Source organism: Orcinus orca, chromosome X (assembly GCF_937001465.1).
Source record: "Orcinus orca chromosome X, mOrcOrc1.1, whole genome shotgun sequence".
Lineage (NCBI taxonomy): Eukaryota > Metazoa > Chordata > Mammalia > Artiodactyla > Delphinidae > Orcinus > Orcinus orca.
In genome coordinates, this window is record NC_064580.1 from 52,811,675 (window position 1) to 52,955,853 (window position 144,179).

The following is a 144,179-nucleotide window of genomic DNA, read 5'->3' on the forward strand; positions in this document are numbered from 1 at the left end:
AGATAGAGCTACAGGATTTATTGATAATAGATCAGATGTAGGGTAAGAGAGAGAGAGAGGAATTGAGGATAATCCCCAGATGCAGGCCAGAGCAAATGGAAGCATTTTGTCTATATTATATGTGGAAATTTCCCTGAGCTGACCTTCTAGGATAGATGAAATCATATACTGCCTGCCGTTACATTTTCCATCCTTACTTTATTTCTGGCTACATTCCGTGTAACTCATATTGTCTCCTAACCCTTCACTGGAGGAAGTTTGTGTATACCACAGGGCGATTTCATTGAGAATAAATCTTGTTAGGCTGCTGTGTATTCCCTACTGTGCAGCTTGTGGCACTAGCACCATTACGACTTAGCCTATCACTGTAATGTGATGATGGATGTTCAGGTGGTCATTTGTCCCCAACCCCACAGAATTGGCTTCTGTCTTCAAGGCTTTCGGGACGGAGGTGCAAGTGGCACTGGAAACCTTTCTTCTTTCTGTGCTGCAGAATGCGGAGCTTGTCCGTGTTTTCATCACTGCTGCTGGCTTTATCTCCTCTGGCTCTTCCCTGCCCACCTTCCTCTCATCTTCTTAACTCCTCTGTGCAGTGTTGCGAAGTTTACTCAGTGAATGAAACTCTACCCGCTTAAATTTAGACAAACATAAATTTCCTTGTATAGTTACCTGATAGATTCCTCAGCTCGTCATTTTATTTATTTATTTTTTGCGGTACGTGGACCTTTCACTGTTGTGGCTTCTCCCGTTTGCGGAGCACAGGCTCCGGACGCGCAGGCTCAGCGGCCATGGCTTACGGGCCTAGCTGCTCCGCAGCACGTGGGATCTTCCCTGACCGGGGCACGAACCCGTGTCCCCTGCATCGGCAGGCGGACTTGCAACCGCTGCGCCACCAGGGAAGCCCTCAGCTCGTTATTTTTAATATCTAGATCTGTAGCTCTTTTTCCCCGTTGCTATGCTTGGAGGCCACTTTTTAATGCCCAGAGAAAGATTTTGTTTTGCTTTGTTAAGTTCTTTTCTCTCGACTTCTGGGTCTAAGGGCCCTTCTGGAAGGGTACCTGAGGATTCTGTGAAACTCGATTTCTAGATAGCTTAAACCTTATATAAAAGGTTTAACTTTAATAGCCTGAGGCTTGTTTGGTTCTGGGCCATTTAAGGCCCCCAGTAATATTTGTGTTTTTTCCTCTCTTTAGCACGAGTCTGCTTTGCCCTGGGATGACCATAGACCACAAGTTACCTGGCGTGGTGATGGAGAGTTTTTTGCTATGAGTCGTTTGCCCAGAGACAGGTATGGAAATAAATTTTTCTTCCTTTTGCTTTGAGAGTTTTCTTTCATTACACCCATGAGGTAACGATGTGCTGGTTTAGGTGTTAAATGAATATAGAGCTAAGAATCAGAAGAGTTCTTTGAGGCTATTTGGCCCAGCCTCCTACCTGTTGGATACGAATTTTTAACAAGATTCATCTAATTGGCTTTGTGAAACCATGACAGTTTTTATTAATAAGGAAGGTGTTTGGAAGTTCGGACTTGACAACATTTATCACAATGCTTTAAGTTTTGCCATTGTTGTTTTTCTCCCTCTATCTACTACACAGGGGCTCGAAAGTTCAGAGTGTGAGGCCGGGAGTTTGCTTTACAGTCAGCCAGTGAGCCTGTGGCAGGAGTGGGACCTGCTCTGGCTCGGAAGTGAGTGGGAGAAGAAACCTTGTAACTTCTTCCCAGAGAATTTCTTGGTACTAGGGTGGGAGTGGTGGTACCTATTGAATGTAGGTGTTTATAAAACACAAAGAGATAATTACTTTTTCTCATTTGGCTGTAAGCCTGTATCTTTCTTTTTTAGTTCCATGAAGTCTGAATGTGGTTTGAATAGTAGATTCTGAGCTTCACAGACCTCATCATTCCAAGGCCCACACGTTTTGTAGGTTATCGGCAGGGCCTACATGAAGCCACTGTGTAAAACAGAAAGTGGTGCTTAGAAGGAAAGTTGCAGTCTGTGAATTTCTGTGGGGCAGCAGAGCTTTGGTGAAAATTAGGAAAGGGCTTCCTTTCTCTGCACAAACTCCCACACTAAGGGGACCTGTTTGCTGAGGAACACGCGGGCTGGATTTGGGCCCGATTCACCTGTTGGCCTAGTACCATTGTGCAGGTCACAACCTGCTTGTGATATATGGCTGTCCTGATTATAGATAGAAGAAATATTTCCTGCCTCAGTAGCATCTGTTACAGGCAAAACCTAGGTCTCTAGGTTTTAGACATCTGTTTCCCACCAATATTTGAGTGGCAATTGGATGACAGAGCAAAGAGAGAAATGTATTTGAATTAAAACTAGAGACAAATGTAAACAATATGGGGCGATCAAGGTGTTTTCAGTAGATTGAGAAGTCTTTAAAAATACCTACCTGAGTTGCTGAAGTCATATAATTGAAGAAATAGTTCATGGTTTTATAGGACATTATACTGGGAATGGTTTAAATAATTTATTGGTTCTTTTAAAAAGTCACCCAAGTGCAGTCTAAATCTGTGAGTCTTTGTGGGCAGATAGAGCCCTTGTGCAAATCAGGAAAAGGCACTACGTCCTCTGGGCAGATACAGTCCCACACTAGGGTGACTGCTTGCCAGGAAACATGGGATTTAAAACTTCCTTGGATGGAGGCTTTTTGTTTTTGCTGAAAGAATTGTTTCTCTGAATTTCATCTTGTGCTTAGCCAGCTGGATGAGCTTTTGGATGCTCTGACACTCTGGGTTTGCTTTAAGGCCCTCAGGCAGTTTGATTGCATCTATGCAAGATAAACCCAATCAGCAGGATGTTGTGTTTTTTGAGAAAAATGGACTTCTCCATGGACATTTTACACTTCCTTTCCTCAAAGATGAGGTTAAGGTAGGTGCCTGAGTTGTTTTACCATCACATTTAGAGGACTTTCCACAGCTATAGAGAAGATTTGTATTTGATATGGCTATGTAAATAGAAGCCCCAGAGTAGACAGTAATAAAAATAGTGGCTTCCTATGACTGAATTTTTTTTACACACCAAATTGTTTTTATTAAGGAGATTTTGCAGGGAAGAAATAGCATTCCTTCCTCACCCTAGATAAAACACAGAAAGGAAATAAAAATGTCAGTTTTTATTGTTCATTTTGAGAAAAGCATAATTCTTCCAGTGATAAAGATACTTGTCATTTTTAACATTTAAACCTTAAGGAGGTTGTGTACCATTTGGATCTTTGCTGGAGCAGAAACAAATCATGGTAATTTTTAATTGTGTGAAAATTTAAATATATTAAAAGTTGAGAGAAGAGCTTAATGAACTCCCATGTACCTATTACTTACTTTCAACAGATATATACCAGCATTTTGCAAAATTATTTTCATCTATTCTTCACTCTCTGGCGCACCCACACACGCACACACACACACACACACACACACACACACACACACACACACACTCTTTGTAAAAATTTCCTAGGGTTTCAATTTTAAAAATCATATTTTCAATATTCATTTCTCTAACAGTTGAGAACATTTTTCTTTATATAAGCACAATTCCATTATCACACCTTATAAAATTAGTAATAATTCCTTAATATTACCTAATACCTCGTCCATATTCAAATTACCCTGATTGTCTAAAAATGTCACCTTCATTTGGTTAAGTATTTAAACATAATGCATTTTTTTTGAAGTCCTCTACATATGATGACAGAGATTTGTTTAATAACTCCATAGGTTAGTAATTTACAGCTAGGAATCAACTCAAGTGTGGGATTATTTGACTTGTGAGAGCAGGGAATTTAGCTATCATAAAGATTTTGAGGTAAATACGTAAAGGCCAGTGACAGGTCTTTTTTCCCTACTAGGTTAATGACCTTCTCTGGAATGCAGATTCCACCGTGCTTGCAGTATGGCTGGAAGACCTTCAGAGGGAAGAAAATTCCACTCTAAAAACCTATGGTAAGACAGCTCTAGTATCTCAGCCTTCTGCCCCATAAAATGTAATTGAAAGTAGTAGGCCGTGGAGTTTCCTTTATCCCTTTCACTTAGTCCTATAATGGAATCAAAGATAACTGAGGGGGGTAGGTAGAGATGAGGGAGTGGTTAGCTTTTGATGGGAGGGATTTCAGTTATGTATCAGGCAGGGTATCTAGAGAAATAGAATCAGGGTAAGCTGGCTGGTTGGAAATTCAGTGAAGAGTTGATGTTGCAATCTTGAGTCCAAAATCTGTGGGACAGGCCCACAGTCTGGAAACTTGGACAAGATTCTGTGTTACAGTCTTGAGACAAAATTCCTTTTTCTCTGGGAAGCCTTAGTTTTTGCTCTTAAGACTCTATAAACTCTTTGGATGAGATCTATCCACATTATGGAGGATAGTCTGCTGTACTTAAAGTCACCTGATTATAAAGGTTAATCACATCTGCAGAATTCCTTCCCAGCAACATCTAGACTGGTGTTTGACCAAACAACTAGACACCATAGCCTAGCCAAGTTGACATGTAAATTAACCATCACAAGTCATCAGTGCTTTCTCTTCATGGATGGTACCAGTGTAGCAAATCAAAATGCTAGCCAAAGGAATACTGTGGAAGTGAAAGAGAAATGAGATTAGATATAAGTAAGAATCTTCTGTAGCTTTTAAATGGTAAATCAAATTGTAAATAAGTATTTTTCAGTGTATATGTAATATGTGAAAGCATTAGAAAATAAAGATGGGAAGAAAAAAAGTTCTTCCGTAATTCTGTCACTCAGTAATAATCACTATTTAAATTTTCTTGTCTTCCTGATTTTATGTATACATCTCAGTATAGCTGTGATCTCATTTTTGTTAAATATGTAGGTATGATACCTGCAGTTTTGTAACTTGCTTTTACAGTGTGTCACAAACTATTTCCATTTCAGATATCTATCTGTATCATTTTAACTTGCTGTATATTCATTTATGCTACAGTTTATTAAATCTTATGTTGTTAGACGTTTAAAGTTTTGTAATTTTTCACTGTCATCAATAGTGCACTGAACATTTTTTTCATAAATCTTTTCATTTACTTGATTATTTTCTGAGTGGCTTTCAAACGTTTTAATCAATAGAACTAACTGAAATGTTATTAAGAAGCTCATTCATTCATTTATTCATTCAACACAATAGTTCTCAACCCTGGCTGCAACTTTAGAAAAAAAAAATGCTATCCATGTCTTATCTCAGAGTTGCTCTCAGTGCGTTATAATGGGGACTATACATCAGTATTAATTAAAAAAAAAAAGCTTCCAGGTGATTTTTTTTTTGTAAACACTGACATTTATTTATTTATTTATAATTTTATTTATTTATTTATTTATGGCTGCATTGGGTCTTCGTTGCTGTGTGCGGACTGTCTCTAGTTGCGGCGAGCGAGGGCTACTCTTCGTTGCGGTGCGCGGGCTTCTCATTGGGTTGGCTTCTCTTGTGGAGCACGGGCTTTAGGTGCACAGGCTTCAGTAGTTGTGGCTCGCAGGCTCTAGAGCACAGGCTCAGTAGTTGTGGCGCACAGGCTTAGTTGCTCCACGATGTGTGGGATCTTCCCAGACCAGGGCTCGAACCCATGTCCCCTGAATTGGCAGGCAGATTCTTAACCACTGCGCCACCAGGAAAGTCCCCAGGTGATTTTTTAAATGTGTAGCCAGAGTTGAGAACCACTGACTAACCAGGTGTTAATGGCTGGCCCTGTGATGTGCTCAGGATAAAAGTGTTGCTGCAAGAACAGCCACAACATCTGTCTTCACAGAGCATGAGCATGTAGTCTAACTTAACCCAAAGCTAGGTCAAAGTATTGTAGTAGCCTTGTTCTAGAACTAGGTTGGATTTGTTGTGACTGCTGAGTTAAGAATTAGTGATCAGGGAGATGTTTAAAGAAAAGAAATTCCTTAATATAATTAAAATCTTCATTTATGTGTGTCACCTGTTTAACAAAGGTTGGCTTTGACATGATTAGGTCTTTTTTTCCCAGGTTTATTGAGATATAATTGACATGCAACGTGTACATTCAGGAGGTACAATGTGATGATTTGATACATGCATATACTGTGAAATGTTTGCCACAGTAAGGTTGATTAACTCATCCTTCACTTCACATAATTACCATTTTTGTTGTTATGGTGAGAACTTTATTTTGGCTGCGTTGGGTCTTCGTTGTTGCGTGTGGGCTTTCTCTAGTTGCGGCGAGCGGGGGCTATTCTTCCTTGCCGTGCGCGGGCTTCTCATTGCAGTGGCTTCTCTTGTTGTGGAGCATGGGCTCTAGGCACGCGGGCTTTGGTAGTTGTGGCACACGGGCTCAGTAGTTGTGGCTTTTGGGCTCTAGAGCACAGGCTCAGTAGTTGTGGCACACGGGCTTAGTTGCTCCGTGGCATGTGGGATCTTCCCGGACCAGGGCTCGAACCCATGTCCCCTGCATTGGCAGGCGGATTCTTAACCATTGCACCACCAGGGAAGCCCGGTGAGAACATTTTAAATCTACTCTCATAGCAACTTTCAAGTATACAATACAGTATTGTTAACTGTAGTCACCACGCTATACATTAGATCTCTGGAACTTGTAACTGAAGGTTTGTACTCTTTGACCAACTTCTTTCTGTTTCCTGCACTCTACAGGTCTTGGTCTTGTTCTTTTAAGGGTAATTGCATGCTGATCTCCCTTGGACATAACTGCATGCAAAACACCTGGAAGAAAATAATAAGCATCTTAAGCGTAATACAACATAGTGATGCTAGTCTAGTGCTCTTGGATTGGGTGTTTTAATACTTTTAATCTAATTGCCAAGTTTTCTTCTTTCTAAGTCTTTATGGGAAAAAAAACAACTCACTAAAGCACTGTCCTATGGTAGGAGCCTTCCATCATCATGATCATGAAGGTTTGAAGGTAGAGGCAGAAATGAACACGTGTGCTTCTTACCTTGTTGATGCTTAATATTTTGTCCTCATGAAAAGCTATACTTTAACAATTATTGTTAATATTATTATCTTAATGAAGAGGCTGAGCAGAAAGGGTCATTTGAAAAAGAAAAAGGTGTCCTCATCCCTCTCTAGCAAGTGGTACGAAGTCTGGTCCTCTGGCCCCTGCCTCTGATGGCCTCCTTTTCATTTTCCCCTGCAGTTCAGCTCTGGACTGTTGGAAACTATCACTGGTATCTCAAGCAAAGCCTGCCCTTCGGCACCTGTGGGAAGAGCGAGATTGTGTCCCTGATGTGGGGCCCAGTGACCCCATACCGGCTGTATGTTCTCTGTCAAGGCTGGCATTACCTCTGCTATGACTGGCACTGGACGACTGACCGGAGCTCAGGAGGTAATTTAAGTGACATGGCAAATGTGGCTGTTGTTGATGGAAGTAAGGAGCTGAAAAGTGTGTCCATGGGCCTGCAAGGGGCCTGAGCCAGGAGCCTGCAGATGTGGTAGTTTGACTTAAACAGTGCAGGATTTTTATTTGATTGATTATTCTGGTTGTTTGGTTTGTTTTTACTTGCTTTGGTTTCGATTGGATGGGAACACCCTTAGGTGAGGCGTGTACTCCCCTGAGGACCATAGTCTCTCCTCTCCCCCCCGCCACATCCCTCAACTCCCTTTTCTACTACAACCATGGCCTTTACATATTTACTTGTCTGGGCTTTGAAGACATTGACATTTCTGACCCTGGGTGGAGAGGAAGACAACAGTAGGCTTGTGGCATTGGTGTGTCAGCCTTGTCTTTGTGCCCTGACAAAGCGTTCCGTTGACTCTCACACCACTCCATTGTGTTGCTTTGTTTTTTGATATAATGCTTGCTAATTATGTACCTTTCCAGTATCTTCAGTTCAAGTCACAGACATCTGACTAGTACTCGGATTGGATTGGTGTTTTTTAATTAGGTTGAGGGCTTTTGTTTAGTGAGGGGAAAGAAACTAGGGAAAGTCAGTCTTTCCTGAATAGACAGTTTATTTATTGCTGATGACATAAAGGAAAACTTGCTTCTAAGATTGTAATGTGAGTTGGTGTACTAATTTATGTTCTATGTAGTGATCATAATACTGATTTTACAATCATATGTTCTGTATAGAGGACTTAAGCACATATGCCTTATTACCAGATCCATGTACAGGGAAGTGCTTTAAGGATTTTGGTTTATTCTGCCTTGGTTGCAGGCCCAGGTTTAAAGCTAGAACTCTGACCTTTTGGCCTGCTTGCCGTAGTCCCTGGCACCTGAAACTCCAAGCCCCGTGATGGACTGCTATAGGCCTGGAGGTGACAGTAGCCAGATATAGACAGATCTCTGACACTAACTTTCCTCCTCTACACTGTATTTAAGCTTATTCATGATAAAAACACCAACAATTACTTTTAAGAATCGCTGTATATTTTCTCCCACCATTATTAGTTAGTGGTACTGTGCTGTTCAGTTGCCTTGTTTTACAAATTGAACATCCATGTGTCTAATCCTCTTTCTCTCTCGCATGCAGACAGGATATTGGTGACAGTCTTCTGGCAGAGTGTGGTTCCACCTCCCATGTGCACCTACCGACTGCTGCTCCCACACCCTGTAGCTCAAATCATGTTCTCCACACACCCTAAAAAGAGTAACGACCTCGCTGTCCTAAATGCCAGTAACCAGATTTTTGTTTATAAATGTGGTATGTTCAAAAACTGTTATCAGGATGTTCTGAATCAAATCTCTCCTACACAAAAGCAAACTATAGTTTGGTGTTGCGTTGGCTCTAGGGCTTCGAAAAATTTTGAAGTTTATAATTAATATCATTATTACTGTGATGTTTAATTGACTTGTAGGGTTTTTTGTGTGTTTGTGTGGGGGGCTTCAATCCTACTCTGGCTAATAAGAACAATTCTTTTTGCTTTGTTGAACTTGAAGGGTTAGTTATTTAAGAATAATTCTCAATCCTAGAAAGAACGTAGTATCTCATTACATCCTTAACATGTTTTACAGTTTTCATTGCCATTGCACATATTTTCAGTTGATCTCACAGCTTTCCTAGGAGCTATGTCAGAGGTGGAGTTTTTCTGTTTTATAGATGAGGAAACAGAATGCCAGAGGGTTTGCAGTCTGCTTGAGCAAGAAAGGACAAGGACCTCTACTTAGGTGTTTTAGCGTCTAATCTAGTTGTCCTTCCACAGTCCTGTTGCTCGCAGTTTCTAGTTGCTTTCCTGATGTACTTGGAGAACCTGTAATTTGTGAATTCTATGGTTGTATCGTAAGTTATACTGGCACATGGCAGTGGTAGCCTTGTTTTCAAATAAGTTTTGAATTCTCAGCCTGAAAGGTAGGCAGAAATTTAAGAAAGAGGTTGAGATGTGGTTATTTTCTAGATTGCTTTATTTGTAAAGTGGATTACCTTCTAGAACCCATTAAATGCAGGACCCCATATCCGTGGTATCAGGAAAAATGTTTGTAGCTTACTATGATAGTATTTGCATTTTTTCCCCCTAGGTGATAGTCCAAGTGTAGACTCTACGGTGAAACTGGGAGCTGTGGGTGGAAATGGATTTAACATTTCTCTTAGAACACTTCATCAGGACAAGAGATACACGTAGGTTGTTCTTAGTTGCCTTGGAACTCTGGGCACAGAAGCAGCCAGCATTTAGTCCTAAATTCAGCCAACTGTTATTATCTTATCCTGTGCCTGTTGCTCAGTGGAACAAGAAGTAGATACAACACCTGGGCCCTGGTTTTTCAGCCTGGTTGGGGAAGTCAGTTACCTATATATCTGAATGTCATATATGCTGATGGGTGGCAATGGAGCATAAGTCTTAAGCTGACTTAGAACCCATTCCCCCACCATCCCTGGGGGGTTTTCAACAGGGAATATCCCGTGGGAAAGATGGAGATGCAGATGATAGAGCACAGTGCATTTGCCTACACAGATGAGGATACGTACATTGTTAATGTGCGGCTGACCTAATGCAGTCTCTAGTTTGTCTCATCCTACAGTGCAGAACTTTTGGCTGCTGTGTTTCGAGGCTCTCAGGTTGGAAATCAGAATTCATTTTCCTATGGAAACGATAGTATGAACAGTTGGATATAATTGAATACCTCAGGTACATTATAGGCATTGTAAAATGACCCAGAAGCCAAATTATTAATTATAAGTCCATTTCTGTGAGAATCCAGAATTTGATTCTGTTCTGTTTAATGAGCCCATGTTCTTTTTTTTTTTTTACTTTCCACTTTATAACAAAGTGAACCAGCTATACATATACATATATCCCCATATCTCTTCCCTCTTGCGTCTCCGTCCCTCCCACCCTCCCTCTCCCACCCATCTAGGTGGTCACAAAGCACCGAGCTGATCTCCCTGTTCTGTGCGACTGCTTCCCACTAGCTACTGATTTTACATTTGGTACTGTATATATGTACATGCAACTCTCTCACTTTGTCCCAGCTTACCATTCCGCCTCCCTGTGTCCTCAAGTCCATTTGCTAGTAGGTCTGCATCTTTATTCCCGTCCTGCCCCTAGGTTCTTCATGATCATTTTTTTTAGATTCCATATATATGTGTTAGCATTCGGTACTTGCTTTTCTCTTTATGACTTACTTCACTCTGTATGACAGACTCTAGGTCCATCCACCTCACTACGTATAACACAATTTCGTTCCTTTTTATGGCTGAGTAATATTCCATTGTATATATGTGCCACATCTTCTCTATCCATTCATCTGTCGATGGACACTTAGGTTGCTTCCATTTCTGTCCTGGCTATTGTAAATACAGCTGCAATGAACATTATGGTACATGACTCTTCTTGAATTATGGTTTTCTCAGGGTATATGCCCAGTAGTGGCATTGCTGGGTCGTATGGCAGTTCTATTTTTAGTTTTTGAAAGGACCTCCATACTGTTGTCCATAGTGGCTGTATCAATTTATATTCCCACCAACAGTGCAAGAGGGTTCCATTTTCTCCACACCCTCTCCAGCATTTATTGTTCGTAGATTTTTTGATGATGGCCATTCTGACTGGTGTGAGGCGATACCTCATTGTGGTTTTGATTTGCATTTCTCTAATGATTAATGATGTTGAGCATTCTTTCATGTATTTGTTGGCAATCTGTGTATCTTCTTTGGAGAAATGTCTATGTAGGTCTTCTGCCCATTTTTGGATTGGGTTGTTTTTTTCTTGTTATTGAGCTACATGAGCTGCTTGTAAATTTTGGAGATTAATCCTATGTCAGTTGCTTCATTTGCAAATACTTTCTCCCATTCTGAGGGTTGTCTTTTGCTCTTGTTTATGGTTTCCTTTGCTGTGCAAAAGTTTTTAAGTTCCATTAGGTCCCATTTATTTATTTTTGTTTTTATTTCCACTCCTCTACGAGGTGGGTCAAAAAGGATCTTGCTGTGATTTAGGTCATAGTGTGTTCTGCCTATGTTTTCCTCTAAGAGTTTGATAGTGTCTGGCCTTCCATTTAGGTCTTTAATCCATTTTGAGTTTTTTTGTACGTAAGGTGTTAGGGAGTGTTCTAATTTCATTCTTTTACATGTAGCTGTCCAGTTTTTCCAGCAGCACTTACTGAAGAGGCTCTCTTTTCTCCACTATATATTGTTGCCTCCTTTATCAAAGATAAGGTGACCATATGTGCGTGGGTTTATCTCTGGACTTTCTATCCTGTTCCATTGTCTATATTTCTGTTTTTGTGCCAGTACCATACTCTCTTGATTACTGTAGCTTTGTAGTATAGTCTGAAAACTGGGAGCCTGATTCCTCCAGCTCCGTTTATCGTTCTCAAGATTGCTTTGGCTGTTCGGGGTTTTTTGTGTTTCCATACAAATTGTGAAATTTTTTGTTCTAGTGCTGTGAAAAATGCCATTGGTAGTTTGAGGGGATTACATTGAATCTGTAGATTGCTTTGAGTAGTATAGTCATTTCACAATGTTGGTTCTTCCAATCCAAGAACATGGTATATCTCTCCATCTATTTGTACCATCTTTAATTTTTTTCATCAGTGTCTTATAATTTTCTACATACAGGTCTTTTGTCTCCTTACGTACGTTTATTCCTGGATATTTTATTGTTTTTGTTGCAATGGTAAATGGGAGTGTTTTCTTAATTTCACTTTCAGATTATTCATCCTCAGTGTATAGGAATGCAAGAGATATCTGTGCATTAATTTTGTATCTTTCTCATTTACCAAATTCATTGATTAGCTCTAGTAGTTTTCTGGTAGCATCTTTAGGATTCTCTCTGTATAGTATCATGTCATCTGCAAACAGAGACAGCTTTACTTCTTCTTTCCCAACTTGGATTCCTTTTATTTCTTTTTCTTCTCCAGTTGCTGTGGCTAAAACTTCCAAAACTATTTTGAATAATCCTGGTGAGTGTGGGCAACATTATCTTGTTGTTGATCTTAGCGGAAAAGGTTTCAGTTTTTCACCATTGAGGACGATGTTGGCTGTGGGCTTGTCATATATGGCCTTTATTATCTTGAGGTGAGTTCCCTCTGTGCCTGATTTCTGGAGGTTTTGTATCATAAGTGGGTGTTGAATTTTGTCAAAAGCTTTCTCTGCATCTATGAGATGATCATATGGTGTTTCTCCTTCAGTTTGTTAATATGGTGTATCCCACTGATTGATTTGCGTATATTGAAGAATCCTTGCATTCCTGGAGTAAACCCCACTTGATCATATTGCATGATCATTTTAATGTGCTGTTGGATTCTGTTTGTTAGTATTTTGTTGAGGATTTTTGAATCTGTGTTCATCAGGGTTATTGGCCTGTAGTTTTCTTTCTTTGTGACATATTTGTCTGGTTTTGATATAAGGGGGATGGTGGCCTCGTAGAAAGAGTTTCAGAGTGTTCCTCCCTCTGCTATATTTTGGAAGAGTTTGAGAAGGATAGGTGTTAGCTCTTCTCTAAACGGTTGATAGGATTCGCCTGTGAAGCCATCTGGTCCTGGGCTTTTGTTTCTTGGAAGATTTTTAATCACAGTTTTAATTTGAGTGCTTATGATGGGACTGTTCATATAATCCATTTCTTCCTGGTTCAGTTTTGGAAGGTTGTGCATTTCTACGAATTTTTCCATTTCGCCCAGGTTGTCCATTTTATTGGCATAGAGTTGCTTGTAGTAATCTCTCATGATCCTTTGTATACCTGCAGGGTCAGTTGTTACTTCTCCTTTTCCATTTCTTTTTTTTTTAACATCTTTATTGGGGTATAATTGCTTTACAATGGTGTGTTAGTTTCTGCTTATTAACAAGGTGAATCAGTTATACATATACATATGTTCCCATAGGTCTTCCCTCTTGCATCTCCCTCCCTCCCACCCTCCCTATCCCACCCCTCCAGGCTGTCACAAAGCACCGAGCCAATATCCCTGTGCCATGCGGCTGCTTCCCACTATCTATCTACCTTAATACGTTTGTTAGTGTGTATATGTCCATGACTCTCTCTCGCCCTGTCGCAGCTCACCCTTCGCCCTCCCCATATCCTCAAGTCCGTTCTCCACTAGGTCTACGTCTTTATTCCTGTCTTACCCCTAGGTTCTTCATGACATTTTTCTTTCTTAAATTCCATATATATGTGTTAGCATACGGTATTTGTCTTTCTCTTTCTGACTTACTTCACTCTGTATCACAGACTCTAGGTCTATCCACCTCATTACAAATAGCTCAATTTCGTTTCTTATTATGGCTGAGTAATATTCCATTGTATATATGTGCCACATCTTCTTTATGCATCCATCCGATGATGGGCACTTTAGGTTGTTTCCATCTCCGGGCTATTGTAAATAGAGCTGCAATGAACATTTTGGTACATGACTCTTTTTGAATTTTGGTTTTCTCAGGGTATATGCCCAGTAGTGGGATTGCTGGGTCATATGGTAGTTCTATTTGTAGTTTTTTAAGGAACCTCCATACTGTTCTCCATAGTGGCTGAACCAATTCACATTCCCACCAGCAGTGCAAGAGTGTTCCCTTTTCTCCACACCCTCTCCAGCATTTATTGTTTCTAGATTTTTTGATGATGGCCATTCTGACTGGTGTGAGATGATATCTCATTGTAGTTTTGATTTGCATTTCTCTAATGATTAATGATGTTGAGCATTCTTTCATGTGTTTGTTGGCAGTCTGTATATCTTCTTTGGAGAAATGTCTATTTAGGTCTTCTGCCCATTTTTGGATTGGGTTGTTTGTTTTTTTGTTATTGAGCTCTGTGAGCTGCTTGTAAATTTTGGAGATTAATCCTTGGTCAGTTGCTTCATTTGCAAATATTTTCTCCCATTCTGAGGCTTGTCTTTTGGTCTTGTTTATGGTTTCCTTTGCTGTACAAAAGCTTTGAAGTTTCATTAGGTCCCATTTGTTTATTTTTGTTTTTATTTCCATTACTCTAGGACGTGGGTCAGAAAGGATCTTGCTGTGATTTATGTCATAGAGTGTTCTGCCTATGTTTTCCTCTAAGAGTTTGATAGTTTCTGGCCTTATATTTAGGTCTTTAATCCATTTTGAGCTTACTTTTGTGTATGGTGTTAGGGAGTGATCTAATCTCATACTTTTACATGTACCTGTCCAGTTTTCCCAGCACCACTTATTGAAGAGGCTGTCCTTTCTCCACGGTACATTCCTGCCACCTTTATCAAAGATAAGGTGTCCATATGTGCGTGGGTTTATATCTGGGCTTTCTATCCTGTTCCATTGATCTATCTTTCTGTTTTTGTGCCAGTACCATACTGTCTTGATTACTGTAGCTTTGTAGTATAGTCTGAAGTCAGGGAGCCTGATTCCTCCAGTTCCTTCTTTCGTTCTCAAGATTGCTTTGGCTATTCGGGGTCTTTTGTGTTTCCATACAAATTGCGAAATTTTTTGTTCTGGTTCTGTGAAAAATGCCAGTGGTAGTTTGATAGGGATTGCATTGAATCTATAGATTGCTTTGGGTAGTAGAGTCATTTTCACAATGTTGATTCTTCCAATCCAAGAACATGGTATATCTCTCCATCTATTTGTATCATCTTTAATTTCTTTCATCAGCGTCTTATAATTTTCTGCATACAGGTCTTTTGTCTCCTTAGGTAGGTTTATTCCTAGATATTTTTTCTTTTTGTTGCAATGGTAAATGGGAGTGTTTTCTTGATTTCACTTTCAGATTTTTCATCATTAGTATATAGGAATGCCAGAGATTTCTGTGCATTAATTTTGTATCCTGCCACTTTACCAAATTCATTGATTATCTCTACTAGTTTTCTGGTAGCATCTTTAGGATTCTCTATGTATAGGATCATGTCATCTGCAAACAGTGACAGCTTTACTTCTTCTTTTCCGATTTGGATTCCTTTTATTTCCTTTTCTTCTCTGATTGCTGTGGCTAAAACTTCCAAAACTATGTTGAATAAGAGTGGTGAGAGTGGGCAACCTTGTCTTGTTCCTGATTTTAGTGGAAATGCTTTCAGTTTTTCACCATTGAGGATGATGTTTGCTGTGGGCTTGTCATATATGGCCTTTATTATGTTGAGGAAAGTTCCCTCTATGCCTACTTTCTGCAGGGTTTTTTATCATAAATGGGTGTTGAATTTTGTCAAAAGCTTTCTCTGCATCTATTGAGATGATCATATGGTTTTTCTCCTTCAATTTGTTAATATGGTTTATCACATTGATAGATTTGCATATATTGAAGAATCCTTGCATTCCTGGAATAAACCCCACTTGATCATGGTGTATGAGCCTTTTAATGTGTTGTTGGATTCTGTTTGCTAGCATTTTGTTGAGGATTTTTGCATCTATGTTCATCAGTGATATTGGCATGTAGTTTTCTTTCTTTGTGACATCCTTGTCTGGTTTTGGTATCAAGGTGATGGTGGCCTCGTAGAAGGAATTTGGGAGTGTTCCTCCCTCTGCTATATTTTGGAAGAGTTTGAGAAGGATAGGTGTTACCTCTTCTGTAAATGTTTGATAGAATTTGCCTGCGAAGCCATCTGGTCCTGGGCTTTTGTTTGTTGGAAGATTTTAAATCACAGTTTCAATTTCAGTGCTTGTGATTGGTCTGTTCATATTTTCTAATTCTTCCTGATTCAGTCTTGGCAGGTTGTGCATTTCTAAGAATTTGTCCATTTCTTCCAGATTGTCCATTTTATTGGCATAGAGTTGCTTGTAGTAATCTCTCATGATCTTTTGTGTTTCTGCAGTGTCAGTTGTTACTTCTCCTTTTTCATTTCTAATTCTATTGATTTGAGTCTTCTCCCTTTTTTTCGTGATGAGTCTGGCTAACGTTTTATCAATTTTGTTTATCTTCTCAAAGAATCAGCTTTTAGTTTCATTGATCTTTGCTATCGTTTTCTTCATTTTTTTCCATTTATTTCTGATCTGATCTTTATGATTTCTTTCCTTCTGCTAACTTTGGGGTTTTTTATTCTTCTTTCTCTAATTGCTTTAGGTGTAAGGTTAGGTTGTTTGTTTGAGATGTTTCTTGTTTCTTAAGGTAGGATTGTAGTGCTATAATCTTCCCTCTTAGAACTGCTTTTGCTGCATCCCATAGGTTTTGGGTCGTTTGCTTTCGTTGTCATTTGTTTCTAGGTAGTTTTTGATTTCCACTTTGATTTCTTCAGTGATCTCTTGGTTTTTAAGTAGTGTGTTGTTTCGCCTCCCTGTGTTTGCATTTCTTACAGATTTTCTCCTGTAATTGATATCCAGTCTCATAGCATTGTGGTCGGATAAGATACTTGATACAATTTCAGTTTTCTTAAATTTACCAAGGCTTGTTTTGTGACACAACATATGATCTGTCTGGGAGAATGTTCCATGAGGAGTTGACAAGGAAGTGTAATCTGTTGTTTTTAGATGGAATGTCCAATAAATATCAATTAAGTCCATCTTGTTTAATGCATCATTTAAAGCTTGTGTTTCCTTATTTATTTTCATTTTGGATGTTCTTTCCATTGGTGAAAGTGGGTTGTTAACGTCCCCTACTATGATCGTGTTACTGTCGATTTCCCCTTTTATGGCTGTTAGTATTTGCCTTATGTATTGAGGTTCTCCTATGTTGGGTGCATGAATATTTACAATTGTTATATCTTCTTCTTGGATCGATCCCTTGATCATTAGGTAGTGTCCTTCTTTGTCCCTTGTAATAGTCTTTGTTTTAAAGTCTATTTTGTCTGATATGAGAATTGCTACTCCAGCTTTCTTTTGGTTTCCATTTGCATGGAATATCTTTTTCCATCCCCTCGCTTTCAGTCTGTATGTGTCCCTAGGTCTGAAGTGGTCTCTTGTAGACAGCATATATACTGGTCTTGTTTTTGTATCCATTCAGCCAGTCTATGTCTTTTGGTGAGAGCGTTTAGTCCATTTACATTTAAGGTAATTATCGATATGTATGTTCCTATTCCCATTTTCTTGATTGTTTTGGGTTTGTCATTGTAGGTCTTTTCCTTCTCTTGTGTTTCCTGCCCAGAGAAGTTCCTTTAGCATTTGTTGTAAAGCTGGTTTGGTGGTGCTGAACTCTCTCAGCTTTTGCTTGTCTGTAAAGGTTTTAATTTCTCCATCAAATCTGAATGAGATCCTTGCTGGGTAGAGTAATCTTGGTTGTAGGATTTTCCCTTTCATCACTTTAAATATGTCCTGCCACTCCCTTCTGGCTTGCCGAGTTTCTGCTGAAAGATCAGCTGTTAACCTTATAGGGATTCCTTTGTGTGCTATTTGTTGTTTTTCCCTTGCTGCCTTCAATATTTTTTCTTTCTATTTAATTGTTGATTGTTTGATTAATATGTGTTGTGGCGTGTTTCTCCTTGGATTTATCCTTTATGGGAATCTCTGTGCTTCCTGGACTTGATTTACTATTTCCTTTCCCATATTAGGGAAATTTTCAACTGTAATCTCTTCAAGTATTTTCTCAGTCCCTTTCTTTCTCTCTTCTTCTTCTGGGACCCCTATAATTCGAATGTTGGTGTGTTTAATGTTGTCCCAGAGGTCTCTGAGACTGTCCTCAATTCTTTTCATTCTTTTTTCTTTATTCTGTTCTGCAGTCTTATTTCCACCATTTTGTCTTCCATGTCACTTATCTGTTCTTCTGCCTCATTTATTCTGCTATTGATCCCTTATAGAGAATTTTTAATTTCATTTATTGTGTTTTCATCATTGCTTGTTTGCTCTTTAGTTCTTCTAGTTCCTTGTCAAATGTTTCTTCTGTTTTCTCCTTTCTATTTCCAAGATTTTTGATCATCTTTACTATCATTACTCTGAATTCTTTTTCAGGTAGACTTCCTATGTCCTCTTCATTTGTTTGGTCTGATGAGTTTTTATCTTGCTCCTTCATCTGCTGTGTGGTTCTTTGTCTTCTCATTTTGTTTAAATTACTGTGTTTGGGGTCTCCTTTTCACAGGCTACCGGTTCGTAGTTCCCATTGTCCGTGGTGTCTGCCCCCAGTGGTTAAGGTTGGTTCAGTGGGTTGTGTAGGCATCCTGGTGGAGGGGACTAGTACCTGTGTTCTGGTGGATGAGGCTGGATCTTGTCTTTCTGGTGGGAGGTTCCGCCTCTGGTGGTGTTTTTTGGGGGGTCTGTGATCTGATTATGACTTTAGGCAGCCTCTCTGCTTTTGGGTGGTATTTTGTTCCTGTCTTGCTAGTTGTTTGTCATGGGGTGTCCAGCACTGTAGGTTGCTGGTCATTGAGTGGAGCTGGGTCTTGGCCTTGAGATGGAGATCTCTGGGAGATTTTCACCGTTTGATATTACGTGGATCTGGGAGGTCTCTGGTGGACCAATGTCCTGAACTCAGATTTCCCACATCAGAGCCACAGGCCTGCCACCTGGCCGGAGCACCTAGACCCTGTCATCCACACGGCTAAGAAGAAAAGGGAGAAGAAAAGAAAGAAAGAAAGAGAGAGGGGGGAGGGAGGGAGAGAGAGAGAGAGAGAAGCAAAGACAGAAACAAAGAAAGAAAGAAAAGAAAGAAAGAAAGAAAAAATATAATAAAGTTGTTAAGATAAAAACAAAAAATAATTATTAAAAATTAATTTAAAAAAAGGAAAGAAAGAAAGAAGAGCGCAACCAAAGCATAAAACAAATCCACCAATGGTAACAAGTGCTAAAAACTATACTAAAAAAAATGGACAGACAGAACCCTAGGACAGATGGTAAAAGCAAAGCTATACAGACAAAATCACACACAGAAGCATACACATGCACACTCACAAAATGAGAATAAGGCAAAAAATATATATATATCCTTGCTCCGAAAGTCCACCACCGCAATTTGGGATGATTCATTGTCTATTCAGGTATTCCACAGATGCAGGGTACATCGATTTGAGTGTGGAGATTTAATCTGCTACTCCTGAGGCTGCTGGGAGAGGTTTCCCTTTCTCTTCTTTATTCGCACAGCCCCTGGGGTTCAGCTTTGGATTTGGCCCCACCTCTGCAGGTAGGTCACCTGAGGTCATCTGTTCCCGCTCAGACCAGATGGGGTTAAAGGAGTAGCTTATTAGGGGGCTATGGCTCACTCAAGCTGGGGAGTGGGGGCTGGTGGGCAGGGAGGGAGGGCGGGGTGCGGAATGCAGTCCGAGCCTGTGGCGGCAGAGGCCGTCATGACATTGCACCAGCCTGAGACATGCTGTGTGTTCTCCCGGGAAGTTGTCCCTGGATCACGGGACCCTGACAGTGGTGGGCTACACAGGCTCCTGGGAGGGGAGGTGTGGATAGTGACCTGTGCTTGCACACAGGCTTCTTGGTGGCTGCAGGAGCAGCCTTAGCATTTCATGCGCATCTCTGGGTTCCTCGCTGATAGCTGTGGCTTGTGCCCATCTCTGGAGCTCCTTTAGGTGGCGCTCATAATCCCCTCTCCTCGTGCACCGTGAAATAAAGAGGCAAGAAAAAGTCTCTTGCCTCTTCGGCAGCTCCAGACCTTGTCCCCGGACACACTCCCGCCTAGCTGTGGTGCACTAGCCCCCTTCAGGCTGTGTTCATGCAGCCAACCCCAGTCCTCTCCCTGAGATCCGACCTCCGAAGCTGGAGCCTCAGCTCCCAGCCCCCACCTACCCTGGTGGGTGAGCAGACAAGCCTCGCAGGCTGGTGAGTGCTGGCCGGCACCCATCCTCCGTGAGGGAATCTCTCCACTTTGCCCTCCGCACCCCTGTTGCTGTGCTGTCCTCCGTGGCTCTGAAGCTTCCCCCCCCAAGCCCATGTTCTTAATTACTGCACTACTTTGTCTCCTGGGAACATTTATTTCTAAATTAATGGGAATAATGAGCCAATAACTGAATATAACAAATAATATGTTTCTTAAATGTCATTATATGCAATATATTTAATAAATGAATATATTTCCTACCTGTGTATGATTTGGGAGCTGTCTGTATAATGCTTAGTAATTTTTCAAAGAGCATGTACATGGATTATTTCACTTCACAGACTTGAAAGTTTAGAGGACAGATTTAAGGCAAACTAGAAAGCGTGAGGCAACTGAGAATATAGTTTCATGTTTTAAAAGATTGTGAGAAGGATAGCTCTAAGTCATTTAGAGAAGATTTCATGAAGGGCATAAATAAATTACCTTGAACTTTGAAAAAGAGAGAGGTTTAGGATTGCCAGAGAAGGATTGAGAATGTTGGGTGTGGTGGGCAGAAGAGTGTCAGTGAGAACCCGAGGCAGGAGTGCTCCTGTGTGGGGCTGAATGCAGTGGAGAGACTGAGTCCAGGGAGAGCTGGTTGAATAGGAAGATCAGACTAGTGCCTCAGCTTCTTCAGTGCCCGCTGAGGATCTGCTGCTTGAGCTGAAAGGCAGGAAGTAGCCATTGTGAGTTGCCGCGTGAAGTAGCCCTCCTCCAGTGTCTGAATGCTACAGGAGGAAGGCATTAGCAGCAAAGAAATCATCGCCCAAACTAATTACTCATTTTGATATGAGATGCTTAGGAAAGGATCCATTCAACTGAGGCCTAAATATCTGCTGGAGCCTGGTTTGAATGCTGGTAAGTGGTAACAATGAAACACTCCTGGGGTTTATTAGTGTAGGACCTGGGGCAGTCAGTTTTTCTTCTGTAGTCAGTTTCTTGAAATGTTCTCTTCAAATCTAAAGATCTCAGAGTATAAGGTACTTAATTTTAAATACTAGAAAAACATATTCTTAAACAAGGCAAACATTATTTTTGGATTTTCTAGTATTGGGCATTACCTCAGGTTTTGTCCCTCCAAATAAGGAGTTGACTGTATATAAAGTGGTTCATTCTTCATTCAGGAAAATCTCGGTGATGTTGAAGTCTTAGTCATGTTTTGAAAATTCTTCAATATTTAAAACAGAATTCAGTTTGAGAAGAGTGAAGATGAAGAAGTAAACCAACTGAAGCTCAGCCTTCTCACCTGGGTTCAGGAAGACGTTTTCCTGGCTGTGAGCCACAGTCAGTCCACCCCAAGCTCTGTCATTCACCATCTGACTGTGGCCCTTTCTGAGATGGATAACAAGCAGGGACAGCTCAATATTAGGCATTCCAACAATTCCCTGTATTCCATGTGTTAATATATGGATAGAGTTAGGCTTCTGTCTTTTATGAGCCTAGGACTTTATTTTTTTTTTTTTTACTTCCACTGAGCAGAGTTGAGGGGCAGTGGCTTCCTTTTTAGACATACTTAGCAAGAGGGTTAAGTCTAGTTTTTAGTCATGTCAAAATATAGATTAAAATGCATCAAGAATTGGTGAAAAATAGCACAAATACCAATAGATGAGGCAAAACATTTTTAAGGTGTGTTAAGAATTTTAATTCAGCTTATACTTACATTCCAGCAGAGTAATTATTAGCCTATGAGAATTAGCCACTCTAATTACCCTTGTTAGTTATTAAAATCAATTATGAGATCTATACATATGCACTTCATTTTGATTTAGTGACTTCAAAATACGTCTTCCGGCCTCCTATACATTTTGTTTGGCACTTGATTGCATTTATTACTAGAAAGCCTCTTCTATTTTTCTTTGCTAAAATTTCATAGCTCCCTGGCCCTGAGTTTCATTTTGATTCCTGACTGCATCTTTGTCATGTAACAGGTTTCATTAATGGATGCTGTTTTCTGTATTGCAAGCCCTGTTGTGCAGCAGATAGCATTGTCTGGACAGCTCCGAGAAATCCTCAGGTTTCTAGTGTCAAAACTCGGCACCTTAGGCATACATTGATAGTAATCCCCAGATTCACATGTAATTAAAGGTCTACTGGTTAGCTTGAAGTTTTGAAAACCGTTGTTGCAAAATTAGGAACCTGTCTTTATTGTATACATAAAGCATATTCCAAATGCAGTCATTAACTTCTAATCTTTGAATGATAATGCTTCATGTTTTTAAAAAGTATTTATTTATTTTTGATTTATTTTGGCTGCGCCAGGTCTTAGTTGCGGCACACAGGATCTTTTCTAGTTGTGGCATGCGGTATCTAGTTCCCCAACCAGGGATTGAACCCGGGCTCCCTGCATTGGGAGTGTGGAGTCTTAACCACTGGACCACGAGGGAAATCCCAATAATGCTTCATATTTTTAAGAAGGTTTTGTGAATATGTCTGGATGCAGAATATGTGCTAGCTGCATGCAGACTTAACAGGGCTTCCTTTGGAAAACAGAGCAATTTACATTAGAAATGCCTAAATTATGCATGTTTCTACTACTCCAAATTTGAAGTTTTTTTATCATTATCTTGTAAAAGGTAGATGCCGTCATCTCATTTGCTGTAAAGGAAGTGAGAAGTCATTTAAAATATATTTCTGCTGCTTTGACTTTTGTTTCTCAAAGAAGACTGTTTTGTTCATGCAAAATGTTAATGTCTTTGATGAATATGTAGTCCCCCAATCAGCTTATAGCTTACATTTACTATAGCTTGTGCTTTGTAAAAGGTACTCTTTTAAGTGCATTTCCTATATTAACTCACTTATTTCTCACAATACCTCTCTGAAGTATGTACTGTTTGGCGCCCTCATTGTACAGCTGAGGCAGCTGAGGCACAGAGCAGTTTAAGTAACTTGCCTGAGATAACGCAGGTGGAGCCAGAATCCAACTCTAGCCATTGCACCTCCAGAGTCTATTCCCTTAACTTGTCAGATAATTTATCTTCCCCAAATTTGTGGCATTTTGGGGTTTTTTGTAGATTTGTTAAGAACTCTTTGAATAAATGTTAGCATTGGCACCATTTGCTTTTATCGTACCTCTTCCACTTCCTTTAAGACATGTCTACTCTTGGTTCATTGACTCAGGAAAAACTAAAATGGCAATAACAGATTCCCCTCTTCCCATTAAGGGAGACCCACAGATTTCTATGAATTAATATAATAGCAATAGAGGTATTAAGTGTGCTCACTTTCCTACAGAATCACTGCTTTATTTAATGCAGTAAATTGAAATAAGTTGCAATAAGTTATATAAAGTTTCTGCCAGAATAGGAGTGATGACCTCACAATGTAGACACCTAGTTTATTGACATTGTGGAAAATAATGTCATGTGACAGGTAATTGCTTTACTTGGGCTTGCACTTGCAATAGTTTATCTATTAGTGTGTATATACATATGGGTGTGCATTTATTATATTTATGTTATATTGAAATAGGCAGTGCAGCACCAAAGGAAAATTATATCTTTTTCTGTTTTGCAAAATCAATGAAATGTCAGTACTTTTGAGAAAAATGGTCTGTTCAAGCCTTCCTCATTTCCCTTTTTTTTTTTTTTTTTTACTCTTGTCAGTTCATCTGTGACAGTGGATGGGGTCATAATCCGTCTGTGCTGCAACTCCAAGACCAAGTCAGTAGCACTGCAGGTGGCTGGTGGTCAGATAATTAAGTACCTTTGGGGTGAGTATCAAAATGTTAGGAAAGCATGTTTATGGCTTACGTAGATATTTAATTCTTGAGCACATATACTTGTATCTTATCAGTGCTGCGGTGGTTATTAGGTCTTTTAACTACCCTGAAAAACTATCCCTAATCTATAGAGTGGAATTAGCAGGTGTGTTCTCCCTGTATTTTCTCTTGTAATGAACTGGAGTACTTTAATGAGTTTCTGAAACACATTTGGAAAATGATTTAAATTGCATGTTAAGCATTTTAGCAAGTATTAGTGTAACAGTTTTTTGTTTTTTTTTTGTTTTTTACAAAGAGAAGATCAGCTCTTGGTAAACCTCATCTGCCAATCCTGCAGAATCACCCTCTCTGGCTGTTGAACCATGGAAGAACCCTGGTGAATTTCTTGTTCGATTTCCTTATCTGTGCGCACAGACCGAATTGGCCATGATTGGAGGAGAGGTAAGTAAACACAAGGCAGAAAAACTTACCACTTAGAGCAGTGACCCAGAAAGTGATAGCATTAAGTAGAAAGAGTGTGTGCTTTGGAGGTGGACCTGAGTGTCCACTAAATCTCAAGGCAACAATGAGAAGTTACTCACTGTCAACAATGAGAAGTTTCCTGAGTCTCAGCCTCTCAATCTCTGAAATGGGATTAAGAGATTGCCTGGCATGTAGTAGTTAGTTGATTCCTTTCCTTGGAAGTATAAATTCAAAAATAGAAAAATGCAACTGGCAGACATTTATCTCCAGTTGTACACAACATTCAAAGTTAGTTTTATAAGTAACTTTTGGGGACAACAGAAATGTAATCTTGAAACTAGTATTCAGTAGGTTATCATTCATCAAATATTAGAATGCCTATAATTGTGGCAGGTGGTAGGACACAGTGGTTACAAAACCAAACAGCTGACTAATTCCTGCCCTTCTGGAATTTTTAATCTATCAATACAGGTATGGCTGTCCCTTCTGATAGGAGAATGAAGTAAATGAGCAGGGTGTAATGGTAGAGAATAGAGAAGTGTTTGAGGCTAGTTAGAGGATGGTAGCTGTGAGGATGGGGAGACCAACTTTTGGTGGTCTGGGAAAGCCTCTAGGAGGTGGTGGTGTATGTGCTGAGTGTGAAGAAAAAGAAAGCTCTATCTCTGAGAAAGGGAGAGTGTTCCAGGGAGGAGGAACTGTACCTACTGTGAGCTTAGAAAGAGCTCAGCTTATTCCAGGAACCTAATGGAAGCCATGGCTAGACCTTAGTGATAGGCCATGGGAAGGAGTGTGGCTTTGCTCATTTAACATAGATTGGGAAACTGATGATTTTAATCAGGGAGTAGTGTGATGTGCTTCATGGTTTGAAAGGTTATTCTGGCTGCCCAGTAGAGAGTAGGTTGAAAGGGACGAGAGTTGAAGTGGCTGTGAGTGGAGGCAGTGAGGGCCGAAAGGTGATATGTTTGAGACATGCGTAGGAGATAGAAATGGCAGGGCTTGCTGATGCACTGGATGCGCCATAGTCCACTTTGCACTAGACCAACCACATCTTAGGCATCTTAAGTCCCCATTGCAAGGACCTAGATGTGAAATCATAGGGCAATGGAGCCATGTAATAGAAGAGTTTGGTTTAACTAGTTTGGTTAGAATTGTTTGTAATTTCATATTTTATTTCTTTGAAGGAATGTGTCCTTGGCCTGACTGACAGATGTCGCTTTTTCATCAGTGACACTGAGGTATCAAGGCTTGTTCTGACACTGGATCTTTCTCAGTCTTGGCTCCAGGTAATATAGCTAACTCTCCCCTTTGCCTCCCCGACCTTTTGTAGGTTGCTTCAAATATCACATCATTTGCAGTACATGGTGAGTTTTTATTGTTAACGACTCATTCCCATACTTAACACTGTTTTTGCCTGAGAGATGCTTCATTGAAAAGTAAGTTTTCAGTGTATGAAATAGAAAATAGTCCCTGCTGTAATATCATTTGTCCTTTGAAGTCTTGATGACTTAAGATTGTTGCATACAATTTGTTGCTGTTTATCATGGAGTCCTAGACTGGAGAAAACTTTTCAAGTTCATTTACTTAGCCCCTAATCTCAACATAATATCTCAGTTGAATCACTCCACACCAGTTAGCACAGAGAAGGAGGTCCTTCCTTAAGCAGCACATCCTAAGGTAAACAAAAATTTTCAGGAAATTTTTTAATATAACTAATATTTTACTTTGAATTACCATGTAGGCACCAAACTGGCAATATGCTCAATCTTCTTTGTAATCTTTCTTTTCTCACTGTGGCAACCCTCTATTGTATATCTGAAGGACTCCATCTCATGGTTTGTAGGAAATCGGCCGCACTTTTTTTTGTGTTCCATGCCCACCCCACCCAGTGTGTATGTGTGTGCATGCACACAATTTTCTTATGAAAATAAAAATAGCCCACTTATTTGCTTTGCTTCTATTGATAACTTGGAAACAGGGAATCTTTCACTGATACGATCATAGCTTTATCCGTACAAGAAGACAGAGAGAAGCTACCCAATCCTCCCTGTGTTTTCCGTATCAGTTGAGAAGTTGTGTATGGGCATGTGCATGAGGGCTCTGTGAGAGAGCACAAGATTCTGGGATAAGGTTGTTTATCAGAGGGGCTAATGGTCTTGAGGCTGAGTGAGAGAGCAGTGTGGCTTAGTTGTTAATTGCTTCCTTCTACTTTGGATAATGTGCAGTTTCAGCTGCAGTTAATGGAGAGTGGCTTGTCCTGTGTCTAATGGGGAATCTCTGCGGAAGGTGGAGAGGGGTTCATGCATTGTCACTGTTGTGCCCCAGGACACAAAGCTTATATTACAGGTAAGCTGATTTTTCAGGCTATATTTCTGATAGTCATTTGGCAGTAAATACAAAACAGAATTCTTGTGGATTATATTTTAGGCTCTCTTACCATTTGTATTAATTTATTATAAGCCTTTCCTTGCTAAGTTCTCTGTTAGCTTTATACAAAGGAATGTTAATACAGGCTCTGCCCAGTAAGGCTAAGAGGGAAACTTCTCTTAAAAGTCAAAATAAATTTTAAACACAACTAAATTTTGCCAAAAGTATGCTCATTTGACAGTGTTGTATTAGTTCTCTAAGAAGAGTTAGGTAAAGTTGTATATCCTGGGTATTTAATTTTTTTCTATTTTAATTAAATGTTATTTATTTGATTTATTTATTTTAAGATGCCAAGGGGAAACTTAGAAGTTATTCATCATCGAGCCCTGATTTTAGCTCAAATTCAGAAGTGGTTGGGCAAGTAAGTACCATGTATATGATTAGTTAGCTTATTGTTATGACTTATGTGTGAAGACAGCAAGTATTCCATTAAGATTTTTAAAACTTAAAAGTCTTTAAATCTTTTATTACATATGTCTTCAATCAGATTCTCAGAGGTTCACTTTTTGTCACACTTTGCTTCTTATATCGTATGGTGTAATAGACATTCCTAGCAGAAGGAATCATGAGGCTCATTGTATGAAACAGGGCTTCCTAGCCTAAGGGGAACCATATGGGCTTTAGATGGCCTGTGAACCCAGGGAAATTTTACACCATCCTGTGTCTCTGTGTATTTGTCCGGGCAGAAGACACAAGGCTTTCAGCAGACTTATAAAAAGGCCTGTGACTCAAAAATGCCTGAGCCACTGTTGTGAAGGAAATGATCCATTGTTTGAATCTCTGAATTTGGGGGAAACTTTATACTGGAAAGATGTTTACTAATATTTTGTTAAAAAAGAAACTAGACATCTACACATGGAACAACTCCTACAGAACACCTACTGAACGCTGGCAGAAGACCTCAGACCTCCCAAAAGGCAAGAAACCCCCCACGTACCTGGGTAGGGCAAAAGAAAAAAGAATAAACAGAGACAAAAGGATAGGGATGGGACCTGCACCAGCGGTAGGGAGCTGTGAAGGAGGAAAGGTTTCCACACACTAGGAAGCCCCTTCGCAGGCAGAGACTGTGGGTGGCGGAGGGGGGAAGCTTCAGAGCCGTGGAGGAGAGCACAGCAAGAGGGGTGGGGGGGGGCAAAGCGGAGAGATTCCCGCACAGAGGATCGGTGCCCACAGGCACTCACCAGCCTGAGAGGCTTGTCAGCTCCCCCGCAGGGGCGGGCGGGGCTGGGAGCTGAGGCTCGGTCTTCGGTCGGAGCGCAGGGAGAGGACTGGGGTTGGTGGCGTGAACACAGCCTGCAGGGGGTTAGTGCGCCACGGCTGTTTGGGAGGGCGTCCGGGGAAAAGTCTGGACCTGCCAAAGAGGCAAGAGACTGTTTCTTCCCTCTTTGTTTCCTGGTGCGCGAGGAGAGGGGATTAAGAACGCTGCTTAAAGGAGCTCCAGAGACGGGCGCGAGCTGAAGCCAAAAGCGTGGACACCAGAGACAGGCATGAGACGCTAAGGCTGCTGCTGCCGCAACTAAAAAGCCTGTGTGCGAGCACAGGTCACTATCCACACCCCTCTTCCGGGGAGCCTGTGCAGCCGGCCACTGCCAGGGTCCCGGGATCCAGGGACAACTCCCCCGGGAAACTCACAGAGTGCCTCAGGCTGGTGCAATGTCACGTCAGCCTCTGCCGCCGCAGGCTCACCCTGCATCTGTACCCCTCCCTCCCCCAGGCCTGAGTGAGCCAGAGCCCCCGAATCAGCAGCTCCTTTAACCCCATCCTGTCTGAGTGAAGAACAGATGCCCTCCGGTGACCAACAAGCAGAGGCGGGGCCAAATCCAAAGCTGAGCCTCTGTGAGCTGTGAGAACAAAGAAGAGAAAGGGAAATCTCTCCCAGCAGCCTCACAAGTAGCGGATTAAAGCTCCACAATCAACTTGATGTACCCTGCATCTGTGGAATACATGAATAGAAAATGAATCATCCCAAATTGAGGAGGTGGACGTTGAGAGCAAGATTTATGATTTTTTCCCCTTTTCCTCTTTTTTGTGAGTGTGTATGTGTATGCTTCTGTGTGAGATTTTGTCTGCATAGCTTTGCTTCCACCATTTGTCCGAGGGTTCTATCCATCCGGTTTTTTTTTTTTTTTGAATTTTTTTCTTAATAATTACTTTTTATTTTATTAACTTTATTTTATTTTACTTTATCTTCGTTCTTTCTTTCCTTCCTTCCCTCCTAGAATCATCCCACATTGACGAGGTGGACTTTGAGAGCAAGATTTATGATTTTTTCCCTTTTCCTCTTTTTGTGAGTGTGTATTTGTATGCTTCTGTGTGAGATTTTGTCTGTATAGCTTTGCTTCCACCATTTGTCCTAGGGTTCTATCCGTCCATTTTTTTTTCTCTTAGTCATTATTTTTTTATTTTAATAACTTTATTATATTTTATCTTTCTTTATTTTATTTTACTTTATCTTCTTTCTTTCTTTTTTTCCCTTCCTTCCTCCCTCCCTCTCTCCTTTCTTTCTTTCTTTCTTCTTCTACTAATGCTTTCTTTCTACATTTTCTGCCTTTTATTACAAGCTGTGTGGATGAAAGGATCTTGGTGCTGAAACCAGGAGTCAGTGCTGTGCCTCTGAGGTGGGAGAGCCAACTTCAGGACACTGGTCCACAAGAGACCTCCCAGCTCCACATAATATCAAATGGCAAAAATCTCCCAGAGATCTACATCTAAACACCAGCATCCAGCTTCACTCAATGACCAGCAAGCTACAGTGCTGGACATCCTACGCCAAACAACTAGCAAGACAGGAACACAACCCCACCCATTACCTAGAGGCTGCATAAAATCATCATAATTCCACAGACACCCTAAAACACACCACCAGACGTGGAACTGCCCACCAGAAAGACAAGATCCAGCCTCATCCGCCAGCACACAGTCACTAATCCCCTCCATCAGGAAGCCTAAACAGCCCACTGAACCAACCTTACCCACTGGAGACAGACACCAAAAGCAAAGGGAACTACGAACCTGCAGCCTGCAAAAAGGAGACCCCAAACACAGTAAGATAAGAAAAATGAGAAGGCAGAAAAACACACAGCAGATGAAGGAGCAAGATAAAAGCCCATCAGACCTAACAAATGAAGAGGAAATAGGCAGTCTACCTGAAAAAGAATTCAGAATAATCATAGTAAAGATGACACAAAACCTTGGAATAGAATAGACAAAATGCAAGAAACATTTAACAAGGACGTAGAAGAACTAAAGATGAAGCAAACAACGATGAACAACACAATAAATGAAATTAAAAGTACTCTAGATGGGATCAATAGCAGAATAACTGAGACAGAAGAATGGATAAGTGACCTGGAATATAAAATAGTGGAAATAACTACTGCACAGCAGAAAAAAAAAAAAGAATGAAAAGAATGGAGGACAGTCTCAGAGACCTCTGGGACAACATTAAACGCACCAACATTCGAATTATAGGGGTTCAAGAAGAAGAAGAGGAAAAGAAAGGTACTGAGAAAATATTTGAAGAGATTATAGTTGAAAACTTCCCTAATATGGGAAAGGAAATAGTTAATCAAGTCCAGGAAGCACAGAGAGTCCCATACAGGATAAATCCAAGGAGAAATACGCCAAGACACATACTAATCAAACTGTCAAAAATTAAATACAAATAAAACATATTAAAAGCAGCAAGGGAAAAACAACGAATAACACACAAGGAAATCCCCGTAAGGTTAACAGCTGATCTTTCAGCAGAAACTCTGCAAGCCAGAAGGGACTGGCAGGACATATTTAATGCGATGAAGGAGAAAAACCTGCAACCAAGAATACTCTAGCCAGCAAGGATCTCATTCAGATTTGATAGAGAAATTAAAATCTTTACAGACAAGCAAATGCTGAGAGAGTTCAGCACCACAAAATCAGCTCTGCAACAACTGCTAAAGGAACTACTCTAGGCAAGAAACACAAGACAAGGAAAATACCTACAATAACGAACCCAAAACAATTAAGACAATAGGAATAGGAACATACATATTGATAATTACCTTAAATGTAAATGGACTAAATGCTCCCACCAAAAGACACAGATTGGCTGGATGGATACAAAAACAAGACCATGTATTTGCTGTCTACAAGAGACCCACTTCAGACCTAGAGACACATGCAGACTGAAATTAAGGGGATGGAAAAAGATATTTCATGCAAATGCAAACCAAAAGTAGTAGCAAATCTCATATCAGACAAAATAGACTTAAAAATAGAGACTATTAGAAGAGACAAAGAAGGACACTACATAATGATCAAGGGATCGATCCAAGAAGAAGATATAACAATTGTAAATGTTTATGCACCAAACATAGGAGCACCTCCATACATAAGGCAGATACAAACAGCCATAAAAGGGGAAATCGACAGTAACACATTCATAGTAGGGGACTTTAACACCCCATTTTCACCCATGGACAGATCATCCAAAATGAAAATAAATAAAGAAACACAAACTTTAAATGATACATTAAACAAGATGGACTTAATTGATATTTATAGGACATTCCATCCAAAAACAACAGATACACATTTTTCTCAAGTGCTCATGGAACATTCTCCAGGATACATCATATCTTGGGTCACAAATCAACCCTTGGTAAATCTAAGAAAATTGAAATTATATCAAGTATCTCTTCCGACAACAACACTATGAGACTAGATATCAATTACAGGAAAAGATCTGTAAAAAAAAATACATGCACATGGAGGCTAAACAATACACTACTTAATAACGAAGTGATCACTGAAGAAATCAAAGAGGAAATCAAAAAATACATAGAAACACATGACAATGGAGACATGACGACCCAAAATCTATGTGATGCAGCCAAAGCAGTTCTAAGAGGGAAGTTTATAGCAATACAATCCTACCTTAAGAAACAGGAAACATCTCGAATAAACAGCCTAACATTGCACCATAAGCAATTAGAGAAAGAAGAACAAGAAAACCCCAAGTTAGCAGAAGGAAAGAAATCATAAAAATCAGATCAGAAATAAATGAAAAAGAAATGAAGCAAACGATAGCAAAGATCAATAAAACTAAAAGCTGGTTCTCTGAGAAGATAAACAAACTTGATAAACCATTAGCCAGACTCAACAAGAGAAAAAGGGAGAAGACTCAAATCAATAGAATTAGAAATGAAAAAGGAGAAGTAACAACGGACACTGCAGAAATACAAAGAATCATGAGAGATTACTACAAGCAAATCTATGCGAATAAATTGGACAACCTGGAAGAAATGGACAAATTCCTAGAAATGCACAACCTGCCAAGACTGAATCAGGAAGAAATAGAAAATATGAACAGACCAATCAAAAGCACTGAAATTGAAATTGTGATTAAAAATCTTCCAACAAACAAAAGCCCAGGACCAGATGTCTTCACAGGTGAATTCTATAAAACATTTAGAGAAGAGCTAACACCTATCCTTCTCAAACTCTTCCAAATATAGCAGAGGGAGGAACACTCCCAAACTCATTCTACGAGGCCAACATAACCCTGATACCAAAACCAGACAAGGATGTCACAAAGAAAGAAAGCTACAGAACAATATCACTGATGAACATAGATGCAAAAATTCTCAACAAAATACTAGCAAACAGAATCCAACAACACATTAAATGGATCATACACCATGATCAAGTGGGGTTTATTCCAGGAATGCAAGGATTCTTCAGTATATGCAAATCAATCAACATGATACACCACATTAACAAATTGAAGGAGGAAAACCATATGATCATCTCAATAGATGCAGAGAAAGCTTTCGACAAAATTCAACACCCATTTATGATAGAAACCCTCCAGAAAGTAGGCATAGAGGGAACCTTCCTTAACAAAATAAAGGCCATATACGACAAACCCACAGCCAACATCGTCCTCAATGGTGAAAAACTGAAACCATTTCCTCTAAGATCAGGAACAAGACAAGGTTGCCCACTCTCACCACTCTTATTCAACATAGTTTTGGAAGTTTTAGCCACAGCAATCAGAGAAGAAAAGGAAATAAAAGGAATCCAAATCGGAAAAGGAGAAGTAAAACTGTCACTGTTTGCAGGTGACATGATCCTATACATAGAGAATCCTAAAGATGCTACCAGAAAACTACTAGAGCTAATCAATGAATTTGGTAAAGTGGCAGGATACAAAATTAATGCACAGAAATCTCTGGCATTCCTATACAGAAATGATGAAGAATCTGAAAGTGGAATCAAGAAAACACTCTCATTTATCATTGCAACAAAAAGAAAAAAATATCTAGGAATAAACCTACCTAAGAGACAAATGACCTGTATGCAGAAAATTATAAGACACTGATGATAGAAATTAAAGATGATACAAATAGATGGAGAGATATACCATGTTCTTGGATTGGAAGAATCAACATTGTGAAAATGACTCTACTACCCCAAGCAATCAACAGATTCAATGCAATCCCTATCAAAATACCACTGGCATTTTTCACAGAACTAGAACAAACAGTTTCACAGTTTGTATGGAAACACAAAAGACCCCGAATAGCCAAAGCAATGTTGAGAACGATAAACGGAGCTGGAGGAATCAGGCTCCCTGACTGCAGACTATACTACAAAGCTACAGTAATCAAGACAGTATGGTACTAGCACAAAAACAGAAAGATAGATCAATGGAACAGGATAGAAAGCCCAGAGATAAACCCACGCAAATATGGTCACCTTATCTTTGATAAAGGAGGCAGGAATGTACAGTGGAGAAAGGACAGCCTCTTCAATAAATGGTGCTGGGAAAACTGGACAGGTACATGTGGAAGTACGAGATTACATCACCCCCTAACACCATACACAAAAATAAGCTCAAAATGGATTAAAGACGTAAATGTAAGGCCAGAAACTATCAAACTCTTAGAGGAAAACATCGGCAGAACACTCTATGACATAAATCACAGCAAATCCTTTTTGACCCACCTCCTAGAGTAATGGAAATAAAAACAAAAATAAACAAATGGGACCTAATGAAACTTCAAAGCTTTTGTACAGCAAAAGAAACCATAAACAAGACCAAAAGACAACCCTCAGAATGGGAGAAAATATTTGCAAATGAAGCAACTGACAAAGGATTAATTTCCAAAATTTACAAGCAGCTTATGCAGCTCAATAAGAAAAAAACAAACAACCCTATCCAAAAATGGACAGGAGACCTAAATAGACATTTCTCCAAAGAAGATATACAGACTGCCAACGAACACATGAAAGAATGCTCAACGTCATTAATCATTAGAGAAATGCAAATAAAATCTACAATGGGATATCATCTCACACCAGTCAGAATGGCCATCATCAAAAAGTCTAGACAATAAATGCTGGAGAGGGTGTGGAGAAAAGGGAACACTCTTGCACTGCTGGTGGGAATGTGAATTGCTACAGCCACTATGGAGAAGAGTATGGAGGTTACTTAAAAAATGACAAATAGAACTACCATATGACCCAGCAATCCCACTACTGGGCATATACCCTGAGAAAACCATATTTCAAAAATACTCATGTCCCAAAATGTTCATTGCAGCTCTATTTACAATAGCCCGGAGATGGAAACAACCTAAGTGCCCATCATCGGACGAATGGATAAAGAAGATGTGGCACATATATATGTGGCACATATATCCTCAGCCATAAAAAGAAATGAAATTGAGCTATTTGTAATGAGGTGGATAGACCTAGAGTCTGTCATACAGAGTGAAGTAAGTCATAAAGAGAAAGACAAATACCGTATGCTAACACATATATATGGAATTTAAGAAAGAAAAATGTCATGAAGAACCTAGGGGTAAGACAGGAATAAAGACACAGACCTACTAGAGAACAGACTTGAGGATATGGGGAGGGGGAATGGTGAGCTGTGACAGGGCGAGAGAGAGGCATGGACATATATACACTACCAGACGTAAGGTAGATAGCTAGTGGGAAGCAGCTGCATAGCACAGGGAAATCAGCTCAGTGCTTTGACTGCCTGGAGTGGTGGGATAGGGAGGGTGGGAGGGAGGGAGATGCAAGAGGGAAGAGATATGGGAACATAAAAAAAAAATGTAGCTCTACGTTCCATAATGATTTTCTTGTGTGCGTGTGTGGGGATATAGCCCGCAGCCAGCCATGATGACTAAATCACACCTTTTAGGAAGGTAAATGAATCTGGTACCTGATTTTTTTCATTCTTTGATTTCAGAGTAGAAATCCAGTAGTAGTTGGGCTATAGTCTTAATTTTAACTGGTATATATTATTATTAAAATGTGCTGAGTGCAGGGAGCTTAGTTTTTATGGTTTTTTTAAACATCTTTATTGGAGTATAATTGCTTTACAATGGTGTGTTAGTTTCTGCTTTACAACAAAGTGAGTCAGTTATACATATGTCCCCATATCTCTTCCCTCTTGCATCTCCCTCCATCCCACCATCACTACCCACACCACCCTACGTGGTCACAAAGCACCGAGCTGATCTCCCTGTGCTATGCGGCTGCTTCCCACTAACTGTTTTACGTTTGGTAGTGTATATATGTCTATGCCACTCTCTCTCTTTATCCCAGCTTACCCTTCACCCTCCTCGTATCCTCAAGTCCATTCTCTAGTACGGCTGTGTCTTTATTCCCATCTTGCTCTTAGGTTCTTCATGACCTTTTTTTTTTTTTTTTAGATTCCATATATATGTGTTAGCATACCATATTTGTTTTTCTCTTTCTGACCTACTTCACTCTGTATAACAGACTCTAGGTCCATCCACCTCACTACAAATAATTCAATTTCGTTTCTTTTTATGGCTGAGTAATATTCCATTGTGCACATGTATATATATATATATATATATATATATATATATATATATGTATATCTTCTTTATCCATTCATCTGTTGATGGACGCATAGGTTGTTTCCATGTCCTGGCTATTGTAAATAGAGCTCCAATGAACATTTTGGTACATGACTCTTTTTGAATTATGGTTTGCACAAGGGAAATGACCAGTAGAGGGATTGCTGGGTCGTATGTTAGTTCTATTTGTAGATTTTTAAGGAACCTCCATACTGTTCTCTATAGTGGCTGTATCAGTTTACATTCCCACCAAAACTGCAAGAGTGTACCCTTTTCTCCACACCCTCTCCAGCATTTATTGTTTGTAGATATTTTAATATCTTTATTGGAGTATAATTGCTTTACAATGGTGTGTTAGTTTCTGCTTTATAACAAAGGGAATGAGTTATACACATACATATGTTCCCATATCTCTTCCCTCTTGCATCTCCGTCCCTCCCACCCTCACTATCCCACCCCCTCCAGGTGGTCACAAAGCACTGAGCTGATCTCCCTGTGCTTTGTGGCTGCTTCCCACTAGCTATCTACCTTATGTTTGATAGTGTATATATGTCCACGCTTTGTCACAGTTTACCTTTCCCCCTCCCCATATCCTCAAGTCTGTTCTCTAGTAGCTCTGTGTCTTTATTCCTGTCTTACCCCTATGTTCTTCATGACATTATTTTTTCTTAAATTCCATATATATGTGTGAGCATACGGTATTTTTCTTTCTCTTTCTGACTTACTTCACTTTGTATGACAGACTCTAGGTCTATCCACCTAGCTCAATTTCATTTCTTTTTATGGCTGAGTAATATTCCACTGTATATATGTGCCACATCTTCTTTATCCATTCATCCGATGATGGACACATAGGTATATGCCCTGAGTAGTGGGATTGCTGGGTCATATGGCAATTCTATTTGTTGTTTTTTAAGGAACCTACATTCTGTTCTCCATAGTGGCTGTACCAATTCACATTCCCACCAGCAGTGCAAGAGTGTTCCCTTTTCTCCAAACCCTCTCCAGCATTTACTGTTTCTAGGTTTTTTGATGATGGGCATTCTGACTGGTGTGAGATGATATCTCATTGTAGTTTTGATTTGCATTTCTCTAATGATTAATGATGTTGAGCATTCTTTCATCTGTTTGTTGGCAGTCTGTATATCTTCTTTGGAGAAATGTCTATTTATGCCTTCTGTCCATTTTTGGATTGGGTTGTTTGTTTTTTTGTTATTGAGCTGAATGAGCTGCTTATAAATTTTGGAGATTAATCCTTGGTCAGTTGCTTCATTTGCAAGTATTTTCTCCCATTCTGAGGGTTGTCTTTTGGTCTTGTTTATGGTTTCCTTTGCTGTGCAAAAGCTTTGAAGTTTCATTAGGTCCCATTTGTTTATTTTCGTTTTTATTTCCATTTCTCTAGGTGATGGGTCAAAAAGGATTTGCTGTGATTTATGTCACAGAGTGTTCTGCCTATGTTTTCCTCTAACAGTTTGGTAGTTTCTGGCCTTATATTTAGGTCTTTAATCCGTTTTGAGATTTTTTTTTGTATGGTGTTAGGGAATGATCTAATCTCACACTTTTACATGTACATTTCCAGTTTTCCCAGCAACAATTATTGAAGAGGCTGTTCTTTCTGCATTGTACATTCCTGCTTCCTTTTTCAAAGATAAGGTGACCATATGTGCATGGGTTTATTTCTGGGCTTTCTATCCTGTTCCATTGATCTATCTTTCTGTTTTTGTGCCAGTACCATACTGTCTTGATTACTGTAGCTTTGTATTATAGTCTGAAGTCAGGGAGCCTGATTCCTCCAGCTCCGTTTTTCATTCTCAACATTGCTTTGACTATTCGGGGTCTTTTGTGTTTCCATACAAATTGTGAAATTGTTCGTTCTAGTTCTGTGAAAAATGCCAGTGGTATTTTGTTAGGGATTGCATTGAATCTTTAGATTGCTTTGGGTAGCACAATGATTTTCACAATGTTGATTCTTCCAATCCAAGAACATGGTATATCTCTCCATCTATTTGTATCATCTTTAATTTCTTTCATCAGTGTCTTATAATTTTCTGCATACAGGTCTTTTGTCTCCTTAGGTAGGTTTATTCCTAGATAATTTGTTCTTTTTTTTGCAATGGTAAATGTGAGTGTTTTCTTGATTTCACTTTCAGATTTTTTGTCATTTCTGTATAGGAATGCCAGAGATTTCTGTGCATTAATTTTTTAACCTACTACTTTACCAAGTTCATTGATTAGATCTAGTAGTTTTCTGGTAGCAACTTTAGGATTCTCTCTGTACAGTATTATGTCATCTGCAAACAGTTACAGCATTACTTCTTTTTTTCTGATTTGGATTCCTTTTATTTCCTTTTCTTCTCTGATTGCTGTGGCTAAAACTTCCAAAACTATGTTGAATAATAGTGGTTAGAGTGGGCAACCTTGTCTTGTTCCTGATTTTATTGGACATGCTTTCAGTTTTTCCCCATTGAGGACGATGTTGGCTGTGGGTTTGTCATATATGGCCTTTATTATGTTGAGGAATGTTCCCTCTTTGCCTACTTTCTGCAGGGTTTTTATCATAAATGCGTGTTGAATTTTGTCAAAAGATTTCTCTGCATCTGTTGAGATGACCATATGGTTTTTCTCCTTCAAATTGTTAATATGGTGTATCATGTTGATAGATTTGCATATATTGAAGAATCCTTGCATTCCTGGAATAAACCCCACTTGATCATGGTGTATGATCCTTTTAATGTGCTGTTGCATTCTGTTTGCTAGTATTTTGTTGAGGATTTTTGCATCTGTGTTCATCAGTAATATTGGCCTGTTGTTTTGTTTTTTGTGGCATCCTTGTCTGGTTTTGGTATGAAGGTCATGGTGGCCTCAAAGAATGAGTTTGGGAGTGTTCCTCCCTCTGCTATATTTGGAAGAGTTTGAGAAGAATAGGTGTTAGCTCTTCTCTAAATGCTTGATAGAATTCGCCTGTGAAGACATCTGGTCCTGGGCTTTTTGGTTGTCGGAAGATTTTTAATCACAGTTTCAATTTCAGTGCTTGTGATTGGTCTGTTCATATTTTCTATTTCTTCCTGATTCAGTCTTGGCAGGTTGTGCATTTCTAGGAATTTGTCCATTTCTTCCAGGTTTTCCATTTCATTGGCATAGAGTTGCTTGTAGTAATCTCTCATGATCTTTTGTATTTCTGAAGTGTCAGTTGTTACTTCTCCTTTTTCATTTCTAATTCTATTGATTTGAGTCTTCTCCCTATTTTTCCTGATGAGTCTGGCTAATGGTTTATCAGGTTTGTTTATCTTCTTAAAGAACCAAGCTCTAGTTTTATTGATCTTTGCTGTTGTTTCCTTCACTTCTTTTTCATTTATTTCTGATCTGATTTTTATGATTTCTTTCCTTCTGCTAACTTTGGGGGTTTTTTGTTCTTCTTTCTGTAATTGCTTGAGGTGCAAGGTTAGGTTGTTTCTTCGAGATGTTTGTTGTTTCTTAAGGTAGGATTGTATTGCTATAAACTTCCCTCTTAGAACTGCTTTTGCTGGGTCCCATAGGTTTTGGGTCGTCGTGTCTCCATTGTCATTTGTTTCTAGGTATTTTTTGATTTCCTCTTTGATTTCTTCAGTGATCACTTCATTATTAAGTAGTGTATTGTTTAGCCTCCATGTGTTTGTATTTTTTTACAGATCTTTTCCTGTAATTGATATCTAGTCTCATAGCGTTGTGTTCGGAAAAGATACTTGATACAATTTCAGTTTTCTTAAATTTACCGAGGTTTGATTTGTGACTCAAGATATGATCTATCCTGGAGAATGTTCCATGAGCACTTGAGAAAAATTTGTAATCTGTTGTTTTTTGATGGAATGTCCTATACATATTAAGTCCATCTTGTTTAATGTATCATTTAAAGCTTGTGTTTTCTTATTTATTCTTATTTTGGATGATCTGTCCATTGGTGAAAGTGGGGTGTTAAAGTCCCCTACTATGTATGTGTTACTGTCAATTTCCCCTTTTATGGCTATTAGTATCTGCCTTATGTATTGAGGTGCTCCTATGTTGGGTGCATAAATATTTACAATTGTTATATCTTCTTCTTGGATCGACCCCTTGATCATTATGTAGAGTTCTTCTTTGTCTCTTCTAATAGTCTTTATTTTAAAGTCTATTTTGTCTGATATGAGAATTGATATTCCAGCTTTCTTTTGGTTTCCATTTGCATGAAATATCTTTTTGCATCCCCTTACTTTCAGTCTGTATGTGTCTCTAGGACTGAAGTGGGTGTCTTGTAGCCAGCATATATATAGGCCTTGTTTTTCTATCCATTCAGCCAATGTGTGTCTTTTGTTGGTAGTATTTAGTCCATTTATATTTACGGTAATTATCAATATGTATGTTCCTATTCCCATTTTCTTAATTATTTTGGGCTCGTTATTGTAGGTCTTTTCCTTGTCTTGTGTTTCTTGCCTAGAGAAGTTCCTTTAGCATTTGTTGTAAAGCTGGTTTGGTGGTGCTGCACTGTCTCAGCTTTTGCTTGTCTGTAAAGGTTTTAATTTCTCCATCAAATCTGAATGAGATCCTTGCTGGGTAGAGTAATCTTGGTTGCAGGTTTTTCTCCTTCATCACGTTAAATATGTCCTGCCACTCCCTTCTGGCTTTCAGAATTTCTGCTAAAAGATCAGCTGTTAACCTTATGGGGATTCCCTTGTGTATTATTTGTTGTGTTTCCCTTGCTGCTTTTAATATGTTTTCTTTGTATTTAATTTTTGACAGTTTGATTAATATGTGTCTTGAGTGTTTCTCCTTGCATTTTTCCTTTATGGGATTCTCTGTGCTTCCTGGACTTGATTAACTATTTCCTTTAAGTTTTCAACTATAATCTCTTCAAATATTTTCTCAGTCCCTTTCTTTTTGTCTTCTACTTCTGGGACCCCTGTAATTCGAATGGTGGTGCTTTTAATGTTGTCCCAGAGGTCTCTCAGACTGTCCTCATTTCTTTTCATTCTTTTTTCTTTATTCTGCTCTGCAGTAGTTATTTCAACTATTTTATCTTCCGGATCACTTATCTGTTCTTCTCCCTCTGTTATTCTGCTATTGATCCCATCTAGAGTATTTTTCATTTCATTTATTGTGTTGTTCATCATTGCTTGTTTCATCTTTAGTTCTTCTAGGTCCTTGTTAAAAGTTTCTTGCATTTTGTCTATTTTATTTCCAAGATTTTGGATAATCTTGACTATCATTATTCTGAATTCTTTTTCAGTTAGACTGCCTATTTCCTCTTCATTTGTTAGGTCTGCTGGGTTTTTATCTTGCTCCTTCATCTGCTGTGTGTTTTTCTGTCTTCTCATTTTGCTTATCTTACTGTGTTAGGGGTCTCCTTTTTGCAGGATGCAGGTTCCTTGTTCCTGTTGTTTTTGGTGTCTGTCCCCAGTGGCTAACGTTCATTTAGTGAGTTGTGTAGGCTTCCTGGTGGAGGGTACTGTGCCTGTGTTCTGTTGGGTGAGGCTGGATCTTGTCTTTCTGGTGGGCAGGTCCACATCTGGTGGTGTGTTTTGGTGTGTCTGTGGACTTTTTATGATTTTAGGCAGCCTCTCTGGTAATGGGTGGTTTTGTGTTCCTGTCTTGCTAGTTTTCTGTCATAGGGTGTCCATCACTCTAGCTTGCTGGTCGTTGAGTGAAGCTGGGTGCTGCTGTTGAGATTGAGATCTCTGGGAGACTTTTGCCATTTGATATTATGTGGAGCTGGGAGGTCTCTTGTGGACTAGTGTCCTGAAGTTGGCTCTCCCACCTCAGAGGCACAGCAGTGACTCCTGGCTGCAGTGTCAAGAGGCTTTCATCCAAACAGCTCAGAATAAAAGGGAGAAAAAGTAGAAAGAATTAGTAGAAGTAGAAAGGAAGAAAGAAAGAAAGAAAGAAAGAAAGGAGAGAGGGAGGGAGGAAGGAAGGAAGGAAGGAAGGAAGGAAAAAAAGAAAGAAAGAAGATAAAGTAAAATAACGTAAGGTAAAATACAATTATTTAAATAAAAAATAATTATTAAGAAAAAAAATTTTTTTTAATGTACGGATATAACCCTAGGATAAATGGTGGAAGCCAAGCTATAAAGACAAATTCTCACACAGCAGCATATGCATACACACTCACAAAAAGAGGAGAAGGGGGAAATATCATAAATCTTGCTCTCAAAGTCCACCTCCTCAATTTCGGATGATTCGTTGTCTAAAGGAGGGAAGGAAAGAAAGAAAGAAAGTAGGTAAAGTAAAATAAAATAATGTAAGATAAAATAATGTTGTTAAAATGAGAAATAATTATTAAGAAAAAAATTTTAAAACACTAAAACAAACAAAAAACGGATGGATAGAACCCTAGGACAAATGGTGAAAGCAAAGCTATACAGACAAAATCTCGCACAGAAGCATACACATACACACTCACAAAAAGAGGAAAAGGGGAAAAATATTAAATCTTGCTCTCAAAGTCCACCACCTCAATTTGGGATGATTTCTTGTCTATTCATGTATTCCACAGATGCAGGGTACATCAAGTTGATTGTGGAGCTTTAATCCACTGCATCTTAGACTGCTGGGAGAGATTTCCCTTTCTCTTTGTTCTCTCAGTTCCCAGGTCTCAGCTTTGGAGTTGGCTCCGCCTCTGCGTGTAGGTCGCCAGAGGACGTCTGTTCTTCGCTCAGATAGGACGGGGTTAAAGGAGCAGCTGCTTCGGGGACTCTGGCTCACTCAGGCAGGGGGGAGGGAGGGCTATGGAGTGCTGGGCGAGCCTGCAGCGGCAGAGGCTGGCGTGAGGCTGCACCAGCCTGAGGCACTCTGTGAGTTCTCCCGGGGAAGTTGTCCCTGGATCCCGGGACCCTGGCAGTGGCAGGCTGAACAGGGTCCCTGGAAGGGGGCTGTGGATAGTGACCTGTGCTCGCACACAGGCTTCTTAGTTGCGGCAGCAGCAGCCTTAGCATCTTATGCCTGTCTCCGGGGTCCGCGCTTTTAGCCGCAGCTCACACCCGTCTCTAGAGCTCCTTTAAGCAGTGCTCTTAATCCCCTCTCCTGGCGCACCAGGAGCAAAGAGGGAAGAAAAAGTCTCTTGCCTCTTCGGCAGGTCCAGACTTTTCCCTGGACTCCACCCCGGCTAACCGTGGTGCACTAACCCCCTGCAGGCTGTGTTCACACCGCCAACCCCAGTCCTCTCCCTGTGCTCTGACCGGAAGCCCGAGCCTCAGCTCCCAGCCCCGCCCGCCCCGGCGGGGGAGCAGACAAGCCTCTCAGGCTGGTGAGTGCCGGTCGGCACCGATCCTCTGTGCGGGAATCTCTCCACTTTGCCCTCCGCATCCCTGTTGCTGTGCTCTCCTCCGCTGCTCCGAATCTTTCCCCCTCTGCCACCTGCAGTCTCCGCCCGTGAAGGGCTTCCTAGTGTGTGGAAACCTTTCCTCCTTCACAGCTCCCTCCCACTGGTGCAGGTCCCGTCCCTATCCTTTTGTCTCTGTTTATTCTTTTTTCTTTTGCCCTACCCTGGTACGTGGGGAGTTTCTTGCCTTTTGGGAGGTCTGAGGTGTTCTGCCAGCGTTCAGTAGGTGTTCTGTAGGAGTTGTTCCACGTGTAGATGTATTTCTGGTGTATCTGTGGGGATGAAGGTGATCTCCGCGTCTTACTCTTCTGCCATCTTCCCCTTGTCCCCTCACCTACTAATTTATTATCAATTGATTTCTTAATTCTATTTTCTTTCCTTCTTTCTTCTTTCCTTCCTTCCTTCTTTCCCTCCTTCATTCCCTCCTTCCTTCCTTCCTTCCTTTTTCTTTCTCTCTCTCCCTCTCTCTCTCTCTCTTTCTCACCTACCCCTTTTCTTTGCATATTATGGTTAAAAAGGCCTTTCTTTTCCTCCCCTTTTATTTATCTGTTCACTGGTTTATTTATGTCAGTATGGCCTCATACGTACTTTTATTATTCAATGCGATATGATATATTGTTTAGTTATAAACACTGACTGTAACTATAATATCTGAAGTTATTTTCACATTCAAACTGTTCCAGGTTTGTCTAGCCTGAGCCCCTTCATCATAACTCCTGTGTAATTTGGCCTGACCCAGTCACTCCCTGAGCACTTGCTTGCCTAGCTGATTGAATCAGATGTTCCAGGTTCCCCCTGTACTTTTCCTGTCCCAGCTCTGCAATCTTTCATTTCTCCAAGGGGTCTTAGTTCCTTTTAGTGGAAAACACATGTGTGCTTGTATATCTCTATTTCTATCTCTGTTAAAACATAGACACGGATATTTATTTTTGTCAGTGTTAAAAACCATGTTTTAAAACTGATACATGCACTTCCAGTCAAAAACTACAGGCTGTATGTAATGCATGCTTCTCACTTTCTGTATTTGTAGCTCCTTCTTCCCATTATTCTCAATGTATTTATTCTTTTCTTCAAGTCTTCAATACAAAAAATGGTTTTGGAACTGCTAACCTGTGCCACAATGAAAAGCAAACCAACAAACTAGAGTTAAATACTTATTTACAGTTCTTTTTTTTATTTTAGAAATAAAGTAGCGTGCACATCCTTGTGTGTTCCCAGTGTTGGGGGAAAGCAACAACTATGTCATCATTAAGTATGATGTTAACATTAGGATTTTTATAGATGCCTTTATCAGGTTGAGGGGTTTTCCCTCTACTTCTGGTTTGCTGAGAGTTCATATATATATGGATGTTGAATTTTGTAAGATGTTCTTTCTGCACCTATTGAGATGATTCCTTTTCTCCTTTATTCTGTTGATATGACGTGTTACATTGATTGATAATTGAATGCTAAAAGTTACATTTCTGAGATAATCCTCATTTGGTCAAAATGCATTGTCCTTTTCATATATTGTTGGATTTGGATTACAGATATTTTGTGAAAAAACTTACATCTATGTTAATGAGGGTTATTGGTTACTGATTTTTTTTGGGGGGGTGGGATGGGTACGTCTCTGTCAGGTTTTGGTTTCAGGATTCTCCTGACCTCATAAAAACAAGATGGGAGTTGTCTGTTCATCTGTTTTCTTGAGGAGGTTTGGTAGGGTTGGTATTGTTTATTTAATAAACGTTTGATAGAATTCACCAGCTAATTATTTGTTTCTGGAGTTCTATTTGAGGAAAAGATTATGATATCAAACTCAATGTCTTCAAAAGATATAGAACTACTCTTATTTTTTATTTCATCTTATGCCAGTTTGGGTAAGTTTCGTTTTTCAAGAATTTGTTCTATTTCATTTAAGTTATTGGATATGTTGTCATAAATTAGTTCATAATATTCTGTCATTATTCATGTAACATCCATAAGGTCATTTATTGTAGATACTGGCAATTTTCTTAGTCAGTCTTGCTAGGGATTTATCAATATTTTTAATTTTTTTCAGAAAACCAAATTTTTGCCTTGTTAATTTAAGCTATTGTCTGTTTTCTGTTTCATTTATATCTGTTCTTACCTTTATAATTACCTACCATCTATTTACTTTGGGTTTAATTTGCTCATCTTCTTCTAGATTCTTAAAGTAGAACCTTAGATTGATTGTAAACCTTTTTTCTTTTCTAATCTGAATATTTAAAACCATAAATTTCCCTCCAAGAACCTCCTTAGCTACATCCCACAAAATTTGATATATCATTATGAGCATAAGTCAATGTATCTTCTAATCGTCCTTGTGATTTCTTCTTTTATCCATGGTTTCTTTAGAACTGAGTAGTTAAATTTCTAAATATCTTAGAGTTACTGACTCCTAATTTAATAATTTTGTGATCAGAGAATGGACTCTGTAAGATGTCAATCCTTTTAAATTTATTGAAACATTTTTTATTTTCAAGCATATGGTCGGCCTGTTAGGCTTCCAGGTACACTTGGAAAGAATGTGTTTCTGCCATTCTTATGTGTGGTGTTCTTTATTTTTATCATTATTATTTTTTTCCCCAAGTACAAGTAATTTTATTTTATTTTTTATTTTTTTTAACATCTTTATACAATGGTGTGTTAGTTTCTGCTTTATAACAAAGTGAATCAGCTATACATATACTGTGTGGTGTTCTTTAAATGTCAACTGGTTCAAGGTGGTTGATAATTCTATCAGGTCTTTTATACCCTTACTATCTTCTCTGGTTGTTCTATCACTTACTGAGAGATAGGTGTTAAAATCTCCAGCTATGATTATAGATTTGTCTGTTTTCACTGTAGTTCTGTCACTGTAGTTCACTGTCAGTTTTTGCTTCATGTTTTCGAAACCTTGTTATTAGGAGCATATACATTTATAATGTTTTAATTGTTATATATTCCCAAATGAACTGGCCATTTTTTTGTTATGTGCTCTTCTTTTCTCTGGTTATAATCCTTGTCATGAAGTCAATTTTTTACAGTATGAATTTGCTGGCTCAGTTTTCTTATGTGTACCGTTTGCATGGTACATATTTTTCCATTACATATTTGACTTTCAACCCCTCTGAAACTTTACACAAAGGTAATTATTTTGTTTTAAATTTTCTTATCACCTTTATTAGAGTATAATTGCTTTACAATGGTGTGTTGGTTTCTGCTGTATCACAAAGTGAATCAGCTATATGTATACATATATCCCCATATCTCCTCCCTCTTGTATCTCCCTCCCACCCTCCCTATCCCACCCCTCTAGGTGGTCATAAAGCACCAAGCTGACCTCTCTGTGCTATGCAGCTGCTTCCCACTAGCTATCTGCTTTACATTTGATAGTGTATACATGTCAATCCTACTCTCTCACTTCGTCCCAGCTTACTCTTCCCCCTCCCTGTGTCCTCAAGTCCATTCTCTGCGTCTGTGTCTTTATTCCTGTCCTGCCCCTAGGTTCATCAGAACCATTTTTTTTTAGATTCCATATATATGTGTTAGCATACGGTATTTGTTTTTCTCTTTCTGACTTACTTCACTCTGTATGTATGTACGTCCATCCACCTCACTACAAATAACTCAGTTTCATTTCTTTTTATGGCTGAGTAATATTCCATTGTATATATGTGCCACATCTTCCTTATCCATTCATCTGTCAATGGACACTTAGGTTGCTTCCATGTCCTGGCTATTGTAAATAGATCTCATTTGCTAAGGAATTTTTCCCACTTTCATTTAGTTATATAGCAGATGTTTTTTTCTGCTTCTATATACTTATTTCAAACAGACTGTCTTAGTCTGTTTGGGCTGCTATAACAAAAATGCCTTAGCCCGGGTGGCTTAAACAACAAACATTTATTTCACAGGCTGTGAAGTCCAAGATCAAGGTGCCAGCAGATTTGGGGTCTGGTGAGAACCTGTTTCCTGGTTCATAGATAGCCATCTTCTTGCTGTGTCTTCACATGACAGAAAAGAGAGACAGGAAGCAATCTTTCTAGGGACTCTTATGAGGGCCCTAATGCCATTCACAAGGGTGCCACCCTTATAACCTCATCTAATCCTAATCACCTCCTAAAGGTTCCACCTCCTAACACTATCACATTGTGGGCTAGAGTTTCAACACAGGAATTTTGGGGGAACACAAACATTCAGTCCATAACATAGTCTCTTTTGAGCTTCCTTCCTTTTCATATCTTTCTTGGTAGTCTACCTCACTACTGCCAACCAAACAAATCTGGTATTTTGGGTTCTACTAAATAACACAGTTACTTTTATATCTCTTCAGATATAGGTTTTTGTTTATATCTTCGGAGTTCTGTCCGAAAGTATTATCATATATTATTATTATTTCTACATTATGTAAAAGGATTTTTAAAAGGGCACCAAAATTGGGTGACAAGGTGGTCTAAGATTTCTAAGTTACTTTAAGCTCTTCAGATAGAATATACTAAATAGCTGTTATATTTTGAGTACTTATTATGGACCGGGCACTTCACATATGTTATCTAATTTAATCTGTAGGATATTTCTAGGAGATGGGTATTATTACTCTCATTTTCACCTGAAGAAATCAAGTCTCAACAAGTAGGAAATGCCCAAATTCAAACAGTAAATGGATTTAAACCATAGTCTCTTTCTACAAAGTTCCTATTCTTCCTTTCTCCTCACATTCCTTCTACATCTTGAGAGAATAAGTAAAAGCTAGTTATGAATCAAATGAAAGAGTTGGGAGTGAGACTTCTCTGAGTATAATTTACTTATTTTCAACTTTGACCCATGTAAATGTTTTACAGTTTTTGTAAAACAATACAGGGAAAATAAAGCTAATCCTAAAATTGAGAATGAATTCAAACAACCTTAAGTCTTTATAAAATGGGTTCTATAATGACACAGAGAAAAGAATTATTTCAAGTGATTTTGGAACATGCTCTTCTGATATATCTTCTTGGTGGGGTATATTCTAAGGAAAAAAGAATTGCAAACAACTTGAAACTTCACTCAGTAGTTTTATTATTAGGAATACTATTTGTATTATAATTTTAAGATTACATCATATATATATGTGTGTGTGTGTGTGTGTGTGTGTGTGTGTATAGAATGGATAAGAGCAATAATGTTACTAAGATCCAAAATTTTCATTGCTAGATAAATGAGATATAAAGTAAAAACCCAGTGTTATATGGAATATTACTCGGCCATGAAAAGAAGTCTGGCATACAGAGTGAAGTAAGTCAGAAAGAGAAGAACAAATACTGTATGCTAACACATATAAATGGAATCTAAAAAAAAGAAAAAAAAAGGTTCTGAAGAACCTAGGGGCAGGACAGGAATAAAGACGCAGATGTAGAGAATGGACTTGAGGACATGGGGAGGGCAAAAGGTAAGCTGGGACGAAGTGAGAGAGTGGCATGGACATATATACACTACCAAATGTAAAATAGATAGCTAGTGGGAAGCAGCCACATAACACAGGGAGATCAGTTCAGTGTTTTGTGTCCACCTAGAGAGGTGGGATAGGGAGGGTGGGAGGGAAACGCAAGACGGAGGGGATATGGGGATATATGTAAACGTATAGCTGATTCACTTTGCTATACAGCAGCAACTAACACAACAATGTAAAGCAATTATACTCCAATAAACAGGTTTAAAAAAAAACAACAAAAAACTGGTGTTAAATTTGAATTGTACATACCAATATGAACTCATGGTTAATTTTTTTTAACTTTTTCTGTTCACTGAGAGAACCTAAAAGCAATGATATCCCAGTAGCAATGTTAACTGAGAATCTATCCCTCATTCTTGGAAGATACTTGTGCTGCCAGTTCCAGCAAAGCCTCATCATCTGGGTGGGAAAGGACTGAGTGCCCTGGCCTAGGACTGTTTCAGGGAAGGAAATAGTTCGGTGCTTAGTTCACAGAACTCATGTGATCCTCACAGCAATGCTCTGAGGTATGGAGGCCAGGTATTACCTCTGAGGAGGAACTTGAAACTTGGGGAAGTGAAATAGCTTGTCCAAAATCAGGATCCAGGAGTTCTGTCTCCAAAACCAACCAGTGGTTCCAATATATCTCACACCACCACCAGTGGCCAAGACCCATGGCCCAGCTCCATCATTCTTTCATTTGGGTGGGTGGGCAGAACAGGGAATATGAATCCTTCTTGTGAGCCTCCTCTCTGAGAGCTCTGTTTCCTAGTAGAGACGTGCTCTGAAGTGCAACTCAGGCTCAAACAACTGAGCACATCCTCAGAGATTGTGGACTGGGCCCTCATGGAAAGGTGAGATTAAGGTTAAACTTTGAGTAGCCCAGGGTTGACTAGACAAAGCCTTACCTTTTAATTCTATACCTTTGTTCCTCTTTTTGACTCTGCACTGATCTTGAAAGACTAGAGTGAGAGGCTAGGATTGAAGTTTCACTTTTTTCTCTCTGGGCAAGCCATAGACATTCATTTATTCATAGAATAATCTGATTTTCCATATTAAATTAATAGAGCTCTGTGATCCATCCCTGTTAGTCACTTTAAAGTGGATAAAAATATGTTCTATTTTTCCTTCTTTGAAAATTTCAAGGATTTTCCGTATGTCATGCTCAATTGATTTTTTTCAGTCCTTATCCTCTGCAGATAAAGGGCACTAATTTCCAGAACTTCAGGCGCATGTGTATGCCTTCACATAGGACTTTCCCCTGCTAACAGAGCTCGGGCTCAGCATCTGATTCACGGCTTTCAAAGGCTCGGAGCATTGTTCCCCACATCAGCCCTAACACAAAGGGAAGCCATGGCCCAGAGATACCTGAGGTGGAACCATGACTGGTGAATAAGAGTTGAGGGACTCGGTCCTCCTATAAGAATCCTGAACTCTATTAATAATCCAATCCCTGGCCAGTGACTCACTGTGTTCAGGGTTTTACCATGGAGCCCTCTATCACACACAGATAGATGGTCTGTGAGCTTCAAGCCCTCCCCTGTTCCCCACATTCTAACCCTCCCTGAGAGTTTCCGTCTTAGGTGGCTCTCTGTGCCAACATAATTGATTTAGAAAAGTAGGAAGAGGAGGAGGAAAAGGTTATTCTCTACTGGTGGCTGACCTTAGGGTTCCTTTGCCAAATTGATGTGTCTATTTTTCCTAAATGTTAGTAAGTTTTTGAGTTCTCTGTAAATAGTACAGGAATGGAAAAATGAACCCCATACTATACAGAAAGTATGAAATGCAACTAGTGCCCCAAGACACACTGAGATGCATCTGAAAGCAGAGTTTATCTGAAGTGCACCTCAGGCTCAAACAACTAAGCACTGAGAATATGACCCCTTCATGGAGCTATGGAACAGTGACAGTGTTCTTGAGGGTGGGAGAGGGCCCTTAAAGAGGAAGATGAACTCACAATTCCTCTTCACAGTATCCAGCCTGGTAGATCCCTCCAGGCTTTCCTGGGTCTTCTAGATCCCTCCATCCTTCTCTGAACCATAGTATTTTTCCAATTCCATCCTTTTATCATATCATAGATACACTGTGGTGTTATTTTCTATTATTCCTCCTATAACACAGATAGTAGCTGGGTTGTCCATTACCCCCTTGGTCACCTGCGCTTCAATCCTACCAATTATATAGGCTTTGAAAATCTGGAGTTCTTCCAGAAATTTTTGCTAACTCCTAGATATTTGCATTCTCAGGGTTTCCTGTGCTCTCATCTCTAGCTTCCCACCTCACATCAACCTAGACACAGGACATGACTACACCTTCACGTTCACGCAGGAGAGTTCACTTTCACATAAAAGCGTTAGTGAGCAATGTAGTTTTATTTTTTTTTTGACCCTGGGCTACACTCCTTCCCCCTTTATGTTTTTTTAAATACTTTATTTTTTTACATCTTTATTGGACTATAATTGCTTTATAATGGTGTGTTAATTTCTGCTTTATAACAAAGTGAATCAGTTATACATATACATATGTTCCCATATCTCTTCCCTCTTGCATCTCCCGCCCTCCCACCCTCCCCATCCCACCCCTCTAGGTGTCACAAAGTACCGAGCTGATCTCCCTATGCTATGCGGCTGCTATCCACTAGCGATCTATTTTACGATTGGTAGTGTATATATGTTCATGCCACTCTCTCGCTTTGTCACAGCTTACCCTTCACCCTCCCCATATCCTCAAGTCCATTCTCTTGTAGGTCTGTTCCTTTATTCCTGACTTACCCCAGGGTTCTTCATGACATTTTTTTTATTTCTTAAATTCCATATATATGTGTTAGCATACGGTATTTGTTTTTCTCTTTCTGACTTACTTCACTCTGTATGAGAGACTCTAGGTCTATCCACCTCATTAAAAATAGCTCAATTTCGTTTATTTTTTGTTTGTTTGTTTTTGTTTTGTTTTGATTTTTTGCGGTACGCGGGCCTCTCACTGCTGTGGCCTCTCCCGTTGCGGAGCACAGGCTCCGGATGTGCAGGGGCGGCCATGGCTCACGGGCCCAGCCGCTCTGCGGTATGTGGGATCTTCCCAGACTGGGGCATGAACCCGTGTCCCCTGCATCGGCAGGCGGACCCTCAACCACTGCGCCACCAGGGAAGCCCTCGTTTATTTTTATGCCTGAGTAATATTCCATTGTATATATGTGCCACATCTTCTTTATCCATTCATCTGATGATGGACACTTAGGTTGTTTCCATCTCTGGGCTATTGTAAATAGAGCTGCAATGAACATTTTGGTACATGACTCTTCTTGAATTTTGATAATCTCAGGGTATATGCCCAGTAGTGGGACTGCTGGGTCATATGGTAGTTCTATTTGTAGATCTTAAGGAACCTCCATACTGTTCTCCATAGTGGCTGTGACAACTCACATTCCAACCAGCAATGCAAGAGTGTTCCCTTTTCTCCACACCCTCTCCAGCATTTATTGTTTCTAGACTTTTTGATGATGGCCATTCTGACTGGTGTGAGATGATTTCTCATTGTAGTTTTGATTTGCATTTCTCTAATGATTAATGATGTTGAGCATTCTTTCATGTGTTTGTTGGCAGTCTGTATATCTTCTTTGGAGAAATGTCTATTTAGGTCTTCTGCCCATTTTTGGATTGGGTTTTTTGCTTTTTTGTTCTTGAGCTGCATGAGCTGCTGAAAAATTTTGGAGATTAACCTTTTGTCAGTTGCTTCATTTACAAATATTTTCTCCCATTCTGAGGGTTGTCTTTTGGTCTTGTTTATGGTTTCCTTTGCTGTGCAAAAGCTTTGAAGTTTCATTAGGTCCCATTTGTTTATTTTTGTTTTTATTTCCATTTCTCTAGGAGGTGGGTCAAAAAGGATCTTGCTGTGATTTATGTCATAGAGTGTTCTGCCTATGTTTTCCTCTAAGAGTTTGATAGTTTCTGGCCTTATATTTAGGTCTTTAATCGGTTTTGAGCTTATTTTTGTGTATGGTGTTAGGGAGTGATCTAATCTCATACTTTTACATGTACCTGTCCAGTTTCCCAGCACCACTTATTGAAGAGGCTGTCCTTTCTCCTCTGTACTTTCCTGCCTCCTTTATCAAAGATAAGATGACCGGGGGGACCTTGAAGATGGTGGAAGAGTAAGACGCGGAGATCACCTTCCTCCCCACAGATACACCAGAAATACATCTACACGTGGAACAACTCCTACAGAACACCTACTGAAGGCTGGCAGAAGACCTCAGACCTCCCAAAAGGAAAGAAAGTCCGCATGTACCTGGGTAGGGCAAAAGAAAAGAAAAAACAGAGACAAAAGAATAGGGACAGCACCTGCACCAGTGGGAGGGAGCTGTGAAGGAGGAAAAGTTTCCACACACTAGGAAGCCCCTTCGCAGGCGGAGACTGCGGGAGGCGGAGGGGGGAGCTTCGAAGCCGTGGAGGAGTGCACAGCAACGGGTGCGGAGGACAAAGCGTGGAGATTCCCGCACAGAGGATCGGTGTCGACCGACACTCACCAGCCCGAGAGGCTTGTCTGCTCACCCGCCGGGGCGGGCAGGGCTGGGAGCTGAGGCTCTGAGGCTCGGGTTTCGGTTTTGGACGGAGCTCAGGGAGAGGACTGGGGTTGGCAGCTTGAACATAGCCTGAAGGAGTTAGTGTATCACGGCTAGCCGGGAGGGAATCTGGGGAAAAGTCTGCACCTGCTGAAGAGGCAAGAGACTTTTTCTTCCCTCTTTGTTTCCTGGTGCGTGAGGAGAGGGGTTTAAGAACGCTACTTAAAGGAACTCCAGAGACAGGCGCGAGCCGCGGCTAAAAACACAGACCCGCGGAGCCTGTGCAGCCCGCCACTGCCAGGTTCCCGGGATCCAGGGACAACTTCCCCGGGAGAACGCACGGCGGGCCTCAGGCTGGTGCAAAGTCACGCAGGACTTTGCCGCCGCAGGACCGCCCCGCACTCCGTGCCCCTCCCTCCCAGCCGGGCTGAGTGCGCCAGAGCCCCCGAATCAGCGGCTCCTTTAACCCCGTCCTGTCTGAGCAAAAAACAGACACCCTCCAGCGACCTACATGCAGAGGCAGGGCCAAATCCAAAGCTGAGCCCCTGTGAGCTGTGAGAACAAAGAAGAGAAAGGGAAATCTCTCCCAGCAGCCTCAGAAGCAGCAGATTAAAGCTCCACAATCAACTTGATATACCCTGCATCTGTGGAATACCTGAATAGACAACCAATCATCCCAAATTAAGGAAGTGGACTTTAGGAGCAAGATCTATGATTTTTTTTCCCTATTCCTCTTTTTGTGAATGTGTATGTGTATGCTTCTGTGTGAGATCTTGTCTGTATAGTCTTGCTTCCACCATTTGTCCTAGGGTTCTATCCGTCCATGGTTTTTTTTAAAAATTTTTTTTCTTAATAATCAATTTTAATTTTAATAATGTTATTATACTTTACCTTCGTTCTTTCTTTCTTCCTTTCTTTCCTTCCTTCCTTCCCTCCTTTAGACAACAAATCATCCGAAATTGAGGAGGTGGTAACTGACAGCAAGATTTATGATTTTTCCCCCTTTACCTCTTTTAGTGAGGGTGTATGTGTATGCTTCTGTGTAAGATTTTGTCTGTATAGCTTTGCTTCCAACATTTATCCTAAGGTTCTATCTGTCCCTTTTTTTTTCTAAATAAGAATTTTTTAATTCAATAACTTTATTATACTTTATTTTATTTTTACTGTATCTTCTTTCTTTCTGTCTTTTTTCCATCTTTCCCTCCTTCCTTCCTCCCTCCCTCCCTCCCTCCCTCCTTTCTTTCCTTCTTGCCTTCTTTCCTTCTTTGCTTCTTTCTTTCTACCTTCCTTCCTTCCTTCCCTCCTTTCCTTCTTTCTTTCCTCATACTTCTACTAATTCCCTCTACTTTTTCTCCCTTTTATTCTGAGCCGTGTGGATGAAAGGCTCTTGGTGCTCCAGCCAGGAGTCAGGGCTCTGCCTCTGAGGTAGGAGAGCCAACTTCAGGACACTGGTCAACAAGAGACCTCCCAGCTCCACATAATATCAAATGGCAAAAATCTCCCAGAGACCTCCATCTTAACACCAGAACCCAGCTTCACTCAACGACCAGCAAGCCACAGTGCTGGACAACCTATGCCAAACAACTAGCAAAACAGGAACACAACCCCACCCATTAGCAGAAATGCTGCCTAAAATCATAATAAGGCCACAGACACCGCAAAACACACCACCAGACGTGAACCTGCCCACTAGAGAGACAAGATCCAGCCTCTTCCACCACAACACAGGCACTAGTCCCCTCCACCAGGAAGCCTACACAACCCACTGAACCAACCTTAGCCACTGGAGACAGACACTAAAAACAACGGGAACTACGAACCTGCAGCCTGCAAAAAGGAGACCCCAAACACAGTAAGATAAGCAAAATGAGAAGACAGAAAAACACACAGCAGATAAAGGGGCAAGATAAAAATGCACCAGACCTAACAAATGAAGAGGAAATAGGCAGTCTACCTGAAAAAGAATTCAGAATAATGATAGTAAGGATGATCTGAAATCTTGGAAATAGAATGGACAAAATGCAAGAAACAGTTAACAAGGACCTAGAAGAAATAAAGATGAAACAAGCAACGATGAACAACACAATAAAGGAAATTAAAAGTACTCTAGATGGGATCAATAGCAGAATAACTGAGGCAGAAGAACGGATAAGTGACCTGGAAGATAAAATAGTGGAAATAACTACTGCAGAGCAGAATAAAGAAAAAAGAATGAAAAGAAATGAGGACAGTCTGAGAGACCTCTGGGACAACATTAAACGCACCAACATTCGAATTATAGGGGTTCCAGAAGAAGAAGAGAAAAAGAAAGGGACTGAGAAAATATTTGAAGAGATTATAGTTGAAAACTTCCCTAATATCGGAAGGGAAAGAGTTAATCAAGTCCAGGAAGCACAGAGAGTCCCATACAGGATAAATCCAAGGAGAAATATGCAAAGACACATATTAATCAAACTGTCAAAAATTAAATACAAAGAAAGCATATTAAAAGCAGCAAGGGAAAACCAACAAATAACACACAAGGGAATCCCCATAAGGTTAACAGCTGATCTCTCAGCAGAAACCCTACAAGCCAGAAGGGAGTGGCAGGACATACTGAAAGTGATGAAGGAGAAAAACCTGCAGCCAAGACTACTCTACCCAGCAAGGATCTCATTCAGATTTGATGGAGAAATTAAAACCTTTACAGACAAGCAAAAGCTGAGAGAGTTCAGCACCACCAAACGAGCTTTACAACAAATGCTAAAGGATCTTCTCTAGGCAAGAAACACAAGAGAAGGAAAGGACCTATAATAAAAAACACAAAACAATTTACAAAATGGGAATAGGAACATACATATCAATAATTACCTTAAATGTAAATGGACTAAATGCTCCCACCAAAAGACACAGATTAGCTGAATGGATACAAAAACAAGACCCTTATATATGCTGTCTACAAGAGACCCACTTCAGACCTAGAGACACATACAGACTGAAAGTAAGGGGATGGAAAAAGATATTCCATGCAAATGGAAACCAAAAGAAAGCTGGAGTAGCAATTCTCATATCAGACAAAATAGACTTTAAAATAAGGACTATTAAAAGAGACAAGGACGCTACATAATGATCAAGGGATCGATCCAAGAAGAAGATATAACAATTGTAAATATGCACCCCAAATAGGAGCACCTCAATACATAAGGATAATACTAACAGCCATAAAAGGGGAAATCAACAGTAACACATTCATAGTAGGGGCTTAAACACCCCACTTTCACCCATGGACAGATCATCCAAAATGAAAATAAATAGGAAAACACAAGCTTTAAATGATACATTAAACAAGATGGACTTAATTGATATTTATAGGACACTCCATCCAAAAACAACACAATAGACATTTTTCTCAAGTGCTCATGGAACATTCTCCAGGATAGATCATATCTTGGGTTACAAATCAACCCTTGGTAAATTTAAGAAAATTGAAATTGTATCAAGTATCTTTTCTGACCACAACGCCATGAGACTAGATATCAATTACAGGAAAAGATCTGTAAAAAATACAAACACATGGAGGCTAAACAATACACTACTTAATAATGAAGTGATCACTGAAGAAATCAAAGAGGAAATCAAAAAATACCTAGAAACAAATGACAATGGAGACACAACGACCCAAAACCTATGGGATGCGGCAAAAGCAGTTTTAAGGGGGAAGTTTATAGCAATACAAGCCCACCTTAAGAAGCAGGAAACATCTTGAATAAACAACCTAACCTTGCACCTCAAGCAATTAGAGAAAGAAGAACAAAAAAACCCCAAAGCTAGCAGAAGGAAAGAAATCATAAAAATCAGATCAGAAATAAATGAAATAGAAATGAAGGAAACAATAACAAAGATCAATAAAACTAAAAGCTGGTTCTTTGAGAAGATAAACAAAATAGATAAACCACTAGCCAGACTCATCAAGAAAAAAAGGGAGAAGACTCAAATCAATAGAATTAGAAATGAAAAAGGAGAGGTAACAACTGACACTGCAGAAATAAAAGAGATCATGAGAGATTACTACAAGCAACTCTATGCCAATAAAATGGACAATCTGGAAGAAATGGACAAATTCTTAGAAATGCACAACGTGCCAAGACTGAATCAGGAAGAAATAGAAAATATGAACAGACCAATCACAAGCACTGAGATTGAAACTGTGATTAAAAATCTTCCAACAAACAAAAGCCCAGGACCAGATGGCTTCACAGGCGAATTCTATCAAACATTTAGAGAAGAGCTAACACCTATCCTTCTCAAACTCTTCCAAAATATAGTAGAGGGAGGAACACTCCCAAATTCCTTCTACGAGGCCACTATCACTTTGATACCCAAACCAGACAAGGATGTCACAAAGAAAGAAAACTACAGGCCAATATCACTGATGAACATAGATGCAAAAATCCTCAACAAAATACTAGCAAACAGAATCCAACAGCACACTAAAAGGATCATACACCATGATCAAGTGGGGTTTATTCCAGGAATGCAAGGATTCTTCAATATACGCAAATCTATCAATGTGATAAACCATATTAACAAATTGAAGGAGAAAAACCATATGATCATCTCAATAGATGCAGAGAAAGCTTTTGACAAAATTCAACACCCATTTATGATAAAAACCCTGCAGAAAGTAGGCATAGAGGGAACTTTCCTCAACATAATAAAGGCCATATATGACAAGCCCACAGCCAACATCATCCTCAATGGTGAAAAACTGAAAGCATTTCCACTAAGATCAGGAACAAGACAAGGTTGCCCACTCTCCTCACTCTTATTCAACATAGTTTTGGAAGTCTTAGCCACAGCAATCAGAGAAGAAAAGGAAATAAAAGGAATCCAAATCGGAAAAGAAGAAGTAAAGCTGTCACTGTTTGCAGATGACATGATCCTATACATAGAGAATTCTAAAGATGCTACCAGAAAACTAGTAGAGCTAATCAATGAATTTGGTAAAGTGGCAGGATACAAAATTAATGCACAGAAATCTCTGGCATTCCTATATACTAATGATGAAAAATCTGAAAGTGAAATCAAGAAAACATTCCCATTTACCATTGCAACAAAAAGAATAAAATATCTAGGAATAAACCTACCTAAGGAGACAAAAGACCTGTTTCCAGAAAATTATAAGACACTGATGAAAGAAATTAAAGATGATACAAATAGATGGAGAGATATACCATGTTCTTGGATTGGAAGAATCAACATTGTGAAAATGACTCTACTACCCAAAGCAATCTATAGATTCAATGCAATCCCTATCAAACTACCACTGGCATTTTTCACAGAACTAGAACAAAAAATTTTGCAATTTGTATGGAAACACAAAAGACCCCGAACAGCCAAAGCAATCTTGAGAACGATAAAAGGAACTGGAGGAATCAGGCTCCCTGACTTCAGACTATACTACAAAGCTACAGTTATCAAGACAGTATGGTACTGGCACAAAAACGGAAAGATAGATCAATGGAACAGGATAGAAAGCCCAGAGATAAACCCATGCACATATGGACACCTTATCTTTGATAAAGGTGGCAGGAATGTACAGTGGAGAAAGGACAGCCTCTTCAGTAAGTGGTGCTCGGAAAACTGGACAGGTACATGTAAAAGTATGAGATTAGATCACTCCCTAACACCATACCCAAATATAAGCTCAAAATGGATTAAAACCTAAATGTAAGGCCAGAAACTATCAAACTCTTAGAGGAAAACATAGGCAGAACACTCTATGACATAAATCACAGCAAGATCCTTTCTGACCCACCTCCTAGAGTAATGGAAATAAAAACAAAAATAAACAAATGGGACCTAATGAAACTTCAAAGCTTTTGTACAGCAAAGGAAACCATAAACAAGACCAAAAGACAACCCTCAGAATGGGAGAAAATACTTGCAAATGAAGCAACCGACAAAGGATTAATCTCCAAAATTTATAAGCAGCTCATGCAGCTCAATAACAAAAAAACAAACAACCCAATCCAAAAATGGGCAGAAGACCTAAATAGACATTTCTCCAAAGAAGATATACAGACTGCCAACAAACACATGAAAGAATGCTCAACATCATTAATCATTAGAGAAATGCAAATCAAAACTACAATGAGATATCATCTCACACCAGTCAGAATGGCCATCATCAAAAAATCTAGAAACAATGAATGCTGGAGAGGGTGTGGAGAAAAGGGAACACTCTTGCACTGCTGGTGGGAATGTGAATTGGTTCAGCCACTATGGAGAACAGTATGGAGGTTCCTTAAAAAACTACAAATAGAACTACCATATGACCCAGCAATCCCACTACTGGGCATATACCCTGAGAAAACCAAAATTCAAAAAGATTCATGTACCAAAATGTTCATTGCAGCTCTATTTACAATAGCCCAGAGATGGAAACAACCTAAGTGCCCATCATCGGATGAATGGGTAAAGAAGATGTGGCACATACGTACAATGGAATATTACTCAGCCATAAAAGGAAACGAAATTGAGCTATTTGTAATGAGGTGGATAGACCTAGAGTCTATCATACAGAGTGAAGTAAGTCAGAAAGAAAAAGACAAATACCGTATGCTAACACATATATATGGAATTTAAGAAAAAAAAATGTCATGAAGAACCAAGGGGTAAGGCAGGAATAAAGACACAGACCTCCTAGAGAACGGATTTGAGGTTATGGGGAGGGGGAAGGGTGAGCTGTGACAGGGCGAGAGAGAGTCATGGACATATATACACTAACAAACGTAGTAAGGTAGATAGCTAGTGGGAAGCAGCCGCATGGCACACGGATATTGGCTCGGTGCTTTGTGACAGCCTGGAGGGGTGGGATAGGGAGGGTGGGAGGGAGGGAGACGCAAGAGGGAAGACATATGGGAACATATGTTTATGTATGACTGATTCACTTTGTTGTAAAGCAGAAACTAACACACCATCGTAAAGCAATTATACCCCAATAAAGATGTTAAAAAAAAAAAAGATAAGGTGACCATATGTGCATGGGTTTATCTCTGGGCTTTCTATCCTGTTCCATTGATCTATCTTTCTGTTTTTGTGCTAGTACCATACTGTCTACATTACTGTAGCTTTGAAGTATAGTCTGAAGTCAGGGAGCCTGATTCCTCCAGCTCTGTTTTTCATTATCAAGATTGCTTTGGCTATTCAGGGTCTTTTGTGTTTCCATACAAATTGTGAAATTTTTGGCTCTAGTTCTGTGAAAAATGCCAGTGGTAGTTTGATAGGGATTGCATTGAATCTGTTGATTGCTTGGGGTAGTAGAGTCATTTTCACAATGTTGATTCTTCCAATCCAATAACATGGTATATGTCTCCATCTATTTGTATCATCTTTAATTTCTTTCATCAGTGTCTTATAATTTTCTGGAAACAGGTCTTTTGTCTCCTTAGGTAGGTTTAGTCCTAGATATTTTAATCTTTTTGTTGCAGTGGTAAATGTGAGTGTTTTCTTGATATCACTTTTAGATTTTTCATTAGTGTATAGGTATGCCAGAGATTTCTGTGCATTAATGTTGTATCCTGCTACTTTACCAAATTCATTGATTAGCTCTAGTAGTTTTCTGGTAGCATCTTTAGGATCCTCTATGTATAGTATCATGACATCTGCAAACAGTGACAGCTTTACTTCCTCTTTTGCAGTTTGGATTCCTTTTATTTCCATTTCTTCTCTGATTGCTGTGGCTAAAACTTCCAATACTGTGTTGAATAAGAGTGGTGAGAGTGTCTTCTTCCGGATCTTAGTGGAAATGGTTTCAGTTTTTCACCATTGAGGACGATGTTGGCTGTGGGTTTGTCATATATGGCCTTTATTATGTTAAGGAAAGTTCCCTCTATGCCTGCTTTCTGCAGGGACTTTATCATAAATGGGTGTTGAGTTTTGTCGAAAGGTTTCTCTGCATCTATTGAGATGATCATATGGTTTTTCTCCTTCAATTTGTTAGTATTGTGTATCACATTGATTGATTTGCATATACTGAAGAATCCTTGCACTCCTGGAGTAAACCCCACTTGATCATGGTGCATCATCCTTTTAATGTGCTGTTGGATTCTGTTTGCTAGTATTTTGTTTAAGGTATTTGCATCTATGTTCATCAGTGATATTGGCATGTAGTTTTCTTTTTTATGACATCCTTGTCTGGTTTTGGTATCAAGGTGATGCTGGCCTCGTAGAATGAGTTTGGGAGTGTTCCTCCCTCTGCTATATCTTGGAAGAGTTTGAGAAGGATAGGTGTTAGCTCTTTCCTAATGTTTGATAGAATTCGCCTGGAAGGCATCTGGTCCTGGGCTTTTGTGTGTTGGAAGCATTTTAATCACAGTTTCGATTTCAGTGCTTGTGATTGGTCTGTTCATATTTTCTATTTCTTCCTGATTCAGTCTTGGCAGGTTGTGCATTTCTAAGAATTTGTCCATGTCTTCCATATTGTCCATTTTATTGGCATAGAGTTGCTTGTAGTAATCTCTCATGATCTTTTGTGTTTCTGCAGTGTCAGTTGTTACTTCTCCTTTTTCATTTCTAATTCTATTGATTTGATTCTTCTCCCTTTTTTTCTGGATGAATCTGGCTAATGGTTTATCAATATTGTTTATCTTCTCAAAGAACCCAGCTTTTAATTTTATTGATCTTTGCTATCATTTCCTTCATTTCTTTTTCATTTATTTCTAATCTGATTTTTATGATTTCTTTCCTTCTGCTAACTCTGGGTTTTTTTTGTTCTTCTTTCTCTAATTGCTTTAGGTTCAAGGTTAGGTTGTTTATTCTAGATGTTTCTTGTTTCTTAAGGTTGGATTTTATTGCTATAAACTTACGTCTTAGAACTGCTTTTACTGCATCCTATAGATTTATGGCTGTTAGTATTTGCCTTATGTATTGAGGTGCTCCTATGTTGGGTGCATAAATATTTACAATTGTTATATCTTCTTCTTGGATCGATCCCTTGATCATTATGTAGTGTCCTTGTTTGTGTCCTCTAATAGTCTTTATTTTAAAGTCTATGTTGTCTGATATGAGCTTTGCTACTCCAGCTTTCCTTTGGTTTCCATTTGCATGGAATATCTTTTTCCATCACCTTACTTTCAGTCTGTATGTTTCTCTAGGTCTGAAGTGGGTCTCTTGTAGACAGCATATATAAAGGTCTTGTTTTTGTATCCATTCAGCCAATCTGTGTCTTTTGGTGGGAGTATTTAGTATATTTTCATTTAAGGTAATTATCGATATGTATGTTCCTATTCCCATTTTCTTAATTGTTTTGGGTTTGTTATTGTATGTCTTTTCCTTCTCTTGTGTCTCTTGCCTACGGAAGTTCCTTTATCATTTGTTGCAAAGCTTGTTTGGTGGTGCTGAACTCTCTCAGCTTTTGCTTGTCTGTAAAGGTTTTAATTTCTCTATCAAATCTGAATGAGATCCTTGCTGGGTAGAGTAATCTTGCTTGCAGGTTTTTCTCGTTCATCACTTTAAATATGTCCTGCCAGTACCTACTGCCTTGCAGAGTTTCTGCTGAAAGATTAGCTGTTAACCTTATGGAAATTCCCTTGTGTGTTATTCGTTGTTTTTCCCTTGCTGCTTTTAATATGTTTTCTTTGTATTTAATTTTGGACAGTTTGATTAATATGTGTCTTGGCGTATTTCTCCTTGGATTTATCCTGTATGGGACTCTCTGTGTTTCTTGGACATGATTAACTATTTCCTTTCCCATATTAGGGAAGTTTTCAACTATACTCTGTTTAAATATTTTCTCAGTCCCTTTCTTTTTCTCTTCTTCTTCTGGAACCCCTATAATTCGATTATGGGTTCATTTTATACTGTCCCAGAAGTCTGAGACTGTCCTCAATTCTTTTCATTCTTTTTCTTCATTCTGCTCTGCAGTAGTTATTTCCACTATTTTATCTTCCGGGTCACTTACCCATTCTTCTGCCTCTGTTATTCTGCTATTGATCCCATCTAGAGTATTTTTCATTTCATTAATTGTGTTGTTCATCACTGTTTGTTTCATCTTTAGTTCTTCTAGGTCCTTGTTAAATGTTTCTTTCATTTTCTGTATTCTCTTTCCAAGATTTTGGATCATCTTTACTATCATTATTCTGAATTCTTTTTCAGGTAGACTGCCTATTTCCTCTTCATTTGTTAGGTCTGGTGGCTTTTTATCTTGCTCCTTCATCTTCTGTGTGTTTTTCTGTCTTCTCATTTTGCTTATCTTACTGTGTTTGGGGTCTCCTTTTTGCAGGCTGCAGGTTCGTAGTTCCCGTTGTTTTTAGTGTCTGTCCCCAGTGGCTAAGGTTGGTTCAGTGGGTTGTGTAGGCTTCCTGGTGGAGGGGATTAGTGCCTGTGTTCTGGTGGATGAGGCTGAATCTTGTCTTTCTGGTGGGCAGATCCACGTCTGGTGGTGTGTTTTGGGGTTTCAGTGCACTTATTAATTATGATTTTAGGCAGCCTCTCTGCTAATGGGTGGGATTGTGTTCCTGTCTTGCTAGTTGTTTGGCATAGGGTGTCCAGCACTGTAGCTTGCTGGTCGTTGAGTGAAACTGGGTGCTGCTCTTGAGTTGGAGGTCTCTGGGAATTTTTCGCAGTTTGATATTATGTGGGGCTGTGAGGTCTCTTGTGGACCAGTGTCCTGACGTTGGCTCTCCCACCGTAGAGGCACAGCACTGACTCCTGGCTGCAGCACCAAGAGCCTTTCATCCACAGGGCTCAGAATAAAAGGGAGAAAAGGTAGAAAGAAAGAAAGAAAGAAAGAAAGAAAGAAAGAAAGAAAGAAAGAAAGAAAGAAAGAAAGAAAGAAAGAAAGAAGGAAGGAAGGAAGAAGGGAGGGAGGGAAGGATGGAGGGAAGCAGGGAGGAAGGAAGGAGGGAAGGAAGGAAAGAAAGAAAGATAAAGTAAAATAATAGAAACTAAGACAAACTAAAATAAAGTTATTAAAATTAAAAATAATTTTTATGAAAAAAATATTTTTTTTCAAAAAAGAAGAAAAAGACAAAAAAATGGATGGATAGAACCCTAGGACAAATGGTGGAAGCAAAGCTAATCAGACAAAATCTCACACAGAAGCATACACATACACACTCAGAAAAAGAGGAAAAGGGGAAAAAATATTATATCTTGCTCTCAAAGGCCACCTCCTCAATTTGGGATGATTTGTTGTCTATCCATGCATTCCACAGATGCAGGGTACATTAAGTGGATTGTGGAGCTTTAATCCGCTACTTCTGAGGCTGCTGGGAGAGATTTCCCTTTTTCTTCTTTGTTCTCACAGCTCCTGGGACTCAGCTTTGGATTTGACCCCGCCTTTGTGTGTAGGTCGCTGGAGGGCATCTGTTCTTCGCTCAGACAGGTCTGGGTTAAAGGAGCAGCTGCTTTGGGGACTCTGGCTCACTCAGGCCGGGGGGAGGGAGGGGTACGGAGTTCAGGGCGAGCCTGCGGTGGCAGAGGCTGGCGTGATGTTGTACCAGCCTGAGGCGGGCCGTGCGTTCTCCCGGGGAAGTTGTCCCTGGATCCTGGGACCCTGGCAGTGGCGGGCTGCACGGGCACCCCGGAAGAGTGGTGTGGATAGTGACCTGTGCTCGCACACAGGCTTTTTGGTGGTGGCAGCAGCAGCCTTAGCATCTCATGCCTGTCCCCATGGTCCACAATTATAGCCGCAGCTTGCGCCCGTCTCTGGAGCTCCTTTAAGCAGCGCTCTTAATCCCCTCTCCTCGCGCACCAGGAAAATAAGAGGGAAGAATAAGTCTCTTGCCTCTTCGGCAGGTCCAGACTTTTCCCCCGACTCCCTGCCGCCTAGCCGTGGTGCAGTAACCCCCTTCAGGCTGTGTTCACGCTGCCAACCCGAATCCTCTCCCTGTGCTCCGACTAAAGCCCGAGCCTCAGCTCCCAGCCCCGCCCGCCCTGGCGGGTGAGCAGACAAGCCTCTCGGGCTGCTGAGTGCCGGTCGGCATCCGTCCTCTGCGCGGGAATCTCTCTGCTTTGCCCTCCGCACCCCTGTTGCTGTGCTCTCCTCCGTGGCTCCAAAGCTTTCCCCCTCCGCCACCCGCAGTCTCCGCCCACGAAGGGGCTTCCTAGTGTGTGGAAACCATTCCTCCTTCACAGCTCCTTCCCACTGGGGCAGGTCTCATCCCTATCCTCTTGTCTCTGTTTATTCTTATTTCTTTTGCTCTACCCAGGTACGTGGGGACTTTCTTTCCTTTTGGGAGGTCTGAGGTCTTCTGCCAGCATTCAGTAGGAGTTGTTCCACGTGTAGATGTATTTCTGGTGTATCTGTGGGGAGGAAGGTGATCTCCGAGTCTTACTCTTCCGCCATCTTCCCCTCGTCCCCCAGCAATGTAGTCTTTACAAAAGATACTGTGAGGATGATTAAGAGTGCTACAGGCACACCTCACTCCTGGCAAACAACTTTAAAGTTTCTAACTGCTGAATTAAGCACTGAACTATTTCCTTCCCTGAAACAGTCCTAGCCCAGGGCACTCAGTCCTTTCCCACCCAGATGATGAGGCTTTGCTGGAACTGGCAGCACAACTATTTTCCAAGAATGAGGGATGGATTCTCAGTTAACAGTGCTACTGGGATATCATTGCTTTTAGGTCCTCTCAGTGAACAGAAAAAGTTAAAAAAAAAAGTAACCATGAGTACATATTAGTAGGTACACATGAGGATCACATGAGTTAATGTCTGTGAAAGTTTTTACTATTATTGTCATGGACAATTCTGTATACCAAATTTGGTGCTTTCAGACTCCTCGTCTCCCAAATGTCTCCCCCAAAGGATCATTCCACTCAGCCTCCTAAAATAACACTTTGCTCCTCTCTTCACCACAAGTAACCCAGATTTTTGGATTCTCACAGTGGAGAGGCTGACTGAAAAGAATCCACTGTAGCACAGAACAAGCTTTCCTAATGAACAGGAGATTAATCTCTCCCCCTCTCTCCTGTATCCCTCTTCCTAGGATGACTTATGCAGTTCCAGGGCCCAGTGCAGCCTAGGGTTGACGTTGGAGGGAAAACCTGTAGGGAAGGGAATGTGAAAGAAAGCCTTGGCATGAGGAATAAGAGAAGCATTGTGAAGTCTGGGATGTGGGGGGATGTAATGTGTTTCTAGCTCTGTGAGGCCCCCATCCCAGCCCTCTTGATTTTAGCTTATTCCTCTTGTCTTCTGCAGACACATGGCCAAGCTCCCTGTTGCAGGAAGTCTGTGGCCACTGTTTCATCAAGATCCCCACTGTGAGTGGGGAGGAGTGGTCATGGAAGCTGACATTCTGCTGTTTGGGGAGTCTATGGAAGATGCTGCCACCTCATAGTCCCATCCCTCCCACCATTCCTCTGAGGGGTTCAGTTCAGTCTCTGCCTTCAACCTCTCAGTGACCCTCAGAGGACCTATAACCAGGCCCTCTCTCAGCCCTTGTACCTGTGGCTTCTACCTTCTTACTGGATTCCACAGAGGCCCATGTTCCAGACCATTTACAGGCTCCATAGCACTGGCTTCCATCTTCTCTGGGGACTCTGCAGAGGCATATTTACTTCTGTTGTCTTTTTACCTGAGTATCCTTTGGGGCCCATCTACCCTCACTGAACTCTTAACTCTCTCCTTTCCTCTCATTGTGTTCTCTTTTCTTTTCTTTTTTTTCTTTTTTTTTTTTTTGGCTGCACTGCACAGGTCTTCTGGGTCTTAATTCCCCGACCAGGGATTGAATCTGGGCCCCTGGCAGTGAAGGCATGGAGTTCTAACCACTGAACTGCCAGGGAATTCCCTGTGTTCTGTTTTCTCAAAGCACCCCCTTGGCACTCCTTTCATCTCCATCACTGGCTTTAGTGAAAATTTGTTTGGAATAGCTGAATTTTCACAAAAGGTTTCTGAGCATTATTTTGTTTAGGACTGAAACCTTCCTTTCTATGTATGACGTGATAGGGGGTTTTAGAATTCTGGTTGTTTGGCCTACTATAACACTATTTTTATCCCCAGATCAATTTTGGTTGAGTCTTACCAACCAAAGAATGAAATCAGCTGATTAATTCCATGAAATTGATAGCAAAGGAAGTTGGGTGGCACCCAAAGGAAAGTACATACACACCCAACAGACGGGGTAATTGCATGCTGCCTCGTATTGGACTCACACCGAGGAGTGACTAAGGTGAAAAATAAAATAGTATTAAGGATAAAGACCTTTGAGTTATCATAGTTCATAGATAAGAAGTGTCAATAATTTAAACCTTAACTTGGCAGAGAGGAAAGAGTAAAGAAAAAGAGCAAAAACACATGCAGATTAAAGCATAGCAATTTGTGGCTCTGGTGGTCTTGTCTGGTGGGTTTTGGGGGAGGGTGACCCTTCCTGCAGTTTTCTACTTTGGAATGATTCCTCCGATTCCTCTGTTTGAGGTCCCAGGACAGCCTTCCAGTGTCTGTTGACTTTGGAGGCCTGGAATTACTGCTGTGTTACTTGTTTACAGTACCTGGTAAGGTCTTTCTCATTGAAGTTTGACCACAGTCTTCCTCTGATATCTTACCTAGTAACTTAAAAAAAGAAGAAATTTGTGTTATTCAAGAGAAGGACAGAAAGTTAACAGGATATTTTGGTAATTCAAACGAAAACTCTTGGGACTTCCCTGGTGGTCCAGTGGTAAAGAATCTGCCTTAAAATGCAGGGGACGTGGGTTCGATCCCTGGGCAGAGAACTAAGATCGACATGCCACGGGGCAACTAAGCCCGCGTGCTACAGCTACTGAGCTTGCGCACCTCAACTAGAGAGACTGCATGCCGCAAACTACAGAGCCCACATGCTCTGGAGCCTACGCACCACAAGTAGAGAAGAGAAAACGCACACGCCACAACTAGAGAGAAGCCCGTGTGCCACAACAAAAGATCTGGCATGCTGCAACTAAAAGATCCCGCGTGCCTCAACGAAGATCCCGAGGGCAGCAACTAAGACCTGATGCAGCCAAAAATAAATTAAATAAATAATAATAAAAAAAAGAAAACTCTTATCTAGGCACAAAATAACTTGGTCATTTTATGGAAAGAAAACCCTAATATTACTCTTTTTGTGCATATTACAATTTGCAGTAAAAGATTTATAAGCCTTTTTCTATGAATAAATCTATTAACATGGAATATATCTTTGAATTTTCCTTTTTGTCATTTATAGAATTAAATTAATATGCCTTTGTATGTATATGTAGACATACATAAATACATAATGCATATATAATGAAATTTTAGTTTTTAATATATACTTTATCTCTGCATATTAAAACAAGTGTATATATTACACTGAATTATCATTTAATAAACGAATAATTCCTTAACAAACTATATTCATTATCTTACATACATATTCACATTTTCTGTAATTATTATATAAGTATAGTCTTTATAATTTTTATTGATTACCACATTTAGCCAAGGTAACCAATTTTTGTTTTCTCCAGACACAGGGAAACCTAAAAGGCAAGAAACCAAGAACTGCTTAACTAAATTTTTATGGGTACACGTTTTAGATTACCTTTTACATTTTCAGGAAACAGAATAAACACATCAGCCAAAGGTGCTTACATACTCTATTAATTTATGGCCCTTATATACTGTATATGAATATGGGTAAATTAAAACTATATGTATGTGTGTGTGTGTATATATATATGTATATATACACACACACACAAACACACACACACACACACACACATATATATATATATATATATTTTAGCTTAGAAACTGTTCAGGTATCCACATATTATATAGCAAGTAATTCAACATTTTCTAGTCTTAACATTTTAACTAAGTATTTAGAAATTACAATTTTAGCTAAAACATTAAGTCCTCATGATTTGTAGTATTTAAGAATTTTATAAAATCAAAACCCTTTAAAAGACATCTATCCAGGAATTCCCTGGTGGTGCAGTGTTAAGAATTTGCCTGCCAATGCAGGGGACATGGGTTGGAGTCCTGGTGTGGGAAGATCCCACATGCCGTGGAGCAACTAGGCCAAAAATTAATTAATTAATTTAAAAAAGATTAATTGCTCAGAAAAAAACTGTCACTGTTTTGCATGCTAAATAGTAAAAATATCTAAGAGACAAGAAAAATGCCAATAAACTGTTTATTTTGCATTATAAAATGTAGACAAATGTATTTAAAGAATAGCCTTCATTACTATAGCTATGAGAGATCTTACTTTCAATATAAGAGCTTTTTACATTTTAACATTTTTAAATTTTGTCTCATGAATACAAGTTTATAAGGTATATATTTTAAATTATCCTGTAATATTTCTGTTAAATTTGGACAAATTGGAATGAGTTAATCATATTGATGAAAGACAACCCTATGTCTATACTGCCCTGGTTTTACTATATAAAATTAATGCTAAGACAATATTCTAGTGCACATGACTAGTATTAAAACTTCAAGACTTAAAATTTCTAAATTTTGTATATTGATTTTATGGGGCAAGAAAAGGATCATTGTTGAAACAAATATTTTAAGATTACAAAATATAAAATTGTTTTTAAGTGAAATCATAGGATAGATGTCTTTTTGTAATTTTATTTATTTTTTGGCTGCGTTCGGTCTTGATTGCTGCGTGTGGGCTTTCTCTAGTTGCGGCATGAGGGGGCTCCTCTTCGTTGTGGTGAGCAGGCTTCTCATTGCGGTGGCTTCTCTTGTTGCAGAGCACGGGCTTTAGGCATGTGGGCTTCAGTAGTTGTGTCATACAAGCTCAGTAGTTGTGGCTCGAGGGCTTTAGAGCGCAGGCTCAGTAATTGTGGCACACGGGCTCAGTAGCTGTGGCTCGAGTCCTCTAGAGCACAGGCTCAGTTGTGGTGCACGGGCTTAGTTGCTCTGCGGCATGTGGGTGGGATCTTCCTGGACCAGGGCTTGAACCCACGTTCCCTGCATTGGCAGATGAATTCTTAACCACTGCACCACCAGGGAAGTCCTCTGAGCAATTAATCTTTTAAAAATGTCCCAAATGAGGGGAAAAGAGAAGGACAGAACAATAACAAAACAAAACAAAACAAAAAGTGAGAGAGAGGTAGCTTTAGACAAATATGAAATTATCACTGTAAGAGATTGTCTTTTTTCTGTAAGGAGAAGGGAGAAAGTTTAGATGCAGGAAAACCTTTTTCACATATACAGAGACACAAAAGAGAAAGTCATTACAGCTGCTTTAAACAGTAACTCAAGTCCCTGACAATATTATGAAGCCATACAATTAAAAGCCAGTCCTTATTAATTCCTAAAGAATGGGAATAGAGGGAAATCTCCTACATTAATCACAGTGTTCTCTCTTTTTTAGGCAGACCAGTTATACAATCGCCTCTTGAGAGTTTCTTTTCCCTTTATGCCTCAGGCATTTCTCAAATGAACATCCTTGTTCATGTCAAAGCTCCCCAAGTGGCCACTATAATTTTAATTTATCCTCAGTGAAGTTATGCCAGGAGGTAGCACAAGCTTGTTAGCAGACAAGCCCATGAGAGATTGCTTGACTGTTGATCAAAGGTAAAACATCACTTGTGTTGTGAGTCCTCAACCCCAAGGTTAAGCTGCCTCTACTTACTGACCTGAGAAATCAGCAGCCACCTGGCTCTCAGAAAGTGTGGCGAGCTCTTTGCCAAAGCCAAGTTCTCATACCCAGAAAACACTGGGGAAAGTTCTCATAGACAAATAGAAGACAATAGATAAACAGAAGGCAGGACAGGGTGTTAAAAGCCAAATTTCACCAGGGAAGACGAGTCTGATGGGAAACCAAAAATTCCAGGAGACAAATAAACTGATATTGAAGGACCAAAGAAGACAACCAGAATCTAAATTCAATGTAAAACCATGCAATCAAAGACAAACAAATCTTGAACGTCTTGAGACTCAAGGAATCTCAGATATGCACATTATTACTATCTTGGAGGCCAATCCTTCGTAGGGGGGGGATTTGACTGACTATCAAGAGAATCTCCAAATGTGCTAATCAGGACACCCAGAGCAAATCTGTAGTCTGACAAAGTCAGGGTTATTGGCTCATTGCAACGAAGGAGGTCACACATTGGAGGAACCATGGGGTGTGTCACCAAGAAAGAGAAAAGTTATGATACGATTTTGGAGAAGGGTGGCATTAGGTGAAATTTATATGAAATAGAATTTTGATATGTTAAAGTAAAGCAGGGCTGTGCATAAAGGGCCAACATCTTGTCTGGATGGCAAAGCGGACACTAGGTTTCCTTTCCTTAGAAACTACAAATTAAGATAGATGTGAAATGTTAATATCCCAAACCCCCTTATCTGAATCTGCACCAGGGTTGAAAATTAAGGCAGGTGCTCTGTGTCAGTGTGAATTAGATCCTTCAGGCAAGAGTGGGATGTTTTGTTCTTACTTCAAAAGCAAAGTTTCTGATAAACTGTGATTTTAGAAAACAGGATTTCTCAGTAACGAAGTAATAGTTATGCTACTGAGTGTCATTCAGACACTTTATAGCTGTAGTGTTTCCTTGGGAAAACTATAATTTTCTGCTAACTTTGCACCTGGCTTTATCTGTGATCTGTGTCTGTTTTCCCATTTTGATGAATGGCATGGCAGATTTTCATTTTTTCAGGTCAAATTAACTTTCACTTTTTCTCTTGTTTTAGTGGCTTGTTGAACTTGCCGGAAAGAAGCTGTGGTGGCATGGGACCTTTTCTGGAAGTCATTAATCTCTTTCCTTTTTTCCTGTTTCCCACTTCCTAGCATGGGCTATATAATTTTAGGGCCCCAGTGCAGCCTGGCATTTCCCCTGAAGGAGGAACCCGCAGAAACCAGAATGAGAAAGCAAGCCTTGGGGTGAGGTATAAAGGAGTATAATGAAGTCTCAGATGTGGGGCATGGGAAGGGGCAGCATGCTTCAGGTGCCCTTACTCTTGCCAGACCCTCTTGTTTCTACTCTGTTCCTGGCAGCAGCTTGCAGCCTCTTGCGGTTTTGGTAACTGCTGGGTCAAGATCTGTGCAGGGAGGGTTGGGAAAGCATCACTGTGGTGGCTGACCTTCTGCTTTGGGGAATCCTGTGAAAGATGCTGCTTCCTCTGTGTCCCCTTCTGTTCTGTTGAGCCTTCTTTAACTCTGGCCTCCACCCTTTCACCAGACCTTCCAGCAGATCAATTATAGCCCCTCTGTCTGAGCCCTTTCACTTCTGGCCTATTTATCAGCCTTTCCTTCCAGGACCCTACAGAGTCTCATCTTCCCCTGCTGCTCCCAATTTTGTATCTGACTCTGCTCCTGCATAATCTGTTTTCTTCTCGTGCCTTGCTCTGTTTTCTTCTCTGCCCTGTTCTTCATAATTGGTCCCCCTCCCTCATCACTCCTTTCATCTCTATACTGGCCTCTCTGCCACCAGAGGCTCTGTCATTGGCTCCCACATTCTCGCTCATCTCTTTTTCCACTCCCATGATGGCCTTCTCCCCTCTCCCTGGGAGTCCTCCTTGCCTTGATCTCTCCTAACATTTCATTTATCCTTATTTCGCCCCATTACCAGCTTTCTCATCTTTTCCACGAAGGTCCTCTCTGCCTCCACTCTGCCCCCCAGGTCCCCTTATTCAATCTCAACACTGCAGATCCCTTTCTGCCTCCGGAGCTACAATCTTAAGGGACCATCTTCTGCCCCCATCATCTACCCTTCCTCCTTTCCCCTAGAACACACTCAGATACTAGACTCTCTTCCCCAACCAGATCCCTCCTCTTGCATGATCCTACCCTTGTTGTCAGGAACTCAACCTCTTATCACTCACAACATCCCATTCACTCCATGAATCCCACTGATTCATTTGCCTGTCACCCCATCATCACCAACAGTCTCTACCCCACCACTGCCAGACTCTCCTTTAATACTGACTCAATTTGGCTTGATTTAAATCCCACTGAACACTGTTCCAGAGAGCTCATCTTCAGAAAACCCCCTTTGACTGACTTCTATTGCAAAAAACGTAGGCGTTGACTGCTCAAAAACCTTGTCCATTTCAACTTCCTCCTGGGGGCAGCTGTCTGTTAAGGACTTGCTTTTCCCTACCTTCTCATACTGTGATTTCCAGCAGGAGGAGCTTTCTCCTTTCATCCAGCGAGTTCTGTCTCTGGGGAGACCCTGCAATCAGGCATGTGGAAGCAAGTAGACACTCTTTCCTTAGCTCTGCTGTCCAGAAGCTCCTGAAGATATGTCACAAAGAGTGTGGATTTCCAGATTTGGGAGGACAAAGAAGAAGGGATCATTCTAAAACAACGGAGGGCATACTACCAACTCAGTTCTTCTGCACCTTCTTTAGCATCACTTGCTGTTGAGCACTACTCCACAGCCCTCCAACCCTTCTAGAGATGTGAAGGCCAACCATGGTAACTGCATAGCCCATAGGAGTCTCCGAATTCCAAAATCTTGGGAGACTCTGCAGCATAAATGTAGCTAGCTCTTCAGAGGTCCCCCTCTTTGCACAGTGAGTCCCTGCTGGCTACCCTTATGTTCTTTGATAGCAGTCCAACACTAGTCTCCCTTTCTCTTATTCAATCTCTAGCGTCCCCCTCCCCCAGTCCAAATACACTTAACCAATCCCCCATTGCTTCCTCAGCCCCAGACCCTGCCCCCACCTTAAAGCCTAGCCCCAGTCCTTCGGGAAAAATTCTAGAGGGAAGGAGCTCACCAAAGGACAGTATCTTCTCTAAGTTGAGTTTCCACTTTAGGAATATGATGATGGAGGTGAATTTAGGTATTCTTTCAAAGATTAAACAGTCCAGGGAGATAGTCAAGGCCAAGGAATTCCCCAGCTCTGAAGCAGCCTAGGTCAGCAGAAGCCCTGTGTTCCTAAGCTTCAGGCCCCAAGGAAAAGCCAGAAAAAGAATTTAGCCCCAAAGGATGAGAGGACCTTAAGGAGATCCAAAGTTTAAATACATCAAGGAGGGGAGGTAGGATTAAGGATCTTCGAAGCCAGTCACCCCCTTCCAGATTCAGCTGACACTCTAGTGAACAAGACCCCTCCCTAGTTTTTGCCCCAGATGTAAAATAGACTTCGACAAATAGTCACCTGGAGAAAAAGGATGAGTTGCTTGTTCAGTGGCTTTGTCCCAGGACACGAGGCTAAGGGCAAGGAGGTCACTTACAAGAAACTACATCAACTGTGCACGGTCCACATCCAGCTGAAACCAGAGGAGTCTTTGGCTGAAGTATCCTAGTCATTGTTTCAAGCATTTGGGACACATGAGCAAGAAAAACAAAGCTCCCTCCCCTTGTGGAGCTTACAGTGTTGGTCCTTGAGTCAGCTCCTTCTCATCATACTCAAAATGATATCAAACCTCCTTCACTTTCCTCAAGCTCCTGCCCCTCCCTCCCCCTCAACAGATTTGCTGTTTGGCCCACTTTTGAAGGAACCATAAGCCTTCAGATGGGAACTTTTCATCATCAGATCTTCAAAAACGGTTGCATAGCACCCTCCTTTCCCTCTTCCTTACTGCTATGTAAAGCGGGGGTCTTTCTGGGAGGCCTTCCTTGACCCTCCCAAGACACGAATGGTGACCTCACTTTCACCATCACAGCTCTATTTGTAATTTTGGGCTACTCTCTAGGTCCCCAAAGTACCAGGACCTTCTCTATCACCCTCACTAGTGGCCTGGTGTATCGCATCTAGTTAACGGTAAGTCAATAACCCTTTAGACGAACTAACTAGCGAGCCTTGCGCAGAACCTCCGCAGGGAGAGCCCCACCCAGCGTGCTTTGCGGGCCCGGCCGAGGCCTGGAGGGGGACTACATCCGGCGGGACTACCCCTGGGGGTGGGGCCATATCTGGGGCGGGGCCACATCCGGGACAGGGGCCAAGACCTGGGCGCATGGCCGGCTTTTAGAGGCGGCAACAGTTTCTCCTCGGAATCCTGAATCCGGAAGTCACAGCTCAGGATTCCCCTCACGGATGAGGTTGTGACGGGGCTTACTGGCTGACTGAGGGGCCCTTCCACCACTTCTGCCTGCGGCGTTCCACTCGCTATCGCTTCACCTCAGCCCACTGGGGCCACACCATCCAGGCTGTGGCCTCCCAAGACCCTGAAAGGCCCCGGAGGCCCTGAGCACGGGACCTGCCCTCTCTGCCTGAACTTAAAGAGAACATCTTCGTCACCATCACTGTAACGCCGACTGCTGTCTGGTGGGCTCTGGGCAAGTCCTTGGGCTCCCAGCCCAGATGTCACCCTGCCACAGGCCAGGAACAGGACGGTACACCGACCTAGTGAGGTGGCCGAGAGGAGTGGAAGGAACCGTGAGCCTTTGTTCAGCACCAGGGCCCAAGGCTGGCCCAGAGGCTCTGCTGCGGTTGCCACCTGGGCTGGCAAGGTCGCAGCTGGCACGCTCCCGGCAGGACCAGTATCCACACCGTGCGGGGTGCTTGCCTCCCACTGGGAGTTGTTTTCTGAGGAGCTGCCGGGAAGGCCCTGCCAGCCAGGCCAGGAGGCAGGGCTGGTGAGGCCCCGAGGGAAAGGCCCGTGACAGAAAAGGGCAGCGTGACTGCGGAGATGAGACCACGCCGGAGGGGCACACGCAGGACCCTGTACAGACGGATGCAGGGATCTCACCTCCCTGGGCTGGGCTGAGGCCTCCAGGTGACGTGGTGGGGCCGAGGGCACAGAGGCTCCCAGCTGCCTTCACAACAGGTGCTGACACAGCCATTGCGGGCCCTCAGCGCCAGGTCCTGTGTTACACAAGAACTCTGGCGTGGCGTGGGGGTGGTCACTAGAGATGGAAGGAAATATCATGGTTCTTCTTTCTGGGGGGACAGGTTGTCTTACTCGTGCATAAGTGTTTTATAGCGAATTTGCAAGATACAGAATAGTAGATGGCAGTACCCCATGGACCCCTAAACTCAAAACATCTAATACTAATATTTTGATGTATTTTTGTAACATCTTTACTGGAGTATGATTGCTTTACAATGGAGTTTTAGTTTCTGCTTTACAACAAAGTGAATCAGTTATACATATACATACGTACCCATATCTCTTTCCTCTTGCGTCTCCCTCCCTCCCACCCTCCCTATCCCACCCCTCTAGGTGGTCACAAACCACCGAGCTGATCTGCCTGTGCTATGCGGCTGCGTCCCACCAGCTATCTGTTTTAAGTTTTGTAGTGTATATATGTCCATGCCACTCTCTCACTTTGTCCCAGCTTACCCTTGCTCCTCTCTGTATCCTCAAGTCCATTCTCTAGTTGGTCTGCGTCTTTATTCCCGTCTTGCCCCTAGGTTCTTCATGACCATTTTTTTGTTTGTTTTTTAGATTCCATATATATGTGTTAGCATGCGGTATTGGTTTTTCTCTTTCTGACGTACTTCACTCTGTATGACAGACTCTAGGTCCATCCACCTCACTACAAATAACTCAATTTCGTTTCTTTTTATGGCTGAGTAATATTCCATTGTATATATGAGCCATATCTTCTTTATCCATTCATCTGTTGATGGACACTTAGGTTGCTTCCATGTATTGGCTATTGTAAATAGAGCTGCAGTGAACATTGTGGAACATGACTCTTTTTGAATTATGGTTTTCTCAGGGTATATGCCCAGTAGTGGGATGGCTGGGTCGTATGGTAGTTCTATTTTTAGTGTTTAAGGAACCTCCATACTGTTCTCCATAGTGGCTGTATCAATTTACATTCCCACCAAGCATGCAAGATTGTTCCCTTTTCTCCAAACTGTCTCCAGCATTTATTGTTTGTAGATTTTGTTGATGATGGCCATTCTGACCGGTGTGAGATGATATCTCATTGTAGTTTTTTTTGTTTGTTTGTTTGTTTGCGGTACGCGGGCCTCTCACTGTTGTGTCCTCTCCCGTTGCGGAGCACAGGCTCTGGACGCGCATTGTCAGCAGCCATGGCTCACGGGCCCAGCCGCTCCGCGGCATGTGGGATCCTCCCGGACCGGGGCACGAACCCGTGTGCCCTGCATCCGCAGGCGGACTCTCAACCACTGCGCCACCAGGGAAGCCCCTCATTGTAGTTTTGATTTGCATTTCTCTAGTGATCAGTGATGTTGAGCATTCTTTCATGTGTTTGTTGGTGATCTGTATATCTTCCTCGGAGAAATGTCTATTTATGTCTTCTGCCCATTTTTGGACTGGATTGTTTGTTTTTTTGATATTGAGCTGCATGAGCTGCTTGTAAATTTTGCAGATTAATCCTTTGTCAGTTGCTTCACTTGCAAATATTTTCTCCCATTCAGAGGGTTGTCTTTTCGTCTTGTTTATGGTTTCCTTTGCTGTGCAAAAGATTTGAAGTTCCATGAGGTCCCATTTGTTAATTTTTCTTTTTATTTCCACTTCTCTAGGAGGTGGGTCAAAAAGGATCTTGCTGTGATTTATGTCATAGAGATTTCTGCCTATCTTCTACTCTAAGCGTTTGATAGTGTCTCACCTTACATTTAGTTCTTTCAGCGATTTTGAGTTTATTTTTTTGTATGGTGTTAGGGAGTGTTCTAATTTCATGCTTTTACATGTAGCTATCCAGTTTTTCCAGCACCACTTATTGAAGAGGCTGTCTTTTCTCCACTGTATATTCTTGCCTCCTTTATCAAAGATAAAGTGACCATATGTGTGTGAGTTTATCTCTGGGCTTTCTATCCTGTTCCATTGATCGACATTTCTGTTTTTGTGCTAGAACCATACTGTCTTGATTACTGTAGCTTTGTAGTATAGTCTGAAGTCTGGGGGCCTGATTTCTCCAGCTCCATTTTTCTTTCTCAAGATTGCTTTGGCTTATCGGGGTCTTTTGTGTTTCCATACAAATTGCAAAATTTTTTGTTCTAGTTCTGTGAAAAATGCCAGTGGTAGTTTGATAGGGACTGCAATGAATCTGTAGATTGCTTTGGGTAATGTAGACATTTTCACAATGTTGATTCTTCCAATCCAAGAGCAGGGTATATCTCTCCATCTCTTTGTATCATCTTCAATTTCTTTCATCAGTGTCTTATAACTCTCTGCATACAGGTATTTTGTCTCCTTAAGTAGGTTCATTCCTATATATTTTATTCTTTTTGTTGCAATGGTAAATGGGAGTGTTTTCTTAATTTCACATTCAGATTTTTCATCATTAGTGTATAGGAATGCAAGAGATTTCTGTGCATTAATTTTGTATCCTGCTACTTTACCAAATTCATTGATTAGCTCTAGTAGTTTTCTGGTAGCATCTTTAGGATTCTCTATGTATAGTATCATGTCAGCTGCAAACAGTGACAGCTTTACTTCTCCTTTTCCGATTTGGATTCCTTTTATTTCCTTTTCTTCTCTGATTGCTGTGGCTAAAACTTCCAAAACTATGTTGAATCAGAGTGGTGAGAGTGGGCAACCTTGTCTTGTTCCTGATCTTAGAGGAAATGGTTTCAGTTTTTCACCATTGAGGACGATGTTGGCTGTGGGTTTGTCGTATATGGCCTTTATTTTGTTAAGGAAGGTTCCCTCTATGCCTACTTTCTGGAGGGTTTCTATCATAAATGGGTGTTGAATTTTGTCGAAAGCTTTCTCTGCATCTATTGAGATGATCATATGGTTTTTCTCTTTCAATTTGTTAATATGGAGTATCACATTGATTGATTTGCCTATATTGAAGAATCCTTGAATTCCTTGGATAAAACCTGCTTGATCATGGTGTATGATCCTTTTAATGTGCTGTTGGATTCTGTTTACCAGCATTTTGTTGAGGATTTTTACATCTATGTTCATCAGTGATATTGTCCTGTAGTTTTCTTTCTTTGTGACATCTTTGTCTGGTTTTGGTATCAGGGTGATGGTGGCCTCATAGAATGGGTTTGTGAGTGTTCCTCCCTCTGCTATATTTTGGAAGAGTTTGAGAAAGATAGGTGGTAGCTCTTCTCTAAATGTTGGGTAGAATTCGCCTGTGAAGCCATCTGGTCCTGGGCTTTTGTGTGTTGGAAGATTTTCAATCACTGTTTCAATCTCAGTGCTTTTGATTGGTCTGTTAATATTTTCTGTTCCTTCCTGGTTCAGTCTTGGACGGTTGTGCATTTCTAAGAATTTGTCCATTTTTTCCAGGTTGTCCATTTTATTGGCATAGAGTTGCTTGTAGTAATCTCTCATGATCCTTTGTATTTCTGCAGTGTCAGTTGTTACTTCTCCTTTTTCATTTCTAATCCTATTGATTTGAGCCTTGCCCCTTTTGTTCTCGTTGAGTCTGGCTAACCGTTCATCAATTTTATTTATCTTCTCAAAGAACCAGCTTTTAGTTTTATTGGTCTTTGCTATCATTTCCTTCATTTCTTTTTCATTTATTTCTGTTCTGATCTCTATGATTTCTTTCCTTCTGCTGACTTTGGGGTTTTTTTGTTCTTCTTTCTCTAATTGCTTTATCTGTAAGCTTAGGTTGTTTATTTGAGATGTTTCTTGTTTCTTAAGGTAGGATTTTATTGCTATAAAGTTCCCTCTTAGAACTGCTTTTGCTGAATCCCATGGGTTTTGGGTCATCGTGTTTTCATTGTCATTTTTTTCTAGGTGTATTTTATTTCCTCTATGATTTCTTCAGTGATTTCTTGGTAATTAAGTAGGGTATTGTTTAGCCTCCATGTATTTGTAATTTTTACAGATTTTTTCTAGTAATTGATATCTTGTCTCATTGTGGTTGGAAAAGGTACCTGATATGATTTCAATTTTCGTAATGATGTATTTTTTCCCAGCTTTGCTGTGCATGTTTTCAGTGTTTAAATAATATAAATACATAAAATATTGTTTAGCCTCCATGTATTTGTATTTTTTAGATTTTTTCCAGTAATTGATATCTTGTCTCATTGTGGTTGGAAAAGATACCTGATATGATTTCAATTTTCGTAATGATGTATTTTTTCCCAGCTTTGCTGTGCATGTTTTCAGTGTTTAAATAATATAAATACATTATATATATATATATATATATATATATTTTTTTTTTTTTGGCGGTACGCGGGCCTCTCACTGTTGTGACCTCTCCCGTTGTGGAGCCCAGGCTCCGGATGCACAGGCTCAGCGGCCATGGCTCACGCGCCCAGCCACTCCACGGCATGTGGGATCCTCCTGGACCGGGTCAGGAATCCATGTCCCCTGCATCGGCAGGCAGACTCTCAACCACTGCACCACCAGGGAAGCCCCATAATAGTTTTTAAAAGGTAGGAAAACACGTATGCAATGTCTGAATTATTGTATGCTCTTCTTAAATATCATTTTTAGTGTCTTCCTTTTTAACCATTCTGTTTTTCTATGATATGTAGGTTTGTTGCAACTTTTTGATATTGTAAGACGTTACTTAACATGTTTGTGCATGATTGCACTTGCTTAGAACTGCCTTATTCCCAATCATAAAGCTTTTCTTGAACTTTATTTTCTCATCAAGGGTTCTACCCTTGATTCACATCTCTTCTCTTTCTGTAAGTCTCTTAGGCAAGATATCCACCCATGCAGTAAGTTATTTCACTGCTGACTTCTCCCGTTTGCGTCACATTTATAAATCCGGATGCTTGGTAAACATTCCCAACCTTGATTTCCATAAATGTAGACCATGATCTTCCTCTGCCATCAACCACCATTGCTTGCCTAGTCCCAGTATGAATTAGTAGCACCTGGTCCCCAAGCCCAATGCATAAGAGCCCTTCTGTGCTCCTCCTCCTCCTTCATCCTTCCCATAGTCAGTCAGTCACCAATTCTGCTTATTTTATTGGTTACCTATTTCTCAAATTTTAATCTTCTCTTCATTCTTACTACTACCTTGGTAGTTCAGACCCTCATCATCATTCACCGAATTATGCCATGGCTTCTTAACTAATCTCTGATCTTAACCAATCCTCTACTTGCTGATTTCTACTTCTTTAGCTTCTGCTATTCTAAACTCTGTTTTTCTACTCCAGTAGAAACACTTGTTTTGTTCAGTGCTTCCACGTCCCTACTCATTGTTTTTTTAATTGAAGTATAGTTGATTTACATTGTTGTGTTAGTTTCAGGTATACAGCAAAGTGATTCAGATTTTGTGTGTGTATGTATATGTATATATATATATATATATATATATATATATGTATTATGCCCACACATTCTTTTTCAGATTCTTTTGCACTATAGGTTATCACAAGATATTGAATGTCATTCCCCGTGCTGTACAGTAGGTCCTTGTTGTTTATATATCAGTATTTTATATATAGTAGTGTGTATCTGTTAATACCAAAGTCCTAATTTATCCTTCCCCGCCTTTCCCCTTTGTTAACCATAAGTTTGTTTTCTACATGAGTCTATTTCTGTTTTGTAAGTTCATTTGTATCATTTTTTTAGATTCCACATATAAGTGATATCATATAATATTTGTCTTCCTCTGTCTGACTTCACTTAGTATGATAATCTCTAGGTCCATCCATGTTGCTTCAAGTGGCATTATTTCATTCTTTTTTTATGGCTAATATTGTATTATATATATATATATACATATATATATATATATTACATACATACACACACACACACACACACACACACACACACACACACACACACACACCCTCTTCTTTATCCATTCATCTGTCAGTGGACATTTAGGCTGCTTCCAGGTCTTGGCTATTGTAAATAGTGCTGTTATGAAAATTTGGGTGCATGCATCATTTCCAATTAGAGTTTTCTCTGGATATATGCCCAGGATTTGGATTGCTGGATCATATGGCGACTCTATTTTTAGTTTTTAAAGGAACCTCAGTACTGTTTTCCATAGTGCCCGCACCAATTTACATTCCTGACAACAGTGTAGGAGGGTTCTTTTTTCTCCTTACTCATTTTGATTTCTCTACCTGGAGTTCCTTAGGCAGATAAATACTAGAGTTCTCACAGTCTACTACAGTAGGTCAGGGCTGTGTTTTTTTTTTCAGGGAATTTGTCCATTTCATCCAAGTTGGTGAATTTAGTGGCTTAGTTCATAATATTTTCTTATTCTTCTAATGTTAGTAGATCTGGTGATTTCCCCTTTTTCATTTTTGGTGTTGGTAATTTGTGCCTTCACTTTCTTGATCAGTCTGAGTAGAGGTTTATCAATTGCCTATTTTTTTTCCAAAGAAACAACTTTTGGTTTCATTGATTTTCTTTCTTTGTTTTTCTGGCTTTATTTCATAGATTTCTGCTCAGGTTTTTATGTCCTTCTCTTTGCTCTGAGTTTATATTGCCTTTCTTCTTCTAGTTTCTTAAGGTGAATTCTCGTTAGAGCATTGATTTGAGACCATTCTTTTCTTCTTAATGTAAACTTATTTTTTTGAAGTTAACATAACCTCAAGATTTTATTTCCCTTATAATAAAACAAAAGGTGAAGCCCAGAACGGGATGATTTGGCCTCTTCTCTTGTTGTCTCTTCCCAGTTCATAATGCATGCATCTATCAATAGCTGGCATTCTTTTAGATGTATAATAGGGCTTAAGCATTCAAGCCTTAGCACAATTTTCTTTGTAGTTTTAGCCTTTGCCGGAAAATCCACTTAGCCTGCTCACCATAGCCACTCTACTTCCTGTGGTAACACTGCTTTCCTGGGACAGGCCAGAGTCCTTGCCCTTCTTGTACCATGTCATTTTGTTGGGTTGTGCTAGTCACACTTCTTATAGAAAGTCTAGTGGGTCTTAGGAACGTTTACCATGTTTACCGGGGTACTATCCCTATAAATTTTTAATGCTTTGAATTTCCGTGTAAACACTGATTTATCTATATCCCACAACTTTTCATGTGTTTTCATTTTCAATTCAAGTTTTTATAATTTATCATTTGACTTTTTTTTTTTAACATCTTTATTGGGGTATAATTGCTTTACAATGGTGTGTTAGTTTCTGCTTTATAACAAAGTGAATCAGTTATACATATACATATGTTCCCATATCTCTTCCCTCTTGCGTCTCCCTCCCTCCCACCCTCCCTATCCCACCCCTCCAGGCTGTCACAAAGCACCGAGCCAATATCCCTGTGCCATGCGGCTGCTTCCCACTAGCTATCTACCTTACTACGTTTGTTAGTGTGTATATGTCCATGACTCTCTCTCGCCCCGTCACAGCTCACCCTTCCCCCTCCCCATAACCTCAAGTCTGTTCTCTAGGAGGTCTGCGTCTTTATTCCTGCCTTACCCCTAGGTTCTTCATGACATTTTTTTTTTCTTAAATTCCATATATATGTGTTAGCATACGGTATTTGTCTTTTTCTTTCTGACTTACTTCACTCTGTATGACAGACTCTAGGTCTATCCACCTCATTACAAATAGCTCAATTTCGTTTCTTTTTATGGCTGAGTAATATTCCATTGTATATATGTGCCACATCTTCTTTATCCATTCATCCGATGATGGACACTTACGTTGTTTCCATCTCCGGGCTATTGTAAATAGAGCTGCAATGAACATTTTGGTACATGACTCTTTTTGAATTTCGGTTTTCTCAGGGTATATGCCCAGTAGTGGGATTGCTGGGTCATATGGTAGTTCTATTTGTAGTTTTTTAAGGAACCTCCATACAGTTCTCCATAGTGGCTGAACCAATTCACATTCCCACCAGCAGTGCAAGAGGGTTCCCTTTTCTCCACACCCTCTCCAGCATTTATTGTTTCTAGATTTTTTGATGATGGCCATTCTGACTGGTGTGAGATGATATCTCATTGTAGTTTTGATTTGCATGTCTCTAATGATTAATGATGTTGAGCATTCTTTCATGTGTTTGTTGGCAGTCTGTATATCTTCTTTGGAGAAATGTCTATTTAGGTCTTCTGCCCATTTTTGGATTGGGTTGTTTGTTTTTTTGTTATTGAGCTGCATGAGCTGCTTGTAAATTTTGGAGATTAATCCTTTGTCGGTTGCTTCATTTGCAAATATTTTCTCCCATTCTGAGGGTTGTCTTTTGGTCTTGTTTATCATTTGACTTTGAGTGATTTAGAAGTGTGGGAAATTTTCCAAATATCTTTCTATTCTTGATTTCTAATTTAATTATGTTGTGAATTCAAAGTATTAATTCAAAGTATTGAGAACATACTTTGTACAATTTCAGTTTTTTAAACTTTGTCGAGATTTGACTTATGACCCAGTATACTCTTGGTGACTATTTCATATTTACATATGACTCACTTATAGCCAGCCCTTCGTATCCAAGGTTCTTCTGTATCCAAGGTTCCACATCCATGGATTCAACCAATCAGGGATTGTGTAGTACTCTAGTATTTACTTTTGAAAAAAAATCTGCCTATGAGTGGATCTGTGCAGTTCAAACCCGTGCTTTTCAGTGGTCAGCTGTACTTGAAAAGAATGTGTATTCTGCTGTTTGTTGACTAGAATTCTCTATAAATATCAATTAGGTCAAGTTGGTTTACAGTGTTGTTCAGGTCTTCTGTGTCCTTACTAATTTCTTTTGTGTTCTTTTATTACTAAGAGGGTTGTTGATGTGTCTGACTATAATCATGGAATTGTCTGTTTCTCTTCTGAGTTCTAGCAGTTTTTGCTTCATGCCATTTTGAAGCTCCAATCTTAGGTGTATATACATTTAGGATTCTTATGTCTTGGTGGTGAATTGTCCCCTTTATCATTATGTAACGACTCTCTTTATCTCTGGTAATATTCCGGTCCTGAAGTCTATTTTGTCTAGTATTCATAAGGGCACTCAGCTCTCTGATTAGTGTGTGCATGGTCTGTCTTTTTGCATCATTTTAACCTTTTATTTTTTTATGTCTTTATATTGAAGGTGAGTTTCCTGTAGACAGCATAATGTGTTGTCTTGTTTTTTATCCAGTCTGACAGTCTCTGCCTTTTAATTGGGGTGTGTAGATTACTTACATTTCTACTATTGATATGGTTATATTTAAATCTACCATCTGGCTAGTCATTTTATATTTGTTCCATCAGTTCTTTCTTCCTTTCCCTTCTCTTTGCTAACCTGCATGTGCATTATTTTTTTATGGTTCTGTTTTCTCTTCACTCTTGTCTTATTTGTTAAATTTCTTTTTTCTAATAAAATTTTATCTTTATGTTATTTAATATTCATCTTTATCACATTTTTGAACAGTCATCTTCAAATTATGTTATACCAGTTCATGTATAGAGTAAGAACTTTTCCTTCCCCCCATTTCTTGTGCTATTGTTATATACTTAGGGGCTGTATTATTTCAAATTAATTTAAATTTCTTAAGTAATTTATGATTATAACCTTTGAGTAAAAATATTAAAATATTTCACACAAAGTCCCCTTGACCATCCCTTCCTTGGAGGTAAACAATGTTACCAGTTTGTTACACATCCTTCCAGATGTCTGCTATGTATATGTGTGTGTATGTATGTGTATGTATAGGTACATACACACACACACACACACACACACACACACACACTTAGAATATGTACAGTTTATTTGTTTTCCATAAAAGTTATACTATGCATACCATTCTTTGGCATGCTTCTTTTACTCAACAATATGTCTTATCAGTCTACCCATATTAGTACTTTTGGATCTGCCTCATTCTTTTGAAGTGCTGCACAGTATTCTGTTAAATGGATTTCTCAGAGTTTTATTATTATTTTAGTTGATGGACATTTTTCTCCTGATTATTCATTATGGTAAATAAGGCCCCAGTGAATATCCTTCTGTATGTCTTATTGTGGACATTTGGAAATGCTTTTCTAGAGTACATACCTAGAAGTGGAATTACATTTCTCATAGAAACCTCCAGCAAGAAATAAAGGGGAGAGGAGAGGCAGAAATTAACCCAAGAAGGTTTTAAGGTTGCACTGGGGCTAGTGGGTGTGGTAATGGGTGTGGTGGGTGTGTCAGGGATGTGATAGATGATTTAAAGCCTTGGAAACTCTTTGGAGAATTTAATACAGTAATGGTCTCATCTTTGGAACTCAGGGACTTCTGAGGGAACATGGATTGGTTACTATTTTCATGCCTTGGGTATAAAGAAGCAACTTATTTTTATTCATCAGAGATAGAAAAGAGAAGGCTGTGACTCATCTTGACGGTCTATCAGATGGGTCAAATAAGTTGACCCAAGTCACATGGCTGTCACAGAGGAATGAGCGACAGTCCAGTGGGCTAAAGAAAGTTACTAAATTTAGAGATTGTCTGGTTGTATACCTTCACTGTTTACATAGGAAGCAAGGCCTGGAGAGGGAAAGAGACCCGCTCAAGGTTTCATAGTAAGTCAGTGATACTGCTGACATATTTCAGCCCAGCTGTAAGAGGCAGAAAAGCAGAAATAGGAAGGAGATAGCTTAGTCCAGCTAGGGGAAGTGGTGGTGGGGGGCCGAGGAGACAGAGAAGCAAACAACATTTCCACCTACTCTGCCCCCTGCAGCCCACTCTCTTCCTTTCTCCAGATTTTTGTGGACTTCTTTCTTCAGCAGCATCAAAGAAGTCCAAAAAGGAAAACTAAACAATCCAAATTATAGGATAGAGGAAAAACCCATGTCCTTGTAAATGTTACCATTCTGCAGCAAAACAAACATGGTAGAAATAATTAGGCTTTGGTCTGGGTCTGCGATGTGGAAGATGGGCATAAATAGTCGCTAAACCATCTAGTGGAGCCACAGTAATTCTTTCCTGGAGGGTAGAGCAATGGGTACATTACCCAAATGCAGCTATTCAAAAAGTGGTCTAGATTCCCTTGCAATAATCATTAATTTCAGGCAACAAAACAAAATAAAATAAAGAAAACAACAAAAGGAGGGGTGGGTCATTAAAACAAAAAAGCTGGGCACTCAAAAGAGACTTCTCACAGCTAGAAAGTTGTGGAGGATGGATTTGAAACTGTCACCAGGTGCTTGCCTACTTTTACAGTAGAGGTCCTCAAACTGACCTGCCCTTAAGCTGACGAAGGATGCCCTTTGAGAAGTGCAGCATCTTGAGATGCTGTCTTTAGAGTTATTGGGAACAGAATATTCTTCCGGTTTGGAGATGCTCGAGGGGAAGTCCCCTAGAGCAGTCTTTCTGTCTTGGGATACTTGGGATGCCTTTTAAAAAGCCAGATTCCTGAAGTACCTCACCCCAACTCCAGTACTGGATCTGTGGGTGGGCCCATAATCTGCATATTAAACAGTCACCCAGATGATTCTTATGCCTGCCTGCTGACATTTGGCCCAGGATGGGCTTGCCCAATCATTCTGCAGTGATAATGGTACTGTCTTTTTGAAGACCTGCATTAATTATGTCGAAGACCTGCATTATGTCGAACCCCTTTGGTAATGGTAATTTCACATGGTTCAATCTAGTATCTTTGTTTCCTTTAAATTTCAACTGAGCTCTAGACAATGAGTTTTCTAGATCTTTCTTTGGGCACACAGGGTGAAGAGAATTTTTCAGGATGTGAATGTTAACTGACACGTGACCTTAGGACAGTGGTTTCCATATCAATAAGTTTGGAAACATTTCAGGGGGGCAACTTAGAATTCCCGTTTCTATTTGGAGTCATGAAGTTCAAAGATACATTTTATGAGGTAGCAGGTCTTCAGGTTTTAAAGATAGTTATGTTGTTATTGGTGTTCCAGACCTAATCCCTTTTTCCGAATCTCTACAAACACACTGGGAGGGGTTTCTCCCCGTATTGCAGGTAAGGATTTAAGATGTAAACCTCTTCTGGAATGAGGCAGGAAAATCAACTCTTCAATCAGTCAACACAAAACTCCCAGTAATGAATTGAGAGGGCCAGGATCACAGACATAATAATTGGGAGAATTAAGCCTTGAATGTATGTCTTTTGGAAGAGTCCTGGTGCTGTAAAAAAAAGAGTATGAATTAAATTCAACTTTGATCCTAAATTAGGATTGCTAGCTACTAGTTAGTTATGCGACCCTGGTCCAATCAAGTAATCTCCTAGAGCTATCTGCATCTCTAAAACAAAGAGAATTACATTTTGCTGAGCTGGTGGGGTTGGGGCTCCTGCTGTTTCCGGAGAAGGTGTGTGACACCCTCAGTGCAGTGCAGTGCATGCCCATAGGTGGTGCTAAGTAATGGTTATGATTAGTGAATTCCAGGCTGAAGTTTTATTTTTCCACAGATGCACGGCAGCCTCTCAGGTCTCCCAGCCTATTAGACCAGTTGCAACTCTTCCCCTCCTCCCCCCACCATCCCCTTCACATGTACAACTGCCCTGGGGCATTTATCCTCCAGGGGATAATTCTCCATGAAGCTGGCACATCTGTCATGGGCACTAGTAGGTGCCAGCAAAGGCTAAGCTTTCAGAAGGGCTCCTTCATTTGATTTTTATCATTCTTCCATCCCCCCAGTGTGACTCATGAAAGCCCAGACTTCCTTTCCTTTCATCCGGAGTGATCTCTGACTCTCACAGCCTTTCTTGCTTGCCATTCTGAGCCTGGGAGAAAATGCTCAGGGTTACACTGTCAAATATCAATGAAGAAAGACCTCCTATGTTGGGCATCCTTGTAACAAAACTAATAAACACCAGTGTAGGGACTTCCCTCGTGGCTCAGTGGTTAAGAATCTGCCTGCCAATGCAGGGGTCACGGGTTTGAGCCCTGGTCCGGGAAGATCCCACATGCCGCGGAGCAACTAAGCCCATGCATCGCAACTACTGAGCCTGTGCTCTAGAGCCCGTGAGCCACAACTACTGAGCCCACGTGCCACAATTACTGAAGACCACGCACCTAGGGCCCGTGCTCCACAACAAGAGAAGGCACCGCAATGAGAAGTCCGCACACCACAACGAAGAGTAGCCCCCGCTCGCCGCAGCTAGAGAAATCCTGCGTGCAGCAACAAAGACCCAACACAGCCAAAAATAAATAAATAAATTTATTAAAAAAACAAACCCCCAAAACACCAGTGCTACATTTGGACAGAACTTTACAGTGTGCCATGTACTTTCATATCCATTAGCTCATTTAATAGTTGCAAACTTCTGGCAAGGTAGTGTGATGGTTAAGGGTTAGGCTCTGGAATCTGCAGATTGCTTTTAAATTCCCATCTTCACCTCTTCTCAGCCGAATCATCTTGGGCAAGTAACTTAGCATCTCTGAACGCTGTAGGTTTAAGTGGAAAGTACTCAGAACATGGTCATAAGTGCCCAATAATTGTTAACTATTACTTCTATCATGCCCATTTTACCACATGACCTCAAGTTTTTCTGTAACCTCACCATTGGTCCTTAACCTAAAGGGTCAAACCTCACTTTCTTTGCTTTTCCTCTTATCCCCCTGCCTCCACACTCTCCTCAGCTTTGCTCCCCCCTCACACATAGCCTACAGTGAACTTTCCTTTTTCTTTTTGATAAACTTAATTAATTTATTTATTAATTTATTTATTTTTGGCTGCGTTGGGTCTTCGTTGCTGTGTGCGGGCTTTCTCTAGTTGTGTCGAGTGGGGGCTGCTCTTCTTTCTGGTGTGCGGGTTTCTCACTGCGGTGGCTTCTCTTGTTGCGGAGCACGGGCTCTAGGCACATAGGCTTCAGTAGTTGTGGCTCGTGGGCTCTACAGTGCAGGCTCAATGGTTGTGGTGCACGGGCTTTGTTGCTCCGTGGCATGTGGGATCTTCCCGGACCAGGGCTGGAACCCACGTCTCCTGCATTGGCAGGCGGATTCTAAACTACTGTGCCACCAGGGAAGCCCAGTTTTCCTTTTTCTGTTCAGCACAGGCTATCTCAGGCCTTTGCATGGGCTGTCATGTCTGTCCTGAGCCCACATACTGAATCCTGGTAAATACCTACTCATCCTTCAAGTAGACTGACTCCCTTTTATCACCAGGCTCCCAGGTTGCTTTCTGCACACCTTGATTATAACAAGACTGAGATTGTCTCTTTTCCTAATTTATCTATTCATTAGACTGAGTGCTCCCTGGGGAAAGGGATCATATCTTCTCACTTGTATAACTCCTGTCCCTGATATCTGTGATGTGCCAAATAAATGTTGGTTTGAATGAACAAGTGTTATAGAATTCATCAATCCACCTAAAACTATGTTAGATAAGCATTCAAGTTACTGAACCCAGAGGCTGTGGAGACAGTCCTGAAACCTAGGCTCCAGCTCCTAGTCCCCAAGCTCTCTGGGCATCCCCCAGGCTGCCTCTCATTGTGGTCTCCTGACATTGCTGTGTAATTTTTCCAACCAAGCTGGACACGGAAAGAAAGAAAAAAACCAACTAATCATATGAAAGCACTAGACTTCATAGTTACAGGCCCAGTAGAGGTTTCCAGATGACAGCAAGCAGGCAGTATGCAAAGGCCTGCTTTTAATGTATCAGAAAAGACAAAATTATAGTGTGCCTGCCTTTCATGTGCTGTCTGTTTCGTCTTGCTGAATAAAAGGGAAACTCTGGCTCCAGGCTGATTTTCATTTACAAAAACAGACTAAATTCTAACCCTTAAATTATCGAAAGTGCCATATACTTGACAAGCAGCTAAGCAGAGAGAGCAGAAACTGCCAAGTTAGTAATTAAACAGAGGTTAAGTCAAATTAAAAGAGACAGACATTCTTGTCTGGCGGTCAGAACAGAGGCCTGGAGAACCCCAGATCTGGCCCTGGTACCTGCATGTGTCAGAGTGAAGACTTGATGTGCAACCATGGTTGCCAAGGAGAGACCCCATGGGCTCCGTCCACCCCTGTCTGACTTCCTGGAAGGTCTTCTAATGTGAGAACCGGGGATGTGTTCTTGTTGAGAGATGGGATCAGGGGAGGGTAGGCCTGAAAGGAGTCAGGAGGAGGCTGAGGGGACCCAGCTCTCCTCCATTTTCAGAATTTGTTTCCAAATATTATAAGGGACCATGGAAGAGTTTTTTAAATATAAAATGATTATAGCTTAGGATCTCTTATAAGTACTTCAATATAAATTATTCATTTACTCAAAATATATTGAGTGCTCACAACCGTGGACCAAGCTAAGTCCTAGCCTTGGGTTGTTGACATGCTGGTAGAGGAAGGCAGACAATAAACAAGCAAATAAATGCATAGTATTTCAGGTGGCTCTAAGTGACATGGGCATAACTATAGTAAAGGAGGAGGATAGGGAGATCAGGAGTAGGAGAGAAGGGAGTGGGGGAGAAGGGGAAGATGGAGTTGCTATTTATATTAGGCAATCAAGAGAGGCCTTTCTGATAAGGTGATATTTGAGCAGAAATCTACAAGGGGAAGAGAATTTCCGGCAGAAAGAACAGCAAGTGTAAAGGTCTTGAGGTGGAGGAGTGTTTAGCAAGTTTGAGGAAAAGCAAGGATCTCAGTGTGGTCAGATCGTGGCAAGCAAAGAGGGCGTGGTAGGAGATGAGGTTTGAAAAAGATTAAGGGCTAGATCATGTAGGCATTCTAAGAACACTGGCTTTTATTCTAAGTTAAAAATGAAGGCTTTGAAGGCTTTTGAGAAGATCTTACACGATTTACAAGGGTCACTTTGGGCTGCTGTGTTGAGAGTAGAATGTAGGGAGATGAGAATAAACAGCAAAGGGAGACACAATTGTGGTTTAGGTCAGGTGGTGGTAAAAAGTGGTTGGATTCAGAATAACTTCTGAAAGTAGATCTTGTAGGATTTGCCGATAGTTCGGATCTAGGATGTTAAAGAAAGAAAGGATTCAAGGATGACTTCAAGGATTTTGGCCTGATCAAGAGGAATGATGGAGTTCTGTTTTAACGAGATGGAAAGACTGTAGGAAGAATAGGTCTGGGAGATGGAATACAAATCAAGAATTTGTATTTGGATATGATAATTCTGAGATGCATATTATACTGCTATAACAAGTATTGCGAAGAAGCACAGCTCTGGGAATCAATTGGAATGCAATTTTAATTTTGTTTCCTAATGTCCCTTTAACATTGATTCAGTGGAGGAACAGTTTTCCCTGCCATTGGGTGAAAACTCTGGCAGGCATCATGATTTTTCTGGTCACTCTTAGGTATCAGAAAGTCCCATGGTTCTCCTTAAGTAGGAACCCAGATGCTTGATTCAGAAACAAGAATGTCCAGTTCAGTTTGTTACTTAATACTTACATCTTCATTAAAAGGTCATGTTTCTTCTGCTTCCAACTTCCTCTACCTTAGCAGGTTAGTTACCCCCACTGGGGAAGAAGTTATGGCTGGCTTTTTTCCCTTTCTTGCTCATCATCTCATTAGCTATGGTTTCAACTGCTCCAGAGTTGGTGTCAACACTCCACTAGGAGGGTAGAGGGGAAAGAGATCAGAAAGTTCTTACTTGACTGGGACTGTCCTAACATGATTTTAACTTTCTCTGGGGCTGACTAATATTTAATGCTGTGTCTTCCTTGGTTCTTTTGTAGATTCTGTGGAGGCTCCACTGCTGTGGCTTCTCTTTTGGCAACTCCACTGGTGTGGGTGATGCATCCTATTCCTCCAGCTGCCGTGGGTTTTCCCGCAGCTCATTCCACGCAAGCTTTCTCATTTACAGTCCCATCACCCCACCAGGCAAAACACTTGAGCTAGGATGATAAGGCTCTTGCTGACTCTCCTGTGTGGCTCACCTCCTGTCCACAGGAAGTGTATACCCTGTGCCTTGGCTATTCCCAGGGGAATCTCTTCTCTGCTGCAACCCACTGCTTTAGCAACCTCTCACCTTTAGATTCCCCAGTTGGGGTGGGGGGTCAGACTCCAGTTAATTAAGCAGCTCTCCCCACGCCCTTTCTTCAAACTACAGGGAACGCATATCAGCTCTCTGAGTTATCTCCTATCACTAGGTCTGAGCTGAGGGGTCTTACCCCGTCCTTTCCATTCTCCAGGGAGAGGAGCTATTCACAGCACAGCTTTCTTCAAAGAAAACCTTTTACAAATTCTCCCTCCCTTCAATCTCCGGTAATGGGACCATTTTATGGCATTGATTACAGTGAGGGGTCCAAGTTAAACTGTTCTTAGATAACCACTTTGAAAATATTGATTTGCATCAGCCCCTTACTTTAGTATTTGATATCTATTGTGTTGAAACCGTGGTCTAAACTCCCCCCCCCTTTTTTTGTTTTGCGATACATGGGCCTCTCACTGTTGCGGCCTCTCCCGTTGCGGAACACAGGCTCCAGACACGCAAGCTCAGCGGCCATGGCTCACGGGCCTAGCCGCTCCGCGGCATGTGGGATCTTCCCGGACCGGGGCACGAACCTGTGTCCCCTGCATCGGCAGGTGAACTCTCAACCACTGCGCCACCAGGGAAGCCCTAAACTCCCTTTTTAACATCTTGGTACACTTTTAAAATTTGAGAGTCAACGGCATATGAATTGTGCTTAAAAGTCATGAGATTAGAGGACGTCACCTATGGTGCGAACGGCAAAAAATATCTGACGACTGAGCCCTTTCATAAGTTAGAAATGAAGAACCAGCAAAGGATACTGAGAAGGAGCACTCAGAATTTGCCCTGTTTCTGGATTGGCTTAAAAAAAAGAAAAGAAACACTTTAGGCCCTTAGAACTCATCCTCCATTCTGAATTACAATCAATACTCCAGCAATGGCTTTTCCAATAGTGAATTTTCCATTTTTCCTGATGCCACTCTTCATATGTAAATGTCTTTGGCATTTACAAAGTGTCCGTTATTTCATTTCAACTACCTTATACCCCTGTGAGGAAGGTTTCATTACAGATGGGGAAACTGAGGGCCAAAGAACTTTAATAGATTTTCCCAAGGTTCAAGGAGTAAGAGGCAGAAGATGGATTTGAGTTCAGGTCTTTGGCTCCAGGTTTTGAGCTCTTTCTTTCGTAGCCACCTCAGAGACACTCAGGACAATCATAGCTTTTTAAGGTTTTGCTAAAGTAGACTATTTAATAAATGTGTGGCAAAGGTTTAATCTCACATGCCAGCTCCCATGCATTAATCAAAGTTACCTGGAGAGCTGTGTTTAGCAGGATTCTGATGTATAATGAGGTTTGGCAGGAAAGAGTACGTTGATCAGTTAGTGATGACTGCCATTGCTTGGTAGGGATTCTGGTGGCATATGTGCCGTGCATTTGACATCACTGATTTAATTATTTCGTGTGTGTGTGTGTGTGTGTGTGTGTGTGTGAGAGAGAGAGAGGGAGAGGGAGAGGGAGAGGGAGAGGGAGAGGGAGAGGGAGAGGGAGAGGGAGGGAGGGGGAGAGAGAGAAAGAGAGATACAGATGTTCTCTGGAACAGTTGTAGTTTCTCAAAACACATTAAAAGAATGGGAAAATAAAGAAAGAGCAGCCTAAAGCCATATTGGGTTACTGGAGATGACAACATTGTATACATGCATTCTGAGAGCACACATTTTTAAAGATGTGGTGCTGGCAAAGGAAATAGCCTGAACTCTGAACAGCCTTGCAAATAAATAAAACTAGCCACTGTTCCCCAGCATTTTTCTCTCCCAATTCTTATTTTGAGTAATTTTTAGCTAGCAGAAAAGTTAAAAGAGTAGTACAATGAATGCCCATATATCATTTTCCTAGATTTCCATCATGCATCATTTCCTAGTTAACATTCTCTCTCTGCTTTTATTCTGAATTATTTGAAAGTAATTTAAAAAATTCACAACACTAAAGCATTCATTTCTTAAGAACAAAGACATTCTCCGACATAATCACAGTACCATTATCATACCTGCAAAAATAATACATAGGTCATATTTAAATTTCCCTAGTTGTCCCTAAAAGTGGGATCAGATTGAATGTACTGCTCTTTGTTCAGACTTTATTTTGGTAAGTGACATATTGTAAGATTTTTCACTTCATTGACAAAATGTCCTTCAAAAATGACCATGTGGGACTTCCCTCGTGGCGCAATGGTTAAGCCTCTGCGCTCCCAATGCAGGGGGCATGGGTTCGATCCCTGGTCAAGGACCTAGATCCCACATGCATGCCACAACTAAGGAGCCCGCCTGCCTCAACTAAGACCTGGCACAACCAAATAAATAAATAAAATAAATATTTAAAACAAACCCCAAAATGACCATGTTATTTCATTACCTGGATAGAGTACGCTTTATTTTACTAGCCCTTTACTTTTGTGCATTTAGTCTATTTTCTATTTAGTGATTGCTGTCGTAAATGCTGTTGCAATGAACATCATGGGCACATGGTGCATTGGCCTCAATATATATTCCAACCTCTTTTTTAGGGTCTTCCTATACCGAGAAGACTAAAACTTCCCCAGCCTGCCTTGCAGTTCAAGTTCTAGATGTAATTTAGATTCCACCAATCACTTGCACCTACATAAGATCTGGAAGGCAAAAGCATGAGGTAGAGGTCATGCATTTGTTGCCCCTGTGCTTTTTCTGGAAAGTAAGGCCATTTATTGTTGTTTTTTTTCCTGCAGTGCTAGGAACTAATACTCAGTTCATTTACTGGGAAACTTTTAAGTATATTAGAAACAATTTGTGTATGTGAATCAATTTTTTAAGCTATAAATTGTATGATCTAAATACAGTTAAGTATTTGCAATGAAAATTTCGCATTCATATTCAGATGTGCTGTAAGTGTAAAAAGTACGCTGGAGTTTGAAGACTTCGTATGACAAATGTAATATAAACTATGTCACTAATAATTTTTATATTGATTACATTTTGAAATGATAATACTTCAGATATCTTGGGTTAGGAGAAATTTATTATTAAAATTAATTTCATTTGGTTTTACATGTGGCTTGCATGATATTTCTCTTGGACAACACTGCTCTAGAATTAGCTATGAAGAAAATTTGTGTTTTCTTAACTAGGGATTTCCAGATCAGACCAGTCTAAATCGTAGTTCAAATTTCTCAATTTTTTCAAATAAGGAATTTCTGGAGCAACCTATTCTGTACATTAGGCACTGACTTATTTCTGCTTCTTTAAATTAGTGGAGACTCTTGTGTTTGCTCATGGAGGTTTGTTCAGATCTATTGTGAGGAGGCGTCCTCCCTCTGTTCTCAGTCCCAGCAGCCAGTCTGGCAGGAGTGACTTCCTAACTCTTCTTGCCACCCTCAAGGCTTCCTGGGCTTGTGGACTTGGGCCCCATTTTGACCTGACTTCCGGGCTGATTCTATTTGACTCCACGCATGCTTGGTTTTGGCACTTGCTAGTGAGACTCCACCTGGATCTGTGCTGCCTTGGCTAAATCCCACCGTGTAGGACACGATTGGACGTGGCTATGGAAGAAGCTGGATTGCAGGTAATCCACACAGACATTCCTTAAAGCTTGTGTGAAAGTTTAGCACACCCCCAAATAGACATATCTGCTATAAGGTGAGGACTATAAACCCAACAGCTGAAATATATTATAGTCTCAAATAATACCTTTTCATTTATCCACAATCTCTGATGTTATCTTCCCAACATTTCATATATGCTCTTTAATTTTGTAGTTGTATTCACAGTTGGAAATACAGTTAACGAGCTAAACATACCACTAAGACTAAAGATCTGCCACTTTTAACACCCCTAATAAGTGCCTTTGTTTTTCTCAAATATATTAAATTTATAAATTTAATTTAAATATTTAATAGAAATATATTAAATTTATAAATCCCACACCTCTTGTCAATAGAATTAATATTTTCACTTTTTTGCACTGTCTAGGTGGTACCATGATGTGTTTTTTAAATTTACTTATTTAATTTATTTATTTGGCTGCGTTGGGTCTTTGTTGCTATGTGCGGGCTTTCTCTAGTTGGCGGCGAGTGGGGGCTACTATTCGTTGCGGTACGCAGGCTTCTCGTTTTGGTAGCTTCTCTTGTGGCGGAGCACAGGCTCTAGGCGCGTGGGCTTCAGTAGTTGTGGCCTGTGGGCTCTAGAGCACAGGCTCAGTAGTTGTGCTGCACGGGCTTAGTTGCTCCATGGCATGTGGGATCTTCCCGGACCAGGGATCAAACCCGTGTCCCCTGCATTGGCAGGCAGATTCTTAACCACTGTGCCACCAGGGAAGTCCCCATGATAATGTTTTTGATCTGATATATAAGAGCCTGAAATTGGCAGTTGAAAGTTGGTTTAGGATGGTTACAGTGTTATGTATAAAAATGGGTTGTTGTTCACTTGAGGCCTGATTGGTCCCTGCTGGATTCTTCAATCTCATACTGGGCAGTCCTGGAGGAAGGTCCTGTGTATTTTTTTTCTAGGAGAACATGCCTATAATTTGTTGGTGGAGGAGGAGAACTACAGATAAAGAGACCTTACTCCATGCTGAACAATCTGTTTTTATTCCCTTATCATCCAGTTTCCTGAAGGTCATGGGTTATCTTCCTGGCCAAGTTTGCCTCATAAACCAAGACAATAAAGTGTGTGGGACACTTGCCAAACACATAAAAACAGACTAAGAGCTCTTAAATGCCCTTCTTCCTAGCTCCCCACTCCCTGGTCCCCACTGGGTGTGGTTGGCATGGTGGTGGGGAGGGAACATCTCCAGTATCTCAGTGGGCATGAGCAACATCATATTAATAAATGACTATTCTATTCATGGTTAAGAAATTCCCACTTTTCCAAATAAGATCTGCTTTCAGTCAGAGGGCAGAAACTAAGATCCCTGTGCAAGCGAATGGTTTATCAAATTGTTCTGGGAGTGAAAGCACTTAAACAGGTTATCAGACCCCATCCTTCTCAGCAGCAATCTCTTTGGCTCTGCACCACAGGCTTTAGTTCTCTAAGAGAAACAACTGGAAAGGGGGATGCCAGATTTGGATTATTTGCCATATGATTGGCTCCCTACTGTTTGCTTTAAACAGTTAACCTCACTGAATCCCCACAGTAGTTCTGCAAGGTGGGATTTATTTTTCCATTAAAACATGAGAAAACCCAGGCTCAGAGAGGTGGTGTATTTGCTGAAAGTCACACAGCTGGTCACTAGGCATTGCTCTGAAATCCATTTGCTTATGTAACATTAGGAAAACACCTTCAACATTAGAGTGAATAATTCCCACTTTGTATCCCTATAGCCTTTTGTACACAATAGAATATAACACACACCATGACTTGTGTTATGCACCCATCTCTCACTGTGTGTGGGTTCCTTGAGGCTAGTGAAGGGGGCAGATACTTTTGGTTCTCCCATCAGCCACTCTTTTCCTCTTCTCTGCCAGTAAGTCTTATTGCCCAGAATGTAGTCAGATGACCATAGTTAGTTGCAAGGAAGCCTGGGAAGTAGTCTTCCAGCCTAAGTGGGCCATTTCTGCCCTTAATAAAAATTGGGTTCTATTGCTAAGGAAGGGAGTTTGGATATGGGGTAGAAAACTAGCAGTTTCTGCATAGTGTATGTCAACTGAAAAAAAACTGCACAACCTAAAAGTTGAGAAAAGTATGTTTTATTTGGTGGTCTTTCTGAGGACTTCAAGCCCGGAAGACAACCTCTCAGATAGCTCTGAGGGACTGTTCTGAAGAGGTAAGGGAGGAGCCAGGATATATGTGGAGTTTTGCAACAAATACCGGATAATCAAAAGATTACCATTAATTGAAGAAAACCAGATATCTCAAGTTAATGAATTTAGCGCTTTTCTATGTATGGGAAGATGCAACAGTCTGGGCTCACTGAAACCATTCCTTTGATGTGCACCTTAGCTATTTAGGGCCAGTATCCAGTTCTTTCGCATCCAGAGTTCCCTAACCATTGGGTGCACCGTTGAAGGTGGCTGCAGCGACTGAGGGCTTGGCAGTGGGCAGCCCAGTTTTTCTCCATCCTGAGTTCCCTCAGGGCTCACCATTAGGGGCAGTGGCTGTAGTGGCTTGATGGCTGCAACATCCTTTGTTTACTGTTATGGCAGGCAAAGTTTTCATTCACAGGTACTTTTAAAAATACATATTTTTAAGTACCGTTAAAAAGGGTACATTTTCCACACCCCTTTCTACTCCTTTTTCCCTTTAACCTGGCCCAATTCACACATTTGTGTTACTTCTAGGCACTGAATTTAGAACCTGGCAGAAACCTCTGTGTAGGCAGCGCCCTCCTTTCTTCGCTGGACATTTCTTCTCTGAGGTCATTCTGCATCTGAAGGGGACTCCCAACCACTGCCTAAGTTCTGGAGATTAAGCTGTAACTTCCTGGGAAGTGGTCCCCTTGAATCTGTGCTTGCCCCGTTCTTGCTTTCTAAAGCATTTCTCCTGTCTTATCAAGTTCCTCTAACGTGTTTAAAACACAGTTCAATGTGATTTTCACCTAATTTGCAGGAAAATGTCCATTGAGGAAGGTGGGGGTGGAGGTACTTGCCACAGCTATCGCATTTGCCTGGAAACTATAAGTGACATAATGTTATAGTTCTTCAAGTAGAAATGCATAGAACCACTATGACTGTGGTGCCTGCTCTCTTATCTAGCTGCTAGTTCTAGAGCAAATACAGATGCAAGCAAACTGTTGTCTCCACTCCCTTAGGAATGAACTATCTTGGGTCTTTGTTTTAGGTGTTGTGGTTATTGGTATTTGTGTTATGACTAGCCCATTTAGAGAAGAGACCTATGGAATCTGAGTGAGTGGTTAGAATGAAACTATTTGCCACTTAAAAAAATTATTTGTTTGTTTGTGTTTATTTTTCCCTGCAGTTTCTTTGATCCTTGGGAAGGCTTTTAGGGAATTGGTGAAATTTGGGCTATTTCCAAAGACTTCTCCACTTGATTTCCACAGGAAATGTAAAAGCACACATTTAATTTTAGTTCATTTGGAAGTATTTCAGGAGACAGATCTACTGTGGATATAGAGAAGAATGTATAAACAGACAAACAAACAAACACTTGAAAAAAAAACCAAGGAATGATCCATGTGCATTTGAAAGGAATGTGTATTCTACTGCTTTCGGATGGAATGCTCTATAAATATCAATTTAGTCCATTTGGTTTAATGTGTTATTTGAGGCTTGTGTTTCCTTATTGATTTTCTGCCTGGATGATCTGTCCATTGATGTAAGTGGGGTGTTAAAGTCCCCTACTATTATTGTGTTACTGTCGATTTTTCCTTTTATGTCTTTTAATATTTGCCTTATATATTGAGGTGCTCCTATGTTGGATGCACATATATTTATAATTTTTATACCTTCTTCTTGGATTGATCCCTTGATCATTATGTAGAGTCCTACTTCGTCTCTTGTAACAGTCTTTATTTTAAAGTCTATTTTGTTGGATATGAGTATTCCTATTCCAGCTTTCTTTTGATTTCCATTTGCGTGGAAAACCTTTTTTCCATCCACTCACTTTCAGTCTGTATGTGTCTATAGATCTGAAGTGAGCCTCTTGTAGGCAGCAGATATACAGGTCTTCTTTCTATGATTTTATATCCATTCAGCCAGTCTGCGTCTTTTGGCTGGAGCATTTAGTTCATTTACATTTAATGTAATTATTGATATTTATGTTCTTATTGACATTTTGTTAATTGTTGTGGATTTGTTTTCATAGGTCTTTTGTTCCCCTTTCTTCTTTTGTTCTCTTCTCTTGTGATTTGATGACTATCTTTAGTGTTATGCTTGGATTCCTTTTTCTTTTTTGTGTGTATGTCTATTATAGATTTTTGGTTTATGGTTACTATGAAGTTTTAGTACAGCAGTCTATATATATATATGGGATTTTATTTAACATCTTGTTGTTAAACATCTTTATTGGAGTATAATTGCTTTACGATGGTGTTTTAGTTTCTGCTGTATAACGAAGTGAATCAGCTATGTGTATACATATATCCCCATTTCCCGTCCCTCCTGAGTCTCCCTCCCACCCTCCCTATCCCACCACTCTAGCACCGAGCTGATCTCCCTGTGCCATGTGGCTGCCTCCCACTAGCTATCTGTTTTACATTTGGTAGTATATATATGTCCATGCCACTCTCTCACTTCGTCCCAGCTTACCCTTCCCCCTCCCCATGTCCTCAAGTCCATTCTCTACGTCTGCACAAGGACACATCAAAGACTCCAGCTTTCCTGCTTAGCTTTTGGGCCCGTGGTTCTCGTTTTTATAGTCCTGTGACATCGGGACAGCATTAGCATTTACTCACATTTGCTAAGCAGCATGCCACAAGAAGGCAATGGCTATGAATATTCTCATGGAAAAAAGTGGCCAACGTAGGAGAAGAACTCAGTTTTCTGACATTTGTCAAGCATTTGCTGTTGACCTTAGCAAGAGTACAAAGGAAAGAGCCCACCACTCAGAGCCTGCCTGGGTTTCACTTCTGCCTGCCATTTCCTGGCTGAGATTCCAGGCAGATAGTTTAACCTCTCTGAGGTTCAATTCCCTACCTGTGAAATGGGATAACAGCACACCCACTGCTCAGGGTGGTGTTTAAGGGTTGAGAAGAAGGTATTACTGTAAGGCGTTCATGACATATGAGATTAAAAAAATTTTTTTTCATTTTGACACAGGAGCAATATGATATGCTTTTTTGTGTTCTGAAATGGGAGTTCAGGTAGGGTTAAAAAATGGGTCAAAATAACATGAGAACTTGAAGAGCTTTAGTGAGCAGCAGCAGGGTCTGAATTAAGGATAACTGAAAATAAAAACAAAAGAGTGATTAGGATTATGTGGGAAAAATATACAACAGTTGCTAATGTCTCTCACGTTCTGCAAGAAGGGAAATCAGGAATCTTGAATTCATCAGGGATTCCTGAAGGGCCAGACTGCCAAGGATAACATCAAGCTGGTGACCATGACTTCTAATTGGTTATCAATCTTCCAGAGTATTTATCCACTTTCTGACTCTTCTGCCTTATTGGACCATGCAGGTATCTGTTGAGCATCTATCATGAGCCAGGCATGTGTCACTGCTGGGGACAGTAGGAAGTCAAGGGCAGGTCCTGGCCTCCACGATCTGAGAGGGAAAGTCTAGGTGAAGAGGCAAGTTCACCATTCCTAGAGCAAAGGGCCTAAGGTGAGGCCTGCCCCAGCAAGGAGGGAGGTGGGGGAAGTTCTATCTTCTAGGCAGGAGTAAGGGAAGACCTGGCTAAGGAGGAAGTGTCTGGGCTGGGAGTGGGGGCTACTGAGGGCATGGAGAAGGCTGTGGAGGGACCAGTGAGGGAGAGGAGAGAGCCAGCTCCTGAGGAGAAGTGTGCTGCCTCTCAGAGTTAGGGAGGAGGAGATAGTAAGGATTGGTAAAATAACCTGTTCACCCCTTCTCCTTCCTTCTCATAGAACATAAGAGCCAGGTTATCCCACAGAGAAAACATAAACCTCAGTGGAAAAGCCTTCTCCTGCCTTTAGCTCTAGGAGGACTATTCAAACATATACGTGTCCCATTTTAACTCTGACCTTCAGGATCTGATAGCATCATCTTAGATACTAAAGGAAGTACCTGGAGGAAGAAAAAGATCCCCAGGGAGCATGTGTATTTAAATCCATAGCTTCTCTTCAGGGACTATTGTGAGCTAACTCAATTGGCATTTGTTTTTTTAAAAAAATGTTAACATTGCTGATGAGTTTCTGTTGAAAATGACACACTTGCTGTCTCTAGTGACAGAGAAGTTTGGTATAATGCCTTAGGAGAACCGTTTGGTAATTTGTAGCGATAGCCACGAACATATTATGTCCCAGTAAACCCAGTGTAAGTTGAAAATATCGTTACTTTGAAAATGAATTTAATATACCCAACTTACTGAACATTATAGCTTAACCTAGCTTACCTTAAATGTGATCAGAACAGTTACTTTAGAATACAGATGGGTAAAATCATCTAACACAAAGCCTATTTTATAATAAAGTGTTGAATATCTCATGTACTTTATTGAATACTGTACTGAAAGTGAAAAACAGAATGGTTATAGAATGGGAGGAGCTTCAAGGTGGTGGAAAAGTAAGACACGGAGATCACCTTCCTCACCACAAATACATCAGAAATACATCTACATGGGGAATAACTCCTACAGAATACCTACTGAACGGTGGCAGAAGACCACAGACCTTCCAAAAGGCAAGAAACTCCCCACGTACTTGGATAAGATTTCCACACACTAGGAAGATACTTTGTGGGCGGAGACTGCGGGTGGCGGAGGGGGGAAGCTTCTGAGCCACGGAGGAGAGCGCAGCAACAGGGGTGTGGAGGGCAAAGCAGAGAGATTCCCGCAAAGAGGATCGGTGCCAAACAGCACTCACCAGCCCGAGAGGCTTGTCTGCTCACCCGCCAGGGCGGGTGGGGGCTGGAGCTGAGGCTCGGTCTTTGGAGGTCGGATAACAGGGAGAGGACTAGGGTTGGCTGCATGAACACAGCCTGAAGGGGCTAGTGTGCCACAGCTAGCCAGGAAGGAATCCGGGAAAAAGTCTGGAGCTGCCGAAGAGACAAGAGACTTTTTCTTGCCTCTGATTCCTGCTGCGAGAGAAGAGGGGATTAAGAGCGCCTCTTAAAGGAGCTCCAGAGAAGGGCGTGAGCCACGGCCATCTGTGCGGGCCCCAGAGGCGGGCATGAGATGCTAAGGCTGCTGCTGCAGCCACCAAGAAGCCTATGTGCAAGCACAGGTCACTATCCACACCTCCCCTCCTGGGAGCCTGTGCAGCCCACCACTGACAGGGTCCTGTGATCCAGGGACAACTTCCCAGTGAGAAAACACAGTGCGCCTCAGGCTGGTGCAAAGTCACGCCGACCTCTGCCGCCGGAGGTGCACCCCGCACTCCGTACCCCTCCCTCCCCCTGACCTGAGTGAGCCAGAGCCACCGAATCAGCTGCCCCTTTAACCCCGTCCTGTCTCAGTGAAGAACAGACGCCCTCAGGTGACCTACACTCACAGGCGGGTCCAAATCCAAAGCTGAACCCCTGGAGATGTGCGAACAAAGAAGAGAAAGGGAAACCTCTCCCAGCAGCCTCAGGAGCAGCGGATAAAATCTCCAAAATCAACTTGATGTAACTTGAATTGGTGGAATACCTGAATAGACAATGAAACATCCCAAATTGAGGAGGTGGATTTTGGGGGCAATGATATATATTTTTTTTTCCCTTTTTCTCTTTTACTGAGTGTGCATGTGTATGCTTCTGTGTGTGATTTTATCTGTATAGCTTTGCTTTTACCATTTGTCCTAGGGTTGTGTCTCTCAGTTTTTCTTTTTTATTACTTTTTAAAATTTTTTCTTAATTATTTTTTATTTTAATAACTATTTTATTTTCTTCTTTCTATCTTTCATTCTTTCTTTCTTTTTTTCTCCATTTTATTCTGAGCCATGTGGATGATGGCTCCTGGTGCTCCAGCCAGGCATCAGGGCTGTGCCTCTGAGGTGCGAGAGCCAAGTTCAGGACACTGGTCCACAAGAGACCTCCCAGCTCCACATAATATCAAATGGCGAAAATCTCCCAGAGATCTCCATATCAACGCCAAGACCCAGCTCCACTCAACGACCAGCAAGCTACAGTGCTGGACACCATATGACAAAGAACTAGCAAGACAGGAACACAAACCAATCCATTAGCAGAGAGGCTGCCTAAAATCATAATAAGGGCACAGACAGTGCAAAACACACCACCAGACGTGGACCTGCCCACCAGAAAGACAAGATCCAGCCTCATCCAGCAGAACACAGGCACTAGTCCCCTCCACCAAGAAGCCGACACAACCCACTGAACCAATCTTAGCCACTGGGGACAGACACCAAAAACAACGGGAACTACGAACCTGCAGTCTGCAAAAAGGAGACCCCAAACACAGTAAGTTAAGGGAAATGAGAAGACAGAGAAACACATAGCAGATGAAGGCGCAAGGCAAAAACCAACCAGAACTAACAAATGAAGAGGAAATAGGCAATCTACCTGAAAAAGTATTCAGAATAATGATAGTAAAGATGATCCAAAATCTTGGACGTAGAATGGAGAAAATACAAGAAACGTTTAACCAGGACCTAGAAGAACTAAAGAGAAAACAAACAATGATGAAAAACACAGTAAATGAAACTAAAAATTCTCTAGAAGGGATCAATAGCAGAATGACTGATGCAAAAGAATGGATAAGTGACCTGGAAGATAAAATAATGGAAATAACTACTGCAGAGCAGAATAAGGAAAAAAGAATGAAAAGAACTGAGGACACACTCAGAGACACCTGGGACAACATTAAATGCACCAACATTCGAATTATAGGGGTCCCAGAAGAAGAAGAGAAAAAGAAAGGGACTGAGAAAATATTAGAAGAGATTATAGTTGAAAACTTCACTAATATGGTAAAGGAAATAGTTAAGTCTAGGAAGCACAGAGAGTCCCATACAGGATAAATCCATGGATAAACACGCCAAGACACATATTAATCAAACTATCAAATATTAAATACAAAGAAAAAATATTAAAAACAGCAAGGGAAAAACAACAAATCACACACAAGGGAATCCACATAAGGTTAACGGCTGATCTTTCAGCAGAAACTCTGCAAGCCAGAAGGTAGTGGCAGGACATATTTAAAGTGATGTAGGAGAAAAATCTACAACCAAGATTACCCTACCCATCAAGGATCTCATTGAGATTTGTCAGAGAAATTAAAACCTTTACAGACAAGCAAAAGCTAAGAGAATTCAGCACCACCAGACCAACTTTACAACAAATGCTAAAGGAACTTCTCTAGGCAGGAAACAAAAGCGAAGGAAAAGACCCACAATCACAAACCCAAAACAGTTAAGAGAATTGTAATAGGAACATACATATTGATAATTACCTTAAATGTAAATGGATTAAACGCTCCAACCAAAAGACATAGATTGGCTGAATGGATACAAAAATAAGGCTCGTATATATGTTGTCTACAAGGGACCCACTTCAGACCTAGGGACACATACAGACTGAAAGTGAGAGGATGCAAAAAAGATATTCCATGCAAATGGAAACCAAAAGAAAGCTGGAGTAGTCATTTTCATATCAGACAAAATAGACTTTCAAACAAAGACTATTACAAGAGACAAAGAAGGCTCTACATAATGATCAAGGGATCAATCCAAGAAGAAGATATAACAATTGTAAATATTTATGGACCCAACATAGGAGCACCTCAATACATAAGGCAAATACTAACAGCCATAAAAGGGGAAATTGACCGTAACACAATCATAGTAGGGGACTTTAACACCCCACTTTCACCAATGGACAGATCATCCAAAATGAAAATAAATAAGGAAACACAGCTTTAAATGATACATTAAACAAGATGGACTTAACTGATATTTATAGACAAAGACAACAGAATACACATTTTTCTCAAGTGCTCATGGAACATTCTCCAGGATAGATCACATCTTGGGTCACAAATCAAGCCTTTGCAAATATAAGAAAATTGAAATCATATCTAGTACCTTTTCTGACCACAATGCTCTGAGATTAGATATCAATTACAGGAAAAAATCTGTAAAAATTACAAACACATGGAGGCTAAACAATACACTACTTAATAACCAAGAGATCACTGAAGAAAACAAAGAGGAAATAAAAAAATACCTAGAAACAAATGACAATGAAAACACGACGACCCAAAACCTATGGGATGCAGCAAAAACAGTTCTCAGATGGAAGTTTATAGCAGTACAATCTTACCTTAAGCAACAAGAAACATCGCAAATACACAAGCTAACCTGACACCTAAAGCAATTAGAGAAGGTAGAACAAAGAAAACCCCAGGAAGGCGGAAGATGGCGGAAGAGTAAGACGCGGAGATCACCTTCCTCCCCACAGATACACCAGAAATACATCTACACGTGGAACAACTCCTACAGAACACCTACTGAAGGCTGGCAGAAGACCTCAGACCTCCCAAAAGGCAAGAAACTCCCCACGTACCTGGGTAGGGCAAAAGAAAAAACAGAGACAAAAGAATAGGGACGTCACCTGCACCAGTGGGAGGGAGCTGTGAAGGAGGAAAAGTTTCCACACTCTAGGAAGCCCCTTCGCGGGCGGAGACTGCGGGAGGCGGAGGGGGGAGCTTCGAAGCCGCGGAGGAGTGCACAGCAACGGGTGCGGAGGGCAAAGCGGGGAGATTCCCGCACAGAGGATCGGTGCCGACCGGCACTCACCAGCCCGAGAGGCTTGTCTGCTCACCCGCCGGGGCGGGCGGGGCTGCGAGCTGAGGCCGGAGCGCAGGGAGAGGACTGGGGTTGGCGGCTTGAACATAGCCTGAAGGGGTTAGTGCACCACAGCTAGCCGGGAGGGAGTCCGGGGAAAAGCCTGCACCTGCAGAAGAGGCAGGAGACTTTTCCTTCCCTCTTTGTTTCCTGGGGCGTGAGGAGAGGGGTTTAAGAACGCTGCTTAAAGGAACTCCAGAGACGGGCGCGAGCCGCGGCTAAAAGCGCGAACCCCAGAGACGGGCGCGAGCCGCGGCTGAAAGCGCGGACCCCAGAGACGGGCGCGAGCCGCGGCTGAAAGCGCGGAATCCAGAGACGGGCGCGAGCCGCGGCTGAAAGCGCGGAATCCAGAGACGGGCGCGAGCCGCGGCTGAAAGCGCGGAATCCAGAGACGGGCGCGAGCCGCTGCTGAAAGCGCGGAATCCAGAGACGGGCGCGAGCCGCGGCTAAAAGCGCGGACCCCAGAGGCGGGCGGGAGACGTTAAGGCTGCCGCTGCCGCCACCGAGGGGCCTGTGTGCGAGCACAGGTCACTCTCCACACCCCTCTTCCGCGGAGCCTGTGCAGCCCGCCACTGCCGGGTTCCCGGGATCCAGGGACAACTTCCCCGGGAGAGCGCACAGCGCGCCTCAGGCTGGTGCAAAGTCACGCCGGCCTTTGCCACCGCAGGCCCGCCCCGCACTCTGTGCCCCTCCGTCCCCGCCGGCCTGAGTGCGCCAGAGCCCCCAATCAGCGGCTCTTTTAACCCCATCCTGTCTGAGCAAAAAACAGACGCCCTCCAGCGATCTACACGCAGTGGCAGGGCCAAATCCAAAGCTTAGCCCTGGGAGCTGTGAGAACAAAGAAGAGAAAGGGAAATCTCTCCCAGCAGCCTCAGAAGCAGCGGATTAAAGCTCCACAATCAACTTGATGTACCTGCATCTGTGGAATACCTGAATAGACAACCAATCATCCCAAATTAAGGAAGTGGACTTTAGGAGCAAGATCTATGATTTTTTCCCATTTCCTCTTTTTGTGAATGTGTATGTGTATGCTTCTGTGTGAGATCTTGTCTGTATAGTCTTGCTTCCACCATTTGTCCTAGGGTTCTATCCGTCCATGTTTTTTTTTTAATTTTTTTTCTTAATAATTAATTTTAATAACCTTATTATACTTTACCTTCGTTCTTTCTTTCTTTCTTTCCGTCCTTCCTTCCCTCCTTTAGACAACGAATCATCCCAAATTGAGGAGGTGGTCTCTGACAGCAAGATTTAGGATTTTTCCCCATTTACCTCTTTTAATGAGGGTGTATGTGTATGCTTCTGTGTAAGATTTTGTCTGTATAGCTTTGCTTCCAACATTTGTCCTAAGGTTCTTTCCGTCCCTTTTTTTTTTTTTTCCTAAATAAGAAGTTTTTAATTCAATAACTTTATTATACTTTATTTTATTTTTACTGTATCTTCTTTCTTTCTGTCTTTTTTCCTTCTTTCCCTCCTTCCTTCCTTCCTCCCTCCCTCCCTCCCTCCTTTCTTTCCTTGCCTTCTTTCCTTCTTTGCTTCTTTCTTTCTTTCTTCCTTCCTTCCTACCCTCCTTTCCTTCTTTCTTTCCTCATACTTCTACTAATTCCCTCTACTTTTTCTCCCTTTTATCCTGAGCCTGTGGATGAAAAGCTTTTGGTGCTCCAGCCAGGAGGCAGGGCTCTGCCTCTGAGGTAGGACAGCCAACTTCAGGACACTGATCAACAAGAGACCTCCCAGCTCCACATAATATCAAACGGCGAAAATCTCCCAGAGACCTCCATCTTAACACCAGCACCCAGCTTCACTCAACGACCAGCAAGCCACAGTGCTGGAAAACCTATGCCAAACAACTAGCAAAACAGGAACACAACCCCACCCATTAGCAGAGAGGCTTCCTAAAATCATAATAAGGCCACAGACACCCCCAAACACACCACCAGACGTGAACCTGCCCACTAGAGAGACAAGATCCAGCCTCATCCACCACAACACAGGCACTAGCCCCCTCCACCAGGAAGCCTACACAACCCACTGAACCAACCTTAGCGACTGGAGACAGACATCAAAAACAGGAGGAACTGCAAACCTGCAGCCTGCAAAAAGGAGACCCCAAACACAGTAAGATAAGCAAAATGAGAAGACAGAAAAACACACAGCAGACGAAGGAGCAAGATAAAAATGCACCAGACCTAACAAATGAAGAGGAAATAGGCAGTCTACCTGAAAGAGAATTCAGAATAATGATAGTAAGGTTGATCCGAAATCTTGGAGATAGAATGGACAATAGATTGGACAAAATGCAAGAATCAGTTAACAAGGACCTAGAAGAACTAAAGATGAAACAAGCAATGATGAACAACACAATAAATGAAATGAAAAGTACTCTAGATGGGATCAATAGCAGAATAACTGAGGCAGAAGAACGGATAAGTGACCTGGAAGATAAAATAGTGGAAATAACTACTGCAGAGCAGAATAAAGAAAAAAGAATGAAAAGAACTGAGGACAGTCTCAGAGATCTCTGGGACAACATTAAACGCACCAACATTCGAATTATAGGGGTTCCAGAAGAAGAAGAGAAAAAGAAAGGGACTGAGAAAATATTTGAAGAGATTATAGTTGAAAACTTCCCTAATATGGGAAAGGAAATAGTTGATCAAGTCCAGGAAGCACAGAGAGTCCCATACAAGATAAATACAAGGAGAAATACGCCAAGACACATATTAATCAAACTGTCAAAAATTAAATACAAAGAAAGCATATTAAAAGCAGCAAGGGAAAAACAACAAATAACACATAAGGGAATCCCCATAAGGTTAACAGCTGATCTCTCAGCAGAAACCCTACAAGCCAGAAGGGAGTGGCAGGACATACTGAAAGTGATGAAGGAGAAAAACCTGCAGCCAAGACTACTCTACCCAGCAAGGATCTCATTCAGATTTGATGGAGAAATTAAAACCTTTACAGATAAGCAAAAGCTGAGAGAGTTCAGCACCACCAAACCAGCTTTACAACAAATGCTAAAGGATCTTCTCTAGGCAAGAAACACAAGAGAAGGAAAAGACCTATAATAACGAACCCAAAACAATTTAGAAAATGGGAATAGGAACATACATATCGATAATTACCTTAAATGTAAATGGACTAAATGCTCCCACCAAAAGACACAGATTAGCTGAATGGATACAAAAACAAGACCCTTATATATGCTGTCTACAAGAGACCCACTTCAGACCTAGAGACACATACAGACTGAAAGTAAGGGGATGGAAAAAGATATTCCATGCAAATGGAAGCCAAAAGAAAGCTGGAGTAGCAATTCTCATATCAGACAAAATAGACTTTAAAATAAGGACTATTAAAAGAGACAAAGAAGGACACTACATAATGATCAAGGGATCGATCCAAGAAGAAGATATAACAATTGTAAATATTTATGCCCCCAACATAGGAGCACCTCAATACATAAGGCAAATACTAACAGCCATAAAAGGGGAAATCGACAGTAACACATTCATAGTAGGGGACTTAAACACACCACTTTCACCCATGGACAGATCATCCAAAATGAAAATAAATAAGGAAACACAAGCTTTAAATGATACATTAAACAAGATGGACTTAATTGATATTTATAGGACACTCCATCCAAAAACAACAGAATACACATTTTTCTCAAGTGCTCATGGAACATTCTCCAGGATAGATCATATCTTAGGTCACAAATCAAGCCTTGGTAAATTTAAGAAAATTGAGATTGTATCAAGTATCTTTTCTGACCACAACACCATGAGACTAGATATCAATTACAGGAAAAGATCTGTAAAAAATACAAACACATGGAGGCTAAACAATACACTACTTAATAATGAAGAGATCACTGAAGAAATCAAAGAGGAAATCAAAAAATACCTACAAACAAATGACAATGGAGACACAACGACCCAAAACCTGTGGGATGCAGCAAAAGCAGTTCTAAGGGGGAAGTTTATAGCAATACAAGCCCACCTTAAGAAGCAGGAAACATCTCGAATAAACAACCTAACCTTGCACCTCAAGCAATTAGAGAAAGAAGAACAAAAAAACCCCAAAGCTAGCAGAAGGAAAGAAATCATAAAAATCAGATCAGAAATAAATGAAAAAGAAATGAAGGAAACAATAGCAAAGATCAATAAAACTAAAAGCTGGTTCTTTGAGAAGATAAACAAAATAGATAAACCACTAGCCAGACTCATCAAGAAAAAAAGGGAGAAGACTCAAATCAATAGAATTAGAAATGAAAAAGGAGAGGTAACAACTGACACTGCAGAGATAAAAGAGATCATGAGAGATTACTACAAGCAACTCTATGCCAATAAAATGGACAATCTGGAAGAAATGGACAAATTCTTAGAAATGCACAACCTGCCAAGACTGAATCAGGAAGAAATAGAAAATATGAACAGACCAATCACAAGCACTGAAATTGAAACTGTGATTAAAAATCTTCCAACAAACAAAAGCCCAGGACCAGATGGCTTCCCAGGCGAATTCTATCAAACATTTAGAGAAGAGCTAACACCTATCCTTCTCAAACTCTTCCAAAATATAGCAGAGGGAGGAACACTCCCTAACTCCTTCTACGAGGCCACCATCACCTTGATACCAAAACCAGACAAGGATGTCACAAAGAAAGAAAACTACAGGCCAATATCACTGATGAACATAGATGCAAAAATCCTCAACAAAATACTAGCAAACAGAATCCAACAGCACATTAAAAGGATCATACACCATGATCAAGTGGGGTTTATTCCAGGAATGCAAGGATTCTTCAATATACGCAAATCTATCAATGTGATAAACCATATTAACAAATTGAAGGAGAAAAACCATATGATCATCTCAATAGATGCAGAGAAAGCTTTTGACAAAATTCAACACCCATTTATGATAAAAACCCTGCAGAAAGTAGGCATAGAGGGAACTTTCCTCAACATAATAAAGGCCATATATGACAAGCCCACAGCCAACATCATCCTCAATGGTGAAAAACTGAAAGCATTTCCACTAAGATCAGGAACAAGACAAGGTTGCCCACTCTCACCACTATTATTCAACATTGTTTTGGAAGTTTTAGCCACAGCAATCAGAGAAGAAAAGGAAATAAAAGGAATCCAAATTGGAAAAGAAGAAGTAAAGCTGTCACTGTTTGCAAATGACATGATCCTATACATAGAGAACCCTAAAGATGCTACCAGAAAACTACTAGAGCTAATCAATGAATTTGGTAAAGTGGCAGGATACAAAATTAATGCACAGAAATCTCTGGCATTCCTATATACTAATGATGAAAAATCTGAAAGTGAAATCAAGAAAACACTCCCATTTACCATTGCAACAAAAAGAATAAAATATCTAGGAATAAACCTACCTAAGGAGACAAAAGACCTGTATGCAGAAAATTATAAGACACTGATGAAAGAAATTAAAGATGATATAAATAGATGGAGAGATATACCATGTTCTTGGATTGGAAGAATCAACATTGTGCAAATGACTCTACTACCCAAAGCAATCTATAGATTCAATGCAATCCCTATCAAACTACCACTGGCATTTTTCACAGAACTAGAACAAAAAATTTCACAATTTGTATGGAAACACAAAAGACCCCGAATAGCCAAAGCAATCTTGAGAACGAAAGAAGGAACTGGAGGAATCAGGCTCCCTGACTTCAGACTATACTACAGAGCTACAGTCATCAAGACAGTATGGTACTGGCACAAAAACAGAAAGATAGATCAATGGAACAGGATAGAAAGCCCAGAGATAAACCCATGCACATATGGACACCTTATCTTTGATAAAGGTGGCAGTAATGTACAATGGAGAAAGGACAGCCTCTTCAATAAGTGGTGCTGGGAAAACTGGACAGGTACATGTAAAAGTATGAGATTAGATCACTCCCTAACACCATACACAAAAGTAAGCTCAAAATGGATTAAAGACCTAAATATAAGGCCAGAAACTATCAAACTCTTAGAGGAAAACATAGGCAGAACACTCTATGACATAAATAACAGCAAGATCCTTTCTGACCCACCTCCTAGAGTAATGGAAATAAAAACAAAAATAAACAAATGGGACCTAATGAAACTTCAAAGCTTTTGCACAGCAAAGGAAACCATAAACAAGACCAAAAGACAACCCTCAGAATGGGAGAAAATATTTGCAAATGAAGCAACCGACAAAGGATTAATCTGCAAAATTTACAAGCAGCTCATGCAGCTCAATAACAAGAAAACAAACAACCCAATCCAAAAATGGGCAGAAGACCTAAATAGACATTTCTCCAAAGAAGATATACAGACTGCCAACAAACACATGAAAGAATGCTCAACATCATTAATCATTAGAGAAATGCAAATCAAAACTACAATGAGATATCATCTCACACCAGTCAGAATGGCCATCATCAAAAAATCTAGAAACAATAAATGCTGGAGAGGGTGTGGAGAAAAGGGAACCCTCTTGCACTGCTGGTGGGAATGTGAATTGGTTCAGCCACTATGGAGAACAGTATGGAGGTTCCTTAAAAAACTACAAATAGAACTACCATATGACCCAGCAATCCCACTACTGGGCATATACCCTGAGAAAACCAAAATTCAAAAAGAGTCATGTACCAAAATGTTCATTGCAGCTCTATTTACAATAGCCCGGAGATGGAAACAACCTAAGTGCCCGTCATCGGATGAATGGATAAAGAAGATGTGGCACATATATACAATGGAATATTACTCAGCCATAAAAAGAAACGAAATTGAGCTATTTGTAATGAGGTGGATAGACCTAGAGTCTGTCATACAGAGTGAAGTAAGTCAGAAAGAGAAAGACAAATACCGTATGCTAACACATATATATGGAATTTAAGAAAAAAATGTCATGAAGAACCTAGGGGTAAAGCAGGAATAAAGACGCAGACCTCTTAGAGAACGGACTTGAGGTTATGGGGAGGGGGAAGGGTGAGCTGTGACAGGGCGAGAGAGAGTCATGGGCATATACACACTAACAAACACAGTAAGGTAGATAGCTAGTGGGAAGCAGCCGCATGGCACAGGGATATTGGCTCGGTGCTTTGTGACAGCCTGGAGGGGTGGGATGGGGAGGGTGGGAGGGAGGGAGACGCAACAGGGAAGACATATGGGAACATAAGTTTATGTATGACTGATTCACTTTGTTATAAAGCAGAAACTAACACACCATTGTAAAGCAATTATACCCCAATAAAGATGTTAAAAAAAAAAAAAAAAAGAGTCATGTACCAAAATGTTCATTGCAGCTCTATTTACAATAGCCCGGAGATGGAAACAACCTAAGTGCCCATCATCAGATGAATGGATAAAGAAGATGTGGCACATATATACAATGGAATATTACTCAGCCATAAAAAGAAACGAAATTGAGCTATTTGTAATGAGGTGGATAGACCTAGAGTCTGTCATACAGTGTGAAGTAAGTCAGAAAGAAAAAGACAAATACCGTATGCTAAGACATATATATGGAATTTAAGAAAAAAAATGTCATGAAGAACATAGGGGTAAGGCAGGAATAAAAATGCAGACCTCCTAGAGAACCGGCTTGAGGTTATGGGGAGGGGGAAGGGTGAGCTGTGACAGGGCGAGAGAGAGTCATGGGCATATACACACTAACAAACACAGTAAGGTAGATAGCTAGTGGGAAGCAGCCGCATGGCACAGCGATATTGGCTTGGTGCTTTGTGACAGCCTGGAGGGGTGGAATAGGGAGGGTGGGAGGGAGGGAGACGCAAGAGGGAAGAGATATGGGAACATATGTATATGTATAACTGATTCACTTTGTTATAAAGCAGAAACTAACACACCATTGTAAAGCAATTATACCCCAATAAAGATGTTTAATAAAAAAAAAAACAACTGAGTGTGACACTAAGCTGAAGGTGGAAAATTAAGGAAGCGCTGTATTTTCACAGGAGCTGATGTAGGTTTACGACACTGAACCATGCCCTTCCTATTTCCAGACCTTAGTATCATATTCTTAAAATGACAGCCTGGGAGTCACTGAACTTTCTTTTCTCCAAAGCTGGGCCATCTGGGGAGTCAAAACATTTTACACTGAGAATTTAACACCCTGTACTTTCTCCCTAATTTCCTTTCCTCATCTTACATGGACTTAATATAATCATATAGTTTGCCTTATATTTTTTAATTTTAATATTTTTAAAAATAATTATTTTGTTTTAAAACCATATTTACCACGTTTTAACTGAGCTCTATGTTTACTACATTTTAGTAGTTAGCACTGGACCTTTTATACCCTGACTTCTTCATTCTTGTATTCTTATCTCTCTGTTGGTTTGTGTATATCTCCAAAAATGTTTTTTTAAATTAATTTTTATTGGAGTATTTTGCTTTACAATGTTCTGTTAGTTTCTACTATACAGCAAAGTGAATCATCTATACGTATACATATATTCCCTCTTTTTGGTATTTCCTTCCCATTTAGGTCACCACAGAGCATGGGTTAGAGTTCCCTGTGCTCCACAGTAGGTTCTCATTCGGTATCTATTTTGCACATAGTATCAATAGAGTATATATGTCAGTCCCAATCTCCCAATTCCTCCCACTCCCCCTTTCTCTGTTTGTATCCATCAAAAAATATTTTTAAAAATATATATTTTCTGACGACTTACAAATCTGAGAATATCTGTCTCTTGTGTTCACAAATGAATGACATTTTGACTTGGTATAAAATTCTTGGCCTCTCAGTTTTTGCCTTCTCAGTACACTGTATCCATGGCTCTGTTGTTTTCTGTGATCCTCTTCTTTCATCTTATTTTCTCTTTTCATTTCATCCTGTTCTCTTTTGTGGCTTCTCCTCCACACTCTGCCCCCACAACACTCACCTCATTTGAAAACAACCATGTCTTTTTTCTTTATCCTACAAAAGATATCAAATAGCTTTCTAAAATTTTCTTCTGGTTCCTGTCATAATTCTTTTTAAGGAAGTGACTTATTCTCTGAGTTACATGGTTAATATTCTTTTTTTGTTGTTCTATAGAGTTTTTCAGCAGTACTAGCCTGACTTTTCCCTTGAATTCTCCTCATAAGGAAAGATCCACATGGGTTTGACTTTTAAGTAGAGAGGCTCTGTTAGGTTGGGGTAGAATGTTCTCCTCCCTCACCACCTGGCCCTTTGACACTTGGAACTGATGGAAGCCATTATGACATTCTAGAGTCCAGCATACATTGCTCTCTTACTCCTCCTCCTGCCTACAGCTCCTACTGTCTTCAAGTGGGTGCTTCCCCTCCCAGGTGCACCATGCCACTATCAGACCCTCTCGCATGTCCTGACATGTGATTGCTTAGACTTTTAGTCCTCACATAGGTACAAACCAGCATTTTTGTCACTTCAGAAAGCAATGTCCATGCTACAGAGTGGGATTTCCAAGTTTTCTGGTTGTTCCTCTCAGGCTTAATTTTCAGTGTTAATGGAGGTTTTCCTCTTTTTCTCTGACTTCATGTGCATTTTAATGGCAGCAGCTCTGGTTGGGGCTGCTAGCCAGATGCCATTGTAAAGTAGAAATAAAATTATTGGGCCAAAGAGTCTGTACACTTAAAACTCTCTGTATATATTGCTGAATAGCATTCCAAAAACTTCGTACTGATCTGCTCTTCTATCAGCCAGAAACTTTTTCCCAAGGTTGCTCTTGGATCTGTATTACTGTTGTCTCATAGAAATGATTCCTTCAGCCAAATATTTTTATTATCATCTGCCTTTGCCAATAGGCATTCATAGTTGATGTTTGTATCTTTAAAGTATCTGACTGAAAAACTTGTATTTTTTTTCTTAAATACAGCATCAATGGGGTTTATGTAGCAAAAGCCCAGTGTTTGTTATCAGGAGTTCAAGCCTTGGTTTCCCTGTTTACCAGCTGTGTGATCAGGACAAGTTGTTCAAGTTCTCTGAGTCTCATCTATAAAGTGCTAACTGACATACTACATGCACAGTTATGATGGGCATGTGAATTGAGGGCTGGGTAGGTGTTTTGTAAATATAAATTCTGTAGGAATGTTGGCAGAGTGATTGAGTTAGTGGGTTCTCCAGTCAGAAAGGTATCACTGCAGCCAGTGGTACTTGCTGCTGATCCAGATTTCTAACCTCCCTGAGACTTGGTCTCCTCATCTGTACAAATGTTGAAAAAAAACATATACATGGTGATAAAATGGTTTTAAAAATATATACATACCCCACAGTGTTGCTGTGAGAATAGTTAAATTAATTAAACAAGGAGGCCATTAGACAGAAGTGGCTCTAATGCCATGGTGCCATCAGCAAATCAAAATCTAAGCCTGTAACAGCCTCAAGGTTACAACACCAAAATGCTAAGGACAACAAATTCCAAATAGCCAGCTAGGCTTTAAGCTCTATCCAAATAATTTCCTTCCTCTTTTGCACTTTTGCTGTATGTCTGCCGCTGGCTTCTGTTGGAGGAGTGCTCCTAACTACTTCCAGTTTGGCGCTACCCAATTTGATCAATTTTTGCTCAAATAGACTCTTAAAAATTTCAGTATGCCACTGTTTATCATTTAACAGGATTAAATGAGGAAATGAATGTAAAGATCTCTGCACAATATAAGTGATCAACAAATGTTAGTCATTGTTATAATCATTACATTCTGTGGCAAGACACAATACAGGTCACCCACATGCACGTATATCTGTAGGGGCAGAATCTAAGCAAAATGAAGTATAGCAATTTGATATATCTATTTCTTTTCTCTCCTAGACTATGACACTATTCTCGTGGACTATGACTCTTTTCTGAAACACTGATTTAGTTCCTTTTATTCCTTCTTTCTTCTTCATCTTTTATTTTCCTTCTGTTTTGTTTTGTTTTACAAAAAGCTGGTGGGACAGTTGCAACAGTTGATTTGCAAAGACATTTTCTTTGTTTTTTTTCATCTCACTCTCACAAACAGTAAAACAAAACAAAACAAACCTCACAAAGAAAAACACAAACTTCCCATCCCTTTTCTTCTACTCAAGATTCCAAATAATTCTTTCAAAAATTATGCCACAGAAATATTTATGTTGTTATTTTTTTTATTCTTTTGTTATGTGGTTACAGCAAGATTATTTTTACTCATTGAGTTTACCTGAATCTACTTCTCCTTAATAGTCTGGTGTGTTGAATGGAAATGATATATAAGGTTTGGGGGGATTTAAAAAGGTGCAATATGAAACATGTCTTAGCAGAGTCCCTGGGACATGGAGGGAGCTCACCCTGGTGTACTGCATAATTTTGTTTGTAGTGATGAATAGAGCACAGATTATCACTATCTTTGGGCCTTCCAGCAGTAACTGACTTATTACTTGTTCATAGTAGCACCTGGGGATCAGCTGAGGCCTTTGTTGTGATAGCATCTCAGCCCAAATTCTCCCTCTGTCCAGTGTGACTTCCTTCACTGCCCCAGTATGTGCTGAGCTTCTGGCACTCTCCAGTAATCTCCCTGCATGCAAATCTGTGCTCTGAACCGGCTTCCCATGGAACCCAACCTGCAACATAATACCTGCTACATAAAACCCTAGGTGGACTTTCTGTTGATTCCAGAATGAAGTTCAAAAATTTTAACATGTCTTCCAAGACCCTTCCCAGTCTACTCCCAAACTACTTCTCCTGAATCCTCCTTGAGAATTTTTTGCCCCTGTATTTCAGCCACAGATCATGCCTCCCCCGTCCATGATAAATTATATTCTGTCCAGTCTCTTTGCTTTATTCATACTTTTCTTCTTCTGCCAATGGCTGTTCATCTTTTATCTACCAGACAAATTCTTAACTGAAATCCCACTTTTGAAGTTCAGTTTCTTCCATTGTTCTTCTAGAGTGTCTCAGGCTTGCTTTGGCTACCACACTTAACTTCAGGTGATGAACTCAGAGAACCATGACCTTAACCCACCAGTGACCCATCCACCCTACTACACAAGCTCAATATGCTGCCCATGGAATTTGTTACTCGCTTGTCCATCCTAATGCCCTTGCCCTAGTCTTAGCCAGTCCTACCAGCTCTGATCAGGAATTTGTCCCAGGCTTTTGTTTTTGTTTTACTCTATTTGCTTTATTTTTTGCGGTTTCTCTCCCATATACATCTAGATCGACGTGTATTCACACATACACACATAAATAATATATATACATAACATTTTTCTGAACAATTCAAGAGTAAGTTACTTGCATAAAGCCCTTCACCCCCAAATATTTCAGTGAGCATTTCCTCTAAACTATAATATTCTCCTACATTTACACAGTAGAGTCTTCAACTTCAGGAAATTTAATATTGATACAATATTTTTATCCAAACAACCAACCATATGCCAGCTTTTAGTTGACCTAATAATTTCCTATGTGGCATTAATTCTAATTTTTTTTGAATTTTATTTTACTTTTTTTATATAGCAGGTTCTTATTAGTTATCCATTTTATACATATTAGTGTATATATGTCAATCCCAATCTCACAATTCATCATGTCCCAGGCTTTTGGTCTCTGCTTGGTTTTGAGGATTCGTTTATCTAAGATTTGGTACCTGACTTTCATTCAATCACAGCAACTGCTCAGCTCCTTTCAAAAGCTTTTGGTTTTTTCCTATTTCCTCAGTACGTATGACTTCTCTTTCCCATTTTCAGCTTTCCCATTCTGTCTCTGTATTGACAGTAGGAATAAACCCCATTACAATCCTGCCTCTCAAATTGGGAATGGGGAACATCATTAATGTCTTGATTTCCATGTGATTGTGAACCCCCTTAGTGGAATGACTATGATGTATCTTTGCATCTGCATTTCATAGCTTAGGACCTGTATTGAATAGGTGCCAGTATGATGTGTTTATGGGGTGAAAGGTCATTAGATTATGGAGGCTTTTCATCAGCTGTGCTAAAGTGAGAACCTAACAAAAAGACATGTATGGTGCTCACATAATTGAATTGTTTGGAATTTGATATTCTCTCTAAGAGGTGGGCTAGTGCAGCAAAGCTCCATTATTCTGATGCAAGGGATATTTAGGACAATTGTCAGTAAATGTTTCTGTGAGAAGGACCTCCCATATCCTAAACACTAGGCTGAATGCTATGATGATTTAAAAATAAAACCTACAGGGATTACATGCCCAATATGCTCACAATCTTATGGTGCTGACAAGAAACACCTACAAAATGGATTAGAAAGCAAAATATTTCAAGAGAAAGCTACTGATCATAGAACCTGGAAACTGGGAGAAAGAGGATGGGGATTGGGGAGGAAGTGGGATCAGAACTGAATTTTAGTTCCTCACCAGCCTCACTACATTGTGCTTCTCCAAGGCAAAAAATATGTCATATATATTTATATCTGCAGTGTCTCCTTGCACACTTCTGGCTAATTCTCTAATGGATCGTCTGGAACATATTTGGGTTATCATGAATATTGGATGCACAATCATTGAAAGGCTAGAGAATCAAACTCAGAGGATGGATAGGAATCCTGGAGAACTGGCACTGGGGTACGGCCTTGGGAAGAGTCTCCATAGGCCTACACTACTGGCATCACTGGCCCTGGACACTTTTGGTCTTTGTCTCTGGATTAGCGATGCTCCGCCTTCCTTTGTTAATTATTTCCCAAATTACTCTGCATCTTTCCATCACTCCCCTGGGATCCAGTGTTCCAGAGGTAGACATTCTATTCTTTGATTGGCTAGGCCTCACAGTCTGATGTCCCAGCACATGGGGATGGCAGATGGGAAGAAATGTTTGTTTCATAGTAGAAACATGTTCCTACCTGTCCCTATAGTGATTCCCTTTCCTACTCCCTGCTCCTATATAGGAAGGGCATATAGATGCTGCTTAGTCAAAGATGACAAATGTTCATCCAGGGATGACGAGTTACGAACTTAGGCGTTTGGACAAACTTGTGTAAATTTTCTAATTCTGCCAATTGACCATGTGCTGCACCCACAGAAAAGGCTTAGAAGTGGATAATTAGTCTCTCACATCTTCACTAGGGCTCTGATAGTTGGCAATATTTAACTACTCTTAAAAGAATGATCCAAAAAAAAAAAAAAAAAAAAAAAAGAATGATCCATGAAACTTGTCTGGATCGTTTTCAGATATGAAAACTAAATCCAGCTTTCTCCTGTTTGTCTGAACATCTGTAATGTGTATTGTACAACCACAGAGATACCGTTGTAATATGAGAAGATTTTCCCAAGGGAGGAACACACACACATGGAAAACAAGTGAAATAGCCAACAATGAGTGGGCAAGACAGTTGAAATTTGGCTTCATGACCATCCTACACCTTCTGAATTATTGGAAGTGTCAGCTTCTAGTGGTAACAGACAAGGGCAGCTGGTTATATCAGCCGTATAATGTGCCCTTTGTATAGGATTAAACATTTTTTCATGTTAATGCTTATGCCATGTTTTCTTTGGAGTTCAAACTCAGCCTGTGTCTCAAATGAAACATAAACCATTTTCAAAGATCAGGAAATGGATTATTTCTCTGGGAGCTGATCAATTTTTGCAAAGATTAATTAATGAGCACATCATCAATTTCAAATTTTGCTAATTATATTTTGAGTACCCTGAACAAGGACTATATTTTTTATTAATTTTGCATACTGGTTCTCATCGTGAGATTGGCTCCTTTTGTAGTTCACATCTGTATAGAGTCCCACTATTCATATCTTATGGACATCTATTTGATTTTCCTGATGAATCTCTGAGGCAGATGAAGAAGTGCTATCCTATTTTACAGGTGAAGAAACTAAGGCTCATAGAAGCTAAAGGATTTGCTAAGGTCATATAGTTGTTAAGAGACAGGTTTAGGTCTGCATCCTAGGTTTCTTATCTTCAAGTCCGTTATTTTTATAACTAACATCTTAATGAAGCCAAATGAAGGAAATGGTCAAGAAATGATGAGTTGAGAACTCCTGTGTTGAACATTTACAAGGACTTAATGATATCTTTTAATAAAAGATGTTTTCTTGAGTGATCTTTCTGATGGTTATGAAACCCATGGACTGATGTATTTTCACAGAAATGTTACAGGATGGCAGCTCCACTCCTCCTCTTTGATGAATAATGGAATTGGTCACATCAAAGAATTTTCATTCTCAATCACTGAGATATAGTGAGAAAGAACCTGGTTTTATCTTGTTCTACTTTGGAGGAAGCAGAGAAATGTTGGTGATCCTAGAATCAGGGATTTGAAGTGAATTTAGGAGGCCCCTACACCAAACTTTACCTGTATTAATATACATGATTACACAGTTAATAATGAAATATTAAAGATGTCTTGTTCATATAGGTCACTTGAGATACAAGGAATAATCTCATTATGTTATTCTGTTGCTCTTAAGAAGATAAGAAATATTAACCCATGGGGTTAATTAAACTATGGGTTAGTAATAAATACCTTTATGCACTATATTATGATCAAAATAGGTGACATATATTTAACAATTACCTCTTGTAAAAGCTTTTAAATTATTTCTTAAATTAATATTAAATAAAATATATAATGCATACAGTGATTACCACCTGCCTGTCACCTGTTATTATCAGCATTTATAAATCAACAGGAATGATTTTCCTATGATTACTAGGTGCTTGTGTTTCATTGAATGAAGTGATTCTGTGAAAGCTACACTCATTTGAACCTTAGCTATGAATATGAAAAATATGTAAAAATGAACTTAGAAGAAATATTCCTAAGCATTTTATGTAAAGAGAGACCCTACTGTAGGTGGAAATATTCAAATTATCCCAGAAATATGAATGCCTACTTCCTCTCTTTAAAACTTCATCTCTCTTCCTTAATAGCTACTAAAAATATAAGTAGATTTTCATTGGTACACAGAAAAATGATATACTAATCCTAGTGCACTATTGGTAGACTATTTGAACTTTTGTTCATGGCTTTTTTCTGGTTCGCTAGAGCCATTTCTTGGTTTAAAACTTTATGGTTATCCTTCTGAAAACAAAACAAAAATCCATGGATTAGTCAGGTGCAAGTACTCACGTGTATGGTTTGGTTTTTATTCCCTGCTTGGGTTCTCTTAGTGCCCAGTAACACTGATTCAGGTGGTTGCATTGTATGATGTTTTCCAACTGTGTTAGATGATTGATCATTCATTCATTTCAAAGTGTTTATTATGTGCTTATTACGTTCACTGTGTTTGAGGCACTAGGTATATATGAGGGAAGAAGACAAAACCCTTACCCTCAGTAGAGCATACATTCCATTTGGTTGGAACAGATTTTAAAATAAAGTTAATGTAATAAGGGTGAAAAATTCCATGGAGGAAAATAAATCAATATAAGGGGATAGAAAAATGTGAGGAGATCAGTGATGGCTATGTTGAGAAGATGCTCTTTGATCATGGACCTGAAGGATACGAGAGAGTGAGCATATGTGGATATCTGGGGGAGGAGTGTTCCAGGCAGAGGGAACAGCCAGTGCAAAAGACCTTGAGGTAACACTTTTTCTTAGGTGTTCAAGGAACATAAAAAAGAGGCTAAAGTGGCAGTACAGGTGTGGTTATGATATGCACACCAATAACGTGGTTCAAATTTCAATTACTAAGATATGTTAGTTGTTAGTAATTGCATAAAGTATAGACTTTGCTGCTAGCTCATCAGTCCACAAATCACTATGTAAATAACAGATGCATGTTGTGATCAGCAACTAATCACATCATTTCTTTCAAAACCTGTGGTGATTAGACACCATAAGTCTGTTATTTAGTTCACACGTAGAAGGCAGTGTATACAGTTATGCTCTTTCTTTTTCTCCCAGTGATAAGACCATACACATAATAACATAAGAATACTTATGAAAATACAGGACGGCACACAAATTCTCAATAGCATTGGAAGTTAAGGGTATCAGTCTTCAACATACATGGATGGCTTTCAGAAATGGTCTGGATTTGTGTCTAGAAATAGAACAACTCCACCTGTCAGAAAGGAATTAGAAAAGAAAGTTTGCATCCACTTCACCTATGTATCTCAGACCTGGAAACAGTCTCAGATTGGAAGATCTCACAGTCACCCCGAGGTTTGGAGGGAGTTAAATTTTGGGGCAGCCACAGTTATGTCCTTTTCCCTATCTTGTTGCTCACTGATGGAATCACTGTAGCTGGTCAACTCTCCTTCATCTATGTTACAAACACAACCCTGAGATATATTGTATTAATATTTTTAAATTTAGAGAGTTTAGAACAAAACTTGTAAGCAACGATGTGCTTTTATCTTTTCATTTCTTTGTTCATTTTCAAATTTTTAAACCTCTAGAAGAAAACTAATAGGAATATATTATGAAGGTAAAAGCATTATTATTTTATTTTCTCCCAGCATTTTTATAAAAAATGTTATGTATAAAGTTGAAACAATAGTAAAATAAACACCCATATACTCTTTATTTATATTCAATGATTATTAACATGCTGCTCTATTTACTCTCTCTCTTTCTCACTCCATAAAATTTTCTGCACCCTTTAAAAGTACGTTGTAGACATCATAGCACTTCATCTCTAAATTTTTCAGTAGACATCTCTTAAAGATAAGGACAATCTCCTACATACGCATTATGAATCATAAGAAAATTAGCAGTAATTTCATATCATCCAATATTAAGGCCAGATTTAAATTTTCCCAATTGTCTCAAAAAACATTTTTTTGGAGCTTTTAAAAATATTTTTTAGAAACAGGATCCAATCTAGGATCACATAGTGCCTTTGGTTGTTATCTCTCTTAGACCCTTTTAACCTGGAATAATCACACACACACACCGTCCTTTCCCCACTATCTTATTTTTCCCCTGATATTTTACATTATGGTGAGTCCAGGCTAGTTGTCTTATAGAATGTTCTGCATTCTGAGTTTCTCTGATTATTTTCACTTGGTGTCATTTAACTCATTCCTCTATCCCTTTATTTTCTATTAATTGGAAACTACGTGTAAAAGCTTAATTAGATTGAGGTAAAACATTTTTGGCAGGAATACATCATAGGTGATGTATATTTCATATTTCATCACTTCAGGGGGCATAAAATATCAGCTTGTCCCACTATTAGTGATGCTAATTTGGATCAATTGGTTAGGTTGGTCACTGCCAGATCGTACCAACACTAAAATTGAAAATATAGTAGAAAGAATTCCCATATGCCTTCACTTATATTCCTCGAATATTTCTATTTTAAAGTATTTGCTTTATCATTTAATTCCCCTCTCTGTCTCTCACCATCTCTCTCTCTCTCTCTCTCTCTCTATATATATATATATATATATATATAGATAGATAGATAGATAGATAGATATAGATATATAGATATACACATATATATATATTTTTTATTTCTCTGAACCATCTGAGATAAATTACAGACACAGATACTTTATCACTGCACACTTCAGTGAGTATTTCCTAAATGCAAGGGCATTCTTTTACATAACCATAGTGTAATGGTCACAATTAGAAAATTAACATTAATACAGTATTATTATTTGGTCTACAAATCTTGTAATTTCACCAGTTGTCCTCCTATTATCCATCAGAGTGAAAGAATGTATTTTTCTTGGTCTTTGATCCAATTTTGAATCACATGCTGAATTTAGTTGTCATGTCTCTGTAGTCTTTTAAAATCTGAAACAGTTCTACAGTATTTCTATTTTTGGCATGTCCTTGACATTTGTGAAGAGTACTATTCAATTTTTTGTAGAATATGCTTTGATTTGGGTTTCCCTAGTGTTTTCTCATTATTAAATTCAGGTTTTGCCTTTTTGACAGGAGTACCACAGAAGATGTTTTTGTGCCTTGTAACAGAAGGTATGTAATACCTACTTTTCCCAACACTAGAGATGTTATCTTTGATCCCTTGGTTAAGGTGGGTTCTGTTATCCTTCTCCAATGTAAAAATCCTGTAGCCAGAGTAATGGTAATGCACTAATTGGCTAAGGCCTAGGTTACATTCTCTTTCCTGAAAATGGGTGTTGATTCAGCTCTTTCCAGTTAATTAAGAAGTATCTCGTGGGAAAATATTTGAGACTATATAAATGTTCTTTTCTTTTCAGACTGTCACCTACTAGTTTTAGCATGTGTTGGTAAGTTTTGTATGAACGATTATTACTGTGATAGCTGCTAAGTGATAATTTTCTAATTTTCTTTTTCCTTTTAAAGTTTTATTTTATCTCATATTTGATATAAAAAATTGTCTGTTTTATTGTAATGTAAAAATATCCAAAATCCTATTTTTATAAGAAGTAAACTGCTGGAGTAATGTCATAGTTTGTGCTTCATTGGCTTATTTTGATATATTCTCCCTGTACTGTAAGCTCAGTGAGGACAGGGATTTTTGCTTTATTCACTGATGGATCCCCAAGTGGTTAGAACATATAGTAGTTGCCCAATAAATATTTTAAATTTTATTCTGTAGATAGAGGAATGGAGGCTTAAAGAGATAAAGTAACTCTAAAAAATGGCAGAGTCAGGATTCCAACCAAGTTGGCACACTTTCATTCACCTCATTACCACAACAAATGGTTAATGTTTATTTTTCACAAGTTTCCTGAGTTTGAAGAAGCCATTACATTATGTTTTGTTTTAAATGATATTCTGATGCTTATAGACCACCTCAGGAATAGAAATTAATGAGACAGAATCAGTAGTAGAACTGTATGACCAAGTTTATTCAATCACGTCAATAAAAAATGAAAGCAAGACTGTCATACATAATCCAGTGGTGGATTATCCCCATTGTATTTCATGATGCCAGAAGAAGCTGCTGAGACAGGAGGCTTCTATATGGCAGGAGGTTTTGGCACCTAATATAGACTTTTCAGAGCAAGTGATATGCTTCCTGAGCACTAGACGTGACTTAATGTAGAAACAAACGCATGAGTACAACACACTCCTGATTTCTTTTTCAGTATAATTGATGCATTGCTGTGATCTGAGGCAAAAGAAACAAGATCTGAAGAAATTGGGGGACACTTTAGCACATATCTTACAGTATTTATCGATGTTGTGCTCTGAGGTGAAATGGTTTCAGCATAAGTGATGTAACCTCAGAAAGAAGTCTTTACTTATATTCACTTAAATCTGTACTGGGAAGGGTACAGCTCACCAATTTGTATGCTCTATGTGACCAAGTTCTGGTACAAGAAACATAGTTAGTAGTTGATAATGAATGGACCTCAGGTAGATGTGACATCCTATCTGCCCTCTTGGACATCTTTGTTCTCTACTTCCCTTTGGACTTAACAGGATTGAAAATTAAAATTGGGGCACAAGAAAAATCTTTAAATTCAGAATCTTTAGGCTATAGTAAAATACTTTGGGAGAGGTAATGATCAAAAGTTGGTTAAATTTACATATTTTTCATGCCTCTAGCCATAGAGCAATAATTGGCCAAATTATGATCTATCTTTACTGCTATTAAAAACATAAAAAAACAAGTCATAGAAGAATTTATTGTGAATATATTAATTTTCCAGATCACTAAAATTGATCTGTATAAATGACACGACATTTCTGATTTTAAATATTCTGGATGGAAATTTTTTTCTCACCAAATTGTATTACATAGTTTAGGGGATACACAGAATAATTGAGGCTAGTAATACTAGGATAGTTTATTAGGTTTTTTTTTTTAACATAGGCAGATCCACCTCTTGCTCTTCAAACCTTGTTAATTAAAATACATACTCTGAAAAAAATAAAATAATATATATACTCTGGAAATACATGGGCTTCAAAGTCAAACTTGTAATTAGCCTTCTTAATAAGCATTTACTTTCTGTGTAAGACATTTGAGATAGAATTTGGAGAGTATGAAACAACCTCATCAAGTATAGAATTTCACAGACGTTATCTCAGTCAGCCTTCAAGACAATTCCACAAGGGAAGTAGGAGGAATTAGTTAGTCCCATTTTACAGATAGGTAGCTTGTTTGGAAGCACAAAGATTCCGTTCTACACTGCAGCAACCCAGTTAAGCCGTGTTAAGATCACCCCTGACCAAATTCCTCCCTGTCTGCCTAAAGGCAATACTGTTTACAGCAAGGCTTCTGCTTTGGTTCTATTTTGGTAACAGGACATTTGCAATCTTTGGCCTCCTTATCGAGCCTGAACTTCTGGTTTAATTTTTGTAACCATAATACATCACAGAGGAATTTTTACTGGAATATGGGAAGAGGAAGAAATCTTCATTTGTGTTAGTTTTATTGTTTCTGCATGGATTAAGAGCAACAAAACTCTCTTCACTAAATTAGGTAAACACAATATAATGAATACCATTGAGGGCTGAAGCAGAAGGAATCACTAGAAATCATTGAGGTTTCCACTCCTATTCTGCAGATGAAGAGACTGAGGACCACACAGTGGCCCAATTCCACAGATTTAGCTAGAGGTAGAGCTGGAATTAAAATTAGACTTTTCTGATGTGTAGCCATTGTTTTCTCCTTATTTTACACTGCCTCTCTTACCAGATATGTCTCATGTGGAAAGACTATAGTTCATTCATAGGACTAAACTGTTTTATTCTACTTTCAATTGTATATCCAATGAAAAACAAAACAAAATTTTTAAATGTGGAATATTTAGGCACCTGAATTTAGCCCCATCCTGGTATCCCCCTAGGGTGTGCTTCAGTAACCCTCAATAGACCAAGTTTTCTAACCCCTGTGCCCTCATTTTAGGGTAGAACTGTCAATTTAGCAGATAAAAATAGAGAATTTCCAGTTCAACTTGAATTTCAGATCCACAATGAATAATTTTTTTAATATGTCCCCTGAAATCTTTGGGACATACTTAAAAAGTTATTTGTTGTGTCTCTGAAATTCAAATTGAACTGGGTGTCCCCTATTTTATTTGGTAAGCTACTTTGTGAACCCACTAGAAGAACTTGCCTTTGTTGGGGGAGGGAAGCAGTTAGTAAATATTGATTGATGATTGTGTTGAATCCCAGAGAAAGAAAATACTGGTTCAGAAAAACCCATCCCTGGTGTCTCTCAAGCTTAAAGTTTTGAGGAAGAAAATTCCAATTACTAGAGGAACAGAAGTGGGCTAAGGAATGATCTACCAAAAAGAGGTACAGGTTCCAATCTGAGTCACGTTAAACATGAACAGTCACACATGTCGAAAGGAGGGCAGGAAGGGGGCATCTGGCTCTCCTTGCTCTGCCACGATGATTGTGTCTTAAGGTACTCAGTGTCTACAGAAGGTGGGTAAACACACCAGTCCATCTACTCACCTACATGCTCACGTTGTTGAAATGGAAAGCCAAGCCACTTACATTGTTGCATAGTTCATTATTGGTTTATTTCTTATTTTAACAGTTTTCTGATTAAGAAAATTCCTCAGAATTAGGAACTTGGGACAAAGAAAGAAGGGATTAGTTGAAAAAACTGACATCTAAAGAATACCGTCTATCTACTGTGTATCTTCCAGAAAGCTCTGCCAGTTGCTTGCGAGTTAAACCTATTCTTCCTTCCTTTCCTCTTTTCTTCCCTCCTTCCCTCTCTTCCTTCTTTCCTTTCTTACCCCAGTTCCCTTTTCCTCCTCTCCCACAGGCAACAATTCAGACGTATATTTTTGTGTACTTTTTTATTTGTATGTTGCAAAATATTCATTGTATTTTTGTATGGATGCTTTTCAAATTTACAGAAATACCATTGTGTTATATAGCTCATTCTTTTATTTTAACAACTTTATTGGAGTATAATTGCTTTACAATGGTGTGTTAGTTTCTGCCTTATAACAAAGTGAATCAGTTATACATATACATATGTCCCCATATCTCTTCCATCTTGCATCTGCCTCCCTCCCACGCTCCCTATCTCACCCCTCTAGGTGGTCATAAAGCACCAAGCTGATCTCCCTGTGCTATGGGGCTGCTACCCACTAGCTATCTATTTTACATTTGGTAGTGTATATATGTCCATGCCACTCTCTCACTTTGTCCCAGTTTACCCTTCCCCCACCCCGTACCCTCAAGTCCATTCTCTGGTAGGCCTGCTTCTTTATTTCCATCTTGCCCTTAGATTCTTCATGACCTTTTTTTTTTTTAGACTCCATATATATGTGTTAGCATACGGTATTTGTTTTTGTCTTTCTGACTTCACTCTGTATGACAGACTCTAGATCCATCCACCTCACTACAAATATCTCAGTTTCATTCCTTTTATGGCTGAGTAATATTCCATTGTATATATGTGACACATCTTCTTTATCCATTCATCTCTTGATGGACACTTAGGTGGCTTCCATGTACTGGCTATTGTAAATAGAGCTGCAATGAACATTTTGGTACATGATTCTCTTTGAATTATGGTTTTCTCAGGGTATATGCGCAGTAGTGGGATTGCTGGGTTGTATGGTAATTCTAAATTTAGTTTTTAAGCAGGCTCCATATTGTCCTCCATAGTGGCAGTATCCATTTACTTTCACACCAACAGTGCAAGAGTGTTCCCTTTTCTCCACACCCTCTCCAGCATATATTGTTTCTAGATATTTTGATGATGGCCATTCTGACCAGTGTGAGATGATATCTCATAGTAGTTTGGATTTGCATTTCTCTAATGATTAATGATGTTGAGCATTCTTTCATGTGTTTGTGGCCAATCTGTATATCTTCTTTGCAGGAGTGTCTATTTAGGTCTTCTGCCCATTTTTGGATTGGGTTGTTTGTTTATTTGTTATTGAGTTGCATGAGCTGCTTGTAAATTTTGAAGACTATTTGTCAGTTGTCACTTGCTTTGTCAGTTGCTTCATTTGCAAATATTTTCTCCCATTCTGAGGTTGTCGTTTGGTCTTCTTTATGGTTTCCTTTGCTGTGCAAAAGCTTTCAAGTTTCATTAGGTACCATTTGTTTATTTTTGCTTTTATTTCCATTTCTCTAGGAGTTGGGTCAAAAAGGATCTTGCTGTGATTTATGTCATAGAGCGTTCTGCCTATTATTTCCTCTAAGAGTTTGACAGTGTCTGGCCTTAAATTTAGGTCTTTAATACATTTTGAGCTTATTTTTGTGTATGGGGTTAGGGAGTGATCTAACTTCATACTTTTACATGTACCCGTCCAGTTTTCCCAGCACAACATATCAAAGAGACTGTCTCTTCTCCACTATATATTCTTGCCTCCTTTATCAAATATAAGGTGACCATATGTGCGTGGGTTTATCTCTGGGCTTTCTATCCTGTTCCATTGATCTATATTTCTGTTTTTGTGCCAGTAACATACTGTCTTTATTACCATAGCTTTGTAGTATAGTCTGAAGTCAGGGAGCCAGATTCCTCCAGCTCCATTTTTCGTTCTCAAGTTTGCTTTGGCTATTCGGGGTCTTTTGTGTTTCCATACAAATAGTGAAATATTTTGTTCTAGTTCTGCGAAAAATGCCAGTGGTAGTTTGATAGGGATTGCATTGAATCTATAGATTGCTTTGGGTAGTAGAATCATTCTCACAATGTTGATTCTTCCAATCCAAGAACATGGTATATCTCTCCATCTATTTGTATCATCATTAATTTCTTTCGTCAGTGTCTTATAATTTTCTGCATACAGGTCTTTTGTCTCCTTAGGTAGGTTTATTCCTAGAAATTTTATTCATTTTGTTGCAATGGTAAATGGAAGTGTTTCCTTAATTTCACTTTCAGATTTTTTCATCATTAGTGTATAGTAATGCAAGAGATTTATGTACATTAATTTTGTATCCTGCTACTTTACCATATTCATTGATTAGCTCTAGTAGTTTTCTGGTAGCATCTTTAGGATTCCCTATGTATAGTATCATGTCATCTGCAAACAGTGACAACTTTACTTCTTTTTTTCCGATTTGGATTCCTTTTATTTCTTTTTCTTCTCTGATTGCTGTGGCTAAAACTTCCAAAACTATGTTGAATAAGAGTGGTGAGAGTGGGCAACCTTGACTTGTTCCTGATCTTAGTGGAAATGCTTTCAGTTTTTCACCATTGAGGATGATGTTTGCTGTGGGCTTGTCATATATGGCCTTTATTATGTTGAGGACATTTCCCTCTATGCCTACTTTCTGAGGGTTTTTATCATAAATGGGTGTTGAATTTTGTCTAAAGCTTTCTCTGCATCTATTGAGATGATTGTATGGTTTTTCTCGTTCCATTTGTTAATATGGTGTATCACGTTGATTGATTTGCATATATTGAAGAATCGTTGCATTCCTGGAATAAATCTCACTTGATCATGGTGTATGATCCTTTCAATGTGCTGTTGCATTCTGTTTGCTAGTATTTTGTTGCAGATTTTTGCATCTATGTTCATCAGTGATATTCGACTGTGGTTTTCTTTGTTTTTGACATCTTTGTCTGGTTTTGGTAGTTTGGTGATGGTGACCTCATATAATGAGTTTGGGAGTGTTCCTCTCTCTGCTGTATTTTGGAAGTGTTTGAGAATGATAGGTGTTAGCTCTTCTCTAAATTTTTCATAGAATTCACCTGTGAATCCATCTGGTCCTAGGCTTTTGTTGGAAGATTTTAATCACAGTTTCAATTTCAGTGCTTGTGATTGGTCTGTTCATATTTTCTAATGCTTCTTAATTCATTCTTAGCAGGTTGTGCATTTCTAAGAATTTGTCCATTTCTAACAGGTTGTCCATTTTATTGACATAGAGTTGCTTGTAGTAATGTCTCATGATCTTTTGTATTTCTGCAGTGTCAGTTCTTACTTCTCCTTTTTCAATTCTAATTCTATTGATTTGAGTCTTCTCCATTTTTTTCTTGATAAATCTGGCTAATGGTTTATCAATTTTGTTTATCTTCTCTAAGAACCAGATTTTAGTTTTATTGATCTTGGCTATCATTTCCTTCATTTCTTTTTCATTTATTTCTGATGTGATCTTTATGATTTTTTTCCTTCTGCTAACTTTGGGTTTTTTGTTCTTCTTTCTCTAATTGCTTTAGCTGCAAGGTTAGGTTGTTTATTTGAGATGTTTCCTGTTTCTTAAGGTAGGATTTTATTGCTATAACCTTCCCTTTTAGAACTGCTTTTGCTGCATCCCATAGGTTTTTGGTGGTCGTGTCTCCATTGTCATTTGTTTCTAAGTATTCTGTTATTTCCTCTTTGATTTCTTCAGTGATCTCTTACTTATTAAGTAGTGTATTGTTTAGCCTCCATGTGTTTGTATTTTTTACAGATCTTTTCCTGTAATTGATATCTAGTCTCATAGCATTGCGGTCAGAAAAGATACTTGATATGATTTCAATTTTCTTAAATTTACCAAGGTTTGATTTGTGACCCAAGGTATGATCTCTCCTGGATAATGTTCCATGAGCACTTGAGGAAAATCTGTTGTTTTTGGATGGAATGTCTTATAAATATCAATTAAGTCCATCTTGTTTAACGTATCATTTAAAGCTTGTGTTTCCTTATTTATTTTTATTTTGGATGATCTGTCCATTGGTGAAATTGGGGTGTTAAAGTCACCTACTATGATTGTGTTACTGTCAATTTTCCTTTTTATGGCTGTTAGTATTTGCCTTATGTATTGAGGTGCTCCTATGTTGGGTGCATAAACATTTACAATTGTTATACCTTCTTCTATGATTGATCCTTTGATCATTATTTAGTGTCCTTCTCTTTCTCTTATAATAGTCTTTATTTTAAAGTCTATTTTGTCTGATGTGAGAACTGCTACTCCAACTTTCTTTTGATTTCCATTTGCATGGAATATCTTTTTCCATCTGCTCACTTTCAGTCTGTATGTGTCCCTAGGTCTGAAGTGGGTCTGTTGTAGACAGCATCTATATGGGTCTTGTTTTTGTATCCATTTAGACAGTCTGTGTCTTTTGGTGGGAGGATTTATTCCATTTATTTTAAAGGTAATTATAAATATGTATGTTCCTAGAGTTTGTCATACAGAGTGAAGTAAGTCAGAAAGAGAAAAACAAATACCATGTGCTAACACATATATATGTAATCTAAAAATAAAAGAATATATAAAAGTTCATGAAGTACCTAGGTGTAATATGGGAATAAAACAGGGACCTACTAGAGCATGGACTGGAGGATATGGAGAGGGGGAAAGGTAAGCTGTGACAAAGTGAAAGAGTGTCATGGACACATATACACTTCCAAACGTGAAATAGATAGCTAATGGGAAGCAGCCACATAGCACAGGGAGATCAGCTACGTGCTTTGTAACCACCTAGAGGCATGGGATAGGGAGGGTGAGAGGGAAGGAGACGCAAGATATATGGGAACATATGTATATGTATAACTGATTCACTTTGTTATAAAGCAGAAACTAACACAGCATTGTAAAGCAATTATACTCCAATAAATATGTTAAAAAATAAAAAGACACATAAATAAAAACAATAAACATAAAAACTCTTGAGTGACTTTTAATTGCCTACCAGCCAAAGAGCAATCCTTTATCTTGAAATCAAGGCACTTTATGCTCTGGATGCAAACTTCCTTTAAAGTTTTGTTTCTTTTCAGTCCCTCCCAACTGCAAGCATCCAGATACTTTGCCTCCTGGGAACACTTTCTCCATGTGTCTTGGCTCCTGGTAATCTGTCTTCTTGACTCTCTCCAGTATCCCCATTCAACTTGTACAGACCTATGCTGCTCATCTCCCAGGCCCAGCTTAATTGTCACCTTCTGGATGAAATATCCCAAGGTTCCTTTGCTGCTCCACCCCCCTCACAGCACTTTATGCATCTCCACTACAGTATATGTCACACTAGCCATCATAGTGAGATTACTAGTTTATTACATGATGAAGTTTTAAAGAAGGCTGTTTCCTTACTCTTCTCTGTAGTTCCATGAGGAAACTCATGGTTGGCATGTTGCTATAGCATAGTGGTTGAGCACTTGGACTCTAGACTGGGATTGTCTGTGTCTGAGTTTCTTCCTCACTGCTACCTATGTGGCTTTGAGAAGCTACTTAGTTAAGTTTCTCTCGTCTGTAAAATGGATGAAATAATAGTGCCCACATAATAGGGTTGTTATGAAGACTTAATAAGTTATTCCATGAAAAGTGCATAGAGCAATGCTATCTTATTATATTACCAGAGTTGCTCAGTTTGTTTTCATTGAGGGAGGATGAGATGAGTGGAAGGATGAATGGGGGGAATGAATGTATGAATGAACACCCAAAGATTGGTTTCCCCTTCTCTAATTTTCTTATTTTCATTAATACTTACCAGCTTTCTCCATTTTTGCCAGGCTTCAAATCTCAGGCATCTCCTCCTTACCTTGTCACTCATATCCATCTGTCCATGTATGAATGAATTCATCCAACATGCATTTATTTATTTCATTAATTCTACAAGTATTGAGTGCCTGAGTAAAACTTCTTAGAAATACTTTAACTTCTCAATTGGAAACTAAAAGGTTAATTCTTGTCACTCAGAACTTCTAGTCTGGTAGAAAATAATACACTTGATCAAAATAAAAGGCACAGTGTAACACAGGTACAAATAAAGTGCTGTCAGAACGTGAGGCAGAAGGTATATGTAGAGTTCTCTTCATGTGGGAATATCTGGAAAGACTAGTTAGAGAAGGTGGCATCTGAAGTTTATTTCTTCATCTCATAAAGTTTAAAATAGGTATTTCTGTTCAGTGAGTGGCTCTCTGCTAGAAGACATTCAAGGACTTAGGACACTTCCATTTGTGATTCTTCCATCTTCATCACATGACTTCCAAGGTTGCCATACTTGTCTGCTTCAGGCTGGCAGAAGGGAGAAGAGCATAGAGGATTACATATGAGAGATATTGATGGGTCAGGTCTGGAAGTGGCACCCATCACTTCAACTCACTCTGTACTCTTTAGAACCAAAGCTCATGTCCATGTCTAACTACGAGGAAACCTGGGAATGGTAATCTCACTGTGTGCCCAGGGCAAAGAGGAAATGGCTATGGTGAACAGCTAGCTAGTGTCTGTCTCAGTGCATGAAGAATTTAGAATAGCTGTATGCTATGAGAGTATGTACATAATAGTTAAAAATAGCCAGCCCCTTGAAACTAGGAACACTTGTCATCAGGAAAACACTGCTGCAGAATCACGCATGAGGAACAGAAGAAAAAGGAGATTTGCTCAGAGGCAAGTGTTGATGTTAAAGGGATAATTAATTGACTTTCTGTGCTGGTTCTGCGAAGTGTATTTTTAAAAAGAGAGTAAGAACAAGTCCCCTTTTTGTTTCCATGAAGCTCTGGTATAAATCATTCTTCTGAGAAACCAGCTCATTCAACGAATGTCTACAGTATACCATTGTTTTAGCATTTCATAGATATCTGAAACTCACAGTACCGAAGATTGAACTCATTATCTTTTCCCCATATTTTTCCCCACTTATAGGATTCTTAATTTCATTTATCAAAATAAGGGTAAGAAAAACCCAGCTATAGATTTTTAAAAACTTTTTCTTGAATAATAATATATACATGTTACTCATGTATAGCTCAATGACTTTTCACAAACTAAACACACTCATGTAATCAATACCCAGGTCAAGAAAGAGAACCTGACTAGCCCTCTAGAAGCTATCCTGGGTTGGCCTTCCAGTCTCTGTTTGTCACTCCTGACCCCAGTCCCCCAGTCATGATTCTTACTTCTAACAACAAAGGTTATATTGTCTTATTTCTATACTTTTTATAAATGGAATCATATAGTATATACTCTTTTATGTCTTGACACCTTTTGCTTCACTTTATGCTCTTGAGATTTATCCATATTATTTTGTGTAATTGAAGATCATTATAGTAGTTCCCCCGTTATCTGTGAGGGGGGTACATTCGAAGAACCCCAGTGGATCCCTGAGACTGTGGATAGTACCAAATCCTATATATACTATGTTTTTCTCCTATGCATACATACCTATGACAAAGTTTCATTTATAGATTAGGCACAAAAAGAGATTAACAACAATAATTTAAAAAAACAATTAAAGAGACCATCTTTTTTCCATTGTATAGTCTTGCCTTCTTTGCTGTAGATTAATTGACCATAGGTGTGTGGGTTTATTTCTGGGCTTTCTATCCTGCTCCATTAATCTATATTTCTGGTTTTGTGCCAGTAAAATACTGTTTTGATTACTGTAGCTTTGTAGTATAGTCTGAAGTCAGGGAGCCTGATTCCTCCAGGTGCGTTTTTCTTTTACAAGATTGCTTTGGCTTTTTGGAGTCTTTTGTGTCTCTGTACAAATTAAAAATTTTTTTGTTCTAGTTCTGTGAAATATGCCTTTGGTAATTTGATAGGGATTGCACTGAATCTGTAGATTGCCTCAGGTAGTTTAGTCATTCTGAGAATATTGATTCTTCCAATCCAAGAACATGGTGTATCATCTTCCAGACTGTCTTTGTGATCTTCAATTTCTTTCATCAGCATCTTATAATTTTTGAAGTACAGGTCTTTTGCCTCCTTAGATAAGTTTATAAATTAGAACATTCTCTAACACCATACACAAAAATAAACTCAAAATGGATTAAAGACCCAAATGTAAGATGAGTTACTATAAAACTCTTAGAGGAAAACATAGGCAGAACACACTTTGACATAAATTGTAGCAGTATCTTTTTCAATCTCTCTCCTTGAGTAATGAAAATTTAAAAAAAATAAAACAAATGAGACCTAATTAAACTTAAAAGCTTTTGCACATCAAAGGAAACCATAAACAAAATGAAAAGACAACCCACAGAATGGGAGAAAGTATTTGCAAATGATGTGACCAACAAGGAATTAATCTCCAAAATTTACAAACAGCTCATGCAGCTCAATATCAAAAAAACAAACAACCAAATCAAAAAATGGGCAGAAGACCTAGATAGACATTTCTCCAAAGAAGACATATAGATGGCCAATAGGCACATGAAAAGATGCTCAACATTGCTAGTTATTAGAGAAATGCAAATCAAAACTACGAGAGGGCTTCCCTGGTGGCGCAGTGGTTGAGAGTCCGCCTGCCAATGCAGGGGACACAGGTTCATGCCCCGGTCCGGGAAGATCCCACGTGCCGCAGAGCGGTTGGGCCTGTGAGCCATGGCCGCTGAGCCTGCGCGTCCGGAGCCTGTGCTCGGCAGCGGGAGAGGCCACAACAGTGAGAGGCCAACGTACCAAAACAAAAACAAAAACAAAAAACTACGAGATATTATCTCACACCAGGCAGAATGGTCATCACCAAGAAGTCTACAAACAATAAATGCTGGAGAGGGTGTAGAGAAAAGGGAACCCTCCTACACTGTTGGTGGGAATGTAAATTGATACAGCCACTATGGATAACAGTATGGTGGTTCCTTTAAAAACTAATAATAGAGCTACCATATGATCCAGCAATCCCACTCCTGGTCATATATCCAGAGAAAACCATAGTTTGAAAGGATACATGCACTCCAATGTTCATTGCAGTGCTGTTTATAATAGCCAAGACATGGAATCAACCTAACTGTCCATCAACAGATGAATGGATAAAGAAGATGTGGTACATATATACAATGGAATATTACTCATCCATTAAAAAATGAAATAATTCCATTTGTAGCAACATGGATGGACCTAGAGATTATCATACTAATTGAAGTAAGTCAGACAGAGAAATACAAATATCATGATATTGTTTATATGCAGAATCTAAAAAAATAATTCAAATGAACTTATTTACGAAACAGAAACAGACTCACAGACTTAGAAAACAAACTTATGGTTACCAGAGGGGAAAGGTTTGGGGGAGGGATAAATTGTGGTTTTGGGGTTGACATGTACACACGATTATATTCAAAATAGATAACAAGAAAGGTCCTACTGTATAGCACAGGGAACTCTGCTCAGTATTCTGTAATAAACTAAATGGGAAAAGAATTTGAAAAAGAATAGATATACGTATACGTATAACTGAATCACTTTGCTGTACACCTGAAACTAACACAACATTGTAAATCAACTATAGTCCAATATAAAATAAAAAAATTTAAAATTAAAAAAAGAACAATTATAACAATATTCTATAATAAAGGTTATGTGAATGTGGTCTTACTCTCTCAAAATATTGTACTGTACTCACCCTTCCTCTTGTGATGATGTGTGACGATAAAATGCCTATGTGATGAGATAAAGTGAAGTGAATGACATAGGCATTGTGACATAGTCTTAGGCTACTATTTATCTTCTGACTCTTTTAGGCTACTATGTATCTTCTGACAATATGTCAGAATGAGGATCATCTGCTTTGGACGATCCTGGATCATGGAGCCATGATGATGTCAATGGTTGGATGTCAGGAGTAGACGTCAATGGTTGGTGATCCCAGGCAAGATGGAATGGAATGGTGTGAGATTTCATGATGCAACTCAGAACAATGTGCAAATTAAAACATTAATTGCTTATTTCCTGAATTTCCCATTTAGCATTTTCAGACGGAGGTTGACCACTGGTAAGTGAAACTGTGAAAACAAAACCATGGATAAGGAGGCTACTATAATTTATTTATCTGTTATGTTACTGATGGATATCTGGGTAATTTTCTGCTTTTGGCTTTACTAATAATACTGCTTATGAACACTCTAGTACATGCCTTTTGGTGACGAAATATATGCTTTTCTTTTAGGGATATACATAGGAATGAAATTACATGTCATAAAGTAGTAGGCAATCTTTTAATCTTTAGAACCAGTTATAATTTTATGTTTTTCATTTCATTCTCTGCATCATCTGAGCTCCCCGAATCTAACGCTCCTGATTGGAGCAGGGCTAAAGAGGAGGTAACCACTCATTCTCTTGCAGTTCTTCCATCCTGCTTATGGAAAGGAGAAACTAGTTGTCTGTCCCTCAGATTTCTTGGCCTGGGTTGATAAACTCTCAGAGATCTCTGGAGTGTCTTCTCACCTAGTCTGGAATAAGAATTGAGAGAGAGAAGGTACCTGACCTAGCTGATGATAGTGTGACCCTGGTGAGGACTGGGCTATAATAAACTCTTTCAAAGGACCAAAAGCCTTTTTTTTTTTTTTTTTTTGCTGTCTGCGGGCCTCTCACTGTTGTGGCCTCTCCCATTGTGGAGCACAGGCTCCAGACGCGCGGGCTCAGTGGCCATGGCTCATGGGCCTAGCCGCTCCGCGGCATGTAGGATCTTCCTGGACTGGGACACGAACCCGTGTCCCCTGCATCAGCAGGCAGACTCTCAACCACTGTGCCACCAGGGAAGCCCCCAAAAGCCTTTTAAAATCATCTATTCATAGGTTTCCATTGTTGTATCATCAACAGAAAAAAAGTCTCTATGTCCTTCCCTAAAATGTTGGTGGAAGGCATGACTAGCTCGTGAAATGGTCAAAGAGAAAGGATGGCAGGAGCCACAGCAGGACAGGATGCCAGAAGATTAAAGTAATGCCCCCTCTACTCTTGCTGCTCTTCCAGGTATCTGGCCACCCAGGCCAGGAAGCTGGGAGTCAGCCTTCTCTTTGTTTTACTTTCACATCTAATCAATCACTAAGTTTCATTTATTCTGCCATTATTGCCTCTCAAATCTGTTCTTTCTCTGTCCTCCCTGCCATGGTTTAGTCCCACATCATCTGTCTTCTTCTCTATATCACCAGTGTCTTAACTGTCCTTATTCCTCTATTCCTCACCCCTTCTCAGACACTTGCCCTCCATTTATCACTTCTCCTCTTTTGCTAGCACAGGTGATTCTAAAATAGAAATCTGTTGAGATATTTATTCCCCGACCAGAATCCTTCATTAATCCCCATGGCCTTCAGTATAAAGTGCAAACTTGTTATTTGGATATACCTGACAAGGTCAAGGATCAAGGATGAATACAATTTGATTCCTGTCTATTTCTTTAGTCTCATGTCTTACCACTTAGCTCTCTCCCATAGAACCCTTTGTTCCAGCTATGCTACACAGCTTGTCGTTCTGGAGAATGTCATACTATCTCTCATTTTGCACACACTGCTCCCTCAACCCTCATTCCTTACCCTGCCTTCCTCTCTTATCTCCTTTTCTCTTCAAGTATAATACAAGATGTCAGGTGCCTTCCAGCCAACCTGTGACTCTCTCAAGGTTGTGATGGGATCGTTGCTTTAGGGTCTAATAGATCTTATACTTTCCTCAATAACAGTGTATGACAATGATCTATTTGTCTGTCTCTTTCCTAGTGATTCTCAACTTTGGCTCCTCTTTAGGCTTCACCCCAGTGATTATAATTTAATTAGTTAGTAGAGGGGCCCATTGGGAATTTCTTAAAGACTTAGGTAATTTTGTGTGTGTGTGTGTTTTCTCTAACTTGCTAGGCAAGTTGGTTCGGCTAATTATCATAAAAAAGGGGATATTTAATGGTAACTTTATTTTTTAACATCTTTATTGGAGTATAATTGCCTTACAATGGTGTGTTAGTTTCTGCTTTATAACAAAGTGAAGCAGTCATACATACACAGATATTCCCATATCTCTTCCATCTTGCGTCTCCCTCCCTCCCACCCTCCCTATCCCACCCCTCTAGGTGGTGACAAACCGCCTACCTGATCTCCGTGTGCTATGCGGCTGCTTCCCACTAGCTGTCTATTTTACGTTTGGTAGTGTATATATGTCCACGCGACTCTCTCACTTTGTCACAGCTTACCCTTCCCCTTCCCCATATCCTCAAGTCCATTCTCTAGTAGGACTGTGTCTTTATTCCCGTCTTGCCCCTAGGTTATTCATGACCTTTTCCCTGACAAAACCATAATTCAAAAAGAGTCATGTACCAAAATGTTCATTGCAGCTCTATTTACAGTAGTCAGGACATGGAAGCAACCTAAGGGTCCATCAACAGATGAATGGGTAAAGAAGATGTGGCACATATATACAATGGAATATTACTCAGCCATAAAACGAAATGAAATTGAGTTTTTTGTAGTGAGGTGGATGGACCTAGAGTCTGTCATACAGAGTGAAGTAAGTCAGAAAGAGAAAAATAAATGCCGTATGCTAACACATATATATGGAATCTAAGGGAAAAAAAAGGTTTAGGTAATTTTAATGTGCATTCAGGGTTTAGAAACACTGTCCCAGATGCTAAGTTCCTCCGATCTTGAACCCCTTCTTAACTAACAGTATATCTCCTCAGGACCTGCGTAAGTATGGGTTTCCCAGGCTCTTTCATAATTTGTTGAGTAAATGAGTATACATCATGGAAGAGGGAGTTTTGGGGGCATAATTAGAGGTTCAGGAAGGGGAGAGGTTATTCCAGTCTCTGGTTGAGACCAAGCATCTTTCCCTGAATACTCATCCTTGCAGAGCTTGGCCAAGCTTAAGATGCTGGAAAGGTGCCAATCCCCTACCTGGGAGATGTTTAATCTTGGAATGTTTCAACTCCATTTACACATTTCAGCCTCACTGGTCCGTTAATCACAAACATTCTATGCATGAGTGAGTCTGGAAAGAGTGTGATTTCCTAGCTCTGTAGCTTATGGTATAATACAATAATTAATAGAATAGACAGAGTTTATTTAAGTGGGAGGACAGGGGATCATGGCTGTTAAAATTATTTTTTATGGCTAATCTTTCAGAGTTACATGTAGTAGAAGACATTCCTGTTATTCAAAGAGAAGCTATTAAAGCAGCTCATATCCCCGCACCCTATGTACACTACAAATAAAAGAATACTTAAACTGATAATATTAGCCATGCTCTCAGTGAAGGCTTTAGTTCTGAACTCATGTTTGTCTTCATTATGTCTTTAAAACATGTACCCTATCAGCTCTTTTTTGGCACTTTGTACATAGCAAATACTGAAACTCTTTCTGAATTCAGAAAGGAAAAAAAAGAACAGATATATTTTCAGTGGATACCAGACTCCAGCCTTTTATTTTTCCTTTCTTCCTCTCTCTCTGCCAGAGTGATGAACATATTCTATTTTGCTATTTAGAATTGTGTTCTTTATAATGTTTTAATGACTATAGTAAAAGCCTTCACTGAGTCTGACCAGTGAAATGAAATGAAATTCAGTGAAATGCAGACCGTCTAATGGAGACAACCTTGTTTATAGCTCCTGTCTTTCTGTTGGTTTTGTAGCCTTCAGTGGATCCTGGGTCCTAAGGCAAAGAGTAAGGACACAGGTTGTCATTTCAGAAAAAAAAAAAAGCAAAGGGAGGATAGAGATTAACAATCTTGTGGACCCTAAGTAGATCTTTCCTTGTAAATGCTTCACAGATAGAAATAGGGCAGTGATGTGATGGGTGGGTTCCTGAGCCCTTCTGATTATGTGCTTTCATTCCTAACAGAACCAGCTGAGAATGGGTTCCGGTACCTCATTCCTGAATCTTTTGTATCACTGGTCTGCTTACGTCTTGTCTCAGTCCCTCTACTTAATTTTCCATACTGCTTCCAGAGAAGTCCTCAAAATATATGATTTTGCTCTGCATTTCTAAATTTAAAAACCTTTAAGCCTCACCAACTGCCCACTACTCAACTCAACCTCTTCTACTGGCATTCAAGGCTCCCAAATATCAGGCCCCAATATTCTTTTCCTGGGAATTAAACATGCTAGCTTGATATTTTAGTTGAATTTGAGGCCTGAGAAGTAAAGTGACTTCCTCAGGGTCACACATATAACACTAGAGTTGAGGTTCAGCAATCTGACTCCTGAACAGGTGCTCTTTCCACCACACTACATTATCTTCACACTTAACCTCTGCTACTCCACCTGTAAAATGGGTTATTGATAATAACTTACTTCTCTGAGATCAGGGGGTATGCTGGCAAGTCTCCACAATGACCCATATTAGTTTCACCTCCTGGTATTCAGGCCATATGTAGTACCCTCCTACACTGAATAAGGCTGACCTGGGTAAACCAATAGAATATTCTGGAAATGATAATATGTCACTTTTAAGGCTAGGAAAACTTGCTCTGGAGTTTTCATATGGCAAGGAACCGAGGCCTCCTGCCAACAACCAGAAAGGAACTTACACGTCTAGCCAATGGCCATATGAGTGAGCCATCTTGGACATGGACCCTCCATCTTCAGTCAAGCTGCAGATGACTGCAGCATGGATGACATCTTGATTGCAAGTTTCTAAGTTAGAACCACTCAGCTAAGCTGCTCCTGAATACCTGACCTGTGAGATAATAAATATTATTCCATAAGATGTAATGGAAATACCCAAATGAGCATTTTGGCCAACCCAATATTTGTTGTTTAAAGCCACTAAGTGTTGGGGTAATTGTTTTGTAGCAATAGATAACCGCTGCTTAGTGGCTAATGACTGAGTTTTTTAGTCCAGTGATTATAATCAATTTACCAAATTATCCCCCTTTAAATAGAGAGGTATTCATAGACCAAAAAAAGGAGAGGTTTTACAGATCCTTCCTTTCACTCATGCTCTACCCAGTGGGTACTAATACTGGTGTATTCTATCCTCTAGAGTCCTCCTCTCTGTCCTCTCCCCTCCATCTCACA

The 144,179-nt window shown here is 40.0% G+C and overlaps 1 long non-coding RNA gene and 1 pseudogene across 1 annotated transcript; both read right to left on the reverse strand.

Moving 5' to 3' along the window:
* Positions 1-14,792: 14,792 nt before the first annotated feature.
* Positions 14,793-78,416, reverse strand: LOC125963020 (uncharacterized). Its single transcript, XR_007474780.1, has 2 exons — positions 78,214-78,416; positions 14,793-15,351 (listed from the first exon to the last, which is right to left on the reverse strand). It is a non-coding gene; the product is annotated as an uncharacterized LOC125963020 (long non-coding RNA).
* A 3,751-nt stretch (positions 78,417-82,167) lies between these two features.
* On the reverse strand, positions 82,168-82,508 carry LOC125962916 (60S ribosomal protein L36a-like; annotated as a pseudogene).
* Positions 82,509-144,179: the final 61,671 nt, after the last annotated feature.